At 38.8% G+C, this 129,911-nt stretch overlaps 4 protein-coding genes and 1 long non-coding RNA gene across 6 annotated transcripts in view; 2 read left to right on the plus strand and 3 right to left on the minus strand.

The window, feature by feature from the left end:
* The window catches only part of micu3.L (mitochondrial calcium uptake family member 3 L homeolog), a 107,066-nt gene extending 92,251 nt beyond the window's left edge, over nucleotides 1-14,815 (plus strand). The window contains 2 exon segments of the mRNA XM_018230232.2: nucleotides 1,186-1,343; nucleotides 14,126-14,815. Of these exon segments, the coding sequence (XP_018085721.1) occupies nucleotides 1,186-1,343; nucleotides 14,126-14,236 (269 nt within the window). The 3' untranslated portion in view covers nucleotides 14,237-14,815.
* Nucleotides 14,816-19,084: 4,269 nt separating this feature from the next.
* On the minus strand, nucleotides 19,085-19,412 carry LOC121401095. Its single transcript, XR_005966106.1, has 2 exons — nucleotides 19,321-19,412; nucleotides 19,085-19,214 (listed from the first exon to the last, which is right to left on the minus strand). It is a non-coding gene; the product is annotated as an uncharacterized LOC121401095 (long non-coding RNA).
* A 24,641-nt stretch (nucleotides 19,413-44,053) lies between these two features.
* Nucleotides 44,054-104,426, plus strand: zdhhc2.L (zinc finger DHHC-type containing 2 L homeolog). 2 transcript variants are annotated; one of them, XM_018244652.2, is made up of 13 exons: nucleotides 44,054-44,368; nucleotides 68,072-68,098; nucleotides 74,876-74,970; nucleotides 81,071-81,191; nucleotides 82,666-82,735; nucleotides 84,398-84,430; nucleotides 86,082-86,202; nucleotides 89,355-89,487; nucleotides 93,301-93,427; nucleotides 94,859-94,951; nucleotides 100,426-100,538; nucleotides 102,432-102,503; nucleotides 103,908-104,426. In XM_018244652.2, exons 1-12 carry the CDS (start codon nucleotides 44,242-44,244, stop codon nucleotides 102,470-102,472), a joined length of 1,101 nt encoding a protein of 366 aa, XP_018100141.1. In that variant the 5' UTR covers nucleotides 44,054-44,241; the 3' UTR covers nucleotides 102,473-102,503; nucleotides 103,908-104,426.
* Nucleotides 104,427-116,879: 12,453 nt separating this feature from the next.
* On the minus strand, nucleotides 116,880-122,547 carry LOC108696426 (protein FAM135A-like). The gene is made up of 12 exons (XM_041589032.1): nucleotides 122,390-122,547; nucleotides 122,213-122,289; nucleotides 121,434-121,531; nucleotides 120,486-120,568; nucleotides 120,326-120,394; nucleotides 120,131-120,222; nucleotides 119,525-119,622; nucleotides 119,282-119,433; nucleotides 118,863-118,973; nucleotides 118,409-118,522; nucleotides 117,334-117,630; nucleotides 116,880-117,221 (listed from the first exon to the last, which is right to left on the minus strand). The coding sequence occupies exons 1-11, from the start codon at nucleotides 122,451-122,453 to the stop codon at nucleotides 117,425-117,427; spliced, it is 1,164 nt and encodes a 387-aa protein (XP_041444966.1). The 5' UTR covers nucleotides 122,454-122,547; the 3' UTR covers nucleotides 116,880-117,221; nucleotides 117,334-117,424.
* Nucleotides 122,548-122,684: 137 nt separating this feature from the next.
* Nucleotides 122,685-126,246, minus strand: LOC108696408 (protein FAM135A-like). The gene is made up of 8 exons (XM_041589033.1): nucleotides 125,943-126,246; nucleotides 125,711-125,831; nucleotides 125,288-125,441; nucleotides 124,618-124,667; nucleotides 124,344-124,478; nucleotides 123,788-123,861; nucleotides 123,297-123,439; nucleotides 122,685-123,200 (listed from the first exon to the last, which is right to left on the minus strand). Exons 1-8 carry the CDS (start codon nucleotides 126,065-126,067, stop codon nucleotides 123,049-123,051), a joined length of 954 nt encoding a protein of 317 aa, XP_041444967.1. The 5' UTR covers nucleotides 126,068-126,246; the 3' UTR covers nucleotides 122,685-123,048.
* Between the last annotated feature and the right edge of the window lie 3,665 nt (nucleotides 126,247-129,911).

Below are 129,911 nucleotides of genomic sequence, written 5' to 3' on the forward strand. Positions count from 1 at the left end.
CATTTCCCGACATTAAAAAACCGTTAGAAGTTAGTGAGAATTATGCCTATGATTACGTATCTCCATGATACGAAACGCGTCAGGATTCAATGTTTTTAAACTGCTGAAATAAAAGTTGTTTTTTACTTCATGAGTGGAGTCCGGAGTGCTTGCCGATTTTCTCAACAATTTGCACAGACACGGGTTCGGGGCAATGCATCCGGACCGCTCAATACGTCGGGTAAATGCTTTTCCCAATTCAGCTTTCAATATGAAGTTGGTCTATGCTAATATGTGGGACCTGGGGTTTTTACATCCAGGTCACAGTTTCTACAGGGTGAGCGCTAAAGATTAAGGGGCTGATTCACTATGGGTCGAATATCGAGGGTTAATTAACCCTCGATATTCCACTAGGAATTAAAATCCTTCGACTTCGAATATCGAAGTCGAAGGGATTTTGCGCAGATAGTTCGATCGAACGATCGAAGGATAATTCCTTTGATCGAACGATAAAATCCTTCGAATTGAACGATTCGAAGGATTTTAATCCAACGATCAAAGGAATATCCTTCGATCAAAAAAAGTTGGCCAAGCCTATGCGGACCTTCCCCATAGGATAACATTGACTTCGGTAGCTTTTAGATGGCGAACTAGGGTATCGAAGTTTTTTTTAAAGAGACAGTACTTCGACTATCGAATGGTCGAATAGTCGAACGATTTTTAGTTCGAATCCTTCGATTCGAAGTCGTAGTTGAAGGTCGAAGTAGCCCATTCGATGGTTGAAGTAGCCCAAAAAAAACTTAGAAATTCGAAGTTTTTTACCTTCGAATCCTTCACTCGAAGTTACTGAATCGGCCCCCTAGGGACTGAGCAGCTTTTATCCATATCCTTCATTGTACAGCAAAGCAGTGCTCACAAATTGTGGATAACCAATGTAATGTTTTCTAAACACGTTTCATTCTGAAAGTTTATAGCAATTAAGAAAAGTGATGTCAAGCCTCATGTAATCTGTTTTTACTGTTCACCAAAATGCCCTGAACGCTAACATGTGAAAACTCGGCGTTAAAAGATATCCCAGCCTGCAGCAATCGCATGTATCTCAGCCACCAGGCTGATTATTGGAGCTGTTAATGGCACAACAACGAGCAAAAGATTTCTCCTTGATCGTAATGATCAGTTTCACGCTTTTGATGTGTTTCTCAACAGATGAGTTCAAGCGTGCTGTGTATGTAGCAACAGGTCTGAAGCTGTCTCCACATTTGGTGAACACAGTCTTCAAGATCTTTGATGTCGACAAAGATGATCAATTGAGCTATAAAGAATTTATTGGCATTATGAAAGACCGTCTACACCGAGGATTCAGGGTAAGGCATCACCTATAACACTCAGTGCCACCGCATCAAAACAAACAGTACTCTGTGAGGGTTATTTACTAAAATCCAAATTTATCTCAAAAGCTTATACCCGATTTTACCTTATTTATTATTAAAAAAGCTAGATTTCATCTGTTTGGTTAAAAACTCAATAAAATCGAACGAAAACCCGAATTGTGCGATTTGTTCAGGTTTTTTTTTTTCAAATCACGCATTTTTTTCTGGCTTTTCCCCTGAAAAGCCTGAATTTTTCTGGTTTTTGCCCCGAAATGGTTGTGTTTTCGGGCTACTTCCAGCACAGACTACAGAAACTTCCAAATAGTATAGGGACTTTTGCCATCGATTTATACAGGACCCCGGCAGGTCTGAGATGGTGGATTTTCAGATTCTTTAATAAATCTTGAAAATTCGAGATTTAAAAAAAAAGAAAGAAAAATTTGAGTTTGCCCCAAAAAGCCCGACCAGATTAATTTGGAGTTTAGTAAATAACACCCAGTGAGTTATAAATGCATGCTGCTGTCACATCTATTCCTGCTTACTATTTAGTTTACAACAGAAAAGCCAACTAGTGATGTGCAGGTCCCCACTCCATTTATAGACCCGTGTTGCTCCACCGATGAAGTCACAAAAAGGGGTGGGGCATGCGTTAGTCTATAAAGTCAGAAGCTGGCAGTCTAAATGACCCGCAAGAGCAGCACTGAGGCCGGCCCAAACCTGCCCGACCCACGGGTATCGGCCCCGGCCTGCACATCACTACAGCCAACATATGGAAGAGAATCCTACAGCACCCATGTTTTAATATGATTGTGTATATCATCCTTAGCTAAAAGGATGGGGAGCAATGTGAATGATACACCCCCCTCCTAAAGAGAGTCAACATCTACTAGTCACCACTGCCGCCCCCTGCTTTCTCCATGCATAGCCCACTACTGCGCATGAGCCGGAAAGCTCCGTTTATATTGCTACTCTGCATGGAGAGGTCTGTGCGACATTCTGCAACACTTTTTTAAGAAGTGGGCTAGGCGGTCAATGGAGGCTATTTGATTGAGTCTCTCTATTAAGGGGGAGAGTTAGCTTTCTATAAGGAGCTTTTTGTTCATAGTTTCCCTTGAGTAGGAAAGATACAGTTAGGTCCATAAATCTTTGGACAGAGACAACTTTTTTTTTCTAATTTTGGTTCTGTACATTACCGCAATGAATTTTAAATGAAACAACTCAGATCCAGTTGAACTGCAGACTTTCAGCTTTAATTCAGTGGGTTGAACAAAAAGATTGCATAAAAATGTGAGGAACTAAAGCCTTTTTTTAACACAATCACTTCATTTCAGGGGCTCAAAAGTAATTGGACACTGACTCAAAGGCTATTTCATGGGCAGGTGTGGGCAATTCCTTCGTTATGTCATTATCAATGAAGCAGATAAAAGCCCTGGAGTTGATTTGAGGGGGGGGGGTGCTTGTATGTGGAAGATTTTGTGGAAGACAACATGCAGTCAAAGGAGCTCTTCATGCAGGTGAAACAAGCCATCCTTAAGCTGCAAAAACAGAAAAAACCCATCCGAGAAATTGCTACAATATTAGGAGTGGCAAAATCTACAGTTTGGCACATCCTGAGAAAGAAAGAAAACACTGGTGAACTCAGCAACGCAAAAAGAGCTGGACGTCCACGTAAGACAACAGTTTCATGGTGAAGAGAAACCACTTCACAACAGCCAAACAAGTGAACAACACTCTCCAGGAGGTAGGTGTATTTATATCCAAGTCTACCATAAAGAGAAAACTGCATGAAAGTAAATACAGAGGGTGCACTGCAAGGTACAAGCCACTCATAAGCATCAAGAATAGAAAGGCTACACTGGACTTTGCTAAAAAAAAACAAACATCTAAAACATCCAGCACAGTTCTGAAAAAACATTCTTTGGACAGATGAAACCAAGATCAACCTCTACCAGAATGATGGCAAGAAAAAAGTATGGAGAAGGTGTGGAACAGCTCATGATCCAAAGCATACCACATCTCTATAAAACATGGTGGAGGCAGTGTGATCGTTTGGGTGTGCATGGCTGCCAGTGGCACTGGGACACTAGTGTTTATCCATCATGTGACACAGGACAGAAGCAGCCGAATGAATTGTGAGGTGTTCAGAGACACTGTCTGCTCGAATCCAGCTAAATGCAGTCAAATTGATTGGGAGGCGTTTCATAATGACCCAAAACATACAGTCAAAGCAACCCAGGAGTTTATTAAAGCAAAGAAGTGGAATATTATTGAATGGCCAAGTCAGTCACCTGATCTGAACCCAATTGAGCTGCATTTCACTTGTTGAAGACTAAACTTCAGACCCACAAACAAACAGCAACTGAAAGCCGCTGCAGTAAAGGCCTGGCAGAGCATTAAAAAGGAGGAAACCCAGAATCTGGTGATGTCCATGAGTTCAAGACTTCAGGCTGTCATTGCCAGCAAAGGGTTTTCAACCAAGTATTAGACATGAACATTTTATTTTCAGTTTTTTAATTTGTTCAATTACTTTTGAACCCCTGAAATGAAGTGATTGTGTTAAAAAAAAGGCTTTAGTTCCTCACATTTTTATGCAATCTTTTTGTTCAACCCACTGAATGAAAGCTGAAAGTCTGCAGTTCAACTGCATCTGAGTTGTTTCATTCAAAATTCATTGTGGTAATGTACAGAACCAAAATTAAAAAATATTTATGGACCTTACTGAAGGTGTGATACATTTCAAACTCCTGTGAATGCTAAGAAATCTGCCATAACCTTTTATAAATGATGGGATCACTCATGAAGTGACTACCTGAAGTAAAAGCAGACCCTTCTGCTGCCTGTTTCATTTGCAGCCTGCTAACGATGCTATAAAGTTAATAGACAATCGTTAAACTGCCAGTGTTTTTCATTTGTACATTTAAACTAAAAAAAAAAAAAGTCATTTGTTTAAAAGTATAAAAAGACTCTCTAAAAGTACAGGGATAACTTTACACAGTTTGTCTGTGCCACATGAAAGCTGCCCACAATCGGCAGAAATAGAATCGGTTTGCAGAGTCATGCAACATGACTGTCATATATATAGTCAAAGGGAAACAAAGAGGAGAGACTGTCTATAAAATGCGTTGAGCTGTACTGGATTGTCACAGAGACGTCACACTGTGGGGACACTTCCATGACAACCTCCATTCTTTCATCTGCCACCAGACTGTCTACATTTTCCATAAGTGAGACTGAGTCTTCCTGCTGGTTATGATTTATTAAAACTGCAACAATAGCTAAAAAAAAACCCTCCATGCTGTTCTAGGAACATGGTTGGGTTATATCTGACAATTGCTCCATGTGTGGGACTTTTGCCGAAAGTCAATCAGGAACAAAAATCCTGCCGGAGTGTCACTTATAGTGGAAAAAGTTTGACGAGCACTCCATTCACCCGTTGAATTAAAAGAAGTAAATATTTATTTTCAACATATTAAAAGCATCCTTTCCCTATAGTGGAACATGTTTCATTGGAAAATGCTAAGTCAATATTAACCGGTATATTTACCCTTCTTCTCTTATTCAGGTATCAGGAACCCTTGCTTCCATCCAAAGCATTGCAATGAATAAATCCAGTAGGTGGGTAATGATACCAATAGGCGCAAGGGTTCTGCTGCAAAGTTGCCTTTATTAACCACACAACATGTTTCCTGCTTAACAGCTCAACTTGATAAAGAGCTGTTAAGCTCAATGTTGTGTGGTTAATAAAGGCAACTTTGCAGCAGAACCCTTGCGCCTATTGGTATCATTACCCACCTACTGGATTTATTCATTGGAAAATGGTTGCGGGTTCCCAAACAACTGTCAACATACTGAACCAGTGCAGTTTGACTGTCAAGATATCTACCCATAGACTAAATGATGCACTTTTTGACCCGTGGAGCATCTCAAGGAACATGATCCCCTGGTGGTTGTACCAATGGGAACGCAGTCACGTATTGAATACACATAAGATGCTACGTGTTGGATCTCATGTGTGAAAAGTGCTACACTGTAGACTTGTTGGTACAGGCATGATAGGAAAGAACAGCCTTTGTTAACTCATGTGCTCCCATGCAGTGGAACGCATTAAAAAGCACTGCATGGGAATGGAGGATTAAGCGACTTTGCACAGTATTAATAAGCTATTAATTGGGCTACCTGTCAGTTATCGGTATACAGGTTAGTAGAAGCTGAATGGAGGAAGTTGAAGTTTTTTTGGAAAAAAAGAATATAAATAAACAGAGAAAGTAAAATAAACTATATTTGTCCCTGATAGGGAAAACAGTGGATACAAAATCCACCAAACTGTAGTGAATGACTAATAATTTCTGATAGTTATGGCAATATAAATGGTTTATTAGTGTGCTTCCTCAACCCTACATTTTTTTCCTATTGCAAGCAACTCAGACATACAGGGGGTTATTTATCTAAGTCTGAATTTATCTCAATATTTTCTGCTACAAACTCCGATCAAATCCGCTCTGATTTTTTAAGCTTAGGAGCTTATTTATTATTACATTTTCCCAAAAATGTAAATACAATTTAAAAAAAATATATATAATTTTCACGATATTTTCGGATTTCTTATCCAATTTTCAAATTTATTTTTGAATTTTCACCCGAAAACTATTGCACGAAACCCAGCGCACATGAAAAAATCATCGGGACTTCTCGCATTGACTTATATGCAACCTCAACAGATGCCGGATTTTCAGATTCAGACTTTTCCATCCTCAGGGTTTAATAAATTTCTGAAAATATTTTGCATTCGGACTTTAGTAAATAACCCCCACAGTGTGTCAGTTAGCAAAAGTGACGACTCATTCTGGAATCAGCCAATTAGAGCAGGTGAAATCTGTCAGTGACTCACAGCATTAGTGTGGTGGTTGCAGCCATAATAAAAATGTTCGGTTGAAGAAAATTTAAATAAATTGTTAAATTTATGAACAACTGTAACTATACAATAAAAAGTAATGACTGAAAAAGTTTATTAAGCATGCTCTATAATTTATAGTATAATAATGAATAATATAATTTATGGGGATGTCTGAATACAGCATTGAATACTGAATGGCCACCCTATCATTCTTTACTTCCTAGTACTATGGGAAAAAGACTGCAAGTATGTCGATAGTAGACAATATTAGCATGAATTATGGGCTACATAAATATTTGGGGTATTTGTGAAGTCTTGTACATGAGAGCTTGTCATTAAGTGACAGCAGTTAAACACAGAGCAGGCTTTGATATTTGTAATCACACTCTCCTCAGTCAAGCCTTCTAGCTAGTATATTGTTCTTTTATGACATACATTTTATTTTTAGAGCAAGCCCAAATATTTCTATAATCTTTCCTGCATGTTATGAGCATGATGTAAGGATCTTCCAGATGTTATTAGTGCAGCGTCTTGTTTTGTTTTGCCTTTAAGAGGAAGGAGATGACTGGCTGGTTAAGAATAGTAAATCACATGCTAAACTGCCACCTGCTGTCCAGACATTGCATTTTTATTTTGCTGGTATTCATTGACAACAAATAGATCATTAGGCTTCCTATACAAATCACTGGTCACTGTCCAGAATACAGGTGCAAAAGCTCCATGTTTTTTGCAGTTTGCACCGTGCGCTGCATGGAAGTTTTGAAGGTGCAGCTGTTAGTGATCCCAGATCAGAGCATAAAGGGGTTGTACCTTGCTATGAATACAGCACTTTCTGCATTTGCAACAACTGTATTCATAAGGAGTGGGTGGTAGAAAACACGTCAACATCCCATTATCAGTGTCATTCATAAAGGCAATATAGGGAGCCCAGAAAAAACAGGAGAGCCCCGGGTATAGGACTGACTTGCGCTCACAGCACTGCACTTTGCACATTGTGTGAGATTCAGCGCAAGAAGCAAATTAAAGACTACACTAAAATTACACGGGCTCCTTGCAGGTCCGGATTTGTGGGCAGGCCACATAGACCCGGGCCTAGGGTGGCAAAATGCTGGGGGCGGCATGCCGCCCACTGGCCGTAAATGAAACTGCCCCCACCTGGTACTCTGAACCTGCCAACCGCCGCTTCTCAACCTGCCCTCCCAGTGCCGGCAATTGGAAAGGAGGTGAGCAGGTTGGGGGACAAGCAGGTTGGCGCTGGGGGACGAGTGGGTAGGTGGGGGGGTGAGCGCAGCCGGGCGGGGAGGTGTGCGGCCTAGGGGCGCACATTTTAGAAATCCGGCCCTGGCTCCTTGGGTCGGTCTTAAAGGAGAATTCAACCCTTTAATAAAAAAAAAACAATACCCCCCACCCCACGTAGACCCCCGTCCCTCCTCCCCCCCAGCCTAACTCCCCCCGGGAAAATACTTCATACTTTGTACTTACCCCTCAGTGGAGAATCTGGCATCGGAGTTCCACGCAGCCATCTTCCGGGTCCAATTCCCACAAAGCAAATTTTCGGGAAAATATAATAATTAATAAGCGTAAAAAAACGAGCAGATTTGATGAGAGTTTGTAGCAGAAAATATTTAGAGAAATTCAGACTTTATTTATATTTAGAGAAATTCAGATAAATATGGAATGGAGATCCAAATCTCTGTTATCTCCGTTATTCAGAAAACCCCAGGTCCCGAGCATTCTGGATAATAGGTCCCATACCTGTATTTGAATAGGTGATCAATGTTATAGTATGCTGTGCTTAAAATATGAAATAAATATGATCATTATAATAATGTGTAAAGTAAAACGAACGGTTTATCTCAGTTCTTATATTGACTATTTGGGCATACTAATGTTTTTGAAGTATATTTTACTCTGGGCTATATTATTTTTGCAGGAAGTCACTTGATAATTGGGTATAAAATTTGTTTTTCTTTGTAGCAGTACCATTTGGCAGGTATAATCATAATGCATTACATGTAATGAAACAAGAGGCTTTATATCATGAAGAGTAGGCTTCCCGAGTTCTTGCGTGTGTATAACAATCATCACTCTGCTTGAGCAAGGCGATATCTCGGTTTTTCATTGTTGCTTCCCTGGCTCCAGAGAGCCTCATTTTAGAGGGGGTTGTTGAATGATCCCATAGGAATCCAGAGTATAACAATGTAATCGAGACACTAAAAAGTCAGATTTTTTCTTTATTATTTATTAAAAAGCAACACAGGCATCTTTTGCATCCAGTCATTTTTGCCAGAAATAAATGATACTCCTCCTGACACTGAACAAATTAATACGTATAGAGGAACAATACTTTGCTGTTTTACAGAATTTTATTTCTTTTAATTCTTTTTAAAGCTCAGTGCTTCTGTTTACTGCACCTTAATAAAGCTCATGGCACTAGGGGTGTATTCTCCGTTGATGTTTCCATTTACTGAGCGCTGATGGAGGAGCCATGAAAATACATAAAAATGACAGTTACTTACAAGTGAAACATTTACAGAACTACATTACTTTACACCGTATTATCCATTGTTTTCAGACACTTTAGGGTAATGTAATAACAGGTGTAACGTTTGTTCCCAGTCTAACAGATATTTTCTTTTAATGGCAGACACAAAAGCTCAGATTCGCAGAGATTTAGTCTCTTCTTCAAGGCGACTAATCTCCCGAACTGCCTCCCGCAGGCTAGAATGTAAATCGCCGGCGGGATGGAGCTCAGAGCATTCGTTTTCCGAAGTCGGCCGAAGATTCTTCGTGAGGCAACTTGTGCAACTTTGGAAAATGAAGCACTTCGATTGGCATCCTGCCAGCGATTCACATTCTAGCTGGCGGGAGGCCGTTCTGGGAGATTAGTTGGATGAAGTTGGAAGCCATCATTTGACGGTGGCGAGCGGGGAGAGTAGGAGAAGAGCTCAACCCGCAGAGAAGAGTGCGAGGTCCCGTGGGTATCGGGCTGGCCTGCATATCACTAAATTGGAGTAAAAAAACCCTAGCAGATATTTTCTTTTAAGGGCAGAAACACACGGTCAGATTCGCGTAGATTTAGTCGCCCGGCAAAAAATCGCCTCTTCTTCAGGGTGACTAATCTCCCCGAACGGCCTCCTACCGGCTAGAATGTGAATCACTGGCGGGATGGCAATCGGATCGCTTCATATTCCAAAGTCGCACAAGTTGCCTCACGAACAATCTTCGGGCGACTTAGAAAAAAACAAATGTTCCGAGCGACATCCCGCCGGCGATTTACATTTTGGCCGGCAAGAGGCCTTTCAGGAGATTCTAGCCTGCATTCTAGCCTGCGGGAGGCAGTTCGGGAGATTAGTCACCCTAAAGAAGAGGAGATTTATCGCAGGGCAACTAAATCTCTGCGAATCTGAGCGTGTGTCTCTGCCCTTATAAGAAAATATCTGCTAGACTGGGAGCAAATGTTACACCTGTTATTACATTACCCTAAAGTGTCTGAAAACAATGGGTAATGCTGTGTAAAGTAATGTAGTTCTGTAAATGTTTCACTTGTAAGTCACTGTCATTTTTATGTATTTTCATGGCAGTTCGGGGAGATTAGTCGCCCAGAAGAAGAAGAAGACATTTATCGCTGGGCGACTAATCTCCCCAAATCTGAGCGTGTGACTCTGCCCTAAACAGTAGTTCAGTAAGTGCCTACTAATGATTGGTAGATATTTATTACTAGACGTCTAGCAAGAATTGCACCTCCTATTACAATTCCCTCATTTTATTCAGTAGAAAACAGCTTTTTGCCTGTGAAAAATAGAGAGTAAATACCTTCCTCCCCTCAGTCAGTCCTAATTGTCTGGATGGGAGAAATTATTAAAATATACCAAGGTTGAATCCAAGTTCGACCACATCTGTGTTGAAGTTGAAGTGGGTTACCTCTATTGAGTGTAAAACTTTGCATGACATACAGGGGGTTATTTATTAAAGGTTGAGTTGGGTTTTTACCTGAAAAATTTGAGTTTTCGAGGGTAATTTTCAGTAAAAACTTGAATTTTTCAGGTTAAAAAACAAACTAGATTTTTTCAATATTTATTATGCCACAAAATAGCTTGAATCTGAAAATACTCCAGCTAAAACCTGTTGCGGTCATGTAGAAGTCAATGGCAGAGGTCCCTTTAACCATTTGAAGATGATGTTCAGGTTTTTTCCAGTGGGTTTCGTTTGAAAACTCAATAAATTCCAGCGATTTTTTTGCAGAAAAACTCAAAATCAAGTATTCGGGTTTTTTACTCCAATTTAGTGATGTGCAGGCCGGCCCGATACGCACGGGACCTCGCACTCTTCTCTGCGGCTTGAGCTCTTCTCCTGCTCTCCCCGCTCCCACCGTCAAATGATGGTTTCCGCGTTCTTCTTTTATGATGTTGTGCGGGTCTATAAAAGGAACCAGGAAGTAGAGCTCAGGCGGGAGTGGGTGGAGGTCACGTGGCACATCACTACTCCAACGAGTTTTTTTTACAGTTTTTTTGTAAATAAGAAAACATTTGAGTTGTGACTATAAGGTATAAGTATGAGGTATAAAAAAAACTCACAAACTCGACCTTTGATAAATACCCCCACAATATCCACCGGTGCATACTATTTATAAATGTATATTCAATACTTGTCTCTTGCTTTGCCTTGGTAACCATTATAACATTTCTATTTCTCCTTGTTAATGTTGGTTTGCTTTCACTTTTCTCTGGCTGCCTCACATTCTTTGCACTTGCACTGTGTTGTTTGCTCCACAGGGATACAAAACTGTACAGAGGTACACAACATTCAAAGCTTGCCTGAAGAAGGAACTTTATAACAGATAAGTACGTGATCTCACACAATTTTTCTGTGCATGTGCATGTTGCTCACAGTGCTGTCTGCTCTCTATGATATTTACTAGCTTTGGTATCTACTTTTAAATGCAACGTTGGCCATTCAGAATAGGAAAAATAAGAGATGATGGAATTTGCCCCTCAATTGGCTCATTCTATAAGCGATTGTCCAGTAACACAAACTTTGTATACATTCAGCTAGCTACTTCTACCAATGCAGTTAAGGAAAAATGGAATACAGTGAGCTGATCATATACATGTTGGCTTGTGCTGATTGGTCCAGGCTTCACACATGGCAATCAAAAGAAAAGAAAGTGCTGCATCCCAGTTAAAAAACTGTATTTTAAATCATCATTCAAACAATATGGTTCAGACACAATAAGGGAACACAGTTACCATGACGTGCAAGATCACCTAATTGACTTTTTTATTTACTGAGATCCAGAGGAGCACTTTCTTTTCTTTTGCTTATGGATTTTTGGTCTGAAGCGGAGAGCCCCTACTGAAAGTGTGTGCAAGTATTGGAGAGGAGAGCCTGGGCTGGTGGAACATGTGAGTATGTTTTGGTGAACCTTCTGATTTGAGAAGAAGTCATGTCTCAGTGCCGTCTTGCTCTCCAAGAGTGTGTCTGAGCCCCAATCACATCAGTCAGAAAAGATACATTTTTTTGCTTATACCTGAATCTATGAACTACCAAGATTAAACAAGTCAACACGCAGTATTGGCTTATGTTTGGCCAGGCTTAGATGATTTAAAGTCATGATTTACAAGAAAAAATCCAGTAACTTGTTAAAAATGTTTGTACTGCTGTGGTCTTTTTCACTAACAGTTATTATAACATGATAGCACAAGCCGAGCTTTCCTTCTGTTACATGAAGATCCCTGCATACAGTACTGCAACTCCTTCTCACATATAACACAGCATCCACATACTGTAGTTCTTTCTCTCTATTATACCCCAACCAACTCTGGAAAGTTCTTAAGGGGCAAATTTTTGCCACGGAAGACTCTTCCAAACTTCGTGCAACGTTGTCAACGTTAATTCACAGCAAATACTCATATTTACGAAACTGAAGTTTTGTCGCTACAAACAAGGCGTACTTTCGCCAGCGAAAATTTGTCAGCGAGGACATTTCTAAGCGAATTTTCGCTAGCGTAACTTTCTTAAATATGGCGGGTACATGTAGGTCAGATACGGTATATGTCTTTGCTAGTGCGTGTTGGTGAAATTGCTAGAAGTGGCCACTTATTAATATTATTATTAAGGAAGCAAAATAAATACAAAAGAGATCTTTTATTGTCCTAGACATGAGCCCACCCTAAAACAAATATGGCATGAGTTTGAAATGGTTAAAAAAATGTAAAATAACATATTTAACAGTTACAACTTTTAAACATAATCCCACATTAAAATAGGAAAAACTCCAGCATTTGGTCTTTTTAAATGACTTTTTTGGCATACAGGATATGATGTCAGCGACATAACAAGTTGGGGATGTAGCTTCATCTTATCAATTCTCCAGGTATAACCTGGCAAAACAGACTCTGGCGAAAAACGGATGCACTTTGATGAATTTGCGGAGTTACGATTGTTCACTGGAGCGAAAATTCACGTGGCTATTTTCGCTTTTAGCAAGTTGGTGATGTCGCTGCGAATTATCATTTTGGCAAATTTTTGGCAAATATTAAGCACAGCATACTCATTTCTTTCTATTCCATTCTAGCCAGCACACTACCACTTCCTACTTGTTTTCTCCATATACACATTTAAAACCACAAACATTTTTTTTTGCCACACACACTATGGGGCAGATTTATTTAAGAGCGAAGTGACTAACGCTGGCGACGATTCGCCAGCGTTACCGCTTTCAGGTGCTTTGCCAATTTACTAATGGGCGCAGGCATAACTTCACTAGCAAAAGAGACAGACTCTAGTGGTCATTCTCCAAAAACGGAACTAGAGGGGGGCGGCCCTGGCGCAGGACGCGCAGCCGGGCCCCCGCCCCCCTCCGTACACCCGGAACTGGCCGGGGAACATGCGGCGGGCGGACTGCCGGGGGGCCCTGAGGGGGTGCGGGCCCTGGCCCGCTCGCACCCCCTGCTCCCCCGGTAGTTCCGCCCCTGTCATTCTCGCTCTATCGCCAGGCAAATTTTCGCTTTGGCGAATGGTTGTTGCTCTGCAAATTCACTAAGATGCGGATTTTACTGAACGTTACCTCTTTCACTAGACTTGCCTTCACCAGCTCAGACCAGGCAAAGTGCATACGAGTGCATAAATCTTCCTCAATCTTCTGTTACTTACATCATATTTTTAGTTGAAAAAGTCCCAAAAAACGCTGGCATCTTTTCCTTTTTGATAGCCTGCAAAAGCCCTTTTTTTGGGTAACCGGGTTCCCCCATACATTTCCTAACATATGGCACATAAACTATACACTGGGCTCATGTGTAGGGCATTATAACAACTCTATTTTCTTTTATTAAGGTTCCCTGAACTTGTGTAATGTAATGTATTTGCTGCAACATATACGTCATATATGTATACATCCATGCAAATTAGCCTGAGCGAAGACCTCCAACGAAGTTACGCTCGGCAGAATTGAACGCTAGGGAATCTTCGCTTTGATTGCCGAAGTGACGCTAGTGAAAATTTGCCAGTGTTCAGGGCCCTGGACACAACTTTGCATCCTAGTAAATTAGCGGCGTCTGAGCGAATTTTCGACTGGCCAAGTGTTGCAATTAGTGCGAAGCCGTCGATGGCAAATTTTTGCCGCTTAGTAAATTTACCCCCTAGTCTCCCATCCCACCCCATTCTGGACAGTTCTTTCCCAGGAATTTTCCTAAACACTACACTTCTCTCTCTTTATTCTACTGAAGCCAACACAGCACATTTCCTCAAGACAAATCACTGGTTCACCACATAAACCTTACCCATAGCATTTAAAAATGTAGGGTTCATAACAATTTCTGAAATATTCTAAAAGCAACTGAAAGCAGAAAATGTAGAATTTCATCTCTTGTATTTTTAACAGGAGCCCCCAAAACATGGTCTGAAGGACTACTATGTGTGTGTGACATCAGTCACCAGGAAACACCTCCGAGAGTTCTTCAGGAATTTCCGAAGCAGAGATACGATAAGATGAAAAATGCAGCCGTTCTATCCCCATTCTTTCAGCTGTCAGAGAAGGCATGTCAGCAGACAATGTAGCGACTGTATGGTTTCATTTGTACCCATTTATTTATCACTGGTCTCACCTATTTTTTTTTTAGTGATGCACATTTTTAGAATTCATTTACGTACAGAAGTTGGCTTACTATTCTTAATTAAACTGTATCAATTGTAGGCATATTTATACACCAGAAGAATAAGTTCACTAGTATATATATTTATTTTTGTTATATCTCATATTGCACCAATGTTTGGCTTAATGTGAAGTCTAAAATTTCACACTTGTTTCTTGCACTTTTCAAATAATGAAATTCTTACTTATGATCCCCCTAAATGTGAATGTGCACACAGAACCCAAAGGTTTAGCCCATTTCTGTTGTAGTTTTGGAGTGGAACTGCATTGTGCCTTATAATGCTGCTGCCGTCTGAATCCTGTTGTGCCTTGATGCCTCTGAGTGTCGTTCTATTGCATGCCCAAGGCCTTAAAGGAACAGTAACACCAAACAATTTCAGCATTTTAAAATAATTTAGATATAGGGGCCGATGCATCAAGGGTCGAATATCGAGGGTTAATTAACCCTCGATATTCGACTAGGGAATGAAAATCCTTCGACTTCGAATATCGAAGTCGAAGGATTTTGCGCAAAAAGTTTGATCGAACGATCAAAGGAATAATCGTTTGATCGAACGATTAAATCCTTTGAATCGAACGATCAAAGGATTATCCTTCGACCAAAAAAACTTAGCCAAGCCTATGGGGACCTTCACCATATGCTAACATTGAGTTCGGTAGCTTTTAGGTGGTGAACTAGGGGGTCGAAGTTTTTTCTTAAAGAGACAGTACTTCGACTATCGAATAGTCGAACGATTTTTAGTTCGAATCCTTCGATTCGAAGTCGTAGTCAAAGGTCGAAGTAGCGCATTCGATGGTCGAAGTAGCCAAAAAAACACTTTTTTTTACTTCAATTCCTTCACTTGAGCTTGGTGAATTGGCCCCATAATGTACTGTTGCCCTGCACTGGTAAAACTGATGTGTTTGCTTCAGAAATGCAACTATAGTTTATTTAAACAAGCTGCTGTGTAGCCATGGAGGCAGCCATTTAAGCTGCAAAAGGAGAAAAGGCACAGGATACTAAACAGATAACTGATTAGCTCTGTAATAAAATACAATGGGATTCTACAAACTGCATCTGCTATCTGCTATGTAACCTGAGCCTTGAATGGCTGCCCCATTGCTACACAGCAGTTTGTTTATAGAAACTATAGCAGTTTTTCTGAAACAAACACACCACTTATACAAGTGCAGGGAACAGTACATTATATTTGAATTACTTTGGATACACTTTCATTGTTTGGTGTTACTGTTCCTTTAACAGAGAAGGATGGTCGCATTTTCCTCGCAGGCTGTATACATTAATACAATAGGGATTAGAAGGCCACAGTAAAAAAGGTTTTTACGTTAAGTTTAAAAAAGGCCTGTATTTACAAAAGGTATACTATCATAGTCAATAGAAATTAAACATCAGCCATTTGTTTTGGTGGGTTTTTAAATTGCCAAACGTATAATTCACAGAAAGTGCATGCAAGTAAGAAATGTAAGAACATTAAGAAATGTAAGAACATTAAGACAATGTATTGGGTCGTAGGATTATGTTTATAGTTGCTGTTCAAAATTCCAAATCAAACAGAAAAGGCAAAAGAGTCTCAGACACAAAAGCCGTATGAATGCAGTTGACGAGCAAAGAAATGTTGCTTCAGCTCACGCCTTTGCTCACTATGTAACGGTGATATGTCTGTGATACTGCTACAGAAAGGGGGTTATTTACTAAAATCCGAAATGATCTCGTATTTTATTTAAAAAAAAAACACAACTACATTCCCATTCCTGATTTTAGCTTATTTATAAAAAAAAAAAAAAACTCGGTGTAATTGGATCGCGAAACAAATCAATAAAATTTTTAGGGATTTTTTGCCGAATCACTTGAATTTTCCAAGTTTTCCCCCAGGCTAAACCCAGTGCAGATCACGAAAACAAATGACGATACTGTAGGTGCCTCTCCCATTGACGTATACAGGACCTCTACAGGTCTGAGATGGCTGGTTTTTGGATTTGGGCTTTTTGCAGCATCAGAGTATAATAAATCTTGAAAAATTCAAGTTTTTCTTCTAGTGAAAAACTCAAATTTTTCAAGATTTTAACATTCAGATTTTAATAAATAACCCCCTAAATGATTTTATATGCTCTCCAAAAATGAAGAAAAATAGGGGCATATTTATTCAAATTTTGTAAGGTAAGTAATAACTTAAAAAAACTTTCATAAGCACATCCTGGCTTTTTCTGTAAAGGCGAAAGGTGGTAAGAATTGTATTTGAAATTTATCTGAAATTTTACAACCTTTTTTTATAGCTGCCCAATGAAGATTTTGTTTTACTGCCAAGATTCTCTTGGCATTCTCCCCCTTAAAATCCTAATTTTATCAGCCAGCACCAAAATATTTATGTCAGCTAAAATGGGGAGGGGGTCACGTTTTCAGGGCTATGAGGGCACAGTCTAATTTTATTTTGATGGAGATCATGTCTGAAATCAGAAGCTAATTTTTGGTTCTGGTTTCTTTTAAACTTTCATAACTGTGCATGAATTAATGCCATGTGATAGGCTTCATTTGATTCAGTGTGACATACATTACCCTACTAATCACCAATATATATATATATATATATATATATATATATATATATATATATATATATATATATATATATATATATATATATATATATATATATTTATATATATATATATATGCTTCAAAATGCATAGGCATAATTCAGTTTGAATGTGTTTTTTGGGTCTGTAAGCAAGTTTCCTATTTTTGTCGTGCCTTTGCTGCAGATTAAATGCACATTATTTGCAAAGGAATTATTAAATACTCAATACTCAAAAATATGTGGGGCAGCATTTAGGTCTAAATGAGTATATTGCTAATACATTTGAACCAAATATTGATTGTAATGATTAAAGTCGTAATACATTTATTTGATACCTATAGAACATGCCTTGCTACGTTGCATATAGTGTTGGATCCAACGGTGATCGGTTGGTTTGGAGACGCACAAGTCCAGATCCGGTGTATGTCTATAGAAGCCATGCTACTTTATTAAAGTCTTAATGCATTTGCATGCGGATGAATTTAAAAAAATTAGATTAGGCTTTATTTAGCGTATACCCTTATTTTTCTAGAATATAAACACAGTGCATTTCCGTAAAGTCTCTTTTAAAGCAAGAATGGAATATTTTAGCAATAAACTGAAATCACTCAGAACGCGACCTGCACGAGGAGCTGATTTATCAGAAGTCCCAGTCGATCCGTAATGATTAAACGGCTAATTGGATTAGATAAGTGAGTCTTTGTGAATCAGTGCAATCATAGAAAACATTAATTCACAAAATATTGATCAGAATTGATATTTACTGGATACCGGTCATTCCATAAATATTAATCAGCCTGGAGAAAACCTACAGGGTTTCCAGATCAATCTGCCCTCAGATATTGGGATTGCTGAATAAGGATCGTAACATTTGCCGTTTCTTGGCTAACTGAATATATCTAACAATATGGATATTTATTTGAATGAGACTGAATGCTTATAATGTACTGCGTACGTTTTTATTTCACTTTTCTTATGTTTTGTTACTGGTTTCATTGTGCTGCATGTTTTACTTATAAGAAAATAAAAGTACTGAGTGCTCAGACTTATTTACTTTTAGACTTATTGTCTTCTTTCATCTGTAGATAATAAACCTGTCGATGTGTTTGTGTGGGCTGAGTCTGAATCACTGGCTCCAGACCGGTAACCTCCCAACCATCACACAGGGGGAAAAGGTCTCAATGTGGGGCACTAGAATTCCCCCAACAGTACATCTCATATCCCACAGTGCCAGAATATCAAATAACTCAGCTTGTTATATATTATTATTATTTCAAAATTCTTTTGCATTATTGATTATGGGAATACATACAACTAGTGATCGGTGAATTTGCGCCGCTTCGGCAAAAAATTTGCGAATTTCGCGCGAAATTCGCGAAACAGCGAAAAATTTGCGAAACGGCGCCGGCGTCTCGTTTTTGACGCTGGCATCCGTTTTTTCTAAAAAAAAAAATTTTGACGCCGGCAAATTGTTTCCGCGAATTTTCGCGGGTGTTTCGCGAATTTATTCGCTGGCGGCGAATCGCGCAAATTCGCCGCAAATTCGTCGCGCCTGGCGAATACATTCGCCCATCACTACATACAACCTGTAATTTCCTTGTTCTGCCCATTACTCACAGTGCCTAAGTCTTTCTATAGAAAGTCAAGGTCAAACACATCTTTACAAAGTCCATTGTTATCTAAATATGGGCCCCTTACTTTCTAATTTCTCTGCATTGTTATTAACGGAGACTTATAAAGAGCTGGGCCAAACACTGATCCCCTGTGGTACCTCTGCTCTTTGTTTTTTACCCAAACCATTTCCCCCAACCAAGGTTCCCCTTAGTCTATGACATGGAACCCAGTGATGTGTGTGCTTATGTGAAGACATGTATAGAGGTCACGTAGCCCATGCCAATCAATGGCCATAAATCAAAGGGCAGGAATGCTGAGCTGAATATGTCACTTACGTTTTAAAATTAGTCTGTGCTAAAATATACAAGAATATTCCAGCAAAAAATACTATGGATGCACCGAATCCACTATTTGGGGATTTGGCCGAATCCTTTGTGAAAGATTGAAATCCATGTAACTGTCCTCGGATCCTTGAAAGACTTTAAGAACATACCACTGGTACAAAAATAACTTTCTTTATTGGTAACATCATCAGGATAGGGAATCAGGAACAAAGATGATGAGTTTTAGCAATATTGGTGCGATATAAGTGCAGTAAGTAAACGTAGAATTCGTAGCATGTGGTAGAACTAGGGGCAAACATACAAAAAGAGCATTCAGTATATATTCTAACATATAATCACTAACATTATCATTAGCAGCATTAATCAGTACACATAAACAAAGATAGCTCACCTATTTTCGCCTCATAGGATCTTAAGGGCAGTTTCTTTACTCTGGCATGCTCTCTGAATATTCTGTCTCTAAGATGGCTGCTGGCATGTCTGGCTAGATTCTAGAAGATCTCAGAGTGAGGCTGGGCTCTGATTGGACTAGACTGTCAGGTGGCTGGAGTACTCAAATTAACCCTGTAATGTCCTGTGCCTAGCTGGCTATATTATAGCTGCTGGCTGTTACTCTACACACAAATGAACTTTAACAGCAGGAATAACTTTTCTGCTTGCCATACAACAGAGCGTATAAAGGTATATAATACACAAAAGCCATAAATATCCTGTAAATGATATCCTTATAAACGGTGAGTTCTGATGTCATAAGTTATAAACGGTGAGTTCTAATGTCATTTCTGTCACATGACTCACTGAAACTTGTGTATTATAATAAATAAAGTACCCCCAGTTGTAAAATATGAGGATATTAGAAGTTACCTCGGAGTTCCATGGTCATGAAACTTCTCGGTAACTTATAATATCCTTATATTTTACAATATAAAATATTGTACTGAAAACTAGCGCTAAGTTGCTATAAACTTCTCTTATATTAACAGTCACAATCAATTATGTAGTTCAAATGTTAGATTGGCTTGGGCGGGCAGCTACAATCCAAACCATAATTTACATATGCTAATTTGGGCTAGAAAGGGTGAAAGCACGCAATATTTTTCTTAAACTTCCTTGTTTGTGTGACAATAAAGGTGGCCATACACGGGACGAGAAAAGCTGCCAACAGACGAGTCGGAATCTTATTGGCCCGTGTATGGGGCCCTCCGACTGGCTTCCCCGATCGCTGTCGATGTCAGCAGATATCGATCGGACAGGATTAAAAATCCTTTCAGATCGCAGCCGCATCTGTTAATTTATGCGGTCCTGCGATCCGGACCCTTTGTTATGATCCGACCGTTTGGCCCTAGGGCCCACGATCGGATCAGCCCGATATCACCCACCTCAAGGTGGTCATATCATCGCCAAACGAGCAGATCTCTCAGTGTATGGCCACCTTAAAGGGCATGTAAAGTCTAAAATAGAATAAGGCTAGAAATGCTGTATTTTGTATACTAAATATAAACATGAACTTACTGCACCACAAGCCTAATCAAACAAATGATTTATGATTTCAAAGTTGGCTACAGTGGGTCACCATCTTGTAACTTTGTTAAACATCTTTGCAAGACTAAGACTGTGCACATGCTCAGTGTGGTCTGGGCTGCTTAGGGATCGTCATAAACAAAGCTGCTTGAGTTCTGCATGGCTGGGAAGTAAGACGGGGGCTCCCCCTGCTGTTCATAAGTATGATTGTTTCCCTGCTCAGCAGTTAGGGACCGTCTGACAATTCCTATCCACAGCAGTAAATGAAGGGAGAATTTCACTGCATACAGTCAGGTTTCTTATAAAAATGGTAATTAACATTTTGTTAATTAAAGTATATTGGAGAAGGTTTCTTTTTCATTAAAGGAAGTAAAAATGTGATTTTATTTTTTTGACTTTACATGCCCTTTAAGTTACATGATTTTAAAGATTCTGTTCAGCCAGGAATTTGAATTCATCCGAATCTAAATCCTGCTGAAAAAGGCTGAATCCTGGATTTGGTGCTTTTCAAAAAAAAACACCTGCTTTTCCAGAGTTGCACGACAGTGCCAGATTTAAACGTATGGTGCCTGTTCAATATTTTTCTTAAGAAACAAAAACAAGGGTAATGATACAAGTAGCGATTCGGGATGATTTTGTTTCTCAGACCAATTGATTGTTCTGCGGGTAGTCGTCAAAATGTTTGGAATCACTTTGTGCCCTAATGCTCTAGGAAGGACCATACCAAGCCATATTTCTACACAATTCCTTGAAATTTATACCGCAAATTAGATTCTGGCACCTAATAGCCTAAGGCTAAGGTCAAGCTGAGCAATTTTCCAGCAGACAAAGTTCTTCACTGTTATATGCATTCACTTGTCATCCAAAAGATTCCTTTCTCCTCCGTGTGGTTCCGGATCCCCAGGATAATCGCTCTGTGAGCTACTGACATCCCACAATCTCCTGTTACAGACCACCCACCGTAAGCCATGAAGAGAGCATCGTTCATTCCTAATAAGCAAGAAGTGCTGTGTCAGGAGATCACAACATCCGAAAGAGTATCCCACCGTTGGAAAGACTCCAAGTTGTATATACCCACACAAACATGTACAAATACAAACAATTGCATGTTTACAGGCCAGAGCCACAATAAAACCCTGTTTGTTGCATAGTAGTTACATGTGTTGTGGTGTTCTAGTGTAAAGTGGCGTATACGGTTAAATGCTTGCTCAGAAAGTCCCTCAGAAATAAAGGGCAATTGATGAAAAATGTGGTATTCAAAACATCTGAATTCTTCCCTATGTGGCATTGGCCTAAGACTTCAGATGTAATAGTAGTAAAAGGGAATATGTGAGAGTAACAGATGTTACAGAGAATCACTTACATGGACTATGTATCCATTAAAAAGCAATTAGACACCAATGGGCTATTGCAGTATGCATTACATCCATGTATTACTGTCAGTCGCTGTTGTTACACAGCACCATAAATGTACACAGAACATCACAGAGTCAACAGCCATAACAATACACCAAAGGGATAAGTGCATTAGACTGAGAACAAAAGCCACGGCACACAAAGTAACTACTTGCACCAGACATTAATCAGTCCAGAAACCAGAGACACGACTAATAATGATGATTTCTGCGTAGCAATTGCCCAACATCGATCAAATTATCTCACCACTAACACCTACAAAATATAACACTTGGGGGCAGATTTATCAAGGGTCGAATAGTAAATTCAAATTCGTATTTTCGAAGTTTTTTGGTGTCAAAATTTTGATCCCCCAATTTAAAAGTGAGATTTATCTCGACCATGGAAACAGTTCTAATTCGAATATTCGCCACCAAAAACCTGCCAAGTTCATTTATAAGTCAATGGCAGAGGTTCGTTGAAAGTCTGAATATGTTAATTGCCTTCCTGACATTCAAGTTTTTTTTTTTTTGGAGGAAAAACTCGATTCGAATTTCATTAGAATTTTCGGGTTGGGACTATTCGATCGAATATTAGAAGCTCAATTTTTTTTCTTTAATAACCTCCCAGTTGTGAGTAGATTCACAGTTATTAGAGTAAAAAAAAAATCACATAAATTCGACCTTTGATAAATCTGCTCATTGAAATGCATGTAGAATAATAATATCTGCAATGCTGTTATAAGTAGAAATGCTACAACAGGGACGCAGAATGATCATTTTGATGCTTTTTATAGCACAGCGTTAAAATGAGTGACTGATTTAATGACTGTATAATGATAAAGATTGTGGAGGCACAAGTAAAAATGAGCATAACCTGAAACTGGCGTAGACACAACTTTTGAAAAAATCCATGCAATTGTACATTCCATACCATGAGGTGGTGTATTTCAAGGTTGTTTTTACGAACATTTCTAAATATGCCACTATGTGTTATCTAAGGCTCCACTGAACAAAAGGGACTGGGTGGGGATTTTTAAGACGGCAGATAACGTTGGCTGAAAATAGAAAAGCTGATAGCAAACGCACTGCAGTAAACAGCTGCACTTCTGCTATGTAGGGCCATACCATTGGTTATATCTTTGTCCAACACCTACAAATACAATATCTGCTAAAGACAGAAACTAAGATTCTCTGCATTCACCCATATCACTATAATTAATTACATTAAGACATTTTGCGTGAAAAGCTACTAAGAAAACGCCTTCCATTTTAAACAAAACGGGTTGTTTGTCCGTATATTGCACTATTTTTAAGCTGGCCAATTTATGACAAGTCACCCTGATCTGGCCATTCCCTTTCACAAAGAAAGGGGCCTGATGAAGACCTGTGCTGGTCGAAACGCGTAGGGCAACATGTAGTTGTTGTAACTGGCAAATAAAAGTTTTGTTTTTCCTTAAGAGTGTGCAATCCTTTCTCTTTCTTTGTGCATTATTTTATTGGAGACTTTTGATGGGCAGCCTCCTTAGGATTAGCACCTCGTATTTATTTATTTATTAGGTTTTTGGAGTTTGCACCTTCTAGTAATTGTTTTTTGCTACACTCACTTTCATCCATATGTACTCCAAAATGGTTGGTCTTTTTTAACTGGACACCACATACAACCCCTAATATCAGCATGAAATTATAATATTTATTGGCAATATAAACTTTCTATATCTGCCTCAGCTTTTGTGAGATTCCACGGGGTAAATTTATCAAAGAGTGAAGTTCTGCCACTAGAGTGAAATTCCGCAGCTCTCAATTCATTTCTATGGGATTTTGAAAGGCGTATTTATCAATGGGTGAAAGTGAAAGTTCACCCTTTGATGTATACGCCTTTAAAAATCCCATAGAAATGAATGGAGAGTGTCGGCATTTCACTCTAGTGGCGGAACTTCACTATTAACTTCATACCCCCACATCTGTAACAACAAACAGTAAGTGGCTCTAAATACCTAGTAGAGAAATATATCAGAATGATATAGTACAACAGATTGGAAAGCCCTTACCTGTGCCGGTAATAAACACACTTGACCCATAACAATAAGTCAAGTACGCATTCTAACAAATTGTGACCCCAAACATAAACTGACGCACACACATTTTCATGTTTGAAAAGTCAGCTACAGCAAGTTTAAAAAAAAAGTATGTGTTTTATGTGTCAAATAAGCCCTACAAAGTAAGTTGACCTCATAAAATCATATTTTTTGGAAAGTGCAAATTCTAATGAGCATCTTATCATCCACATGTTCTATGGTGCAAAGATAAACATGCATAAGAATTAAAAAAAACATTGTAGTATGAAGAAACCCTAAAATGTACCTAGTGAGGCAGAGTTACACGGCTGTTACTCCAGTCCCTGTAAACATACACACTGACTACATTTCATACAGTACATATGTTTGGAAAGTGACAAATTCAAAACTGATAATTACTGTATGTCTTTCTGCCCAAAAATAACAAACCAAGTTATGCACATGCACAGTTAAATAACATCTGAATTTAGATGGTAAAATCCAAACCTTTACTATGTGAGCGGCCCAGTGCAGCTGCAAGGGATCACTGGGACAGAAGGCAAGATGGCAGCAGCTTGTTCACTAAAATAATACCCAAGGCTGGTGCGTTTTTTAGTGAAGAGGCCTGGGGTCTGAGGTTAGCAATTATAACCTTAGTGAGTTATAATATTTTATAATACACAAGTCATACATATCCTGTATATTATATCCTTATAATACACAAAAGCTATGAATATCTTGTAAATAATATCCTTATAAACTGAGTTCTGATGTCATCAGTTATAAACGGTGAGTTCTGATGTCATTTCTGTCACATGACTCGATGAAACTTGTGTATTATAATAAATAAAGTACCCCCAGTTGCAAAATATGAGGATATTAGAAGTTACCTCGGAGTTCCATGACCTGGCCTCGTGTTTTTATATGGTCATGAAACTCCTCGGTAACTTATAATATCCTTATAATTTACAAGAGGGGGTACTTTATTCACTATATAAACGGTGCTTAGGGATGTCATTGGTTATAATCAGAGCTTAGTGATGTCATTTCTATCACACGACTCACTGAAATTGTGTATTATAATGGATAATGTACCCCCTGTTCCAAAATATGAGGATATTAGAAGTCACCTCTGAGTCCCATGACCTGTATAAATGGTATAACTTATAATATCCTTTTATTTTACAATAGGGGGTACTTACTACTTATTCACTATATATATATATATATATATATATATATATATATATATATATATATATATATATATATATTCTCTCTCTCTCTCTCTCTCTCTCTCTCTCCATATACACACAGTTTTGCAATGGTTTATTACCTTTAATTAATATCACAATGGTGGCATGCCTTCACTGCAGTCAGTCCTAGGAGGTGTAAAAAGCTGAATTCTTATGAAGATTAATATTATGCTTTTGATACAATACTTTTGATATACAAACTTGCCCTTGTGTGGTCATTTTACCGACATGTACGTACATAGAACTTCACACAGAGAGCAGGCCAGACACTTGCCTCACGCATTCTTATTCTTCCTTTCCCCGAAAGGACTACCCTCTTTAAGTAGCTGATGTTTGTATGGCAACTAAACACCACATTTGTCAGCAAGAATGGGCAGACTAGGTGGGCCAAGTGATCCTTATCTGGCACTAGTTTCCTATAACACGGGCAATGGGAATACTTGTCATATCTGGAAGGACGGAATTCTTTCATTTGACAAGCTTATTCAGATAATGCAAGGGAAGAGAATGCTTGCACTTGACAAGCCCATTCTTTTGTTATGGTATGTTGATTTAATATATTGCCGCTCAGATGAAATGAGCGGGACACAATGTTGCTGGCAGTATGCCTCTTTGATTATAAGATACACATATAGAGATTTTTGAAGAGATTATATATTTATATATATAATATGGGACCTGTTATCCACACTGCTCGGGACCTGAGGCTTTCCGGATAACGTATCTTTCCGTTATTTAGATCTTCATAAAGTCTACTAGAAAATCATGTAAACATTAAGGGGCACATTTACTAAGGGTTGAAAATCGAGGGTTAATTAACCCTCGATATTCGACCTTCGAAGTAAAATCCTTTGACTTCAAATATAGAAGTCGAAGGATTTACCGCAAATACTTCGATTGATCATAGAAGGAAAAATCGTTCGATCGAGCAATTAAATCCTTCAAATCGAACGATTCGAAGGATTTTCCTTCAATCAAAAAACCCTTAAAAAGTAATGGGGAAGGTCCCCATAGGCTAACATTGTAGCTCGGTAGGTTTAAAGTGGTGAAGTATGGAGTCGAAGTAGTTCGAAGTAGATAGTACTTCGACTATCAAATGGTTGAATAGTCGGACGATTTTTAGTTCGAATTGTTCAAATCGAAGTCGAAGTGGTAGTAAAAGGTCAAAGTAGCCTATTCGATGGTCGAAGTACCCAAAAAAAACTTCGAAATTCGAAGTTTTTTTACTTCGAATCCTTCACTCGAGCTTAGTAAATGTGCCCCTAAATAAACCCAATAGGTTGATTTTGCCTCCAATAAGGATTAATTATATCTTAGTTGGGATCAAGTACAAGCTACTGTTTTATTATTACAGAGAAAAAGGTAATCATTTTAACAATTTGGATTATTTGGATAAAATGGAGTCTATTGAAGACAGCCTATCTGTAATTTGGAGCTTTCTGGATAATGGTTTCTGTGTGTGTGTGTGTATATATATATGTATATATATATATATATATATATATATATACAAATACAAGAGGTCCTCTGCACACAACCCATTATCAATATATTTAAGACAGAGACATTTTGTGCATCCTGCTACTGAAAAATGCCTTACCCTTTAAACAAAACAGGGATTGTTTGTCCATATATTGCAATATATTTAAGCTGGCCAACTACGTCAAAGTCATCCCATATCTGGCCAGTCCTATGCTCAATTTTCATCTGATTCATTAAGAATTCTATTGCTTCATTATACATTTTACAAAGGGACTAAGTTTTACCTGCAACTCACTTGCTGCTTTCAAAGTAAAACTCCCAAACTTGGCTGCCCTTTTATTAGACACCAGTGGGATCACCTGACTATAGTTGGGAGGGGTGGGAGCTACAACATGGAGCTGGTCACTGCTCCTGTATAACTATAACAAACAAGGGAAAGTTGTGCTCACCACTAATTTAATTACATTTTTGACCAGATATGGAATGACTGACGTAGTTGGCCAGCTTAAATATATTGCAATATATGGACAAACAATCCCTGTGTTGTTTAAAGGGTAAGGCATTTTTCAGTAGCAGTATGCACAAAATGTCTCTGTCTTAAATATATTGATAATGGGTTGAGTGCAGAGGACTCTTGTATTTGTCTATATGTATTTTGTGGTCACACCCTCATTGCACCCCCGCCTAATGATTTTAAAAACTAGTGGTGAGCACAACTTTTCCTTGTCTGTTATATATATATATATATATATATATATATAAGATATTCTTCTGCAGCTTGGTATCAGTGTGTCAAGGTACTCTGCTTTATCTCTGAGCTTGGTTTATCAGCGACTAGAGATCGGGACACGTGGGAGAGGTGCGATGTGGGTGAAATGTTATTTTGCTACGTGACTAACAACCGTTTAGAAGAAATTCGATAACCAAGAAACAATTTTAAGACAATGAATGCACTTCTAAATTCAATGCCAAATAAAAGATAATATAATCACAAGCAACGTTTCAGCATACATTTATTACAAGTCTGCAAAGCATTAAAGGGGTTGTTCGCCATTCCAAACACTTTTTTCAGTTCAGTTGTTTTCAGATTGTTCCTCAGAAATAAAGACCTTTTTCAATTACTTTACAGTATTTATTTTTTTACAGTTTTTCCAAAATCTAAGTTTAAAATTGAATGTCCCTGTCTCTGGTGTTTGAGTCTGGCAGCTCAGTAATTCAGGTGCAGATTCAGAACTGTTACAATTGTGCAACATTTAGTTGATACATTTCTCAGCAGCATCTCTGGAGTATTAGCAACTATTGTATCAATTCTAACAGCTGCCTTTAATGAAACGCAGAGATTCTGCTCAGCAGGGACAAAGATAAGAAATGTATCAACTAAATGTATCAATTTAGAACAGTTTACAGAGTCGGTGACCCCCCTCCCAGAGCTGCTTTAGAAGGTGAAATATGACACTTCAGGCCTCAAGCACACAGGCAGATTCAGGGAGATTTAGGGCTATTCCACACGGGGAGATAGCGACGCGTTTGCGGTCGCGGCGACAAAGCGCCGCGACCGGCGCAGGCGACAGTTTTGTATGGGCGCCTATGTAAAAACGCCTGTGCTAACCACACGAGGCGATGCGCTTTTCAACAGTCGCCTGAAAATGCCTCGCCAGGCTTTTTCAGGCGACTGTTGAAAAGCGCATCGCCTCGTGTGGTTAGCACAGGCGTTTTTACATAGGCGCCCATACAAAACTGGCGCCTGCGCCGGTCGCGGCGACTGTCGCGGCGCTTTGTCGCCGCGACCGCAAACGCGTCGCTATCTCCCCGTGTGGACTAACCCTTAGTCACCTGGCGACTAATAACCTCTTCTGCGGGGCGACAATCTCCCCAAACTGGCTTCACCGTGCCTGCCACATGCTATAATGACAAAACGCTAGCGCGAATGCAATTCGATTCCAATTCGATTGGAAAAGTCGCCCGAAGTTTCCTCGTGAGGCAACTTCGGGTGACTTTGGAAACCGAAGGGGTTAAACTCGAAAAATTTGTGGTTTTTTTTTGTTTGTTTTTTACAAAAACCTGAAAAATGTGAGTTTTTGTTTTCAATTAAAACCCTTTCAAACTTTTTTTTTTCAACTCAAAATGTGTTTTTTGACCATTAACTACCCTTTTTGACAAAACACAACCTTTGATAAATAACTCCCTAAATGTGTTTCCCTTTGTTGTTGGTGTATTCCTTTTAGCCTTAGGTCCTGACCAACTGATGATAAGATAGATGCCAGTACCTCTGTTAATAATATTTAAAGGTGTGCAAGCTTTAATGGCTTTAAAAATATGAAGAGAGCTTAATAATATAAACGGCATATTTGCTTTTTCCACTAGATGGCAGCATTTGATTTATAAAGAAAAAATTCTCCAAAACCAAGCAATTTCCTATAATACTTCTGCTGCACCATCCATGATGTGATTAAAAGTATATTTTATTTAAGAAAGAAACATCTCAAATGATAAGCCCTACACGTTTTGTGCCTTGTGGGCACTTAATCATAGGCTCCAGCCTGAAAAATGTGTGTGTGTATATATATATATATATATATATATATATATATATCTATATATTGAATAAAGTACCCCCTCTTGTAAATTATAAGCATATTATAAGTTACCGAGGAGTTTCATGACCATATAAAAACACGAAGCCGAAGGCAGAGGTCGTGGAATTCCGAGGTAACTTCTAATATCCTCATATTTTCCAACTGGGGGTACTTTATTTATTATAATACACAAGTTTCAGTGAGTCATGTGACAGAAATGACATCAGAACTCACCTTTCATAACTAATGACATCAGAACCATTTATAAGGATATAATTTACAAGATATTCATGGCTTTTGTGTATTGTATATGTGTATATATATATATATATATATATATATATATATATATATATATATATATATATATATTTATATATATTATATATATATATATTTAGATGGATGTTTTAGCAATCAATGAATTATAAGACAGGACTTTTTTTTTTTTAAACAATATGAGATCTGTCACAATATTTGACTGACTTTATTCTGATAAAGAAAATCATTGTATTTAAATGTGAGCATTTCTGTGTGATACATCTCATGTACTAACTGAACTGAGTTCACATAAGTAACTACAGCAAATTGATCCCATACTGACCTTCTTTTCTCTGTATCACTTTACCCCAGTAAATCAGAGCTGCACACTGCAGTCTTTCTCAAGGCTCCGCTGATGAACAAATCATTTGCTTCTAGGTCAGGCATCTGCTGGCATTCCTGATGAACTGCAACTCCCACAACTGATGGCTAAAGCTGATATATTGACTGTGCCCCTTGCTTTTCTATATTCTGCTCTGAAAGGTTTGACTTAATTTAGTTTGCTAATGTTGATGCTCTAATTAAATACAAGATTTAGCAAATTGTTGATCAGTTAAATACAGAGCAGTTGTAAGAGGAGAAGAATACATTAGAGCACACTATATGGCTGCCTGTTTTCCTCTTCACATTTTCTGTCACCTGTTAGCACAGTTATGAGAGAGGTACTGTATGGGCCTCTTGCAGCTGGCCTGGGTGAAAACTTTTAGTATGTTATAGAATGACTAATTCTAAGCAACTTTTTAACTGCCCTTTATTTTGTGTTTTGTATAATTATTTTCCTTCTTCTTCTGACTCTTTCCAGCTTTCAAATTAATGTCACCAACCCCGTCTAAAAAAAACTAATTTAGATGGGTTATTTAATAAAATCAGAATTTAACTCATTTTATTTTAAAAAATACAACCAAACTCCCACGCTCGATTTGACCTTATTTATTGAAAAAATAATCTGTTTTAATCGGATCGGTAAAAAACTTGAGCGAAAACCCAAATTGTATGATTTTTTTTCCTGAAAAGCTTGATTCTTTTTCAAGTTTTATGCCTGAAAACCCTGAAAAAGTCGGATTTTCAGGCTCAACCTAGCAAAGACCATGATAACTTCAATTTCGGATAGGTGGCTTTCCCACTGATTTATACAGGACCTCGACAGGTCTGAGATGGCGGATTTTTGGATTTGGGCTTTTTGAAGCATCACAGTATAATAAATCTCAAATTCTGTACCAAACATTAACATATTAAAGGAGAAGGAAAGTCTTTTGGCACTTTGGAGGTGCCAAATGTTAGGCACCCCCAAGTGATTGTATTTATTTGCCTGAAACCCTGGGCCGGTGCTCCTATCAGCAGAAAACTGCACCGGCCCAGTGTTATACCAGTGAACACCACAGAGCGATCCTTTTGCAGCTTCTTTCTTTAAATTTCCCAGGGCAGATGCATGCGCAGTACAACTAAATAGTCAACTTTTTAGTTAAAGTTCGGCTTTTCGCAGCCACAAGAATACAGAAGAAGCCAGAAGAAAACAATCTGTGGTGTTTGCTGGTATAACCCCGGGCCGGTGCAGTTTTCTATTGCACCCCCAACATTTGCCACCCCCAAGTGCCAAGTGCAAGAAGACTTTGCTTCTACTTTAAAGCCAAAGTCGCAGGGGCCTTGTCAGCAAATCTCTTCTGCTGCTCTGGCTTCTCACCAGTGACATATATATCAATAGCTTGTTTCCCTAGGCAAATGATGCAATTGAGAAATAATGCAGCCAATCAAGTCCTGACATATTGCTGGCAACACAACATCATATATATATATATATATATATAATTACAAATTTACTAGCAAATTACAATTTTTTTTCTTTAAGTTAAGGCTTAAAGAAAAGTTTAATATTGAAGAGGAGGGGGGACAGGAAATTATGCCACTTGAACAGGGGGAAGGAGTGACTGATAGGCAGAGTGACCCCCATGAACGGACTTTTAAACCTAAGAGCATCTACGACCCTCCCAGCAATAATCCCTCCATTAAAATCAGACTTTTAAATAACAGCATGTTGCCAGAAATACGTAACACATATAAATGGAGGGGCAATTTATCCCCAGTGGAAAAGGAGGCCATAAAATCCTTACAAAATAATAAAGACATCATTATTAAAAATGCGGACAAGGGAGGAGCACTTGTCATTATGGATTACAGCTTGCAGAGGTGAAATAATATCTCAATTATCTGAAGTTAGCAACTATGGTATACTTACCTTTGACCCCACTGATAAGTTTAAAGGGGAACTTAAGAATCCATACAGGGGTATCACAAGGTTGGCTCACAAAGGAAATGGGGAGCTATTTGGTAGTGGAAAACCCCACGGTTCCAGTTATATACACTTTATCGAAAATACACAAAAACCTTGAAAGGCCACCCAGGAGACCCATCATTTCATCTACCGGGTCGCTTAATGAAAAGAGTGCACAGTATCTAGATATTCTACTCCAACCCTGCATAATCACAACCAGTAGCTATTTAAAGGACACTTCTGAATTTTTGAATGTGATAAGAAGTATCAGGATGGCGATCGAGAATATGATATTGGTTACACTGGACGTACAAAGTTTGTACACATGCATCCCACATACTGCAGGCATAGAAGCGGTACGAAAATTGATTACAAAATCCTGCACACGATGGGCCACCAGAAGATTACATTTTACAGATGTTGGCTTTGTATTACAAAAAAATTATTTCAAATTTGAAACTAAATATTACATACAGTGTACTGGGACAGCTATGGGTTCGAAAGTAGCACCTGTATATACTAATGCTTTTATGTGCAATTTTGAAAATGAATATAGCTATGGTCATGAATCCTTTAAGCAACATGGTAGCTTCTATAGGCGCTTTATAGATGATCTGTTCTTTATATGGACAGGTACAGCAGATGAGCTAAAAGGGTATGCAGATGTTCTCAATGTATTAAATACACCAATTAAACTAACACTGAACTATAACTCCCAGCAGATCAGCTTTTTGGATGTTCAACTGTATAAACATAAAGGGGGTTTACAGACACGCATTTTCACCAAAGCCACTGACAGGAACACCTTACTTCACTATAAAAGCCATCATCCCAAACGCCTTCTAAATTCACTTGTAAGATCACAGATGACAAGGGTTGTTAGGATAGACATCGACCCCAAGCAGAAAAAGGAAGATTTAGAAAAAATGTGTAAAAAGTTCTTAGAAAGGGGTTACCCAGAAGGATTGATTAGGGATACTAGAGATACAGTAATGTGCATGACACGCGAGCAGTTGCTGCAGAGCAAAAAATGTCAGTCCCAGAACAACAATCAAAATGATATCTACTGTGTAAGTAAGTACAATCCCTACAGTAAAGCCATTAAAGAAACCATCCTGCGCTGCTGGGAGGTAGTGGCTAATGATGAAACATTAAAAAACAAGGTCCCTAGAAAGCCGAGATTCAGTTATTCCAGGAACACAAACCTCAAGGAACACTTAAGTCCATCAGACCCAGTGGATTAATACACAAAGCCCCAAATGCAGCATTTTCGAACAGCCCAACCAGGGGTATACAAATGCAAGGGGTGTATAACATGTAATACATTGATACTTGGAAAAGAGTTTCAACATCCAAGAACAGGTAAAAGATACGAGATAAAACATAGACTGACATGCACATCAACAGCAATGGTGTACATCATTAAATGCCCGTGCAGCCTCATATACTGCGGCAAAACTATTAGGCAGTTAAAGGAAAGAATCAATATGCATAGGGTCAGCATTAGGGCAGCACTGGATCCAGATAGGAAAATGGATCCAAAAAAACAGGACATTTCTCAACAGCCAGTGGCAAAACACTGGCGTGAAGCCCGACAAATAGACCACATACCAAAACCACCAAGAGGTGGGATGTGGATAAGATGTTATTGAAACGTGAGGCATTTTGGATTTATGAGCTTGATTGTGTTTCTCCCAATGGACTGAATGGACAGTAACTTCCCATTTCTTAAAATGGGTTTGCTTACAACAAGCAATAGCAATTAAAGTAATTGTGTCTCTTAATCTCACAGGAATGTATCAGAGTATGATGTAAATATATCTCAGATCTGTGAGTAAATATTTTTTTTATTGCTACAAAGTTTCCTTTTTTGAGATAACACATTATATTGCTATATGGACACTTGTGAACACAACACTGACACCTAGTGGTGTAAGAAGAAAACGACACTTGCCATTCAATTGGAAAAAGAGGTTTTATTGTTAACACAGGACTATACATGGACCTATGACGTTATGCTGGCGCCAAAATTTATACATGCTAGCATTTGAAACCACACATATCAGACCATGGGTGGGCCAGTCGATTTTGGTCTACTTTCACTACATCGATGACCTGTTCATTATCTGGACAGACAGCGAGCAGGTCCTTTTGGATTTTCATCAGGAACTCAATGCCCTCAATACCCCATTAAACTGACTTTGAATTACGACAAACATGAAATTGATTTCCTTGATCTCAACATCTATAAAGACGGGGGAGGCAAACCGACGATTTACTGAAGATCCAACTACATACGGCAATGCAGCACACACAAGATTCCCTATTGAAAGGCAAGACAATGGTCCCTAGGAAACCAACTCCCTTGATTTTTACCACCACTTATACATCCGCAACAAAGCACTTTGTAAGTAAGATAAAAAACAATTTGGCAAATGATCAATATGGACGAGTCATTATTCTTACACGGGGCTCCTGCACCCATGATGGGTTTTAAGAGTGGCAGGAACTTAAAGGATATACTGATGGTAACAGACTTTTATGAGTCCCTACCCTTGGGATGCTTCTACTAAGTTTGATACTATTTTTCCGGCTATATGCGTGAATCTCTCCTGCCGGCCTGATGGTCCCTTCTATGCCTATAGCTCTTTGAATTTTGTATATTGTTTTTAATTTTCAATTTTGTAGATACCACAATGTGACATGCTATCCCGTTGGTCTAGGACACGCGTAAGTGGTCTATGGTATATACGGTAGGACTGGGCGCCCAATGCATATGGTGGTGGTGACCTTGCTGACAGTGGTCAGTTGGTAAACACGCAGAGTACATGTAAGTGGGCAGTGGTAAATTACACACTATATTAATCCATGACCCGATACCCCATTGAGAATTACTAGGAGTCTATATGGGCCAGGCTTGGCATAGATGATACAGCCCCAAACTGCCCTGGGCCTCACTAGGGCTGGAGCTGTAGACTGACAATACGATAAGTTCTTGGCGAAGCCCTGGGGACTATATGGTAACGCTTAGTATTAAAGAATAAGTGCCTAATACCAGGGGTCTACCTTAAGTCTACTTGAAAATCATGTAAACATTAAATAAAACCAATAAGCTGGTTTTGCTTCCAATAAGGATTAATTATATCTTAGTTTGGATCAAGTTCAAGGTACTGTTTTATTAACACAGAGAAAAAGGAAACCGTTTTTTAAACATTTGGATTATTTGGATAAAATGGAGTCTATGGGAGACGGGCATTCCGTCATTTGGGACAGGTTTTCTGGATAACGGATCCCGTAACTGTATGTCATTGTAACTTGCAATGAAGAGATGACACCCACATTTAAAGGTAACACACATGCACCCAGCATTAGTTGGATATACTTTATTTGCACTGGTGCTCCGTCACCGGTAACCACAGGATTAACTTCAATGTATTAAATTGGCAAATCAAGAAAACAGCAAAAAGCAGAATACCTGCTATTCAGTCTTTATTGTGCATTCCACACATGACACCAATGTTCCACTGTGTCTGTCAGCAACATGAAGCCATATGTCAGATCAATCAGATGCTTTATATTCTCTTGACTTTATTCTGATACTGCAAGTGATGACAATCTATCCAGCAATTTTAATAATAAGGATCCGTGAATATCCTGTAAACTATATCCTTATAAACAGCGATTAGTGATATCATTGTAATCAGTTAGAGCAAAAGTGATTTATTAAACCCATATACATTAAATAAGGCCCTTTTTATGTATATGGGTTTAATAAATCACTTTTGACAAAACTGTGTGCATCTGGATTTTTTTTGCAATTGCTCTACTGACCTTAATGCAAAGGAAAGCACCCTGCACTTTCAATAAGTGTTATCCTTTGGATTGGGTTGAGCTCTCCATTATTGTGCATTATAATCAGTTAGGGAGGAACTCCACGGATGATTTTGGAGGGATCCGATTATTATTTGTGGTTTTTGAGTTATTTTTATTTAGCAGCTCTCCAGGTTGCTATTTCAGGAATCTGGTTGCTAGGGTCCTAATTAGCCTAGCAATCATGCATTGATTTGAATAAGAGACAGGAATATGAATAGGAGAGGCCTGAATAGAAAGATGAGTAATAAAAAGTAGCAATAAATTTGTAGCCTTACAGAGTATTTGTTTTTGCCCCACCCCCATTTGAAAGCTGGAAAGTCAGAAGAAGAAGGCAAATAATACGAAAATTATAAAAAAAAAGAAAAAATGAAGGCCAATTGAAAAACCTAGGGGAAAAATGAAGATATCAGACATCACATTGGCGTTCCATGACCTTGTGTTTTTATATAGTCAAGGAAAGTGGTTTAACTGCCATACAGCAGACTCTGCAACTGAGGAAGGGCTTGGCCAGTTATAGGGTGTGGTGTATGGCTTCAGCTTCTGCCTGCCCAGCACTGCTATGAGTGAGAGCTTTTGGGCATGTCCATGTGCACTGCAGGGGTGCATTGGCCACTTGGCAGGAGAACCTGGAAATCTTATTTTGCTGGGGGGCTCACAGCCTTATTAGTATGCCACTGGTCATGGAACTCGATGTGACTTCTAATATCCTTATAATTTACAGAAGGGGGTTATATAAAATAGAGCTGGGATTGCTGATGTTTTCTCCGTGCTGGCTCCAAAATCCAGCACTCCTCCAATGAACCTATACTCTATGGGGCAGATTTATCAAGGGTCGAAGTGAAAATTTGTATTTCAAATTCGAGTTTATTTTGTGTAATTCGACTAGGGAATAGTTAAAATTTGATTCGAGTTTCGGAATTTATCATGTACTGGCCCTTTAAGAATTTGCATGTAACTATTCGCCATTTAAACCTGCCGGAGATTTTTGGATTTTTTCCACTAGTAATTGTCCTAAAACTCACATTTTTAGAGGGTTTTTTTTGTACTGATAGAAAAGTTAAATGAAAAAAATGGCATTCATGGCTGTTGTGGGGTAGCATGCCCAGGAGCTATAGGAATTAGGGCTCATAAATGATAACTAGAGAGGTACATTTCCTGAAGAAAATGTGAGTGGTGCTTGCCGTGGCAAAACTCAGGCCCAAATCTGATTGGCTGTTGTTGCCCCGCCCCTTTTTTTCCTAATTGTGAACCACAGTCACTCAGTGACTAACATACCAAAGTTTGGGAATGCTGTCATTTAATGTGTAAAAATGGCAGCATTTCTATTTTTTTCTATTGAAAATCAATGAATGAAATTTGATTGGTTGTTGGTGGCTCCGCCCACTTTTTCTAAACTTGAAGTGGAAACCCCCAGCGACCACATTTGTGATATTCAAGGTCCCTGACATCAATACTGAGAGAATGGCAGCCTTCTTAATTTTTCCCATTAAAACCAATCAAAGAAATCTGATTGGTTGGTTTTGGCTCCACCCACTTTTCTTAATTTTAATCCCAGTCCCCCTTTGACCAACTGTGCCAAGTTTGAGGACCCTGCCATTAACCGTCTAAGAGCGGCAGCAGTTTAAAATTTTCCTATTTAATTGAATGGCTGAAATTTGATTGGCTGTTGTAGACTCCGCCCACTTTTTGTAAATTTTGGCCGCAGTCACCCAGTGACCCACGGTGCCAAGTTTGGGAGCTCTGGCTTTATTACTGTGAGAATTACAGCTGTTTACATTTTCTCATTGAAGTCAATAGGGAAAATCTGATTGGTTGTTTGCGGCTCCGCTCACTTTTTTGGGTCCCCAAAATAGAACAGAAAAGTCACAACACCCCATTCCCGAATAAGCTGAACGGTTTGACACCTCATTCATGGGTCTGCGACAAACTAATTATTCGATAAATTCCCCATTATAAGTCAATGGGGCAAATTTGGGGACCTCTCCTGCCCCGGGGGTAAAACTTATACCCTCGTGTGGGGTATCATCTGACACAGGTCGCAAACCTCTTCAAATGTGGTAAATTTAACGTTTCTACAAGATTCCCTCTCTGCGCTAGAATCCGTCAAAAGTTGGCCTCAATGTTAATCTATGGGACTTTTCGGGGTGGTTAATTGCCCCCGCAAGGGGCAATTAACCACCCACCCCTTAGAAAAGTCATACCACCCCATTCCCGATTAAGCCGCACGATTTGACACCTCATTCATGGGTCTAGGACAAACGGTGCGGGACTAGTTACGCGCCAAACTTTCATACGGAAGTAGAATAAAAATAAGTTTGCAAGATAACAGTAGTGATGCTTTGCTTCGCAAGCACCACTAACAAGTAATGTAATCACTACAAATACTTGAGTGTATTTAAACTGAAGTTTATACAGGTATGAGACCAGTTATCCAGAATGCTCGGGACCTGGAGTTTTCCGGATAAAGGATCTATCCGCAATTTGGATCTTCATACCTTGAGTCTACTAGAAAATCATGTAAACATTAAATGAACCCAAAATGCAGTTTTGCTTCCAATAAGAATTAATTATATGTGAGTTGGGATCAAGTTCAAGGTACTGTTTTATTTATAAAGGAAATCATTTTTAAAAATTTGGATAAAATGGAGTCTATGGGAGACGGCCTTTACGTAATTCGGAGCTTTCTAGATAACAGGTTCCCGGATAACAGATCCCATACCTATAGTATTAAAATGGTTTTCACACTATTTAAACATACTCAGTTTCTGAATATACATATTGTACAATAAATATCTGTGTTTACTGGGGTTGGTGGAGGAATTTATTCTAGGAACCTGTTGAGGTCATTCTTGCAAAGAAAAGTGTTCATTATGAAATGGATGAGCCTAACGCCACTCAGATTAGAAGATTGGATAGCACTGGTAAATAAAACTATTCCTCTGATCAAGTTGACATTTATTGCTCGAGGTTCCACGCAAAAGTTTTGCCAAAACTTGGAACCCCTGGCTGGATGCAAACACAACTCTTAGGGGCAGATTTATCAAAGGTCAAGGTGAATTTTCAAATTGAAAAAAAAATAAAAATTTTAAACTATTTTTAGGGAATAGTCAAAATTCGATTCGAATTTGAAAAAAATCCGAAAATTCAAATATCAAAATTTTTCATGTTCTGTCTCTTTAAAAATGTGACTTCCACCATCTAAAACCTGCCGAATTGCTGTGTTAGCCTATAGGGGACCTCCTAGAACCTATTTGGAGTCAATTGGTAAGCTTTGAAAAATCAAAGTTTTTATTGGGAAAAACTTAGATTTGAATTCGAATGCGCCATTACTATGATTTGTACGATTCGAATTCGGCTGAATACGGACCTATTCGGCCAAAAACCAAATTTGACTTAATTTTGGTTGGTCTTTTTGAAATCGAATTTCAAAGTTTTTCAAATTCTAAATTCGACCCTTGATAATTATGCCCCTTAATTTACCAGATGAAATACAGTAGAACACGAGGCCTGCATTCCCACCATATATATATTCTTATTGTATAATTATAATGCTAATCAAGGGTTTATGCCATGGTTGTGTTATCTAATGGGTTCTAGGCATTTTTCTTGAGAACTGATGAATATTTTATAAATACATGTTAAAAAATGTACTCTGGCTGGCAACTGCTTGTAACTGACGGCAACATTTAATTGTTTGGTGTTATGTATTGTCTTTTAATTGTTAAAATGCAAAATAAAAACCTTTAATATTAATATTGTTTTAAATGTATAGTGTGTTTTTACCACAATACTCGTTTTTCTGCTGTATAACCACTGGCTGAACTAAATGACAGAAGAGGGAGAAACCTGTTGTCAATAGATCCTGGCCCCCTAAAATAAGCTCACTAGGGTGGGTTCAGGTGCACATGCCCCAGACCTTCAGCTTTAGGAGAACATCAAATAATCTTTTGCATAAAACGAGTGTTTTTAGTTGGTGCAACCCTGGCCTGACATTTGGCTTTCCCATATATGTACAATACTTTTAGCACACATTGCAAGATTCCTTCTTTTACAGTAGGGATGCACCGAATCCACTATTTGGGATTCGGCCTAAATCCTTGGTAAAAGATTTGACCGATTACCGAACCAAATCCTAATTTGCATATGCAAATTAGGGGCAGGAAAGGAAAAAGTGAAAAAAAAATCTTCTTTTGTGACGAAAAGTGATGATTTCCCTACCCGCCCCTAATTTACATATGCAAATTAGGATTCGGTTCGGCCAGGCACAAGGATTTGGCCAAATCCCGAACCGAATCCTGGATTCGGTGCATCCCTATTTTACAGTAGATTCCCCAGCATGACCATATCTTGCTACTTATCGCCAAGGGAACCCTTGCAGTAAGTAGTTAGATTTAAAGATATGCCATTACCTGTTTCAATTTCAGGGAACTGCTGTTTGGAACCTGGCAAATTTCTGATGAAATTCTCAGTCGGGGTGCTAAGTATGAAATACATTAACAAGAATAAAATAAAGAAAAAAAACGGCACAATTCATTGGGCGGCAAGTGTGACTTTTTCCTATACCTTGTAATAAACATAAAACTGTCACATGACTTTCCTGCGTAGAAGCAATCCCCTTACTAACAAGGATGGTCGGCACTGATTGATGCATATTCTCTATACAGTGCTACTGTATACGTCAACTTAAATATTTTTAAAGAAGGATAATAAGGGTTGAAATGGAGAATATGGCTTTTCCCCGCAAACAGTTAAAGTTACATCCAAGCTGCAATCAGAACAATAAAGAGTTAGTTATAACCTTCTCCAAAATGAGAATAATTACACATCTGACTCATTAATATTCATCACCTTGAATACAGAGTAAATCACATTCTCAGAAACCTGTCATCCACTGACAACACATTGTATATTCCTACTATATGAACAATAATACGAATAGTAGGGATGCACCGAATCCAGGATTCAGTTTGGGATTCGGCCTTTTTCAGCAGGATTCGGCCCGAATCCTTCTGCCCGGCAGGTGTGACGTTTTGTCACAAAACGTGACTTTTTGTCACAAAACAAGGAAGTAAAAAATGTTTTCCCCTTCCCACCCCTAATTAGCATATGCAAATTCGGATTCGGATATGGCCAAATCTTTTGCGAAGGATTCGTGGATTCGGTGCATCCCTAAAGAATAGTCTATGGCCTCTGGCACACAGGCCTGGAAACAGGTACAGTACAAAAAAGAGCCACCTCCAATGGAAAGAGGGGAGAGAAGGAGCAGTGTACTTCAAATGGGGGGGTCACTGCCCCATCTAAAAACAAATGATCTGTAAGGCTACAAATGTTTTGTTATTGCTACTTTTTATTGCTTCTCTTTCTATTCAGGCCCTCTCCTATTTTTATTCCAATCTCTAATTCAAATCAATGCACGGTTGCTAGGGTAATTTAGACCCTAGCAACCAGATGACATTGTAAACAGGAAAGCTGCTGAATAAAAAGCGACTCAAAAACCACACATAATAAAAAATGAAAACTAACTGCCAATTGTATGAGAATATCTCCCTTTACATTATGCTAAAATGTTAAATGAACATAAGTTGTCATAGAGAAACAAGTGCTACATTAGCTGCTGCCATTTTTCTGATACTTCTGAGAATTTTCGCAATGAATATAATGTCCTTTTCACAGTTTAGAAAGCCGACTTCCAGTTTATACAAAATGGATAAAATAGTTTAAAACCTATATTTTAGAAAAGGAAAATAGAAATCAAAAAGCCATTATTTGAGGCAATTCACTTGTACATTAAAATTAAATTGACTATGATGTGGGCAGTGATATTCCAGACTATCTGCATTCTGTTTTCACTTTTAATTATGTTTTATTTGTTCAGTAGCTCTTCCAGTTTGAGATTTCAGCAGCTATCTGGTTGCTAGGGTTCAACTTACCCTAGCAACCAGGCTGTTATTTGAATGAATGGCTGTAGGTGGGATTGAATAGAGAGATAAGGAATAAAAAGGAACAATAACATTTAGCCTCACAGAGCAATAGTTTTAGTGACCTCCATGCACAAGCGTAAAGGACCAAGACAAATGTAAAAAAGAAAATGAAGGCCAAGTGAAAAGTTGCTAAGAATGGAATATTCTATAATGTGCAATTACATTCATTTGTTAAATGAAAAAAAAAAACAAGTAAATAATTAATCAGCATCCATTACTCTCACTCCAAGCACTCACAGGATCCAATGACTATACAAACACATTATCAGATGAGCAGTAACAATAACAACAAAATTGTCAGTGAAAATTATGCTGAAGGTTATGTAACATTACTAGGTATGCACCAAATCCAGGATTTGGTTAGGCCGAACTGAATCCAAATCCTTAAAAACATGTGACTTTTCATCACAAAACAAAGTACGGGTAGTAAACATTTTTTTAGCCTGTCGCAGCGCGTTACTCTCTTTTTCCCTCAACCTCAATGATTTGCCTATGCAAATTAGGGTTCGGATTTGTTTCTGTCAAATCTTTCACAAAATAGTGGATTCAGTGAGTTTCTAAACTTGAGTCTCCTAAAATTCCATCAGGCAGCTAAATTGTTGATCATGGATTCCACTTAGACCCTGTACATTAAGAGGGAGCCCATAAATATAATGAAGGGCGGGGCACTATTACAGCATGTGGTGATACCATGCCAGTACAAATATCAATTTAAACCAAGTCATTAGGAACATAATAATCCCCAATGGGTCTTTTTGAGACCTTAAAAGGATGGTTTACCATTAAGTTAACTTTTAGTATGTTATAAAATGACTAATTCTAAGCAACTTTTAAATTGTGCTTCATTATTTAAATTTTTCATAATTTTTTAATTATTTGCCTTTTTCTTATGACTCCTTCCAGCATTCAAATGGGAGACACTGACCCCATCTAAAAAACAACCAGACTCTAAAATGAGTCTTTATTAGGGCTTTTACAGATGAGCGTTTTTAGCTGCGCTCCCCTGCATTCCGTTTCATGCGTTCATCCGCAGGAGAGCGCAGGAGTAGACGCACTGAATTAATGGGGCTGTACTCACACAGATGCATGTAAGCGCCGAACGCAGGTTGATGCATGTAAGCGATGAACGCAGGTTGATGCATGTAAGCGATGAACGCAGATTGGGACGCAGCATGTTGCATTTTTCCTGCATTCGGCGCTTACATGCGTCTGTGTGAGTACGGCCCCATTGAAAAGAATTCAGTCCGTCTACTCCTGTGCTCCCCTGCGGCTGAACGCATGAAACTGGAAAGCAGGGGAGCGTAGCTAAAAACGCTCATCTTTAAGAGCCCTAACCTATATTAGTAAATCAGCCACATGAGTTCATGTGACACTTGGGGGTTGATTTATCAATGTTCTAATTTGATTTTTTTTTTTTTTTTGCCACAATTGGATTTTTTTTCACAAAAACTCAAAAATTCAAGTTATATTTGAAAAAACACATGAAAATGAATGTAAAACTTCAGCATCTAAATGCTTGCCAGTTCACGTAGAAGTCAATGGCAAGGCCATTTCAAGCCATTTTTTTTAAATTCAAGATTTCTGCGTTTTTTTTGAACTTGTAAACTCACAAAGTCACATTTTTTAAGCTTTTTGAGTTTGTAAATTCACAAATTCAAGTTTTTGAGGTAGAAAATTCACAAATTTGAGTTTTTTTGAGCTTATAAATTCACAAATTCGAGTGTTTGAGGTAAAAAATTCACAGATTTTAGTTTTTTGAGCTTATAAATTCACAAATTCGAGTTTTTGAGGTAAAAAATTAACAAATTTTAGTTTTTTTGAGCTTATAAATCCACAAATTCTAGTGTTTGAGGTAATAAATTCACAAACTTGAGTTTTTTTGAACTTATAAATTCACAAATTCGAGTGTTTGAGGTAATAAATTCACAAACTTGAGTTTTTTTGAGTTTATAAATCCACAAATTCGAGTGTTTGAGGTAATAAATTCACAAATTTGAGTTTTTGGAGCTTATACAAATTAAAGGTATTCTGCTCCCCCCCCCCCCCACAATTGTATCCAATCCATTTTTTCTATTCGGGGTTTTTAATAAATAAGCAACATTTTTCAAGTGTGAGTTTATTAGAAATAGAAAAAAAAATCTGAAAATGTTTTTGATAAATAAGCCCATTTGGCGTGTGACCAACAGCTGCATGAGAGGCAATTCAGACACAGTAGAGCCCAACTGTATTTTTCTATTCCTAACATTAGTGTATCTTTTCTACTTGCTGGCAGCACCTCCATATTTATTCATTTACAAAAAAATAGTGTTTCCGTGTGTTTGTTATTGGACTTGATGATAGTGAGTGTGAGAGAGAACTGCAGTAGCAGAAACCTGGACTCGCACAGGGAAACTGTCTGGACAGGAGGGAGGGTCGGGGAGGAGTCGCACATACACAAACACGCACTGCACCTCTCCCGGCACACTCAGACTGGGCTCTCCCAGGCACGGCCACTCACCCCGCCGGATCTCTTTATATTGGGCAGGGAGGGGAGAAGAGAGACGTGCCCTCATCACTGCCCATGAAGAAACCCCCGCCGGATCATGGCGCCATCGGGCCCTAGCAGCGTGAGGCGGCGGTGCAGGAGGTGCCTGTACTGGATCCCCGTGCTCTTTATCTCCATCATCGTGTGCTGGTCCTACTACGCCTGTGTCATCCAGTTGTGTATAGGTGAGTGTTTACTTTATTGTGTACAGCAGCCTCACTACAGCCACCGACAGTCCTCTAATTAATAGCGCTCTCCCGACAGTCCTCTAATTAATAGCGCTCTCCCGACAGTCCTCTAATTAATAGCGCTCTCCCTGGACGCTAATGAGCCCTCAGAGGGCAGTTACAGTAACAAGGAGGGTGTCGGTGGGGGGTGCTCCTAAAATACGTACAAAGTAAAGTCTCTACATGTAATAATAATAATAAGAGCTGGTGAAATGCACTTCTCTGCCCCTACCCTTGCCCTTGTTTGTTTACTTTCATCTTCTGTTTCCCCCTGGCAGGTCTAATTTTCAAAACCAGCCCAAAACTAGCCAAGAGGTTCTTCTAAAGTAGCCCCAAAAATTGCACAATATGTGCAGCGAATAAAGTCTAAATAAATATATGATTTGCCATTTTTTCCATGAAGCAAAATGGAACAGATTCGGCCACCAACAGGGGCGTAACTACAGAGGGGGCCCCATAAGCCCCTAATACATATACAATTTCCATAAATATGGGAAAATGCTAAAATTGTTAAGAGGGATGGGAGACTGGGGTACAGCCCAAAATCTGGTGACTCCCGACTTCTACACAAGTCAGCCCCATTGCATGCTGGGTATTGTAGTCTTACATTAAACATTAAACAAAAACTATATGGGAGACACAGGATTGGTACATTAGGGCAAGAAAAAAAACTTTGGCAGATTTCCAAAGTACAAACCAGCCAAAGGCCCAAAAGTAGCCCAGATCCGTATCTTGCCTAGTTTGTACTTTCAAAACCAGCCTGGGCTTTAATTTAGTAGCCCAATTTGGCTTGAAAACCACCAACCTGGCAACCCTGGTTTCCCCTGTACTCCCCCAATTTATTCACAGGTGATGCCTTTCTCTCTCATGTTGTACACTGGGCTTTTCTGCCTTAGGCATTAATATACAGATAATCAGATAAGATAACTACAATTAGATGTGTAAGTGCCCAGTGTGATGTAGTGTCCCAGGTGTAGTGTAGACAAAAAGACTTTCCTACAGGTGCTGCTCAATCTTTGATCCAACACAGAAGTCAGTATTGCTTGCCTTCTGATTTTGAGTATTAAAATGTTCTTTCTACCTGGTACTGAATAAGGTATTAAAGAATCTAAGTGCCCCCACATAGTCTGGTTTGAACTGCCTGTCCCTTGTTACTGAATGTGTGTGCCCAATGGGGTGGCCACTGGCACCGTCACATTGATGTCTCTTAGGTGCGCAGCCGTATGATGTGGGTCAGTTGTGTCGGATTAAACAGTGTAAGGTGCTGTTGTGTATACACATTTACTATAAGGAAGAGTACTCGCACACCAGTGCTAACAGAGAAACAGGTAACTTGGTGCCCAGCAATAGAGGCAATGGCAACCTCCAGTGAATTGTAGAAATTGAAACACGCTGGCACACAAGAATCTTGTTGGTGGTTAAACCATGCACAAATTGTTTATGCGTAAGTGCGGTGTAATGTTTCAGGGACACGCCCCTTTCTCCACACCTCAATGCTTGAGAAAGGGGCGTGCCCCGAAACGTTGCACCGCACTTACGCATTAAAAATTTGTGCATGGTTTAACCACCAACAAGATTCTTGTGTGCCACTGTGTTTCCATTTCTACTTTACACATTTACTAACCACTGCCCATTATATGGCTATAGAGGAGGGAAGATCAGTGTCAGAAGAACCCAGATGATAATTGGGGGCAAATGGGGCATAGAGCTGGTTTGCTGGGAAGCATAGAAATAGCGTCCCTTAGTACCAGTGAACCAGTGATATTTACATAATCAGTACTGGAGATCACCCTGCTTTCCCTGCCACTATACTGAGAACAGTTGGGCATAGGTGTTGGTGGAGTCTAGCTAAATGATAACCCCTCTAGCTTAATAGAATCAATTCAAAAACCAATGAATTTGAAGATTCTTTGTTTGGGATCTGGGGTTTTCGGGATAAGGGATCTATCCATAATTTGGATCTTCATACCTTAAGTATGCTAAAAAATCTTTTAAACATTAAACCCAATAGTATTGTGTTGCATCCAATTGAGATTAATTATATATTAGTTTGGATCAAGTACAAGCTACTGTTTTATTATTACAGAGAAAAAGGGAATCACCTTTAAAAATTTGAATCATTTGATTAATTTCTGTAATTTAGAGCTTTCTAGATAACTGGTTTCCGGATAACAGATCCCATACCTGTACTTGAAATGCCAGGGCCCATTTTGATTCCCAGTCCAGACCTGGTCCAAAGAGAAAGATAAATGCTGAGAAAAGGCAGAATCAAAAATAGATTCCAAAATAAAAAATGAAGAATAGTTGCAGATAGTGTCAGAATATCACTGTCTACATCATTCTAAAAGTTAATTTTAACTAGTTGTTTTGGGTTAAAATAGAAAAAAAATATCAAGACTGTATCTGTAGTGAAAACCCAAAGAACGGAGGCTTCCACCTGCAGTATCTCTATCAGATAATGGAAAAACTGTAAGATTCCCATACAAGTCATACTGTATATATAATAATAGAATAGCAGATATATAATGGATTTGTTTGATAGAACAGCAAAGCAAAGGGAAATGACTGTAGAGCTCTGTGTCTACAGTTCTCCTCAGTTCACATTCACTATATACAGGTATAGGATCCCTTATCCGGAAACCCGATATCCAGAAAGCTCCAAATTACGGAATGGCTGTCTCCCATAGACTCCATTTTATCCAAATAATCCAAATTTTTAAAAATTTCTTTTTTCTCTGTAATAATAAAACAGTAGCTTGTGCTTGATCCCAACTAAGCTATAATTAATCCTTATTGGAAGCAAAACCAGCCTGTTGGGTTTATTTAAAGTTTAAATGAATTTCTAGTAGACTTAAGGCATGAAGACCCAAATTATGGACAGATCCGTTATCCGGAAAACTCCAGGTCCCGAGCATTCTGTTTAACAGGTCCCATACCTGTACTGCATATCTGAATCACTGTCCCCATGTGTAAGAGCTCAGCCAGGAGTCAGGGAATAGGCAGCTGGAATAAGGAAAGGCAATTTCCAGACTTTATAGGCTTTTACTGAAAAGAATTTGGCTGCATCACAAGAGCAGTTTGTCTGATCAGCAGTGGCTGAGATGTATTTCCAGTAAAGCGCTGCCTGGGACTTTGATCAGACATTGAAATGTTGCATGTGTTTTAAATACAAAATAATGGTTTTATTTTTTCATATATGGAAATATATATATATATATATATATATATATATATATATATATATATATATATATATAGTGACAAGTGGGCAGCCTGTACACATAATTTTTGGGGGAAATTAGCTATGGGAGGCAGGTAAGCGTAGGATCAGGAGCATAAAAACAGGAACACAACATCTTTAGGCAAAAACACAGTTTTATTCAGACAAACTCTTCCAACATAAAGTCACTGGAACACAGTTCATTAGCGTTTGAACAGCACACATTCAAGACTTTTCCCCCGGGATTAATAAACACAGTGATGGAAATAGCCTGGCAGAGAAAACAGCTCAGTGGCAGATTTAAATATCACTTTTTATGAGAACCAGATATATATAATAGTATATAGTAACTGAAAACCACAAAGCTCTATTTACAGGTTAATAAAAATATTTTTTTTAAGAAAGTGAAATTTGGGTGGGTATGGCCATTTTAATGAAGTGTTTCCTAAACTGTAGGTCAGCTTCTCTAAGGAGGCCAAAACGAGTGGAAAGTGGGCTCTGGCCCTATTACCCTACCCTATGAGTGACTCTATCAAATATGACTTAGTTATGAGCAAAAGAGCTCCAGCCAAATGTCTGACAGCCAGTGGGGGGGGGGGTTAAAATAAAAAAAGGCGAGAGACCTCTGCTTTAATGTTTCTAGACAATACATAATTTTTTGGTGGCACAAACCCCTCCATTTCCAGGTGAGCTGCCTTTGCCTAGAAATGTTGTACCTTCACCTAAAGTTATCCATAATTTAACACTTTGTTTACATGCTCGTGCCTTTTGGGGACTTTTTTGGAGGGGGGGACACAGGGGTGGAGGCTCTACTACTTTTCATGTAAGGGTTTGTCCTTCTTAAAGGAGAAATCAACCTGTGGAGGAAACAAAAACCCAACCCCCCACCCCAGGTAGTCCTCCCTCCTCCCCCCAAGCTAACTACCCCCCAGGGAGATTCCCCATACTCCATACTTACCCCTCGGCGCTAATTCTTCCAGCGAAGTTCCACACGTCCATCTTCCGGCTCCTCGGTAAGCTGACTGAGAGATCGGCAAATTTCCGTGTAATTATGCGCATACGCAGTTGTCGCAAACCGGCAAACTGCTCCAACTGCACATGCGCAGAAATACCGATCTCTCAGTCAGCTTACAGAGGAGCCAGAAGATGGACACGTGGAACTTTGCTGGAAGAATCTTCGCCATGGGGTAAGTATGGAATATGGGGCATCTCCCCGGGGGGTAGTTAGCCTGGGGGAGGAGGGAGGGCTACCTGGTGTAGGGGGTATTTTCCCCACAGGTTGATTTCTCCTTTAAGGGTGAAGACACACAGAGCTACTAGTAGCAGTTACTTATCATGGCTACAAAATAGACAATAGTGATAATTGGCTTTGTGTTTTAGCAATGACAATTCACAGTATTGTTTATGGCAGGGTATTTTGTTGCCACAGAATGTAGCTGCTAAAGTAGCCAAAAAAAAAAGCATGTTCACCACATGCCTATTCATTGAACTAAGGCTGCGTAATACGGGAATACTGCCCCTTTATAACATTTTAGAAGCACTTTTAGCCACAGAAGTCAACCAAGGTTATTGATCTAAGAAGAAATCTAATCTGTTGGGGTCAGGTAGGATTTCATTGTTTTAACCTCTGTGGCTAAATAAGCGAATGCCTTGTTGTGGATCAATATATACAGTATTTAGGCACCTTGTAATGCTGAATATGTTAGTAGATTATTATTATTATGTATTTATAAAGCAGCAACATATTCTGCAGCACTGTACTATAGTAGGTTATGTACATCAAACAAATACTGACCAATACTTGAGGAAAAGTGGGCCCTACCACGAGAGGTGATATTAGCAGTGCTTATGCAGCTTCCATATGGTTGAGTGGCCACTACCTGACCTTTGTTGTTGTCAGGGACACATTTGATAGCAACCAGAAGCCACTGAATGTGATAAAATGTCATATGTATATGACATAATTATTTTACACGTTTATTATTTGTGTAAGTTTGGGTGTTTTCATTTCTACAACACTTGTACAGGTATGGGACCTGTTATCCAGATTGCTCGGGACCTGGGGTTAATAATTTGGATCTCCATACCATAAGTCTATTAGAAAATCATGTAAACATTAAATAAACCCAATAGGCTGGTTTTGCTTCCAGTAAGGATTAATTCCATCGTAGTTTGGATGAAGTACAAGGTACTGTTTTATTATTACTGAGAAAAAGGAAATCATTTTTAAAAATCTTTATTATTTGGATAAAATGGAGTCTATGGGAGAAAGCCTTCCTGTAATTCAGACCTTTCTAGATAATGGGTTTCCAGATAACAGATCCCATACCTGTATACTAAATGTGTATCCGCATACATAGTAAAGTATAATTAAGTATATTTTTGCTTAGTTGTGTAACAATAAGTTATGATACCCTTCAAAAAGTTGATTTTGGTTGCTATATATTTATCTAACAACCCAATGCTATGACTTGCTGGGTGACTGACTTTTAGCTGGTTGGTAGTTGTTTTTTCATGTTATGAATTGTTTTCATAACATGCATGTTTGGGAACCAATTTCCTATGACAGAAGAGGACTATTGGCAACAAGTCACTCACTTATACCTCCCACTAAGCTTCCTGGTATTTCCACATTCCTTTTGCTGGGACTGGTGTGTAAGCAACAGGTAGACCTAAAGGAACAGTAACATTACATTTTTTCTATAAAAAAATTAGTTTGCCCTTAACGGAAAAAAAAACACCAGCACACATTTAACTTTACATTAGCAAAGACTTTTTTAAGAAATATCTTACCTATACTCTGCCTCTGAAAAGGCGACATGGCGACGATCCATCTGGCGGCGCTTGATTTCTCCTCCCTGGCTATCTCCTATAGAAGGCAGGGAGGAGAAATCGAGCGCCGCCAGATGGATCGTCGCCATGTCACCTTTTCAGAAGAGGAGCGCAAGTGGAGTATCGGTAAGATATTTCTTAATAAAGTCTTTGCAAATGTAAAGTTAAATGTGTGCTGTTGTTTTTTTTTTCGTTACGGGCAAACTAATTTTTTATAGAAAAAATTTCATGTTACTGTTAATTTAAGCAGCACTTTTCTTGAGCTCTGAACAGATCATCTGGTATCATGTGGGTGACCTATAATGCAACAAAACCATACACACTGTCTCATAATTGGTTGAATTAGCACATGTTTACACATGTGAGCAGTAACGCCACGTCAAGGCTTCAACCCTGTTACTGACCATTCACTCCGGGTGTAACATTCCTCAGGGGCCTAATAATATAGTAACAGTCAATAAATAATATCATAAGGAAATAGTGAGGCTTACTCATGTCTATGAAGTTTACCCTTTGCTCAATTCATTCTTAATAAACTTCATCTGTTCATCTGCAGGAAGGTAAAAAAACCCATTGAATGGGGAAAAAAACCCTTCCTGCATGGATGAATATTGACTATAAGCATTAATATCAGGGTATGGGTTCAACAGACATGTGTATGAAGGCAAAGCAGATTTGAATATTAGACCCCCTTGCCCTCTTGTTACACCCTTGGCCTTTCATATCTCACATTCACTCACACACGCACACACCATTCACTTCAAACAGTTAACTGTAATGATAACTAATAGTTAATAACACTTACCTGAACCTGTAGGAAGGAAAATGTTAATATAAATGTTTAATAACTATATACATGGTATAAGGTCCTACAACAGGAAGGACAGAGGATTTTTCTCAGTTGGCACGATATGCTCCATTGGAGGCTGCAGGGAAAAAAAGAAAAGAATCTATTAACCAAGATGATACAGAATATGCCAACATGTGGGTGTGTAATGATATTAATCCAAGGCTACATTTCTATTTAATTAACAATCAGCAATTATGTACTTACTGCTCTTAGCTGGAAAGGGGGTGGTAAGTTTTTCTTTTCCAGCTCCACCCAGTCGATAGAAGAGAAGTATGGGTGGTGTTTTATATTTCCATGAGCTCCAAGGCGCTGATTTGGATCTTTTTCCAGGAGCTAAAAGGAAAAAAAGCTAAATTATTTAAAGGGGTGGTCCACCTTTAAGTCAACTTTTAGTATGACTAATTCTAAGCAACTTTTCAATTGGCTTTTTTTTATAGTTTTTGAATTATTTGCCTTCTTCAGACTCTTTCCAGCTTTCAGATATACACATTTATTTTTATAGCTACTTTTTATTACTCATCTTTCTATTCAGGCCATTTCTAATTCAAAGTCCAGTATTGTATTCAAATCAGTGCATGGTTGCTAGGGTAATGTGGGTCCTAGCAACCAGATTGCTAAAAATGCAATCTGGAGAACTGATGAATAAAAAGCTAAATAACTCAACAGTATGTGTTTCTCGCAAGTAACATGTCCACATTGCAATGATTGGTTGTTGGAGTGTTTGAGCTCCCTGGATTCTAATGCAAAGATGAGCCACCTAATAAGCAATAGATATGTGAAATTAGGAATAATATAGGAAATAATAAAGTGCTGTGGGATTCAATATTGAACACAACCTGTTACTCCATCCCACTGCTCACACTTACTTTTTTCAGAAGATCCTTCAGATTTTCATTCAGCCAACGAGGAATCCTGGGTTCATCATTGATAGTAGAGTTTATGATTTTCTCCCTGTTGTTGCCTTCATAAAAAGGGGAGTCCCCAGAAGCCATTTGACAGATGATTATTCCAAGTGCCCACCAATCCACTGCAGCATTGTATCTCTGCCTTTGCAGGACCTTGAAAACAATGTGAATAACAAACATTGAAATTCTCTGATTGAACTCTCCCTATGATAAATGTACTGAAACTGCACTGCTCACCTCTGGAGCCATGTACCCCAGTGTCCCTGCCCTGCCGCCGATGGTCTTGTCACCAAACACATTTGGAACTGCCAGGCCAAAGTCACATATTTTAACATGGCCGTCTTGGTCCAGCAGGATGTTGTCAGGCTTGAGATCTCTGTAATATAGAAAAAGAAGAGAATTTGTATAGGTAAATCAGTCATACAGATACGTGCAATGTAAAAGTGATCAAAATACAACCCAAAAATATAACCCAATAGAAACATTATGTAGATGAGGGAAGTAGAATTATACTGACCTATGAACAATGCCGCTGTTGTGCAGGAACTCCAGGCCACACACCATCTCTGCTGATTGGAAACTTTTAAAGAAATATAAAATGTAAACAAAGCATAAAGTAATTAACATATTCACTTATATGCATCTCTTCTCTTCAAAAACAAACATTTTATTTTCCTAAAATCCCCCCATATGACTTACAGTACTGTGTCTAGCTCCAGGCTCCCGTAGTAATCCAGGTGACGTGCAAGGCTTCCTCCACTGAGGTAGTCCATCACCAGGAAAGCATGATGCTGGTTATACAGACAAATGGAAAGAGATTAAAACATTGGAAACAATGGTACAAACTGAATACATGGCAATATTGTCTCGGTTTTGTACCTCAGTTTGAAAAGCCGCATAACCTTGGCACAGGAATGGGTTATCATGAAGCATCATGAGCACACTGGCCTCTATCCTGATGCTGTTGTAATTGCACTCAGGACTCTTCTTTATCACCTTCATGGCCACTTTCCTGTTGGCAAGTGAAGCCAACATAACCTGAGAAAATCATAGAGAAATGTTACACTTATTAAGTAGAAAGGTCAGGGCACTGACTGGATTTTAGTAGAAATAATAGAATTCTAGGAGGCGTACAAATATATTAAGTAAAGTAACATTTAAAAATTCATAATAAAGATTACATAAGATGTTATTTAATCATGTCAGTTGCAGAATATCTATATAACACATATAATTCCATGTATTTGCAACCACTTCTGGACTTTTTAGCATTTACAATAAAAATTTGGGAAACCAGCTACTCACTTTGCCGAATCCTCCTTGCCCAAGAATGGAATGGAAGTCGTAGTTGTGGACATCCAGTGGGCTAATTCGAGGTCCTGTGGGGAAAAAGGAGTAATTCTGTAAACTCAGCTTTGGACCCATTACAAACATACCAAAACACTTCTAGTAAGTGAAGCCACCCATTGCTTCCATGACGATGAGACCATGAAGATCCTGCATTAACACAGTAGAGGTGATTTACTAACATAGGTGCTAAATTGCACAAGCCTAGTTGCCAATAGCAACCAATCGGATAATTGCCGTTATCTTTTTATTATTACAGTAAACTCAACAAAATTGATTGGTCATTGGTTGTTACTGGCAGCTGCAAAATTGCACAAGGGTAGTTGCCAATAGCAAACAATCATTTTTGCTTTCATCCTACAGCAGCCTGATCAAAATGTATTGCTGATGTTATTTTTATCAACTCTTGGAATAAATATTCATAAATATTCTCAGATATATTAATATATATGGATAAATGAATCCACCAATATATACCAAATAAATCACAATTACATAGACAAGTTAATGGTAAATACAGTAAATTTTTATCCAAGTCATTTCCCACTAAAGATCCCCATTTCTTAAATAAATCATGTAATTAGATGCGCACAGAGTAATGAGTATTCAATAAGAAATCATTATTTCCTACATACTGTAACATCTGCAGGTAACATGGATATATTTGTGCCTAAAAGATGAGGGAGATCCCTGCTAGATAATAACATTTGGTTCCACATACAAAATAGCAACCAAACTATACCACATCTCAGCAAGACAACAAACAATAAATATAAAACTCCCCAAAAAGTAAATAGTGGCAACACACCAGGGGCAAGTGACAGTTAAACAGCATTTCCCAATAGGGATGTCCCTTTACCTCGTTGTCTCTTCTCCATCTTCTCTTGACGATGATCCTTTCTTCTTAATGCTCCTCTGTCTCCTTCTCTCCCACTCCTAGAGGGCTCAGGTATAAAAATCTCCGAAATTTCACACTCAGTATTCACTTTGAAAGCAAAAAAAACTCGCAGGTCTCTCCAACACTCCTCTCTCATCAAAAGTCTCATCAAAAGACAGTTGGCCACTTGGGTGACATCACCACCTTGGGTTCATGCTGGAAGATACCATTGCAGCAGCGCAGGGGCACAGCTCAACAGTAACTACAGTGCAGACATAGTTACACATGGACCTGCAGTAGTTTCAGGTTAGAGCCATCTTGAGCAATAAGGGTGTTAAGAGTTGAGAGGCTGGTTTGTTAGGAAATTAGCCTTCAAAACATCTTCATTGTGAGTTTTTCTTCAATCAGATCACATGGTAGGGGTGAAGTTGGTGATGTACCATTTGGGTGTGTGTAGCAAGGGATATGAATAAAAGTGTATAAATATGGGATTGCAGGTAAAAGAGCAGATTTGCCCTACTTCATATAACTTCATAAAGAGTTTGTATGTCATTTCTGTAAAGAAATGTATGTACCCCTGTGTGAATGCTGCATTTGTAACCAGCAGAAATTCCTGCACTCTTTTTGTATTCACTCTGCTTACTCTGACAGCTAAGTGTGTTGAGTAGCAAGATCCAGTATGCAGAATACCAGCTGTCCTAGGTCAGTGCGCAGTATATATATATATATATATATATATATATATATATATATATATATATATATATATATATATATATATATATATGTGTATTTTAGTTTATTCGTTTTATTCACTGCAGCTTATAGCAATCATGAAACCATTAAAGATAAGGTATGTTAAAAATAACTTAATATTTTTTTCGAATGATAAATGGGAATCTCCTGGTTTTCTGGGTCACTGTTATTATTATTATTATTTTTCATTACTTATTTTTCTGTTCAGGCCTCTACTATTCACCTTCTATTCTGATTCACTAACTGCTGCCAGGTCACTGGGCTGGTAAAAAACAGACAGCAATTTAAATTGGGATTACATTTATTGGGAGCACAAAAAAGGAAATTTAGTGCAGATTATATTTTTATTTATTTATTTTTACCACAGCATTTTTTTACCATGTTTTCAGGTGAACTACCCCTTGACTGAGAGTGCCAGTAATAACATGTATAGGTGGGTAGCATTTAAATTATAATGCATTGTGACATGCATATTCCATACATGCCCTCTTCATATTCTCTTATACTTACAATGACTGCCATGCAGTATGTGCATGTGATATTTCTGCAGTTTTATGAGGATGAAGTTGCAATTCCACCCACTGCTACCAGTGCCCAAGACTGCATGGGTTTAGCACATTCATCTTCTATATTAGAAAACAAAAGGTCACTTCTTTACAGGGAGAGTATGAACACATACATTTAAGACTCAGTATATAAACTCTTTGTGCCACATGGAGAATTAGTAGTAACTATATGCAGACTGGAGGGTTGCACAGGAACTAATGTTTGGGTCATTGATAAAGGCCCAAGTGATAGATCACTAAGGGGTGTAAAATTAGGCCCCTTACTTCTCAATCACTCAGCAAGTTTCTGTCTGAAGTTGGAACCTGATATTTATGTTTGGTAAGTTTGCAGATCCCACACATTTATATTTCACTGGGATCCCTATTCCCTGATCTGAGATATTAGTCAAATGGGACCTCCCTATGTATCAAGAGACTCACTAAATATACTGCATTGGGAGATAATCATCATGTATCCACAGCCAGTCTCTCTAGGCATGAAAGGCTACTATAATAATGCTCCAAGCAACACTTTTCTTCTCAGTTTAAAATGATGAGTAATAAGAGACCCACTGTCCAGCTGGTGCAGCTTGAGCTTTAATAATTGTATATTTTCTGATTTAAGCCTTAGGCTGAGAGGCACATTAGGCACAGATGGTTTCCTGGCAATCCGGGGGAAGCCTTTGCACTGCTATGTGCAGCTGTCTGTAGCAACCATTCATTTACCTCTCATGATTTCTGCAACTTTTGTATTTGTCATCAATACCTGACCTAAGGTAATAATAGTCAAAGGATGGATAATAATAACACAGATATTTCCCCCATTTGGTAACCCAGAGCAAAAAAAGTGATGAAATATCCGTGGTTACTGATTTCAGGAATGGAACATCATAATGGAATGCATTGTGGGTTATATTGTTCCTGCATGCTTTCTGTAAGCTGTGGAGAAGTTGTTACAGTTTGTAACATCAGTGTTTAGTCCCTCCTTCCCTGCCAGGATTTCAAATGATGCAGAAAGAGAAGAACTGTTACACAGCTGGATTTCAGCATAGAAAATGGCATTTATTCATACTTTTTGAAGAAACCGGTTACTGTGATGGATATATTAGGGGTTTCTGTGTTATGTGGGCCTTTTTATCAAATTTTAGTTTGGAAGCCGGAGTTCCCCTTTAATATTGTCTTACCCATGGCCTGAAAGGGGCCATTTTAGACATCCTAGCTGGTCCCCATGAAATAGAGACCTGTGAGGGTCTGGTTTTGCAGACCCTTGCCCAACCTGTACCCACTACCCATATCCAAACCCCCATTCTTTCCCCCCAACAAGTTAAACCCAGCCCTCCCCCGACAGAGGAGTTTTAGGACCTGGAAGTGACGTCAAATTAATTTATTTTATTTTTTGTTCAAAATGGCTGTTTACAATTTATCCATCTACGTTGAAAGGGTGCCTGTGGGCCGCCCGCACAGTCAGGACATGTAGGATAATCCGACAGAGTCTCAAGAACTGTGAGACACCAGCTGAACGCTGCTGCTAATATTAATGATAAATTGATTTACCAGGAAACAATCAAACATCTGAGGGAGCTTGGACATTGATTGATGTTCCTAAGATACTATCTTTCAAGAATCTTGTGAAATGAGATTGTTCTCTAATATTCACAGTCACTTTGAACTGCAGAACAAGATGCAGAAAGAGCAATTTGTATGATAAACTGTCGTCAGTCAGCAGTTTTATATACAGAGTTGATAAGGAAATTCTATTCCTTTAAGAGCCATGCATTATTGTTTACGGTTTGTCATTTTACTGGGACTAGAATAACGCCAGTGACGTTTGTTGCCAGAGCTTTATAAATCTGCACTCTCTGTACAGTCAGGACGTTGGTGATTTGCTAATCTTATGAGCTGTGAATAAATAAAAGAAATGTTTTTTAGGCTTCAGTAGCCAGTTGTTGTTCTCGTTAATTCTCATTAATTCTGTCAAGAAAAGATGGGCTAATTATTCCCACACAAAATTTTATTATGGCTCACCCTCAAGTAGCAAATCAATGTGAAAGCATATTTCTGCCACATTATGATGGGTTTTAGAAATTGTTTCAGGGTCCGTAGCTGAGCGAGTATGTCCCATATTATACAGTTATATCAAGAACTGTATGTATTTACTTCTTATTATATGTCTAATGTGCTGATTATTTCTGGTGACCGCTATGCCTAGCTTCTCAGCAGCAGCACAGAGCACACTGAGCATGTGCAGTGTCACTGACGTGCAAAATATGGTCAGCTCCTGTTTACAAATTGAAGGCATGGAATATTACTAATGTAGACTGTTACTGTAAATTTAGCATATAAAATACAACAGTGCAAGCCATAATCTTTTTAAGCGTTAGTTCCCCTTTACAAATACAATAGCTTTACTTTTGCGGGAGGCGGGTTAATGAATATTTATTATAAAAGAAAAAAAATGGATACATGAAAAGCTAGATCACCTGGCAGGGCATTCCAAAACCTCACTGTCCTTACTTTCAAGATCACCTACGTTGCTTCAAATAAAAGTTCTGTTCGTCTAGTCTAAAGAAGAGGATAAAAGAACCCCTCTATCTGTCTATAAGGTCCCCTTGCAAGTGTCTTGATAGTCTACCCTCATAGTTTGATGCTTCCATTCCACGTACCAGTTTAGTCTCTCCACTACACACGGAAGGGTATTCATATGTTATATGGTCAGCAAGTATATACAGCATAGTGTCGTTCATTATGCTTAGCCTCTCAATCAAATTCTGTTGTAGTTCAAGAAGAAGGCAAAACTACCACACATCTTGCGCGAAATAAAATACATTAAACCAGGAGTATAAGATAGCATGTATAATAACTCTGCTCAACTTATCATATAGGTAGCATTTTTTTTTTTTTACTTTTTTTTTTTTACTCAAAATTTTTTATTAGTTTTACAAAAAGAAAAGAAAAGAAAACAAAATAATGCACAATCACATAGTGGGCAGCATTCCACATAAAGCCACATAAACATTGCATGCAATACAATATTAATAGCTTAAGTTATCACAAAATAATCGCAAAATGAAACAATGCCACACAATCTCCAATTATTGAAGAATAGAAAGAAAAAATAAATAAATAAATAAAACAGATAAGAGAGGAAAAAGAAAGAAAGAAAGAAAGAGTTCAGAGAATAGGGTCCCCCACACATGTAACAATAAACACAGGGATGTACACAGAATATCTTTCAAAGATCCATTATAGAGACAATGCTATAAAAGGAGCTGTGCATAGGTAGCATTTTTAAACAAAATTAATTTAATCGGAAACATGCTGACATTTAAGAAAAAAAATAAATTACAGGTAAACATTTAAAGAATAAAAAATGCCAGTATATTAGTTCAATGGAATAATCTTTGCAAGTGTGTTTTGACTAAAAGTTTAGTCTTATGCTTATTGCTTGAGATTTGATATTTATTGGTTTATATTGGATGCCAATGGATTTACAAGTCAGATTAGTAATGTTCTTAAGGGGAACTATCACAAAAATTAAAATATAATAAGCTTCAGGATACTGAAATAAGAAACTTTCTAAATACAATCAATTAAAAATTCTGCATAGTTTCTGAAATAATCAAGTTTATCCTCTCTATTTCTCTCTCAGCATCTCTTCATTCTGTCTTCATTCAGGTGTTCAGGAGAATCTTAGTTTCCTATTCTACATTCTCCGAATGAGCGCCTGTGTTTTCAGCATAACCAGGCAGCTAAAGACAATAATAGAGTATAGTTACACCTGCCACAGATTTGCTTAAGGACATTATTACTTTTAGCTTAATCTCTGTCTTTTCCTGTTCAGGGCTGGCACACTGACTTTATGTTTCAATTCATTTAAACATTAAATAAACCCAATAGGATTGTTTTGCCTCCAATAGGGATTAATTATAACCTAGTTAGGATCAAATACACAGTACTGTTTTATTATTACAGCGAAAAAATAATTTTTTTTAGAAATTTTAATGATTTGATTAAAATGGTGTCTATGGGACATGGCCTTTCCATAACTTTCTGGATAACAGGTTTCCAGATAATGGATCTCATACCTTTATTTTTTTCAAGATACCTGTATGTCATAGTGATCCCTAGTTCATTATTGTGCACCACTTTACAAACTCTCTAAATCAGGGCCGGGCCAAGCCAACTGGCCACCCCTAGACAACCTGGATGCTCACCCGCCCCCCTGTTCGCTCGCCCTATGGCTAACGTGTGCACAATTGCGCCTTAACAGAGGGGAGGACAGGAGTGGGAGGGGAGAGCGACGGAGAGTGGAGGGAGGGGAGAATGACAGGGAGGGAAAGTGACAGGGAGGGATGAGAGAATGACAGAGGGGAGAGGAGGGATGGGAGAGTGACAAGGGGGAGGGAGGGGAAGTGACAGAGGGGAGAGTGGCAGGGAGGGAGGTGGGGAGAGTGAAAGAAGGGAGATGAGGGAGGGGAGGGAGGTAGGGGAGAGTGACTGGGGGGAGGGAGGTAGGGGAGAGTGACTTGGGGGGAGAGAGGTAGGGGAGAGTAACTGGGGGGAGAGAGGTAGGGGAGAGGGAGAGAGAGGTAGGGGAGAGTGACAGGGGGGAGGGGAGAGTGACAGAGGGCAATGAACACAGACTACGGGTAGGCAGAGGACAATGGCACCCCATGTTATTGCACCCTAGGCAGGTGCCTCTTCTGCCTACCCTTAGTTCTGGCCCTGCTCTGAATGCTTCCACTAAAGCAGAAACCTCCATGTGGAAATAATGCTTTTTTAACAAATGTATAGGACATTGGAAGTCACCAAGGAGTCTGTGACTGATGCAAAGGCATGACGGTAATGATACCCCACCAAAACATCTTGATGGCAATATGTTTTTTTTTTTGCTTAAAGTCCCCAATGTATGTCACCACTATGTACCCTGGGAAACTGTATGAGTACATGTTATTTCTGAGGGACCTCTGGCTGTTCCTGCAGTAACATACAATTAACAAGGGTGTTTGGTACAGAGGGTTTGTTTTCTCTTTAAAGGGGTTGTTCACCTTTAAAGGGGTGGTTCACCTTTGAGATAACTTTTATTATGATTTAGAGAGTGATATTCTGAATCAATTTGCAATTGGTTTTCTTTTTTTATTAGTTAAGGTTTTTGAGTTATTTAGCTTTTTATTCAGCAGTTCTTTAATTTGCATGTTAAGCAATCTGGTAGCTAGGGTCCAAATTACCCTAGCAACCATGCATTGATTTGCATAAGAGACCGGGATATGAATAGAAGTGGGCCTGAATAGAAAGATGAGTAATAAAAATTAGCAATAACAATACATTTGTAACCTTACAGAGCATTTGCTTTTTAGAAGGGGTCAGCGACTCCCATTTGAAAGCTGCAAAGTGTCAGAAGGAAAGGGCAAATAATTATAAAACTATAAAAAATAATGAAAACCAACTGAAAAGTTGTTTAGAATTGATCATTCTATAGGATGCTGAAAGTTATCTTAAAAGTGAACCATCCGTTTAAGTGAGCTTTTAGTATGTGTTAGAATGGCCAATTCTAAGCGACTTTTCAATTGGTCTTCATTATTTATTTTTTATAGCTTTTTTTCCCCCGACTTTCCAGCTTAAAGCTAAAACCAATTGTAAACTGTCTCAGAATATGACTCTCTACATCATAATAAAAGTTAACTCAAAGTTTAATAGCTCCTTTAAGAATAACCTATTTCTAGAAACAGCTTCCTGTGTTTTTTTTTGGTTACTGTGAATTCGTTTGGATAAATGATATTCTGTGCCACCTGATAGCAGTGCTAAGCTCCGGGAGGGTTTTGCTGCATAATCATTTTGATGTGAAATGTGAAGATGTGCAGGCTTCTATGAAAGATGAATATTTGACAAGATCATGCCATAAGGAAATGAATACACATGCAAGACTGAAGCTGGCCAGTTGGGAGCAAGAATACGCCAGTCAGCACAATCTGGGGACTCTGAATTGGCTGCTCCAAGTGAAATGAGCAGTAATGGAAAAGCTGGGAAGTATTTCTGTGTATTTGTGATTTGCAGCATAGTAGCACAAAATCCTCCCAGGGAAGTGAAGCGCATAGGGAGATGCATTGTGAATGGAAGAGTAGCTCGCCTTGTTATATTGTGTTGTTTATTTTATATTCTCTAGTCATATAATTTATTCAGGAAAAATGCCACTTTTAATACATGGGCCTTGTTATCTGTAATAATATGCGAATCAACTTCCCATTTTGCATTGGTTTGCCAAGACCTAAGGGTTCAAAAGAAAGTTGAAAGACCCAATTAAACACCTAATTAAACACCTAGATACCTGATATTACATTGTAGACATTGTACACAAAACACGTTCAAGTTACACACAAGGATTTGATCTGACTCTTACAGTATACCCCCAGAATAAATACTTCACCAACTAGTTAAGTTTATATCATATTAAGTAGCATATTAAAGAATCTTACCCAACTGGAATGGATATATATCCGTAAATATTGCATCTCTTGCCTTGAGCTAGAGTCCTGTGCGGAACCAAACCAATTTCTAAGACCCGCAGCCCACGACCCGAACCGGGTCATCAAAAGTGGGCGGGACAGAAACAAGTTTTGTAAAACTTTAAAAAGAGTAAAATATAGACAATATTACATAAGATAAGAAATTTAGATGAAACCCGCTGCTATACCCGCACCTGAAAATCCTCCCCTCATTCTGCAGGGTGCACGCTTTTTTTGTGGGTAACCCGCGGGTACCCGACCCGCTGCAGGACTCTACCTTGAGCTACCATTTTGTGATGGTCTGTGTGCCGCCTCAGAGTTCACCTGACCAGAAATACTGCAGCTCTAACTGTAACAGGATGAAGTGTGAGAGCAAAAGACCCAGTTTTGTCCAGTAATTGGCTCATGTGACCTAACATGTATAGTTTGTTTGTGTGCACAGTGAATCGTAGGATCCCAGGGGCGGCCCTTATTTTTTAAAATGGCAATTTTCTATTATAAAAATGGTTTATTTAGATGAAGTAGGGTTCTGCATATAGGCTGCTTTATGAAATCTATTTTTATAGAGACCTACATTGTTTGGGGTATAGTTTTCCTTTAACTGTTGCCTCTTAAAGGAACCTGTGATAGTCTGCTTATTACACCCTGATATTTTATTGGGCAGCCCTAATATAGACAACCTTTGCCTGCTTTACAAATTGGTATTAAGAAGGGCAATGATAGCACCTCTTCTTTTGTTTTGGGTGCGGAGAGGGCCACCAATTAAATTTTGCTTTGTGCCAGTGGCGTAACAAGATGTTACTGGGCCCCACAGCAAATTAATTTTAGTGCCCCAAACATATCCAGAGGTTGTCCTGTTTTACCAAAATGTATTGAAATTGTATATGAATTCGAGCCTCATGGGGCCCCCTATACCTCCTGGGCCCCCTGCAGCCGCAGGGTCTGCTTCCTCTGTAGTTACACCCCTGCTCTGTGCTTTAAAGCAGCTCTGAGTACCTGTGAATGTATTGCAAAGTGTGGCGGTTTGTGTCAGGTGAGTCAGCCAATCAGCAGTTAGCTTTTTCTGCTGCAGTGGTTGTCCACGCAGGGTCCCGGCTCTGGTATTACCATTCAAATTCGGCAGCTGCTTTTTTAGTTCAGGATGGGAGAATGATGTACCGAAATCCTTATTTCTGCCCAGGAGAAATCACTGTTTATTATTCCACTCAAGAAGTAACATCTGGTAGAAAAGAGTTAATTGGATTATTTCTTACCATGTTTGTCTCTGTTTATGAGTAATAATGCATTGAACTCATGAATTAGAAATGAACTGTAAATGCTCTCTGTGTGAATGCTAAGCTGCTGGCAAACATGTTCCTTTCAGCCAAGTGCATCAGTCGGGGAGAACTAAACCTTAACTGGACAGTGCTATTCCTTCTTAAAGGGAGCAAGTCAGAACCTAATATATATATATATATATATATATATATATATATATATATATATATATATATATATATATATATATATATATATATATATATATCCAAACGGCTAAACTGCTTGTTTTAAGAAATAAAAAACAAGAGCAAGTTCATTGAAGGTGAGCATCTGCCTATTCAAATTCTGTTTTTTATAAATTTTCTGTACAAAAAATATACTCTTATAGGTATATGAGCAGATGCTGCTTTATTCCTTCCTACCAATCTTATCTATGATTATCTTTACATGCCTTAGATATTTCTATGCATGCACATAATACATCTCAGATGTGGTTTCCATATGGGCAGGACTGTATGAGATGTTATATGGTCCATCTGGGTGACCCTGAAACTATCAATAGGTAAATGTTATAACAACCACCCTAACAACCATGCATTGAACTGAATGAGAGACTGGAATTTGAATAGGAGAGGGCCAAATGGAAAGATGAGTAATACAAAGTAGCAATAACAATACATTTGTAGAGTTACAGAGCATTTGTTTTTAGATAGGGTCAGTGACCCCCATTTGAAAACTGAAGAGAATCAGTCGAAGAAAGCAAATGATTCAAAAACTATAAAAATAATGAAGGCCAATTGAAAAGTTGCTTAGAATTAGTCATTCTATATACAGTACATAAGTGGTGAAACACCCCTTTATCTCCCCATTTAACTCCCCCATACAGGGCTTACAAGTTCTTTGGTCTTCATCTTAGCAAATGAACAATGTGGAAATCACTAGGCACTAATGATATGTCTGCCTGTAACCTATCTCTGAGTTAAATACATGTTTCTTATATACAGTACATACAAAGGAAAGCACTGGCTAGAATGATTTCTTTGGGTTTAAGACAAATGACGGCAGTTCAAAGTATTTAAAGGAGACGGAAAGTCTTTGTGCACTTGGGGGTGCCAAATGTTAGGCACCCCCACTCCTGCACTGGCTGGGGTTATACCAGTGAGCACCACGGAGCAATCCTCTTCCGGCTTCTTCTTTCTTCTCACGGCTGCGCATTACAGTGAAAAGCCGAACTTCAACTAAAAAGTCGGCTTTTTCATTCTACTGCTCATGCGTCTGCCCCTGGAAATTTGAAAAAAGAAGAAGCCAAAAGAGAAGCGCTCTGTGGTGCTCGTAGGAATAACCCCGGGCCAGTGCAGTTTTCTGCTGATAGGAGCACCGACCCGGGATTCAGGTGCTTAAAGGGGTTGTTCACCTTCCAAAACTTTTTTTCAGTTCAGTTGCTTTTAGATTGTTCCCCGGAAATAAAGACTTTATCCAATTACTTTCCATTATTTATTTTTTACTGTTTTTCCAAAATCTAAGTGTAAAGTTGAATGTCCCTGTCTCTGGTGTTTGAGTCTGGCAGCTCAATAATTCAGGTGCAGACTCTAAACTGTTACAATTTTGCAACATTTAGTTGATACATTTCTCAGCAGCATCTCTGGAGCATTAGTAACTATTGTATCAAGTCTAACAGCTGCCTGTAATGAAACCCAGAGATTCTGCTCAGCAGGGACAAAAATAAGAAATGTATCAACTAAATGTATCAATTTAGAACAGTTTACAGCAGGGGTCAGCAACCTTTACTATCAAAAGAGCCATTTTGCCCCTTCTTCCACTAAAGAAAAAGTCTGGAGCCGCAAAACATAACCCAGCTTATAAACTTTTAAAAGTTTTTTAATTTTAACTGTTACAACAACAGAATACAACAAACAGAAGTGAAGTGTGTATATGTAGGCCTACTTTGAAATGAATTAAACACTTTTAACATTTAATGTGACTTCTGTTTCTGAAGCTCCATGCTGATCTTCCTTCTCTTGTCTTGAGTGTGTGACCGCAGTAAGGACCATGATGAATCATCTTGCTGTGGCTTGGTCTTGCCTATCACTCCTGTGACGTCTATAAAGCCCTCGCACCTGCTGATGGCTTCCTGAGTGTGCGACTGCGGTAAGATAACCGTTCGCTTACTCGCACACTCAAGAAGCCGCCAGCAGGTGAAGACCAGAAGACCGAGCCGCAGCAAGCAGGATGAAGAGCCGCATGAGGCTCCGGAGCCTCGGGTTGCTTCCCCTGGTTTACAGGGTCAGCGACCCTTCCCCCCACAAGAGCTGCTTCAGAAGGTGAAAAAAGACACTTGACACTTCAATATTAGAAAATAGAAAGTCATTGGAAAAATTCATTATTTCTGGAGATCTATGTGAAAACAACTAGTTGTTTGAAGGTGAACCACCCCTTCAACATTTGACACCCCCAAGTGGTAAATGACTTTCCTTCTCCTTTAAAGCACAATCAATGAATATCATATAGCAATAATGTTTGGAAAAGTTCAAATGCACTGCAGGCTAGATGCTTTGATTCAGAACTACACTTAGGTGCATCCAACCAAAATCATTATTAAGCTTCTCCATCCAGAAAATGGTATAGCCATCTTACAGTGTGAGTAGGGATGGGCGAATTTGACCCATTTAGTTTCGGCAAAAATTTGCCGCCAGCTAAATGTCGCAGACACCCATTTAAGTCTATGGGCTTAAAAATGTTTTGCCGCGCGACTACATTTTTTTGATGTGTGTCTTTTTTTTTTTTTTAACGCACGACACCATACAAGTCTATGGGCGTCATTTCCGCTGTGAAATAAGGCAAAAAATGTGCCCATCCCTAAGTGTGAGTACACCAATAAGGAAATGCCTTTTTTTTTCAGTCAAAATACACTTATTATTTTTACCTTTTTACAAATAATGGCAGCCTTTTTTTACTATCTGCAATTAATTGAGGGGGAACTGTATTGTGGCACAGTATTCTATGCAAGGGCAGTCTTCCTTAACATAATATTATATTCAAAAACAGTATCATCATATTTCTGCACTGCTTAATGCTCTATATTTATCTGCTAGGTACAGTACCATATGTTTCATTAGATGCATTTGGGCTTTAACTGCCTTTCATCCATTTCCAGCAGAGGATGTTGAATGCGGCTGACCATATGGTGTGCTGTGGGTTGTCCCAGGAATATATATAGTAATATATGCTAAATTAAAACTATTATTAAACTCCTTAATCAAAGCAAAAGCAGCTGGAGCCATTTATTAGGAAGATTAAGTTCATTCTGTAGGTTTTCACAGTATGAAATATTATGCTGTAAGGTATTTGGTTGATTGGAAGTGAATAGGTTATACAGGAATGGGACCTGTTATCCATAATGCTCTGCAGCTTGGGTTTTCGGGATAACTTTCTGGTAATTTGCACCTTCATACCTTAAGTCTACTAGAAAATCATATAAACATTAAATAAAAAAACAGGCTGATTGTGCTTCCAATAAGGAATAATGATATATTAGGTTGGATCAAGTTCAAGCTACTGTTTTATTATTACAGAGAAAAGGGAAATCATTTTTAAAAATTTGGATTATTGGGATAAACTGGGGTGTATGGTAGACAGCCTTCACGTAATTCAGAGCTTTCTGGATAACTGGTTTCTGGGTAATGGCTCCCATACCTGTATTCATTTGCACACAAGTATTAAAGGACCTGTAAAGCCCAAACATGAATTATCTTTAAAAAAGCAGCCGTGTTACTAAAAGTCTGCTGGTGTGTTACATTTACCTCTGTGTGCTTTCTTGTAGCAGCTCTGTTGATCCGTTTCCTCTGATAGTGTAGAGTAGGAGAAGCGTTTTTCCCAGCATGCCTATCTTCCCATTGCGACTCACGACCTGGATCATGCGCAGTTCCTCTCTGTAGTACTGCTGAGCATGCGCTGAGCGTTGATGACGCGCAGGGTCAAGTGAAGAGGGGAAAAAAAATTGGCGCATGCGCAGTGTGGGGCAGCTGCGGGGGAAGTGACGTCGGCGCTTCTAAAATGGCGCCGGCTAACGCATGAAGAAAGGTAGAGCTTGCGAGGCAGATTACTAAGTAATGGATGGCAATGCAGAAGCGGAAATATAGCGGTTCAGGAGGCACATGTGGGGTAAACATTTTGAATACATTACCATGTCAAACCTTTCCTTCTCCTTTAATTGTGAAATATGATTACCAGTAGTATTCTAAAACCTGTTTACTTCTATTAAGAGGAAAATGGGGCACAACATTTTTTTTTAATTTCAACGAATTATTTCTCACTCGCATAGTTTTCCCTTTTTACTATTACAGGTTGATTAGGTTGGCAAGCACTTCCTAAGGCACGGCTGTGCAACATGAGCTCCCTGGTGAGCTGAACATTGTGACAGCTCTGCCTTAGGAAGACATATATGGGGGAGCAAGGTTGTTTTGGGGTGCCCCTGTTTTTCTCATTTAAAATCAAAATGATTTTTCCTATTTTCAGTTTGTTGCTGGTATGAATAATGTTTTATTATTATACTTTTTGTCTTTACAGTGACCATGGAGAACATTGGTGAGAAAAGTAAGTTATGCTCTTTTCTCTGTTATTATGTTAAAAATGTCACTTGTGCTTAAAACAGTTTTGTTGCCTATGAGCGGTATTTTTCGTATGGCATCCTGCTCAGTCTGTACTGGATATGGTTTGACTACCAGTAACTGATCCAACTGATACTTATCCTCTCTAGCGTTACATAGTATTTCAGCTGGAGGAGCCCTAGCGTTGCAAACTGTAGCATTTACACTGCCCACCACCGCACATAAACGTTTTTGGCATTTTTTGTTTCCATTTTTAGTTTCCAACCTGAAAATGCTCTAGTGCTTGTTTTCTGGACCAGTACTTTTCTGGTACGGTCTACTGTTTGCCACTGCTGGCACCTTCAGTAAGGATGGTGTGAGATGTTTCTCTGCTAATGATGGAGGGTTATCACATTGAGTGACAAGAGCATAAGACTACGGCAAATAACTTCTAGCAAGTTTAATAATGTTTGCATTGACTTTTACAGCTTATTTAATACATGGCACAGGCATGCTTTATAAGACTGCTCAAATGTTGTGTGGATTATTGTGGAGTTTTAGACATAGCAGGGGGCCAGTACAGTACATTGTATTTCTATTTGTGTAGTAAGCAAAATTACATCTGCATTAAACTGTCACATCACCCATTTTGTTAGAGGTTAATGGTCTATTCACAGTCCTCTTTGCCTGCACCTTATGCTAAAGCACTGGTTTTGCTTACTTTGCTGCCTAAAGTACAACATACAGGAGCACTGGAATAAACACTGCCTTGAAGACGCCTTCAACTCCAGGGCTCCCTTTAAATGGTGCCCCTGCCCACGCAGCTGTTTTAGTGTGAAGCACATTGCACTTGGTGTTCCTCAATGAGCCCTACAGTGTATCACCTACACAGTATACTTTGAAATCATCAGCAAGAGTATTTAACAGCCTAAGATTCATTTTGGAGCTGAGCACAGTGTTTGCAATTTTTTTTTTCATACACAAATTTTTTATTCACAATGCAACATTTTTCCCTACAATTTCAGCATCATTGGAGCCACACGCTGAGTTGCCTTTGCTGTAGTTGTACATGATGGGCCATTAGTTACCTTGCCTAGTGAATCAGACAATTGTGGCATTTTCAGAGTGGAAATGGAGGAGCACATTTATGTCATGGGCCCTTTAACAAAACATATTTTGTACTTTCCCTCAGTCTCCAGCTTTAGAAGTAGCAAAATAAAGGCAGAATGGTGTCCAATTTAAAACCCAAATCTATTTTTCAATTTTTCTTCTGAGGGAGAGGGAGACTCATTTAGGAGAAGCCTTTCTTCTGTACCTCTAATGAGAGACGTTCTGGTATGTTTCACTGATAATAACTCAATTTAGCATGTAGGAATATAAATCAAAAAATGCCTCTAAATGTGTCCTTGAGAGATTTCATTTTACCTTCCCCTAATATTCAAATTAGATCTGTCTAAAAGCATGTACTGGGAATTCTATTTAATCCATTCCCAGAACGGGAGGCAGCTTAATGCAGGATGCACCACAAGTCATTTGTTGTGTTTGTAATTCATCAGTCGGAGACAACAAAGATCTGTCATTTATGTCTTGTTTATTGACAGAAATGTGTAAATAATCAACACTGATCCAGTTGATCCTGAACACCTAAAATACGAGATTTTGCAGGAAGGATTGGACTATTATTTGATGACTTGTGAAAAATGTTCCTGCTTTGTATTTGAATAATCACTGCCTTAGCATCAATAATAATCTAAATTGGGCATGTGCAACCCTGAATCGAGATCGGGGAAGCCCAATTATTCCTAAGCACTAACCCCAATATGTAATTAAAGGCACTATATTTTCCCAGGAGCAGTAACCCATAGCAACCAATAAGATGTTTGCTTTTAAACAGGTGACCATTAAATGCTATCTGCTGATTGGTTGCTATGGGTTACTTCTACTGGGCAAATTTAGTGGCTTTTATTAAATAACCCCCTAAAAGTCTTATCGTGGAAATGTTCATGTATGGAGGATGCACTCTGCATAATGTGTGTCCGGTTTGCCAGTCTTAAAGGATTTTATAGTATTTTTTAAAGGGGGACACCCCATTGGTTTTTGGGACATATGAGATCGTATTTATGTACCTTTAATAAATATTGTGTATTACGGTTAGGTTAGGTTACAGATAGAGGAGAACTTGGTGTATCAGTCATTTATTGTGTGCACATTTAATTACACACTTAGGGGCACATTTACTAAGCTCGAGTGAAGGATTCAAAGTAAAAAAACTTCGAATTTCAAAGTATTTTTTTGGGTACTTCGACCATCGACTACTACTACGACCTTTGACTACGACTTCGATTAGAACGTTTCGAACTAAAAATTGATCGACTATTCGACCATTTGATAGTCGAAGTACTGTCTCTTTAAAAAATACTTTGACTACATACTTCGGCAGTTTAAACCTACTAAGGTACAATGTTAGCCTATGGGGACCTTCCCCATCAGTTTTTTTTCTAAGGTTTTTTTGATTGAAGAAAAATCCTTCGATCGATCGATTAAAATCCTTCGAATCGTTTGATTGGAAGGATTTCATCGTTCGATCGAACGATTTTTCCTTCGACCGATCGTAGGATTTGTGGTAAATCCTTTGTATTCGAATTTGTAGGATTTTACTTCAAGGGTCGAATTCATGGGTTTATTAACCCTCGATATTCGACCCTTAGTAAATGTGCCCCTTGGTGTTGGCTGTAGTTTCTGTTATTGTCAGCATCTAACGCACATGTTCTTGTCAGTTTCACATCATCTTGATAAGGAAGAGAAAGCATTGCTGGAGAATGTGATTCCTTAGAAATCGTAAAACAATAATTGGAATCTTTGTTTGAGTCACTGCCTAATAATTATAGAGTGAAGATGCAGGAAAGGAAAACCACACATTTAAGCAAAATGCATTTTCTCGTTGCTTATCCTTCTAGCTTAGACTTTGTTGCTAGTCTCAGTGTGTGTTACAGGACATGTAAACCCCCCCCAAAAAATGAATCAGTGAACAGCCTCTTTGATGCCACTCATGTTTTTAAAAAATTAATGGTAAGGCTGCAGCATCACCTTAATCACTTAGGATTCCTTCTCCTCCTTTAACCCACTAAACACCCTCCTGGGATTTGATTTAGCTGTTGGCTTCTGAGCATGCTCTCAACCCAGGTTACTAAACACACCCTCCAGTCTACCAGTCAATGAAGAGATGGCATTGCTGGTTCCCATAGAATCTCTCCTCTAGCTGTCTGGTCCTATTTTATTCTCCTTACCTCCTCTCCTGAGCTCAGATTAACCCTTAAAGTGTTTAGTCGAAGCAGGACTTTTTATCAAATTAAGTTCTGCCTGTCTAAACCTGCATTCTTCACTGCATGAACTGTACAGCGCACATGTGATGTTTGCATATGTAAATGTCACTAATGATGCTTCAGAAGGTGAAAGCCACCAGGTGAAAGCTCCTATTTGTTTTAGGAAAATCTGACAGGGTAAATACAGTACAAATGACATGGGGTGGGGAAGATGTGCCCAATTTATATACATGGTAGGAGAATGTAGTGTTTACATGTTCTTAAAGAGGTCATACCCAACATGAATCCAATAAATGCTCGTACAAATACAAGGACATAATGTCCAAATTAGAGAAGTTCAATTTTACAAAACCTCGCGTGATTCTGGGTTTTCTTTAAAAAAATGCAAATTTTTCGGGGTTTATTATACCCCGAAGCTGGAAATAGCTTGAATCCGAAAATACTCCAGCTGCAACCTGTGGGGGTCATGTATAAGTCAATTGCAGAGGACCCTTGACCCATCTGAAGATGTTAACCTTCATGATGTTCTGTTTTTTGTTCGGTGGGCTTTGAGTTTTTGGGTTTTTAACCCTAAATTCACTGATTCGAGTTTTTTCTTAAATCAGAAATTATTCAAGTTGTAAGTTCATTGGAGTTGTAAAAAACTTCACAAACTTCTAAAACTTTTGATAAATCCCTTTAATGTCAACTTATTGGTTTTTCAGAAAAAGAGAAAAAAATATTTTTCTTCTCCTTTTCAGATGAATTCCTGCTCAAAGCTTGAGTCATAAGTATTACTAGGGTAGCCCATTCTCATTATGCCAGGACCATCGCCCAGTACTTTCCTCTACTTAATTTTTGCCAATAGTATCCAAATAGTCTAGTTTTGGATATAGATCAGGGAGGCCATTGTTGTAGCCAGTAGGCTACAATCCCATTCATGAGTAGCTAAGTCATCATTCAATATCTATCTGCCAGCTTTAGACAAATACAGAGGTTTGCATTTTTGTAAGTGGTAGAAGGGACAGATGCTTAATTACCTAGAATAACACATCCTATTCTGGGTACTAGAATCCATGTGTACAGGGTGCTACTGCATTTTATGTAAAACATGAATAGACAAACTCCTGGTTAAAAAAATGGTTTGTCACTTTAATTACATGTTCTCTGTGGATGTACAAGTAATGGTTATAAGCCACCAAAGACATGGCTCTCATCTCTGCTCATGGCAGAAAGCACTAGTGGGAAACCAGTTAAAAGAAAACTATACCCCCCAAACAATGTAGGTCTCTATAAAAAAGATATTTCATAAAACAGCTCATATGTAAAACCCTGCTTCATGTAAATAAACCATTTTCATAATAATATACTTTTCTAGCAGTATGTGCCATTGGGTAATCATAAATAGAAAATTGCCATTTTAAAAAATAAGGGCCGCCCCCTGTGATCATACGATTTACTGTGTACACAAACATAAAAAAACAAACCATACTTGTTAGGTCACATGAGCCAATTAACAGACAGAGTTGTGTCTTTTGCTTCCTCACTTCTTCCTGTTACAGTTAGTGTTGTAGTATTTCTGGTCAGGTGATCTCTGAGGCAGCACAGATAGAGTCACGAAATGGTGGTTCAAGGCAAGAGATATAAAAGGGCAAGATTTACTTAAATATATAGACCAATTTGGTAAGATTCTTTAATATGCCACTTAATATGATGTAAACTGTCTGTTGCTTAAGTGTTCATTTTTGGGGGTATAGTTTTCCTTTAATGTGACTCACGTGGGTGTAAACAGTAAGTGTGCCATATTGTCTTAATACATTTCACTAAGAGATAATTTCTACCATTTTCCCAACTTTTATGTTTTGTACACATTCACCAGCCATTTTATTTGTTTAACTTTTTTGTGCAAAGTTTACTGCAGGTACTAATCATGAGTGTCTGTATTTAATTATCAGGTACAAGCATAACGTAACATGTCCTGTCCAGCATTTCCTATTTATATGACTGCGCAAGAGACTTGATGCAGTGAAGCGTTCAATGAATTAATAATGATAGGATTTGCATGACATTTACCATATTCACAGAGAAGACAGTAACAATATTTCTGCAGAATTCTCTCCATTATTCATACAAGGACTCCGTAGGCAATTTCTGAATTAAGCTCATGAATAGTTTAAGCATTTTTGTTTTTGCTTTTTAATCTGGACAGCAGAATATTTATGTGTTCTTTTGTTACTGGAGCACACCTCTCTGATCTTATGCACAATTTCTAATATTGTTTTTGTTAACCCTCACAGTTCATAGATGTATCCCTATTGCACTACAGGTATGGGATCTGTTATCTAGAAATCCGTTATCCAGAAAGCTCAGATTTACAGGAAGGCCTTCTCCCATACATTTGATTTTAATCAAATAATACACCTTTTAAAAAAAAGTATTTCCCTTTTCTTTGTAATAATAAAAAAGATCATTCTACTTGATCCAAACTAAGATATAATTAATTCTTATCGGAGGCAAAACAATTCTATTGGGTTTATTTGGGGGTACATTTACTATGGGTCGAATATCGAGGGTAACATTGGTGCTCGGTAGGTTTTAGGTGGCGAAGTAGGTGGTCGAAGTTTTTTTCAAAGAGACAGTACTTTGACTATCGAATGGTCGAATAGTGGAATGATTTTTATTTCGAATCGTTCGATTCGAAGTCGTAGTCGAAGTAGCCAATTCGATGGTTGAAGTACCCCAAAAAAAACTTCGAAATTCAAAGTTTTTTTCCTTCTAATCCTTCACTCGAGCTAAGTAAATGTGCCCCTAAATGTCTTAAATTTTTTTTATAGTAGACTTAAGGTATGGAGATACAAATAACTGAAAGACCACTTATCGGGGAAACCCCAGGTCCTAGGTATTCTGGATAACAGGTCCCAAACCTGTACAACCAAACAATTAACTTCAGTTTCTACAGCAACATGTTTCCATTTCATCTGTTTCGTTATATAACCGCATGATGGTATGTTCTGTTGAATTGAGTTCCTGCTGGATACATACATTGTAATAAACCAGAGATTTAAGAATGTGTATATATATATATATATATATATATATATATATATATATATATATATATATATATATATATATATATATATATATATATATGTGTGTGTGCTTTTAAGGTTAGGTATGGGTCAACTATGTAGAGTTTTTGCATTGCCCTACATAAAAGAACACAGAACACCCATATTAAACAGATAAACTGTGTTACTGTTTACATGAGATCCATTAACAGTTTTTCTAGTTTAGTTTAAAAGAGGACAATGCAGTTGAAAGACCAACTGCATGGCCACTGGCAAGCTAAGAAATGGCTTAAAGGTGTTGTCAAATGTAATTCTGCTGTGCCGGGTAATTTGACAGGCAAAGAGTTAAAGCAATGAATAAAATAAGTAGTGTGAAGACATGTAATTGTATGTATTCTTATTCCTTTTCAGTTTTGTGCCTGATAGCCTATCACTTCTTCCTCCTTCTCTTTGTGTGGTCCTACTGGAAGACCATTTTTACATTACCTATGAATCCCGCTAAAGAAGTAAGTGGAACCTTTGATGAGTGAAAACATCAGGGCTGGGGAGGTACACGTTCCTTTTGTGAAACATCATTTTGGGTATCAGGGATTGAGAGAAAATGAGCCTAGGGTTGCCACCTGGCTGGTATTTTACCGGCCTGGTACAAATGATGTTTGATGCCAATGTTATTAATAGGAAAAAAAGGCAAGAATATAGGAAGGCCGGATTTTTTTCCAGAAAAGGTGGCAACCCTAAGTGATGCCTGAGCATAATGTTAGATTCTGTAGACTTTATAATATAAAGAAATATTCGCCCGAATACTGAACCGAAGTGGGGGTGGGAAGGGGAAAACATTTTTTTACTTCCTCGTTTTGTTACAAAAAGTCACGCGATTTCCCGCCCGCCCCTAATTTGTATTTGCTAATTAGGATTCTGTTCGGCCGGGCAAAAGGATTTGGCCGAATCCTGCTGAAAAAGGCCCAATCCCGAACCGAATCCTGGAAATGGGGCGATAAAATCCCTCTTAAATATATTAGATAATCTTAATCAACCAGGCAAGTGATCCTGCTGAAAGTCAACCCACTGCCAATGTCCACAACAAGCCACAGTACTGTACTCACACAGGAATATGTATATATGTGTAGCTGTATTTACAGTATTTACACCAAGTAGAAATCTCAAACATATTATGTGGTGATCTGCTACTGATTTAAACCTCAAGCTTTGAATGGAGTTTAATAATTCAAAATGTAAAAGGAACCCTTGCCGCAACAAACAAACCATCAGATTATAGCAGAAAGCATGGGTTAATGTCTGATTAGAATTGCATTCTGCTCTGTAATTAAAATTACTCAGCATTCAAAATGCTATAAGGATAGTACTTTTGGCTATAAATAGTGGTAGGGTGAAATATGATTATTTTTGAGCTAAAATCGAGTGCACTTCCTGGTTATCCGGCGAGCTAAATACTGTTGGAGGGTACTGGAGGGTATTTTTTTAATTAATGGATAACATCGGAATGGCAGAATTGTTCTCTGAGAACTGAATTTAGAACTGAAGTTCAGTACAGGTATGGGATCCATTATCCAGAAAGCTCTGAATTACAGAAATGCTGTCTCCCATAGACCTAATTTTATCCAAATAATCATTTTTAAAAATGATTTTTCTCTGTAATAATAAAACCAATATATAATGAATAAGTATTGGAGGCAAAACCAGCCTATTGCACTTATTTAATGTTTACATGATTTTCTAGTAGATCTAAGGTATGAAGATCCAAATTACAGAAAGGCCTGTTATGTGTGAAATCCCTGTCCCAAACATTCTGGATATAATACATGAAACCTACAATCAGCCCTGATTTTAGATTCTATTCAGTATGGTCCTGCAGTAGTTGTTGGGGAACAGGTTTCTCGGGTTGTCCCGAAGTGATGAATGTCATTGTAATGACTCCCAGGGGAATGTAATGAAGGGGAGCTTAACTCATGTGTATGCTCATATGATTGTGTTATTCTGGCACATTTGTCAGGGGGTGTTTGTTCAGCTGTAAAATCAATAATGAAGCATATAAACTGGCATGAGCTGGCACATTTAATGAAAGGGCTTGTGAGGCAGCTTAACATCTAGAGGGGGCTTAATGCATTTTAATGCTGCCTGCATCTCTTAATGCTGCCTAATCCTACAGTATACAATAAAGTATAATTATATAATGCTTTTATCAAATTAAATACAAGCCAGCTTTATTGTAACTTTTTTACTGTCATTTGTAAAGGGGCAGATGTATCAAGGGTCGAATATCGAGGGTTAATTAACCCTCGATATTCGACTGCTGAATTAAAATCCTTCGACTTCGAATATCGAAGTCAAAGGATTTTGCGCAATTCGTTCGATCGACGATCGCGGGAATAATCGTTCAATCGAACGATTAAATCCTTCAAATCGAACGATTCAAAGGATTTTAATCCATCGATCGACGGATAATCCTTAGATCAGAAAATTGTTAGCAAGCCTATGGGGACCTTCCCCATAGGCTAACATTGGCCTCGGTAGGTTTTAGGTGGCGAACTAGGGGGTCGAAGGAATTTTTAAAGAGACAGTACTTCGATTATCGAATAGTCGAACGATTTTTAGTTCGAATCGTTCGATTCGAAGGTCATAGTCGAAGTAGCCAAAAAAAACATTTGAAATTCGAACTATTTTTCCTCTATTCCTTCACTGGAACTTAGTGAATGGGCCCCTAAATGTCTAATGTTATGTGTCTTAATGCTCTTAATATATTGACAATAGATTGCAGAGGATCTCTTTGTCTGACAACCCTGTGCTCCATCCCGACCTATTTGCCATGCAGGTGCTGTGCCTTTGTTTTTATTGACAAAGTTGTTAATGCTGAGCACATATGGGTTTTTTTCGTAGAGACTGAGTGATTTATAGCTAAACTATATAATTGTCTGTGATGCTTGTTAAATCAACAGTTTTGACAAACTTGCACCAAAGTTGAGCAGGCAAAACTAAAAAAAGAAATAGGCCAAACAGTGCCATGAGGCACCCTAAACTAGGGATGCACCGAATCCAGGATTCGGTTCGGTATTTGGCCATTTTCAGCAGTATTTGGATTCGGCCGAATCCTTGTGTCTGGCGAACCGAATCCTTAAAATTATGTGACTTTTCATCACAAAACAAAGAGCGCGGCTCTTGTTTTTCCTTCCCCCTCAATGATTTGCATATGCAAATTAGGGTTCGGTTTCAGTTCAGTATTCGGCTGAATCTTTCACAAAGGATTCGGGGGCTTTGGCCGAATCCAATATAGTGGATTCGGTGCATCCCTACCCTAAACTGATGACTTTGTGCCCCCAAATGATCCAATCATTGGTTCTGCCATTCCGTCAAATAAATGCAGTTTGGCTGCGGTATCCCACTGATTTCCCTTTAGAATTAGCTGGCTTTGCATGCAGGCTGAGGGATAAATTAGGGATCTTGATTGCTAAAAGGGACATTGCATATTATATAGCAGATGATATGTCTTGCAAACTGCCAACCTCTCAAGTATTATGCAATGAATTATAAAGTAACATATAAAAAGAAATGTCAGTGATTAATTGTGTCAGATCAATCACTCTCATAATATATGATTAAATGTTTTCAACAATACTTAAAAACAGTCTAAGAAGCATTGTTCTGCCACAGACCCAAAAATACTTCTAAAGAAAGACCGTTGCCAAGCAGGCTTGCTCATATTGTATTTAAAGAAGATGAAGCCAGTTGAATGGAATAAACGTCTAGCAACGCGGAAGCGGCATTAAATATTTACTCTGCCTGCTAAATGGAAATTGGATGCCTGAAAAGGAAACCTCAGAGCTTCCAACTCTTCACTGTGTTGGCTCAGTGTGCCAGCAAAAATACAAACGTTACTATCCATATGCCATCCTGCATGAAATTCATTACCCTCAAGATCCTTTTTATACGTTTCAATTCAAATGCTGATTTGGAAAATCAATTAAATTCATTGCATGAAATGTATTACCCTCAAGATCCTTTTTATACCTTCCAATAGCAAAATGTATGTCGATATGAAAAATCAATTTTGAAGAAGAAAACAAAAACCACTTGGGAATGCAGTCAAATAAATACATTGACTCGATTTAGGATGAGTAAAAACTATGTTTTGTATGTCATACCTCCCAGCTGTCCCCTTTTTCTGAGGGAATTTTGACAGCTCAGCCCGCAGTCCCGGGTTTTTAAAATGAAATCTCCTGAGTTTCAGTTTGATTTGCACTGACACCAGAAAACAATACTAAGAGGCTTTTTGGCAGAAAACCCAGAACACTTAGCTCCTGTAGTTCGCTACATTTATAACAATTTAAGATAAGCCAAGATACAATTGTTACTATTTAAGATAAGCAGGTCTCTTGGGAGAACTGAGACTAGCAGCTTAAAAGGCAATTCACTTTCATTAGCAAAACTGTTATAACACATAAAACATGACCCTTAAACCCTTAGAAATGTGTTCAACCTTTCATAACCTGCCAAATTTTGTAAAATAGACATGGTACTTAGGGAATGTGGCCATAAATGGGCATGACCAAACAATAGCCACGCTGCGGCATATATTTTTGTCCCTCTTTATATTTTAAAAATGTTGGGAGGTATGATAATGTTAAGTTTTTAGTTTGGGCCTTATGTATCATTCTTCTTGAAGGGGAGGTTCAAAGACCTGGAGCCTATAAAAAGAGGTTGGAATAGGGGAAATACTTCTTTGGTCGAACAGAACATCTTGGTTGCAGACACCAGGAGCCCAGAAGAAAAGAGCTTCCCCTAACATGGCATGGTTGCTGTAGAATGTCTATTGTCTTGCTAGTGGCAGTTTAGTTATTGCTCCCTTCAGAAATGAGAACCAGTTAGTCCCCAATTTTAGCCTACAAGGGCGACTCTGCCATAAAGCTGCATTCATGCAATGCAAGTTGGTCTAGGCATGGGTGAGAACACCTAATTGTGAAAGAACTTTAACTCTGTGTGGGTGCTGCAAAGGCTGTACCAGTGCTCCATGACTGTGGAGTGTTACCATTAAAGCTAAATGTTTGGTTCTCTGCAAAGTGTGTGCAACTCATTGTAAAAACAGTAAATGCTTGAACTCTTAAAGGAGAACTAAACCCTTGTCCCCCTCCACTGCCCCCTTCCAAGCTCCCTCCTCGCAGAATGTATTCTTCTCAGAAGTCTCCCTGTCTGCTGAACTGCTATAAATCTGAGTTGCGCAGTGGAGTTCAATGTGGCCATTTTCTGTCTGTCTTCTGATCCTCTTCTGTCGTTGTGGCACAGATCTTGTGGGAGCATGAGCAGTATAAGCCGATTAAGGCCTAAATAAAACTTGCTCCTCCAAGATCCATGTCACTGCTCTACAGAAGAGGATCAGAAGCAGATAGAACAGTGGCGGAACTACCGGGGGAGCAGGGGGTGCGAGCGGGCCAGGGCCCGCACCCCCTCAGGGCCCCCCGGCAGTCCGCTCGCCACTAAACTGCAGTCTGAAAAATTGCATACGGAGGGGGGCGGGGGCCCGGCTGCGCGTCACGCACCAGGGCCCGCCCCCCTCTAGTTACGTTACTGAGATAGAAGATGGTGCCTTTGAACTCCACTTCACTACAGACAGACTTATGAAATGAATACATGCTGTGGGGAGGGAGCTTGGAGGGGGGCAATGGAGGGAGTGGTGGAGGAGGCAAGGGTTTCGTTTTTCTTTAAGTGAGTGTTACACACTGGGGCAATGCAGTGGTTTGTCACTGATTTCTAGATGGTGAAAAAAAATCATCTATTATTAATTCCAGTAGAAAAAGTCTGGATTTGCAGTTGCACTTGTAGGGATTGTTGCTTGAGAATGCCAACGTCAGTGATTGTGTGTCAATTGTCAGACCCTTGAGTGCACCTGCAAGTCCAAGAAATTGCCATTGAAATGAAAGAGCGACATGTTCCCAGCCCTACTGAACTGGGTGCAAAACACATTGGGGCTCATTTGTAGACATTGGGCAAATATGCACCTGGGCAGTAACTCATAGCAACCAATCAAAGTTGTTATTTCCTTGTTCAACCTGCAGCTGGCTGAGAAAAATAGTCATTGATTGGTTGCTTTGGTTTACTGCATATGTGCAAATTTGCCCAGTGATATTTCTTATTGAATCACATCCAGTGTGCCATTGCCCTTAAAGACAATAGCAAAGTACTTCCTGTAGAGTTGGCCATTTTCTTGTCAGGGTGAGACATAGCAATCATAACACCTGAACTTTCTTTTTTAGCTATCTTTTATGATGTTGTAGTTATCAGAGGTGCATTATGAGCAGTAAGATAATAAAAGCCATAGTCACCAAGTATAAAAGCCACTTGAGTGCAAGTAAATGTAATCAAAGCTATGAAAATGCCCTTATACTCCAACATGGCATTACCTGGTACTTGGCTTCCCAAATTTTCCTTCCTAATAATACCTGAATTTACACTGCCTAACCATGTTTATTATGACGAGAGCTTAATTTTATTAGGGTTTATTTCACAGGGACACAAAATTGCTTTTCATTGAATACTTTCATGCTTTAATAAGGAAATAGTCACCCCTATATTAGCTTATAATTTATGTTGTTTTAGTTTCATCTGTCATATTCAGACAAAGAACTCCTGGAGAGGGAGCCAAGGGGGGAATCCCAGCAAGATGTTTTGAGAAGGATGGCCAAGGACCTCCCTGTCTACACCAGGACAATGTCAGGAGGTAGGTCTCATTAATTGTTATTTTTAAGACCTGGAAGTGACCAAATAAAAGCAAACTATAGCTCTCCACAGGTTTGTGAACAAAGCTCAGCAGTATAAAAATACAGCAGTTTTGTGGTATTGTTTTTAGCCAAAGCCTGAGCACCATGCAGCATTAAAGGGGTTGTTCACCTTTACATGAACGTTTAGTATGATGTAGAGCAGTGGTCCCAAACCAGTAGCTCGTGAGCAACATGTTGCTCCCCAACCCCTTGAATGTTGCTCCCAGTGGCCTCAAAGCAGGAGCTTATTTTTGAATTCCAGGTTTGGAGGTAAGTTTTGGTTGCTTAAAAACCAGGTGTACTGTCAAACAGAGCCTCAATGTAGGTTGACAATCCACATAGGGGCTAATAAATGGCCAATCACAGCCCTTATTTGGCACCCAAGATCATTTTTCATGTTAGTGTTGCTCCCCAACTCCTTTTACTTCTAAATTTTGCTCACGGGTTCAAAAGGTTGGGGATCCCTGATGTAGAGAGTGATATTCTGAGACAATTTGCAATTAGTTTTACTGTTTATTATTTGTGTTTTTTAAGTTATTTAGCGTTTTATTTAGCAATTTCAGCAATCTGGTTGCTAGGGTCCAAATTAACTAGCAACCATGTACTGATTTAAATAACAGACAGGAATATGAATAGGAGAGGGTCTGAATAGAAAGGGGAACTCCACCCGATTACAACTGAAGCTTTTTGAAAAGTAGACATAATTTCAAGCAAAATACATCAGTTAAACAATATGCAGCCTTTATATGATTTTTAATGTAATAATATGGTTATTATGTTACATAAGCCTGGCCCCTGTTATCCTGCTGATCTGGCTGACTACTGTGAGATGCAAAAAAAAAATGTAACAGTAGTCAGCTGTCCTCAGCCTGCATCCTCCAAATCCCATAATTCCCTGCACACGTGATGTCAATAAGGTAAGGAATGTCACACTCAATGCATTGTGGGTTATGTAGTTCCTGTATGCTCTCTGTAAGACATGGAGAAGTTGTTACAATATGTAACATCAATGGTTTAGTCCCTCCTCTCCTGATGGAGTTTCCAGTGATGCAGAAAGAGAACTGTTTTGCAGCTGGATTTCAGCATATAAAATGTTATTTATTCATACTTTTTAAAGGAACAAATTACAGTGAAAGGTATATTAGGGGTAAATATGGGGCTCTTTAACAAATTTTGGTTCAGAAACTGGATTTCCCCTTTAAGTTACTTAAATGCACACTTTTCCCCAATGTGGGTTCTACTGTCCTGGTACCTAATTTATGATTAATGTTTATTCAAATGATTCTTTAAGCTTGAGAAATCTAATGGATCCATATTATCCTAGGGCAGCTGCTGATAAGATGTAATTTATTATCCAGACTGAGATGATTTATATCAAGATACTGAACAAAGAAAATAAACATTTACTCACCACCTATAATTTTCTCTTCTCAGCCATCAGATACTGTGACAGATGCCAGCTTGTGAAGCCTGACCGCTGTCATCACTGCTCCGTCTGTGATAAGTACGGGCTCATTTTCCTCTGATCACTGGTTCAAGATTAGATGCAGGGGTTGGTGACACACTGTCAGGATCTGCCTGTATAAATCATGTTTTTGTTTGGCAGTGACACATATTGACAGTTAAGCTCAGCTCTTCTCAAATGTTTACAGCCGTAAATTTGAACGAAAGCCAGAAAAGGCAGAATGAACCACAAAGCTGATCTGTGTTTCTGTCCAAGAATATCGATATACTGCACGCAAAGAAAACTAGTTATTTCTCACATACACAATACTTTGCATTGTCTGAAAGGTAAAAAATATATACACACTTTCAAAGACCCATACAGGCCATCTGCTAGTATACAATGGCTGCACCATCGTAGGTGAACATGTAACAGCTGTCTCCTAGCACTGAGTCAGATGTTATTTTTAATGGTATGTATCACTGTTCTGTTCCCTTTTTGGATAGCATAACTAATCCTGAAGAGATGACACCCCTAGCGTCACTCACAGTACAGACAGTACCAGCCTTTATTCTGAGTTGTAATAATAAAACTTTGTTAGTGAAATGTATTAAGAAACACTTTAGACTGTTGTCCAAGATGTTGAAGTCTCTGGTGCTAATGCTGTAATGTTATTAGATCATTTAAAGGGTTTGTAAAGCCAAAAATACAATGTTGTGTAATGGAAGGAAATGCCATTCTAAGAAACTTTCCATACTTATGCATTGATTAACATTTTTGAAAGTTTTTTAAGGTAATTTGTAAAAGTAATTACTATTAGAATCGGTACCTGGATTGTAGACCCATGAAGAAGCATGCAAAGCGAATAGGAGAAAAGCTGGCTACTGCTACACTGCCATTCAAAAGTCAGAACCAGCAGTGTAGGAAAGGACAGAGACAAAATCTTCAATAGCAATTACAGATCCAGCCACATGTATGTTGCAAAATTATCTTTGGGCGATTTTTTTTGTGTGTGTGTGCGCTTATAACCCATTTAAAACGAGTGCACCGAATCCAAGATTTGGTTCGGGTTTCGGAAAGGATTTGACCTTTTTCAACAGGATTCGGCCAAATCCTTCAGCCTGGCTGAACCCAGTGCAAATCCTAGTTTGCATATGCAAATTAGGGGCAGGGAGGGAAATCGTGTGACTTTTTAAGCACAAAACAAGGAAGTAAATAATGTTTTCCCTTCCCACCCCTAATTTGCATATGCAGATTCGGAAAAGGTTCGGTATTCAGCCAAATCTTTTGCGAATGATTTGGGGGTTTGGCCAAATCCAAAATAGTGGCTTTGGTGCATCCCTATTTAAAACCCATTTGTTTTTTTCCATGTGCACCTTGTATTGTACATGTAGGACAGACATACATGGTGTGCACAGTTAATATTTGTATTTTTTGCATCACCATTGTATCAACTTTCTCTCTAATTAGGGATACACCACAGCAGCTTTACGTCATTGTTCCTCCCTGTATGTTAGGGATCTGTGCTGTACTAGAGACAGATGTAGCCATGGGTAACTGGCCAGGAACACATTTGGCCAATGTTTATAAATTACCCCATTTATTTGAAATTCGTTAAAAGGTAGACTTGTAGATTATGTGCGGGAGGGTATAATTGTAAGGAAACCCTTTGTGCAGTGGCAGTTAATTTTTCATTACTAATTATGTTTTTGGTCTGTTTAGGTGTATTCTGAAAATGGACCATCATTGCCCTTGGTAAGCACCATTTTTTTTCTTGCTTGTAAACCCAGTATACTTTTGTTCATTACTCAATAGAAATCTGATACTGAGATGGTCCGTTGATGCTCTCTGTGCTATTGTTAACCTAGGAAGTTCTGTGTCAGTACCTAGATATACATGTTTGACACTGTGTGCACATTACAGAATATCCACTACTGTTTGTTGCAGACCAGTGATCCCCTACAGGAGGCTCATGAGTAAAACTTGTTGCTCACCAATTCCTTGGATTTTGCTCCCAGCGGTGCTTATTTCTGAATTTTTGACTTGGAGGCACCTTTTGGTTGCATAAAAAACCGGTGTACTGACAAACAGGGTCTACCAAACAGCCAATCACAGCCCCATCCCTAAGAACTTTTTTTTATGCTTGTGTTGCTTCCCATTCTTTTTACATTTGAATGTGGTTCACAACCAAAAAAGGTTGGGGACCCTTGTGGTAGAGGGTTAGCAATGTATCCCAAATTTTCTCAACATACTTTTTATTAGTAAATCTCTGTTGTTTTTTGACTATGAAGACTTCCATTCATCCAGGTCATGGTATATCTAGTATAAGTAGATACTCCCGAGTTTTTTCCCCAGTCCGACACCGGCTCACCCTCCCAACTGTAAAACAGGCCCAGTCCTAGGCTGATGGCAAATCCTTACAGAGATTTCATAGAATGGGCCTGTGGTTTCCCTTGTCTAGTCATTTACTTGCCCTGCACATAGCGAAAGACATATCTGTTTTGCTTGGATACTGACCATATACATGAATAAATTCATTATTGAATGTCCTTTTTTTAAATGCCTTATATGTTTCACCATATGCTATATTATTTCCTATGTGTTTAATGAAGAAGGTCTACCTACTTTGCTTTGGTACCCTGTACACTGCTTGGAGAGTCTCACCAAATCTTGCCATACCTTCCACTGGCACATAATTTATTACCTTTGTAACTAATGTCTATTAAGGCTTCTACTATATTAAGGGTATGTTCATCTTATTTAGTGTGTGTGTATATTTTTTTTCCATTTAGTAGAATATGTTATACTTCATGTTCAGGGTTTGAATGTAATAATATCAAGATCGTACACGTCATACAAATAGCGTGTTAGGGACCATAAAAACGCCTTAAATGTCTACATCCAAATCGCAGGCCTTTGGTTGGACAGCCCTGCTCTGTTTCATTGTCTCTGCGATCAATTCATTTTTTTAGCAAATTTTCCCAAATCTTCCCAAAGCATCTCTGTAGTTTTGCTTCCACTCCACAATGCACAAAATCATAATAATAGATAATTAGCAGCAATTCTTTCTGTGCCTCTGTGCCTATTTTTAGGAAGTTAAATCTGTTTCTGGGAGCACCTATTTTGAGCAGCTTATGCATGTCTCATAGGAATTCAAGGACTATGTTGCTGGTTGTATTTCAGGCAGTGTTATTGGCGCCAGGGCAAATTGATTACGAAAGGCAAATTTGTAGGCTATAAAAAATGCAAGGTGAGGATTGAACATTAAATTTGATCTTTTTTAAGAAATGTATAAAACATCCCCCAAAGACCAGTTTTATTGCTTATGTTTTCTTTTTGTATTTGAGAGGTGGGTTTTGTATGAATGATTTTGTCTCACTAATGCTATGCACTTTTTTTTCCATAGGGTGAATAATTGTGTCGGATTCTCCAACTATAAGTTTTTTCTGCTCTTCTTGGCGTATTCTCTGCTCTACTGCCTTTTTATCGTTGCCACAGATTTACAGTACTTCATAAAATTTTGGACGGTAAGTTCTGAATGTAAAAGTCTGAAGGATAACATTTTAATTAGTCTATTTCTAAGACATTGTTTCATAGATTAGAAATTAATAGAAAACAATCAAATGGTTTTGCCTCAGTTCTAGTAGCCAAATTATCTGATTAGAATATCATTCGGTTAATCTAAGATATGGACATGCACCAACTATTCCTCTCCCTTTATTAGGATTTCCCAAAACAATTATATGGACACCTGACCTCAACCCAAATTGAAACACTGGTGTAAGCCAAGCCTTGTCACCCAAACTTGGTGCCCAATGGACGCAAATTCCACCAACAATGTTTCAATCTCATGTGAAAAGTCTTATTAGAAGACAAGAGGGTAAAGGCTGTTTTAGCAGCAAAGAAAGGACCAACTTCATACTAATACCCTTGATTTTGCAATGAAATGTGGGACAGGCAGGTGCCCATATCCTTCTGTTCACATAGTGCTGCTTTGAAGGAATTACTTAATAAACTTATAACAAATCTGAAATGAAGGCAGACATTGCTTTAAATTTGCCGTGTACATTTAACTCGGCCATGTGTTCAGTACAGTACAACTGAAAACTATATTTCTTGCTGCCTGTATAATTTGCATACTGTATATTAAAATCAATTAATTATTGAGATTCTCTGTGCCAGCCTATACCTGAGAAAGAGCTATTTGCTAGCGTTGTGTGGGCAACCTAGATACATATTAAATCTACATACTAATTAGCTGGTAATTAAGATGCATTCAGCATTTATGCATAGAAATCTTTGTAGTCTTTAGCCTTCAGCTGCGTCTAATTTAGTTGCTAATTCACTGTGCTAATATAACTACCGTATATACTCGAGTATAAGCCGATCCGAGTATAAGCCGAGGTACCTAATTTTACCTACGAAAACTGGTAAAACTTATTGACTCTAGTATAAGCCTAGACACAACTACAGCCCTGTCTACCAGCAGCGCACCTTCCGCCAAAGAGACTCCCCCAGCGATCGACCGGACTTCTTTGCAAAGTTGATGGTGACAGAGAATTGTGCAGAGAGTGCTGTGTGTCATAAAACCATCACTGATCTTTTGTATAACCAACAGATGGCGCTGTGTGATATTGCCATCACTGTTAATCCTTTATTCAACCAACAGATGGTGCTGTGTGATATTGCAGTTACTGTTATTCTTTCATATAACCAACAGATGGCGCTGTGTGATATTGCAGTCACTGTTATTCTTTGATACAACCAACAGATGGTGCTGTGTGATATTGCAGTTACTGTTATTCTTTGATATAACCAACAGATGGCGCTGTGTGATATTGCAGTCACTGTTATTCTTTGATATAACCAACAGATGGCGCTGTGTGATATTGCAGTCACTGTTATTCTTTTATACAACCAACAGAGGGTGCTGTGTGATATTGCAGTCACTGTTATTCTTTGATACAACCAACAGAGGGCGCTGTGTGATATTGCAGTCACTGTTATTCTTTGATACAACCAACAGATGGCGCTGTGTGATATTGCAGTCACTGTTATTCTTTGATATAACCAACAGAGGGCGCACTGTTATTCTTTCATAAAACCAACAGAGGGCATTGTGGGATATTGCAGTCTCTCCCCAAGTGAACTGTTGGTATAGGAATGATTAAAAGTGACTGCAATCTCAGCTACTGCCCGCTGACCCGAGTATAAGCCGAGGTAGACTTTTTCAGCACATTTTGGATGCTGAAAAACTCGGCTTATACTCGAGTATATACGGTATTAGTTGTGTAAAGGAGAGTAAGGCTAATTGCAAATGTTCAAAAACACTCATGCATAGAGTATCTACGTGTTACTTGCTGGATAATTTTGTAATTAGTAGTTTGGGGGGAGGGGAATCAGCCTGTTGAAATCTGCATGACTGCGGATTTCAGCAGACTGATTTTGGCCCCCTCTAGCCCTAGCCTGAATAGCTTTCTAGTTGCAAGGGTCAGTAACCCCCCATTGCCAGAGAATAAATTAGCTGTATCTTTACTGTTATTATTAATAACATGTATTTTTATAGTGTCAACATATGTTGTCCCTTTTCATTCAGTCCTTCCCCTATCCATCTTGCAGTTTGCCATTCACTGGCCCTAGCAATCAGCAGTCTAGATTCCAAAGTGAAAAGCTACAAAAAAAATCCTCATATTTTGTTTAAATAATGCCAGCAAATTACACAGCACTTTGCATACGTGTATAACAAACAAGGATCTTACAAACATTTAACAAACAAGGCTTAAGAGAGTAAGAATAGGCTTAGAAGTCTGTGAAAAACTATCATTGGCATTGGAGAGAACACGTTAGAAACTATTTATAACATTGAGCAGGCACTAGATTGATTATTTATTAGACTCCATTTAGATAGATCACTAACTGCATCCTTTCTGCCTCTACTAATTTTTATTAGATTCCTATAAATAAACCTGCCTATACTCTATTGTAAGAATTATAGAGCTAAATATTTAATGGACAACTAGGAACCCTTTTGCTGACTCTGTATTTAAATGAACTTATAAAACACCTGGTGCTGGTCATGTCTTCCTAATCATCAGGCCATTTTTATGGCTCTTACTGACGAGCGGTTGTAGCTGCGCTCCCCTGCGTTCTGTTTTTCTTCGTTCAGCCACAGGGGACAGCAGAAATAGACGCATTGCGTTTTTTCCAATGGGGCTGTACTCACACAGGAGTGTGTAGGCGCCGAACGCAGGTTGAGAAGCAACATGCTGCATTTTTCCTGCCTTCGGCGCCTACACGCGCCTGTGTGAGTACAGCCCCATTGGAAAAACGTAATGCGTCTATTCCTGCGCTCCCCTGCGGCTGAACGCAGAAAAACAGAACGCAGGGGAGCGCAGCTACAATCGCTCGTCAGTAAGTGCCCTTAGTGATATGCTGAGACAGTAGCTGGCCTTGATCATTACAAACACAACATTTTCTGTAATTGTCACCCTGACCCAGAAATGCTGGATGCAAAAAGTTGTGACATCTAATTAGAACACTTAAATTTAACATTTCTAAAATTGGCATTTCATTGCTCAGCGTCTTTCCTTCTTCCAGCTCTGAGGTTTAAAAGGTCAGATGATAATTTAATTTTACTCTGCCCTTTATGTCTGACGCCTTCTCCTTATTCCTCCAACAGAACGGCCTGCCCGACACACAGGCTAAATTCCACATCATGTTTTTATTTTTTGCTGCTGCCATGTTCTCCGTGAGCCTCTCCTCTCTTTTTGGCTATCATTGTTGGCTTGTATGCAAGAATAGGTCTACATTAGGTAAGTCCTGCATGAAACAGAATTAAAATTGCTGGTACTTTGCATTAGCAGTATTTTGGCTGTAATTTATTAACTGTTGTGGTCTATATAGTTCATAACACATTGTAGTGGGGCGCAGTGTGGTTTGTGTGTGGAATATTTTTCCTGTCTCTATAGATCAGTGGTCCCCAACCAGTGGATCACAAGCAACATTTTGCTCGCCAACTCCTTGGATGTTGCTCCCAGAGGCCTCACAGCAGGTGCTTATTCTTGAATTCCATGCAAGGAGGCAAGTTTTGGTTGCATAAAACCAGATGTACTGCCAAACAGAGCCTCCTGTAAGATGCCAGTCCTCATAGGGGCTACCAATAAGCCAATCACAGCACTTATTTTGCACTACCCATGATCATTTTGCATGCTTGTGTTTTGCCCAACTCTTTTTACATTTGAATGTGGCTCATGGGTGAAAAATGTTGAGGACCCCCCTCTAGAGATACCAATGAGCTAATACTAATACTTTCAGATAATCTCTGCACTGGCTCTTGCAGATCCACAGGATTATAATTCCTGGAAAATGACTCTTTACCTTTATATATCCATTACTGTTTACGAAGAGCAATTTATGAAGAGTAGTGGGGATAAAGCATCCTCAAATTTTAATGTTTTGGCATGTCACATTAAAAGTACAGGATTGGGATTAGTTAATGGAGTATTAAAGAAGTGTTACAGACCATATACAGTAGATGGGAAGAGGGGTGTTATAGACCTTTTAGAACATCACCATTTTATAATATTGTAAAATGACTGCTGAGTCTGCAAAAAACCTTGGATAATATTATTCCTATTTAGCCTATAGCTGATCCAGAGAAAGTCAAAAATCCGATCTGAAAGCATTTCAAATATGTCTGGAAAGATCTGTTCTAGCTTTAAATGGGTGGTTAAGTTAAAAAAAGGGGGGTTTAAGTTAACATACTAAAAATTTACTTAAAGGGCCAGTAACAGCAATTTTTTTTTTAAAAAAAAAAAATGTGTTGGTATAGAACGGAAAAAAAACACAAGGACAAATGAAACTTTTAAATAGCTAAGTCTTTATTGAGAAATAACTTACTCAGCTTGCGCTCCTCTTCAGAAATCGATCGATTGATCTATCGTGCGGCGCTCGATTTCTGCGCCCTGCCTTCCTTATAGGAGATAGCCAGGGAGGAGAAATCGAGTGCCGCACGATGGATAGTTCCCCTGTCACCTTTGCTGAAGTGGAGTTTTCGGTAAGTTATTTCTTAATAAAGACTTTGTGATTTGAAAGTTTCATTTGTCTTAGTGGTTTTTTTTTTTTCCGTTCTATACTAACGATTTTTTTTTTTTTAAATGGATGTTACTGATCCTTTAAAGGTGTACCACCCCTGTTAAACTAGAACAGACCCTTTCAGACATATTTGAAATGCTTTCAGATGTGATCTTTGACTTTCTATGGATCAGAGAAAAACAAATGCTCTGTAAGACTACACATAAACTAAACAGAGGAATTCCAGTAACCATGCATTATGTTGGTGAACATTATTCAGCCCTTTACTAGCAATACACACAGAAATACAAATGTGTGTTATTGTCTCTGTGACCTCAGGAGCTAATTTTCTAATGAATATTCTTTCAAAATACACTGACATAGGCATCTTTGAGAAAATATTTATCATTCAATCATAGTAAAATATAAATAAAGCTCATTAGATATTGATTATAAGCCCAGGCACGATTTATGTTAATGCACTAGGACTCAGTAGTATACACCATGGTAATCTCTCGTTTTATGATTGCTGGGTTGAGAAAAATTGAATTCTTAAAAAGAAAAAAATAGATTTTGTGAGTGAATTGTTTGTCAAAATGTACAGAATATACCAAGATACAAACACAGGGTATTCACATGTCTTGTGCTACACACATAAATGAGAGACTGATCCCATCTGAAGGCAAATGCTCTGTAAGGCTACAAATGTATTGTTATTGCTACTTTTTATTACTCCCCTTTCTATTCAGGCCTCTCCTATTCATATTCCAGTCTCCTATTCAGATCAGTGCATGGTTGCTAGGATAATTTAGACCCTAGAAACCAGCTGAAACTACAAAGAGAGCTGCTGAATAAAAAGCTGAATAACTCAACAAGCGCAAATGAAAAAATGAAAACCATTGGAAATTGTCTCAGAATATCACTCTCTATATCATACTAAAAGATAACTCAAAGATGAGCAACCCATTTAAAGGACAAGGAAAGTTAAACTAAAGAAGTAGCTAGAAATGTTGTACATTATAATTTGGCCTTCTGTACCAGCCCAAGGCAACCACAGTCCTTTAGCAGTAAAGATCTGTGTCTCCAAAGATGCCCCAGTAGCTCCCCATCTTCTTTTCTGCTGATTCACTGCACATGCTCTGTGCTGCTGTCGCTTACCGAGCTTAGGGTCCCACTCACAATATACAGTATATACAGAATAGAAAAGTCACTATATACCGCTGATTAGTACTTAATACAAATAATTACTAGATGTCAAGAAACCAGTGCAATTAGCATCAGAATTGAATGCTTATATTACAGGTCAACCTCATATTCTGCTTGATAATTAGTGACGACCCCTAAGCTTAACTTCTCAACAGCTGCTCAGAGCCCACTGAGTATGTGAGTGTCTCAGACACTTTCCAAGATGGTGACCCCCTGTGACAAGTTTGAAGTCCTGGATCATTGCTGCTATTGACAAGCTGAAACTTTAGGCTGGTGCAATAAGTTCAGTTTATAAAATATGACATTTTTAGTCCTATTCATTTTTAGGGTTTCCAGTGCTATCTATGCAGTGTGAGGCATGCGTATAGCCTCTATTTCCAGAAGGTTTTCTATTGCATTAGAAAGGCCTGGGGGGGGTTTCAGGCACTTGAAAACAAGAAGAAATAGTAGCTGCACATGCATAGACTCCCAACCAGAGCCACGCTGTAGCATACAATGAAACTGAGCATCAATCTTTATGTAGCTTGGATGATAATGCTATGTATTGATGCATATGTAATTTTGGGGTGACAAGAGCCTCTCTTCGTTATCCATCATTATTGCTGTAAAAACAGCAGGTAGTAGAAAAATGATTCAAAGAAGAGGGAGCTGGCAGGGGTGAGGAAGCACTGAGGGCCGAATCAGACACTAAGGGGTTATTTATCAAAGGTCAAATTTTAGAGGTTTGCAAGGCTTTTTATACCTCGAATGAACTCACAACTCAAATGTTTTCCGATTTTAAGAAAAAACTCGAATGGAAAAACTGGAATCCGTGAATTCAAGGTGAACAACCCAAAAACTCAAATTAAATGAGTTTTCTGCAGGACAAAACTCTAATTGCTCAATAGAGTTTTTGAACAAAACCCACCGAAAATACATTTTCAAATGATTCAAGGGACTGCTGCCACTGACTTCTACGTGACCGTGACAGGTTTTAGCTGGAGTATTTTGGCATTTGAGCTACTTCCATCTTCAAGATATAAAAATTTAGTTTTTATTTTAACCCAAAAATTTGAGTTTGACTGAAAAATACCTTTAGAAAACTCAAATTTTTCAGGTTAAATACAACTCGCCCTCTAATAGATTTGCAGTTTCAGTGTATATTTATGAAACATGTCTTATTCCCAGAGTTTGAAAGGGCCATAAAATGATTTGGCCATAACTGTAACCAGCAGCTGCTGTTCCCACCCCCCCACCCCAAAAAAAATTCTAAATGATGTCAAATGTTTGTGTACATGTGTCTTTATGCAATAACTGCATCCCAAGATACAATATCAAGGCACCTGCGTGTGTTCTTCTTTCACTAGAGGCTTTCAGAGCTCCAGTATTCAGGCATGGAACAGATAAGAATGGCTTTAGTCTTGGCTTTAGCAAAAACCTACGCCAGGTATTTGGGGATGAACAGAAGTATTGGTTGCTGCCTGTATTTACAAGGTGAGTTACATACTTTCCAGAAATGTTTTAGCTAGGAATATGCACATTGGCATAAAGAAAACCACACCATGTTGAATTTCTAACATAATTGAAGGTATCAGCTTATAAAGTTACCCATGTAAAATACTATTTAAATGTTTTAATAACTTTGCTAAAAAAAGAGCTTAGGTCAGCATCCCTTATGGTCTGCCTCCATAGTGTCTCTGCTTGAACATGACCCTCAATATACACCTGACTTTAACATTGTATAATAAATATGACTATATGTTTTGCAGCTAAAGGGACACCATCAAGTCGGGTACCCTTCATTTGAACTAAATGTATTCATATGTATTCAAAGAACCTATATTGTAATGAGAAATTAGATAATGTAGCACTAATTTACAGAAACAGTAACAACCAGGGGGGCAGGGAGTGGTTGTATAATGGATCTAATTATCTGCCTCGAAAGGACCAAACATGGAGTAGCTTCAGTTTCCTTGTTTGGCCAGGTGTCTATCACATGATCCTATTTTGGCCCAAGAATTTTGTCATCAACCAGCTTGGGTTATTTGCCTAGCCTGCTGATTGCTCTGAAATTAGTCTGATATAGGGATCTTTTTAACTTCTGTACTCCCTCATTCAGTCAAGAAATGTGAAGTAAAGTGTCCATAGCTAAACAAAATAGGGATGCACCGAATCCAGGATTTGGTTCAGGATTTGGCCTTTTTCAGCAGGATTCGGATTCGAATCCCTCTGCCTGGCCGAACCGAATCCTAATTTACATATGCAAATTAGGGACGGGGAGGAAAAATCGTGAATCCCGAACTGAATCCGGGATTCGGCCGAATCCTTCTGCCCGGCCAAACTGAATCCTAATTTGCATATGCAAATGAGGGACGGGGAGGGAAATCGCGTGACTTTTTGCATATGCAAATTAGGGTTCGGATTTGGTTTGGTATTCGGCCGAATCCAAAATAGTGGATTCGGGGGTCCGCCGAATCCAAAATAGTTACTGCAAATGTTCTGACAGCAGGTAAATAACCGATAAGTGTAATAATTAATGTGAGAATAATAGATACCTTATTGCATTGTCACAATAAGTGGCGCTGTCATATGCTGGCCGAAGGATGCTGGTAGTGGCTGCATCAGACTTCATATTATTATTGTACTGTAACAAATTGTTCACGAGATTACTTCATTGTACTGTATCCTGAGTCAGTCACCTCATATATATATATATATATATATATATATATATATATATATATATATATATATATATATATATATACATATTAATGCTTGTACAAAGGCAGTTTTCCTGTGATGTACTTTACCCAATCCAGAATGTTGTGTTAACATTGTGTATTAATGCAGTTCATATTTTTGTCAGGATATATCTTTATATTATCTGTAAAATCTGTAAATGATTTAAATGTTCAATTGCAGTCTGGGTGATGGTTGCTCCTTCCCCACGTGTCTTGTCAACCAGGATCCTGAGCAGGCATCCACACCAACTGGTGCTAACACAGCAACAAAAAGGTAATACATATAAAAACATCTCTCTGCTTTTATATATACTGTGGTGATTTCTATTGATTATATGAGAGAGAATATTCTGATGATGTGATAAACCATTCTGATATCTGATTTAGGAGTAACATATGATCACTAGAGAACCTGACATTGTTCTACAAACCATAAGGGCTTTAGCACACGGGCAGATTCGGGGAGATTTAGTCGGTGGTGACTAATCGCCTCTTCTTCGGGGCGACAATCTCCCCGAACTGCCTTCCGCCTGCTAAAATGAAAAATCGCATGCGGCAATACACTTGCGGAGCTTCGATTTCCAAAGTTGCCCAAAGTTTTCTCGTGGGGCAACTTCGGAAATCAAAGCGCCGCGGCTGCATTTTTATATTAGCAGTCAGAAGGCAGGGGGAAGACAGTTCGGGGAGATTGTCCCCCCCGAAGAAGAGGCGATTTGTCGCCAGGTGACTAAATCTCCCAGAATCTGCCCGTGTGCTTAAGCCCTAAAATGTAGTAAATGGTATTATTGTGATGGGCTTTAGGAGGGAAATTGTCCTGCCTTGAAGCGTACCTGGGTCTGCTTCCACTAGTAGATTTCCTGTTACCCTATCTGGACAGTCCCTCTCATCCTATAGGCTTAGAACAGCTAAGTCAATATTAGAGAATTGAAAAGAAACATATGCTGAGAGAGGGATAGTGAAGATAAACTTGATTATTTCAGAAACGGTAAAGAATTTTTAATTGATTATATTTTGCTGACACCTATATTAAAATTTCATTTTGCTATACTTCCCCCTTTATTTACTTGTACTGCTCCGTGTGCATGACATGGCTGTTTATACTTACTGTCATATACAAGGAGCAAACTATGGGGTATGCCTCCTGGGGGGTGGGCAAAGCTTTGTTTATTAAGTGGGGTGAATGCATTCTCTAGCCTTCGTCAGAAGCTCATCCCCATTTGCTGTCACGCTGCTTCCCTGCACTATTCCACAACCAGCCGCAGGCCTTCTAACTACTCTTTCCCCATCTGTCCCAATAATGTTAGTTGTACACCAGGTCTAGAGTGGTGTCAAACAACTGTGTCATTTAAGGCATGACATTCATTCACACAGGACTACAACTGAGCTTTGCATACACACTATTTAATTGCACCAACATTATATTAGGGATGCACCGAATCCAGGATTGGTTCGGGATTCGGCCGAATCCTTCTGCCCGGCCGAACCGAATCCTAATTTGCATAATGTCAGTTAGGGGCGGGGAGGCAAATCACATGACTTTTTGACACAAAGCAAGGAAGTAAAAAATGTTTTCCCCTTCCCACCCCTAATTTGCATATGTAAATTAGGGGCAGGGAGGCAAATCACATGACTTTTTGACGCAAAGCAAGGAAGTAAAAAATGTTTTCCCCTTCCCACCCCTAATTTGCATATGCAAATTAGGGTTCGGCATTCGGCCGAATTTTTCGCAAAGGATTCGGGGGTTCGGCCGAATCCAAAAAAGTAGATTCGGTGCATCTCTACATTATATGCTCCTAAACATTGTCATTAGAAGTTAATTTTGATTTATTGCCTTATAGTTACAATATTAGTGTACTCTTAAAGAAGAGGGAGCTGGCAGGGGTGAGGAAGCACTGAGGGCCCAATGAGACTCTATGGGGGTTATTTATCAAAGGTCAAATAAAACCTTGAATCAAACTCAATTTTCTGATTTAAGAAAAAGCACGAATGGAAAAAAATGGAATCCGTGATTATTCAAGGTATACAACCCGAAACTCGAATGAATCTAGTATTCCACAGGAAAAAACTTGAATTGCTCAAATTAATTGTGTTTTTGAGCAAAACCCACTGAAAAAACTCAAACATCATGAAGACTATTAACATCTTCAAGTGGTTCAAGGGACCTCTGCCATTGACTTCTACTGTACATGACCTCGACATGTTTTAGCTGGAGTATTTTCGGATTCGAGCTATTTCCACCTTCAGGGTATAATAAATCGCGAAAAATTCAAGGTTTTTTTTATAAAACCCCCAAAAATTTCGTTTTTTTTTTAACCCAAACATTTGAGTTTTGACTGTAAAATACCCTTGAAAACTTGAATATGATTTATTGCTTTATGTTTCTAATATTGGTGCCACTCTCTGGTCCTTATGTAACTGGACCATAAATCAGTCTTGATGAGACTGGAAAGCCCTCAATTAAAATGTCTTTTATTGTAGAACAGGACAATAAGAGCAGTGTGTCATGCCTGGGTCTATGTAGGCCCACATCTCTACACTAAAGAATATTTTCATTTACCTTTTAGCCATTTGCAGTCTGGCTGCACCTTTTGTAAAGTTGTAAGTAAGGATTAGTCTGAGCCTCCTAGCATGTAGTGATTAGACATGTCGATATGGTGCATAGGCTAATGCAAAGCAACAATGCATATCCCCGTATAAACCAAAGCTCTGGTCATGTCTGCATAGCAATAACTTGCTTTTAAACTGTATTTCAGTTCCTAAGCACTTCACTAATGGAAAATAGCTCTGGGTTGCAATTATTCTAACATCTATGAATCTTGTTACCTTGATCAACAAAGCTTTAACTGCACCGTGAGTTGCGGCTGCTGGGAATAGGGAATGTAGGGCAAATGAGGCTAATTGCTGTTTCAAGAGCATTGCAAAAAACAGAGTTTTCTGCCTTAAAGCAACACTGTCTTCTTAGCGTAGTGTTTTTCATTTGGCTCTTATTCTCAGTAATGGTTAACAGGGCCCATAATGGGGTTCTTGGGATTCTTCTCATCTTAAAGAACCAGTAACATCCATATATATATTTGTTAGTATAAAACGAAAAAAAAACACAAGGCCAAATTAAACTTTTAAATCACTATGTCTTAAGAAATAACTTACCGAAACTCCTCCTGCGCTCCTCTTCAGGAAAGGTGATCCAGCAATCCATCGTGCAGCACTCGATTTTTCCTCCCTGCTTTCCTTATAGGAGATAGCCAGGGAGGAGAAATCGAGCGGCGCATGATGGATCATTGCATTTTCTGAAGAGGAACTTCGGTAAGTTATTTCTTAATAAAGACTTAATGATTTAAAAGTTTCATTTGTCTTTGTGGGTTTTTTTTCACTCTATATTTAAAAAAAAATGATGTTACTGAATCTTTATGGGTTGATATGAAATTGACATTAACCAGTGTCTGGTTCGGGAAACCAGAAAAATCAGAGCTCCAAACTGCCTGCCATTACCCTTAACAGATAAGTAAATCCATAAATATATCATTTTTAGAATTATTTTTAAAATGTGATGTAGAAATGGGATTATTAAAGCGAGGATCCGTTTTAAGGAAAACATTTCAATAAATCTGAAACTTTCTTAATGTAATTAGAGGGAATTCGCACTAGCTCATTATCCCTTAAATCAGTTTGCAACAGCATTTGCCTAAATTGTAACTTCATGCTTTAATTCATGTGAAGAAAGTTACTGCATTGGGGCTGGACATGATATATGTTTTTGCCTAATTCTATAGGATTTGTTAGTAATTCCCATTGTCCCATGCCCACATCTGGGTTAAATTAGTCACAATTCTTTTTTTTTTTTTTTTAATCACTTAGGAGGCCTAAATCTACATTGAGGTATAGTATACAAAATAAATCTCGTGTCTAAGTAGAAAGCTATTCAGTGTCGACATGTGACCACCGCCTAAAAGGCAGCAGATGACATTTAACCATTTTAACCTACTTACAGCTAAAATGCAGTTAAGTCAGTCATGACCTGAATTCCAGCCTCTCCAACAATCCTCCCCTTGTTAACTACAGCTGACTCGAAATTTACAAACTAGATGAAAGGCCAAAATAAAACACAGTGAAATATTTTATATACTACAGGTATGGGACAAGTTATCCAGAATGCTCGGGACCTGGGGATTTCCAGATAATTCATACCTTAAGTCTACTAGAAAATCATGTAAATATGTAATAGGCTGGTTTTGCTTCCAATAAGGATTAATTGTATCTCAGTTTGGAGCAAGTACAAGGTACTGTTTTATTATTACAGAGAAAAGGGAAATCATTTTTAAAAATTTGGATTATTTGGATAAAATGGAGTCTATAGGAGACGAGCTTTCTGGATAATAGGTTTCTGGATAACGTATCCCATACCTGTACTGCTAAAAAACATTACACTGAACTCCACCCATCAGTAAAAAAGTGAGTAAAGGTACACAGTTTGATTTGCAGTAGCCTTATAGTGATAACCCGTGTGCCAATGAGTGGGACCCCTGTACAGTCATCAATATTTTCATGAAATATCTAGAAAAACTTAATGTAACTAGGGCCATATTTCTTCTATACAGGCACTTAAGGGTCCATGTAGGCAAATAATGTTAAAGAGGAACTCCACACAAACATAACTTAAGCTTTTTTTAAACATTTCAAGCAAAAATATGCAGACTTTTCATGATTTTTAATGATTTGGAACAGTTTCCTAAGCCTAGCCCTTTCTCTCCTGCTGATCTGTCTGACTACTTTGCTGAGCTGGCTGACTACTTTGCTGAGCTGGCTGACTACTGTTACTTTGTATCAACAGCCATCTGTCCTCAGCCTGCATCCTCCAAACCCCACAATTCCATGCACTTGTGATTTCAATAAGTAAAGGAAGATCACAGTGCAATGCATTGTGGGTTATGTAGTTCCTGCATGCTGTCTGTAAGCTGTTGAGTAGATGTTACAATTTGTAACATCAGTGTTTTAGTCCCTTCTTCCCTGCCAGGATTTCAAATGATGCAGAAAGAGAAGAACTGTTACACAGCTGGATTTCAGCATAGAAAATGGCATTTATTCATACTTTTTGAAGAAACAGGTAAATGTGTTGGGTATATTAGGGATTTCTTTATGTGGGCCACTTTATCCAGGGTCGGACTGGGGGGCCCAGGACCCAACGAGACTAATGTCCAGGGACCCCCTGCCTCCCTACTATGACGCGTTGGTGCCACGCGCATGCATGAAGGCTGAATGAATCGGTGCTGCGCAGCGCCTTAAAATATAGTTGTTTTTCCCCCGAATCTGATCGGGAGAGGGGACTGGCCCGGCGGGACACTGACTTTATCAAATTTTTTTTGGAAACCAGAGTTCCCCTTTAAATTATCAGTGGACCAAAGAAGATCAGGTACCACTTTCTTTCACAATCGGCGCATTTCAGACCTGTGCAAGCTCCAGTAGGGGAAGGGGTGTGTGGAAGTCCAGTGTCTAGGCCAGCGTCAGACCTTGACCATAACATGATGGTTTTAGCATCAATGATATTTATTATAGCATGGTAGTTTTGAAGGTGTAAGAAGTTTCTGAACATTACTTCATATGGTTCTTTTGAACAATGGCTTCTTGTGCCCCCCCCCCTTATATAAAGCCTAGTGTTACGGAGAATTGCTTATTATTCACCTTTGCTCCAGTCTTGGCTACTGAACAAAAACAATGATGATTAACGAAATATATATAATATGTTTTTTTCAGTATTGAAAACAATCCTTTCCCAGCAAAACCACTGCGCGAATCTCAGAGCCACCTTCTTACAGATTCCCAGTCGTGGAATGAGAATAATGGCAACAGTGAAAAAGGAAAACTTGGTAAGATCTAGAACAATTTCAATACAATATTATGTAACCGTATATCCATTTGTGAAACCTTTCCTTGTTCCTTATGATAAAAATATTCCAGATGAGAGATTTTTCTTTTTAAAGCTGGACACACGGCACAATTGTTGGGCTATCCAATCAGAATGCTAATAGAATTATCAGTTGGATCATTACAGAAGGGTGGCCCTATCTACTTACTAGTCAGCAGTGTGGGTCATGGGACAACAGTGGTTTCTATATTGGGCTATTTGTCACAGATTTTGACCTTCCAGACAGATTGCAGTTTAGATATAGATATATAGATATATATATATATATATCAGCTAGTGCATGGATTATTGTAAACGGCGTTCCATTGTTTAGGCTATAAAATACCCTTTAGAACATGGGCAACTTTCCAGAACACTCTGAGATAAACCTTTGCATATAAGGGACACTAGTGGTAATAACCAAGTAGTAACAATTTATTGAAAAATCTGGGCAAATATTATTATTATACAATTCACTATAAGAACTACTCAGTGTCACCCATAGCAGTCATTGGGCACACTCTCATGATGACTAGTGGCCATTCTGCCCTCATACTTAAGACTGGATGACTAAGTTGCTGGATATCACACAGGAATTTGTCCTGCTCACACTTCATTGGACTGCCTTCTAATTAGAGATGCACCAAATCCAGGATTCGGTTCGGGATTCTGCGAATACTTCTGCCTGGCCGCACTGAATCCGAATTTGCATATGCAAATTAGGGTCAGGGAGGGAACTCACGTGACAAGGAAGTAAAATCTTTCCCCTTCCTAATTTCCATATGCAAATTCGGTTCGGGATTCGGCCGAATCTTTTGTGAAGGATTCGAGGGGTTCGGCCGAATCCAAAATCGTGGATTCGGTGCATCCCTACTTCTTATATATCTCTCTGTTCTTGCTCCTGAGTGTCTCAGTGCAGGATCTATCCCTAGTACTGTCTATCCTAATTCTCAAGGTGATATAAGCTGACCATAAATAGAAAGATCCACTCGTTAGGCGAGATTGTTAAATGAGTGGATCATTTCCTAGATATGCCCACCTTTAGCATACGACTGGATCATAGGGCAAATGATAGGATCATAATGATGGCTATATAGGCCATCAGACGAGATAATGCATTCCTCATTCTGACGCAATTCTCAGCCCGATGTTGGTCAGGCAGACCTATGAGAGGTCCCCCATATACAGGCAGAAAAACTGCTGGTCTGAATGGCTTCAATCTGCCCCTGTATGAGCACCTTTAGGCTTTACTGTGGTCTTTTGCCTTAAATTTTTTGTTCACCTTTAAATTAACCTTTAGTATGGTGCAGAGAGTGATATTCTGAGAAAATTTGCAATTGGTTTTTATTTTTTACTATTTGTGGTTTTTGAGTTATTCAGCTTTTTATTCAACAGCTCTCCAGTTTGCCATGTCAGCCATCTGGTTGCTAGGGTCCAAATGACCCTAGCGACCATGCATTGATTCAAATGAGAGACTGGAATATAAATAGAAGAGGACCTGAATAGAAAGATGAGTAAATAAAAGTATCAATAACAATACATTTGCAGCCTTACGGAGCATTTGTTTTTTAGATGGGGTCAGTGACCCCTATTTGAAAGCTGGCAAGAGTCGGCAAATAATTTAAAAACTTAAACAAATAAATAATGAAGACCAGTTGAAAAGTTGCTTAGAATTGGCCATTTTCTAACATTCTAACAGGTAACTTAAAGGTGAACCACCCCTTTAAGAGACACAGCAAAGCTCCACACCCAAAGAAATGGAGGCTACGAAGCCTAGTTCCCCTTGTGTCCTCTGAAGTTTCCTATTTGACATTACATTTACTAATATACGACTTTGCTTGTTTGTTCCCAGCAGGTATGAGCAACCCAGGATTAACAATTGAAAATGAAACTTAGATCTTCAGAAAAGCTGGAGACGGTGTACAAAGTAAGTTTTATTGCATTCACATTTCTGTCATTCTGTTGTCACCTAATTATAACTGGAGAATTCCATTGCACTGTTATAAGGGTCAGATTGCAGCCTGTATATGTACTGAGTGATTCTATAAATGATCTATAATAATAAGTGCACCCCAGATGGGACTGTATGACAGAATTTCACACTTCTGGAGGGGTTTATTTTTTTCTTTACAATTAAAGAGGTGCACAGCCTTCTACCACCTGCTTTGCCCACCAGTCGGGAATGTAAACCGCATTATACTATACATGTCCCTACCAGATGGATACATCTCCTCGACAGATCACTCTCTCTGCAGTCACTGCTTCTTTATCACCCTGAATATCACCCTTAAAGGATCAATAACATCAAAAAAAATGTTTTGAAAAATCCGTTGGTATACATCAAAAAAAAAAAACACTAAGACAAATCAAACATTCAAATCGCAAAGTCTTTATTAAGAAATAACTTACTGAAACACTGCTTGCGCTCCTCTTCAGAAAGCAATCCATCGTGCGGTGCTCGATTTCTCCTCACTGCCTTCTTTATAGGAGATAGCCAGGGAGGAGAAATCGAGAGCCACATGATGGATCGCCGCTGTGTCGCCTTTTCTGAAGAGGAGCATAAGCGGAGTTTCGGTAAGTTATTTCTCAATAAAGACTTTTGAAAGTTTAAATTGTTTTAGTGGTTTTTTTCAATGTTTTCTAGCAAATTTTGTAAAAAAAAAAATGTTGATGTTACTGGTCCTTTAAGGCAGAATGAAAGCTACCGAAGCAGTTTAATGCCAATAGATTAGCCACAATAGTGCTATATTTATTCTGCAGAATGCTTTACCATATCTGAATAAACAGCTCTAGAAGCTCTCTGTTTGTTTAGGATAGCAGCTGCCATATTAGCTTGGCGTGACATCACTTTCTTCCTGAGTCTCTCCCTGCTCACTCATAGCTCTGGGCTCAGATTACAGCAGGGAGGAGGGCTAAGGGAAGGGGAGAAAGGAGCAAACTGAGCATGCTCATACCGGGGGCAAGGAGGTTTAAGCTGAAAACAGGAAGTCTGGTACAGAAGCCCATGAGTACACAATAGAAGGAAAGAAATGTGGTGTTTCTTTTAACAGAGGACTCAGAGCAGCATTACTTTGAGGGTTTACTGGTATGTTTAGGTGGACCTTTCTGATAAGGCTTACTTAATTTTAACCTTTCCTTCTCCTTTAATTGTAATGAAAACAATACAATTCCCAATAAAGGTGCTGCTGTGAGGTGCAAATTCCTTGTATGGCTCTTCATTTGGCTTCTGCTGCAAAGTTTCAATAGTCAGAAAGAGTAAAGTGGTTTCCATTCCCTTTCTATAAAAGCAGCGCTGATCTTTATTCATTACTCTGTTCAATCCCTTGTGCAGGTCTGAGAGCAAGCTGTTCATGTCGGCAAGAAGTCACGCTCCCATTGGCTAGCTTTACATTCGTGATAAGGTGGATGTGATCACAGCAAATGATAACAGCACCTGAATGGCTCGCTCCATCCCCCCCGCTTCAAACATGGCAACAGCTTCCTGGCACTCTGCTATTATACTAACAGGGAAATGGGAAGAAGCAAAAGAAAAATTAAAAACACAAACTCCATAGTGGAAGTGTGGGCTAATGAGGAAGCAGTCGTTGTAGTACTTACTTGGAAGTCGTACCTGTGTTGTATGCAATGTAAGACTGTATTCTGACTGTGTTTATGATACTATAGCACAAACCACTTCAATGTGATTCCTGATTCCTCCAATGTGAGGCCAAATCCTTCTATTTCTTCAATCTAACGGCAGTGTATTTTGTACTGTGGGAGTAACAGTATATCCTATTTAATGGGGCCAAAATAAATATCATTGATGGTCATACACTTCATTAAATAACAGAAAATAAATGGAATAAATCAACTCAAAGAATGTTATTTGCACAAAGGGGGTACTATGGGATGAAACACTACAAGGCTATTTCATTGCAGTGCTAACAGCAAAGGTGTTCCTTTCATCCATCTGGATTTTCTAATGTTATTGATTTATCCTGTAAAATCCTGTAAAAATTCATGGTTGGAATCTAGCACTTTTGCCAACATCAGAAGCATTATTTTGGCACAGTTCTGGAATGCCCTCTGTCCTTTATAGGTGCCGCATACTTCTCAAAAATAAACTCTGCTATTTATTAAAGTCCGAATGGCAAAAACGCAAAAAATTATAGTTTTTTTTTTTACTATAAAATCCAAATTTCTAGTAAAAAAACAAACCGATTTTTTTTAGGGATTTATTATACACTCAGTATGGAAAAAGTCTAAATCCAAAAATCCGGCATCTCAGACCTGCCAAGGTTGTATATAATCAATGGGAGAAGTCCTGAAGATATCTTGATCTTCGCTGGGTTTCGTGCAATAATAATACGAACATTTCATGGTTTTCAGGCAAAAATCCGGTAAAAATCCTACAATTTGAATTTTCTCTGTAATAATAAAACAGTAGCTTGTACTTGATCCAAACTAAGATATAATTAATCCTTATTGGAAGCAAAACCAGCCTACTGGGTTTATTTAATATATAAATGTTTTTTTAGTAGACTTCAGGTATGGAGATCCAAATTACTTTATCCATCCTGAGCATTCTGGATAATAGATCCCATATCTGTATAGAAAAATAACATTTATTGCATTGTTTATATGGTCACATCTGCCGATGACTTAAATATTTTGAATGAGCAACCACTCATTCAGGTTCAGAGTATATTAAATAATTGGGCTTCTGTATGAATACACATATACAGTATGTATTGGATGTTACTAGTCCTGTAAAGAAAATTAAGGGGGTTGTTTATCAAAGGTTGAGTTAAGTTTTCAAAGGTAGTTTAGCTAAAAATTCTATTTTTTTTTCTGGATAAAAAAAAACAAACAAATTTTTCGTGATTTATTATGCCCGAAGCTGCAAAAAACTCAAATCTGAAAATACTCCAGCTAAAACCTGTTGAGGTTTTCCCCCCAATTGCATTCATTTAAGTTTTTTCCATTCAAGTTTTTTCATAAATAAACAAACATTCGAGTTGTGAGTTATTCAAGGTAGAAGAAACCTCACACACTCAACCCCTAAAAGTCCTCAATAAACATCGGCAGCTGGATTGATACTACGCAAATCATATGACTGCCATTTGTGCCTACAGGTACGTCAGCTTTGTCACTCTCACATATGGCCCCCTTGAATGTTCCTCTCAAGCTCCAGTTGGTTTCTTTGCTTTTTAGCCCCCCAGGTCAGGTCAGCATCCCACAATGCACGGTGAAAGCGATACAGGGAGCCGCATTCACTGAGACTGTGACCAGGGAGCTTTCCCCATGTATTGGAACCACCAGTGCACCATTCACTTTTCAGGGGGAACCTTGGGGCACATTATGACGGGTATTATCACTGTAACGTTCTACACTGAAGGTTTTCATTTGCATTTTGGCCGAAACAGGAGTTAGAACTTCTGGTGCTTGCCCTGGGCTGAGGATATCTCCGTGCTCTTGGCAGTGGTGTAACTATAGGGGACATGGGGTCTGCTTCCTGTATAACAGAGCAGTTCAATTTGGGGCCCGCTGGCTGGATGTGTCCAGTGTTGGACTGGGATACCAGGGGCCCACCAGAAAACCTTAGGCTGAGACCCCACTTTACAACCTATTATACCTCCTCTCCTCACTCAACCTCTTTATTCTCCTAGTCTCTTTTCACTACATACTCTACTCTATTCTTCTATTATTAGTCTCTTTGTTGCCATAAAGAAATAGGGAATAACCATGAAATAGGCCAAATGATTAGAAGCAAGAGGAACCACTGACACTTGGGCCCCCCAGAGAGTTTTCCTGGGATCCCGGTGGACCAGTCTGACACTGGATGTGGCCCCCAGTCTGCTCAAAGACTCCATAGATTTCACCGTATGACATCATTTTAATGGAGTCCAGCCCTCGAATACGCTGTATGAGAATTAAGCACTGCTTTATTTTATAGAAATCCCTCCTTCCCAGCCACTCTCCTACCTGAAAAGGGACTGGCAGGTCTAGGTAGGGTTGGCTGTCCACACTGACCCCTCAGGAAGATTTTTTTTTTGGGGGGGACGGGGTCGGTGCCACTTAGCTACGCTGCTGGCTCTTGGCAGAATGCTAAAACTTTACAGCACAGTTTAATTCCAGAGAATGCCAATAGAAGCAGCGTAAACACGGGTCACCAAAACAAAATGATATTGATAAAAAGTATATAAAATGTAGCAGTACTCCTCTGTAAAAAGGGACTTTTTACAAAACTTTTAGTATGGTGCAGGCAGTAATATTCTGAGACAATTTGCAATTGGTCTTCATTTTTTATTTGTACTTTTTGAATTATTTTTTGTTCGGCAGCTCTCCAGTGAGGAATTTTGGAAGCTATGTGGTTACTAGTGTCCAATGTACCCTAGCAACCAGAGTTCCCTTGAACCACCCCATAGATAACGATACCTATGGACACAGCGTTTACTTTGGGGCTGATTTGTTAATGCTTGATATTTTTTACCTAAGTGCAAACAATGGTTACAGGGGGTATGCCAGTCAGAGGTCCCATGGCAGGGGTTCCCTAATTGTGGCCTGTTGGGGGGGGGGGCTGCTAACTTAGTGGCATGGGGTATTTCAGTAGCAGTAACTGGGCACAGTCTGTAACACTGCTTCCCACTGTAGCCTGCTTCTGATTGCTGATTTGTGCACAGGATCAAGCTGTTCTGATTATAGGGTAAGATTTCAAGCAAAAGACTGGCTGTGAACAAGGAACAGCTAGAAGCATTCGCTACTTGTGTTATAAATGTCAATTTTAACAGTTTGAGATTAGAAGGCTTGCCTAAAAATAGATCCAATCCTGGCAGCAAATTGCAATTTATATATATATATATATATATATATATATATATATATATATATATATATATATATATATATATATATGACTTCACTCACACTCTTTCATCTCCTGAATAAAGGCGATTGTGTGAGGATTAGGCTGAGCTATAGCCAGAGACAATTAACACAGGCTGAAAGTATAGGGCTCATGTAGAACACCTAAACCTGATGGAAACTCCAATGTCATTCCCAGGGCAAGTTCATCAGGATGTTGTATGATAGGAATGTGCCACATTTGTGTCTCAGATCAGACTTTCATGCTTTGACAATAATCTGTAAATCTCCAATTAGCTTCTGGATTCCTTACTGGTTCCAAGATGGCAATGAAACCAATGTTCAACCTGCTCTCCCTGTAAAACTGCCCTTTGAATTTTACCTAAGGGAAACCCTCTAATTCTTCTGGGAGGATCTACAGGTGAATATTTATTGTATGGTCCCATTGTAAATTTATTTATAATCCGTGTAAACAACCCCAGCCTGGCCAGCCTTTCTTCAAAATTTAAGACTTTCCATACCCCTCAGCAGCTTAGTTGCCCTTGACTTGTATTACTATACTGGTTGATCACTGCAGACCAAACATTCTTGGTAAATTTTTTTAGTATGTTCAAGGCAACAAAGCTTCACAATCTTCTCAGGTATGTTGTGTCCTTATAATGTAGAGGGTCGAGTTAAGATGGGTTTCTCTGACTTGGTATGTGTATCACAGGTAGAAGCTGAGCTGTTTTTTCTCAGGCATAATTTATGGAGGCTTTGGTGTCTACTGATCCATGTGTTTCATCAACTCCCTCCTGAGACTGAATACTAGGGACACACCAAACCCAAGGATTCGGCTGAATCACAAATCCTTCTCTCTAGATCCGAGCGAATCCCAAACTAAATATGAATTGGTGGAAATTCAAAAGGCCCATGCAAAGTGCACGCATGGCACATTTTTCACATTTAGTGGGTTTTGGATTCCGTTCAGCCGGGCTCTTGGATTTGGCTAAATCAGAACCTGGTTGAGAATTGCTCTGGTTTGATGCATGCCCACTCACATATGTATAATGGCTAGCTGGTACTGCCAAGAACAATCACTGTTGCTTACAGCAAGGCTGGTATGGCCTCAGTAGGGGTAAGATTATGTAATATGTAGCCGAATGCATTCAGATATTTCTGTTTCTTATTCTAGGCTCTGGCAGCTGTAGCAAGACCCACTCCGCTGATTCTCTTTACTCTTGTGTCTCCAGGCATTAGTACAATACAATATGGCACACAATATGGAATGCTGACATTAAATCACTAAAAAATCATATGTTCCGTGCCTCTGTTTTAATAACATGCCTAAACGTTTGCAGTTGGAACCATAATGATTTGAAAGATGTAAAAAAAAATGGAATTATTAAATGTACGACACTCTTTCATTCATTATAGAGATATTAACTTGAAAGTAAGCACCCATTACCCAGCACAGTTTTTTGTATATATATATATATATATATTTTCTATATTAAGATGTTGACAATAATTATGGTGGTGTTGCTTCTCCTGCTTTTGCTTAACTTTCATTTAAGCTGCTCTGCCTTGTTGTATAATTGTAGCCCTTGCCTTGCTCTGTTATAGGCTTGCCCAGCAGGGTTATTATCATGATAAAAGGAAGCTGGACACAAGCTCAGATATTCTTTGACTCAACCAGTGCATTCTTGAGGCATCTTTGGTTCTGCATTAAGAGAAGGAACCTGCACTTGCTGCATAAAAATTAGTAAGACAATGTGTGCCAAGCACAGGTAAGATGCCCTCTCCGTGAGTTGCCCTTGTATATGGCAGCATTGAGCAACGATATTTGGCCGTGTATATGGCAGCCTTGAGCAACTTGAATTGGCCGTGTATATAGCAGACTTGAGCAATTTGAGCTGCCCGTGTATATGACAGACTTGAGCAACTTATGCCCCTCTACAACTCCCACCACCCCTTCCCAGCCAGCAGGCATCATTGCACACACTCCTGAAATCTTGTTGCACAGCAAAGTGGACCGACAAATGAGACAATTTCATCTGCAGTATCCTCTCCCAAATTCATATATTTAGCTTCTCAAAGGGATAGAAGCCATGAATGAATGAACCTAGTAAAAAAAAAGTAGGGATGCACCAAATCCACTATTTTGGATTCGGATGAACCCCCGAATCCTTCGCAAAATATTCTGCCGAACACCGAATCCTTTTTTTTTTGTCGTAAAAAATGGTTCCCCTTCCCACCCATTATTTGCATATGCAAATTCGGTTCGGCCGGGTCGAATCCTGCTGAATCCTGGCTTAATCCCGAACCGAATCCTGGATTCGGTGCATCGCTAAAACAAAGGATATGGCATTAGGATAAGATGAATTTACCCTTAATCACCTTCTGTCCTGAAATATCAGCTCAGCAGCCTCAGTCCTCTCCCAGCACTCGCTACAGAACCATGAAGCCCAGTATATACATTAGTAACAGTAAATGCATTTCTGAAGCTACAGACGTTATCTTAAAGCTATGCAGCCCAGTGGGAAATGTAATTATGTCTTCTCTTTCCCTGTATTAAGCCACATGTCATTCCATACAATTGCTTGGCTCTTTCATCATTATACAGTTGTGAGATTAATACATGAATAAGGATGTTTTGCTCTCTAGGACTTGCTAATGTGATCCAATGCATAGCTATTCAGCCACACACACAAATGATTGTGATATTTTTATTTATATCGTTTGTACAGGTATGGGATCTGTTATCCAGAATGTGCGAGCCCTGGGGTTTCCCAGATAACGTATCTTTCCATTATTTGGATCTTCATAAATCATTTAAACCCAATAAATAAACCCAATAGGCTGATTTTGCTTCAATAAGGATTAATTATATCTTTGTTTGAATCAAGTATAAGCTACCGTTCTTTATCACAGAGAAAAAGGAAATCGTTTTTAAAAATTTGGATTATTTGGATAAAATGGAGTCTATGAGAGACGACCTTTCCATAATTTGGAACTTTCTGGATAACAGGTTTCCAGAAAACGGATCCCATACCTGTACATGCATAACAGTGCAAATCTCTTGGCAGAACAATGCACTTTTCAGACAGATTAATATAGAATATATATATGGGTACGAGCTGAATATGTACATGGAGTCTCCCTCACAGCGTTCATCTGTTATTCCATAGGCTGCCATGTATTTTCTATATCGTGTGATCTTTGTAAAGCTGTGAAACAAATTCATGAAAAATGACTTGGCATCAACCACTGTTTGCAATCTTACTGCATGCTTTGTTCAAAATATCAGTCGTTTTTACACTGCTAATACAATGAAGCTGAAACAACGGCGCCACCTGCTGTTCATTTTGTCTGGAGGAAATAAAATGAGAAAAAAATTGTGATGTTCTGCTCAGAAAATGATGTTTGTGAGAGGAGCCAGGTGACATTTCTCTGATCTGTTCTGAGCTAAGCAACATCACACAAGACTTTCCTTTTCTCACTAACTTCATTTTCTACCTACTGAAGAGCGCGCTGAGTAATTTTACTTTGATGACTTTACATTCCCTTTAAATACTTATTATCTGGATCGCCAAAACCACATTGCAATGCTGGGGGATAATGCAGCCATTATTGTTAGATTATTTTAAAAACTAAATTATTTTATAATTTTGGTGTCTTTAGCAGTGTACTTTGTTTATTTTGATTTGGATGTGGAATTCACTGCTCAGTCTGACTTCAATCAAATCTCCTTTTAATGCATAAGGACACCCACTGTCTGGCACCGAGAACAGAAATCTAAACTTCCCATTGCTCATTTACCTAATTAATTATATATATATATATATACCTTATACTATTGTAGCCAGGCCCGGATTTGTGGCGAGGCCACATAGGCCCGGGCCTAGGGCGGCACATTTTTGGGGGCGGCATGCCGCCCAGCCGCCTGTGCTCCCCAGTGCTCCGGCGCTCGCACGCTGGCGCATTTGCACCAGCGTGTGGTAGTGCGGGCGGGCGCTAGGACCGTGCGGAGTGCATGGCCTAGGGGCGCCTGCCCAGCGAATCCGGCGCTGATTGTAGCCCAGCATGTAGCCTCCATTTAATCTGCCACTCCGGATGCATTACTTTCTAAAGCTAGCCATACATCTAGGGGCAGATTTATTAAGGATTGAGTTGTGTTTTCCTCGACAAATTCCAGTTTTTGAAGTTATTTTTTTGAATTTTTCAATATTTATTATACCCCCGACCCTGGAAATAGCTTGAATCCGAAAATACACATTTCATTTGATCTGAACTTGTTTAATCCTTTCTAGAATTGAGTGGGACTGTTATATAAAGCAGGGATCCACAACCTTTTTTGGCCCGGGGATCAGTGGAGCGGGGGAGGGGGTCGGCGTCCAATTCTGGAGCGACGGCGTCCAAGTTGACGGCCCGGTCGAAGACTGTCCGCGGCCCGGCGGTTGGGGACCCCTGATATAAAGGACTGTGTTAGTTAGTCACTGGGATATCTATACATGTTCATAATCCATTTTCTGTACTGCTCTTACTGGTATAACTCGGGTTAATATTCATATAATCCATTTCTGCAGTGATTTTACTGACATGTCTGAAGTCAATATGCTCATTGTCAATTTCTGTTAGTTATCTTACTGGCAGGTCAATAAGGGTTAATAAGCTTGTAGATCATTTTCTGTGCTGATCTTACTTGCGTGTCTGGGTAATTATGGCTTAAGGGTGTTGCAAAGAGAATAAAAATATTGGCACCCCGTAAAGCTTTTTATGCATTTTTTTGAGGGCCTCGCTCTGAACTTCCTTTGGCCCCATATGTTGCTAATACAGCACAGCTTGTTTATGTACATAGCAGGGCATGGAGGGGGGGCAGAGGCAGGTGTGCTTATATGTTTGTTGGGCCCCTGGAATGATGTTCTCTGGTGGGCCCCAGTTCCAGCATGTGTGAATATAATATATCCATTGTGCTACCAAGTCCATTCAGCTCAAAGGGTATGAACATCAGAGCTACCACTGGCTTTTCACATCACTGAACTTACAATTCATACAGGTAAAATTTAGTTGTCTGAAAACAGATGAATTAATCACATCTTTGCTTTATTCTATAACAACAAACAGACCCTACATGGAGCTTTGTGATATGTAACCGTATATAATAGTTTTAGATCATTTCTTTGATGTTTTTCCGCAGGAGATGTGCAGCCATTTCTTTACAGACTATTGAGTTGTTAGTGCACAGGTCAGAGAAAGAAATGTTCTGCTGTAAAGTTATATCCAAATATATTGCCATTTGTAAAGAAATCAGTTTATTATTTAAAGGTTTTTCAGTTACGTGCCCCGTAGATTGACGTGATCGCTTGGCATTCCTTTAATAAATCTTGTGCTTCTGCCCTAGCCCTCATCATTTGCATTCCTGTTCATTGTGCCTGTTATTGGAGTTGCTAATACTCGGCTCGTTATTACATTTTCCTGCACTGGTTTCTATGCTGCCATGTAATGAGAATCTGGTTTATTTATTAAATATTAGTCTTGTATTGTGGATGTTATATTGTATATATATATATATATATATATATATATATATATATATATATATATATATATATATATAAATATACAGTATATTGTGTGGGTCCCTAAGCTCAGGTAAGTGACAGCAGCACAGAGTGGTGAGAATCAGCAGAGGAGAAGATGAGGAACTACTAGGGCACAGTGTCCAGCCCTTGCCAAAAAAAGATGACTCGTGTCCAACTCAATCCAACCTGATCACAAAAAAAATGAATGTTGTCCTCTAGTGACAGGGTCGGACTGGGCCGGTGGGCCCCTGGCTCTTGTGGGTCCTGCTGACCCAGATCCAGCGGCTTCTTCCTGCTGAAACCTCCCTTTCTTAGGCGGTCATGGCAAAAACATTGAGTGGAGCAGCGCACCGATGCAGCAAAGGGGTCCGGAGGGGGGCCCTGGGACAGCAGCCCCGCTACCCCAGTCCGACCCTGTCTAGTTACGTCATGGTTTTAAAACATCCAAATCACTGGGAACAAGTCAGGTGTGCTTATTTATGTGACCCACTACCAGGTCCAAGTGGATAGCAGTTCCAGGTCTCCCAGCATCAGTATATACAGGTACACACCTTTCATCATTGCACATGGGCAAATTGGTGATCACGTGGAAGTGCTGGAGTGTGTTTGGACACAAGTACCTTAATTAGGGACGCACCAAATCCAGGATTCAACCAAGATTCTGCCTTTTTCAACAGGATTCAGATTATGCCAAATCCATGTGCCTGGCCCGAAACAGAATCCAAAAAACCATCAGACTTTTCACCACATTTTTTTTTACCACTCACTGAACACTTGGTTCTCTTTCCCCCTAGTTCTCCCGATTTACATATGCAAATTAGTGTCCGGATTCGGACGAATCTTTCACAAATGATTCAGGATTAGGCCGAATACTAAAATAGTGGATTTGCTGCATCCCTTACCTTAATGAAATATGTTCTGAGCAGTGAGCACCACAATTATAAGTGCACGTGCCACCATTTATATTTATAATACACAAAGCACATAACAGGAAAAAGCTTGCAGTTGTGTAGTCTGTTTTGTCTCTATGAACATATATGCTCATGGTTTTTCTTTCCTCTTCATTTTTCTTTCCTATCTTCTATCTTCTCTGTTCATTCAATTCTCCAAAAAAAATCCATTGACTTATGTCTAATTTTGATTTTCCGTTAAGATAGGACAACATTTTGTGCACTGATATAAACATACATACACGTAATACAAGTGGTTCCTACACCTGATAAAATGCTCATTGGTGTTTTGGTTCCTAAGGGCAGAGACACACACTGCTATTTCGGGAGATTAGTCACCTGGGATGGCGCTCGGAATGCTTAGTTTTCCGAAATTGCCTGAAGTTGCCTCATGAGAAAACTTCCGGCGAGTTCGGAAAGCCGAATCGATCCAAGTGCCATCCCACCTGCGATTTAAAATCGAGCCCAATTCTCGCCCAAAGAAAAAGCATTTTGTCCCGGATTTGCAGCAGGTATCTGCCCTTACAAATAAATAAATTCTGTCCCAGGTGCACCTTGCCATCATTCCTTAGCGTTGGCTTTTTTTTCCAGTTCTTTATGCTAATTGTCACATTTTTTAAATGGATATGGAAGGCGATCCAATATGTCAGGAACTGGCCCTTGTGTTAAGATACTGGAGTCGTCACTGGAGTTGGTAAGTGATTCCTCCATCACTTGAGCAACGAAGATCAAAACTATAAGTTCTATTGGACTGCTGATATTTCTAGCCTATTTCTAACCTGCACAATTCATCCAGACAGTGTTGCACGTTGGGTTGCCATTTCAACAATATCTGTTTTTTGTGATGAGAAATAATGAGGCAGATCCTGACTATTGTGTAAGATGGGGACAGGCAAACATATGCAATGGAAGCACTGGGTGACAGTGATGTACTCAGATAAAGTCTGGATCACCGCAGGGATTTCCCCAGTGCTTCCAACTTTGTGGTTTATTTTACCATGTTTGTTTCCCCCCCCCTTGTTAGTTATAGTCTCCTCCTACAGACAATATATTTCTTTATTCATTTATATTTATGTGATTATTATAAGTTATACATTTAACTTATTATTATTTTATATAAATACATATTTATTTATTTGTGCTGCTGGACTCCAATTGGGCATTTTGATCCACATATTCAATTAATATGTGACTAGTTAATGCCAAGAATTTTTCAAAGTTATAATTCTATTAAACTGCAATTTTTTTCTATCTTTGAATAATTCATTTATATACAGTATTAAGTTTACGAACGTGAATCAATTGGCATTTTTAATGTGTCATTTTCAATTAGTGGGTTATAATTCCTGATTTCTATAATAAATTGTTTGTTAGGGGGAACCCAGCATTTTCTAGTTTGTCTGAAATGACAGGACAGAGTACTTGGGGTCTCTTATGGTTTTTCTTCTTTTTGCTTATAGGCCAGGCATGGCCAGAACTAGGGGCAGGTAGAGTAGGCGCCCGCCTAGGACGCAATCATAGGGGGCACACATAAAAAGGGAATTTTTTTTTGTCCGTTTACTTTTATTCTGTTCTTTATAAACCCTGCATTGTATGGGTTCATGTAAGGCCGCACTCTGGTAGTGTTCCTCTTGCTCCCCATCTCCCTCTTACTTGCTGACATTGGGTGAATCTCTCCTATTCCTCTTAACGTGATGCAGATAGGGATGTACATGTGCTGTGGGAAGCAGCATGTTGTGATGTTGATGTTACTTTGCCTTGTGAGAGAGTGAGGCAGAGAACTGGGCTGGCCTGGTGCGTTGGTCTGATGCACATTGAAGAGAACCAGTGCTGCATTTTCTGAAGCTGTCAGGTACAGATCTGGGGCAATATTTTTGCTGCTACTGCTAGCCTGGCACAGACTTGAGGGGCAATATTTTTCTGACAGATTTGGGGGCAATATTTTACTGCTGGCACAGATGTGGGGCAATTTTTTGGCTGCTGCTGGGCTGGCACAAACTTGGGAGGCAATATTTTGCTGCTGGCACAGATATGGGGTGATATTTTGGCTGTTGCTAGCCTGGCCCAGACTTGGGGGGCAATATTTTGCTGGCACAGATGTGGGGCAATATTTTGCTGCTGGCACAGATGTGGGGCAATTTATTGGCTGCTGTTGGCCTGGCACAGACTTAGGGGGCAAAATTTTGCTGGCACAGATTTTTTGGCAATATTTCGACTGCTGCTGGCCTGGCACAGACTTGGGTGCAGAAGTGTGGCCTGCTATCTGGCTTCCATTGCTTACACTGTTTTATGAAAGAAGAAAGCAAATGGCACTCACAGCATGTTCAAGCAGGGAAACCCTTGCGTATATTTATTTGCACACGATGCAACGTTTCGGGGAAGGTCCCCTTTGTCAAGCAACGTTGCATCGTGTGCAAATAAATATATGCAAGGGTTTCCCTGCTTGAACATGCTGTGAGTGCCATTTGCTTTCTTCTTTCGTTGTATGAGGAGGGTACCGATCCTTCCAAGCAATTGAGCACCTGGCGGATCTTTAGAAGGCCTGGGTGTGCGAGTTTGCCATACTTTCTTACACTGTTTTATGTCATTTTTTAAATTACCATACTGCTCATATACTTTGCCTTATATATAAATATATATCAGTCTTTTTTCTTACTACAAAAGATATTACTATGCTATGAAGAAGATGCAGGCAGAGTATTAAACCATGAGTACAATTCCAAGCCAGTCCATTGTGTTAAATCCTTGGCATCAGGATACAAAGTATTTTGCAAATAAATAGTTTTACTTTACTTCTTTTTTTATTGACACTTTCTGTTCTTATATGGGCAACTATTTTCATTCTGGCAAACCACAAAAACCTGGATATGACATGTGCATTTTAAATATATAGTCATAGGGGCACATTTACGAGTGAAGGATTCGAAGTAAAAAAACGTCGTTCGATCGTAGGATTTGCGGTAAATCCTTCAAATTCAATATTCAAATTCATAGGATTTTACTTCGAGGGTCGAATTCGAGGGTGTTTTACATAATTTACATAGTAGCTAAAGTTGAAAAAATCCACATCCAGTATTTTTAAAGTCAGTTGCTTAATTATCTAATAACTTCTTTACATATTTATATAAAATAAAAGTTTTATTCATTAATGTGTTGTAAGGTTTCTTTATTAGTAAAAAAACATAAGTGGTAAATGTTCATACAGGATGATTGAAGCCATATCAAGGAGGCCTGAGGTCAGGTCTATAATGTCGGCATTGCACTGTAGATCTGTCTTTGTAGCAAAATCTGTAGGTAAGAATGAGACTATGTCAGTATATTAATCAATTATAACAGAGTTGAATAAAGACTAAATATTAACCTACATGGAACAATCTACACAGTAAGATATAAATCTCACCATTAGTTCATTGTGCAACAAGGTAGAGAAGGTTCTGCAACTTGATGTCTCTGGCATTTCAAGTAGTTTTATGTCCGGCATCACATTTCTTCTATTCAAAATATTTCAGGCCAGCGTTTTGAAAGAAGTTTTCCAGAAATTGCCAAGATGAAATTAATGCGCAGTGGCCGGTAGCTCCAATGAAATAATTGACTGATTTGGGCAGATCGAAACTGACGTCGTATCTCACAAGATTACAGTTCTTGTTGTTTAGAACCGGCTCAAGGACATTTCGGAGCATCTCACTATAAACGGTTCCTGAAAAGGAAACAGCACTACATTGTAAATAAATACACGACAGACTTTCCATTACAGCAACAAAGAATGGATTTATCCAGCAAAGACTCATGCACCTTCTTAAAGGAGAATTCAACCCATAAAAAAAACAAAACCCTACCCTGGGTAGACCCCCTCCCTCCCTCCCTTTTTGGGAGTTTCGGCGCATGCGGAGTTGGAGGAAATTTCTGGTCCCGAACCACTGCGCATGTGCCGAAAGTCATGAAAATTTCTGAAAATTTTTCAGAAACTTTCGGGTTTCTTGGCACATGTGCAGTGGTTCAGGACTGGAAATTTAGTCCAACTGCACATGTGCCAAAATGCCGTCAATACATGAAGATTACCAGAGAAGAACAAGAAGATGGCTGCCATGAACTCCGAGGCCAGAATCTGTAGGGAGGGGTGAGTAAAAAATTAGGGCATTTGCCCGGGGCTGCAGGTAGGCTGGGGGGAGGAGGGAGGGGGGTCTACCCAGGGTAGGGGGGAGGGTTTTTTTTTTAATTACGGGTCGAATTCTCCTTTAATGTACTGGATAAATTTTTAATAAAATGTACAGCTAGGGGTCAACTCTCCTCCAGCCAAGAGGCCTACTTTCCTTAATCTGTTGCATGTTCTGTGACAAACAAACCTGTAAAGAATCACATCAGTGTGCAAGGCATTGTGGGAGCTGTAGTCTTGGCTGGTGGAGAACTGGCTAGTGCTCTAGTGGTACATGTACTCTGTTCAGTAGACGAATTTACTGTATAAGTGAGACTCTTACCTAACTCGCTTCCCTTCACAGCATCTTTGCACATTTCAATACGAGTGGAGTGATAGGGAACAATGTAATCCTGTAACGCGCTCACTAGAATCACATTCTTGAAGTGCTCCAAGCCTGTAATACAATTATATTCACCATGAGATTCCAGAACAATGTTAAGGCATGAATACAGACACATCTCATATGAAATCATGGGCATAATACTTTCAATCAGTTACATTTCAAATCACTATTTGGCAATGTAAGTTACTCAAGAGCAATGGGTCTATGTCAGGTCCATGTTGGCTGTACTTTAAGACCTGCAAATATCTTAAAATACTACCCCACAGGTTATGGTTAAAATAGTTTGCAAAGTTTCTAATAAAACTATCAAATCACAGTAGATTTATTTTGGGGTCTTGTACAATTTAATATACAGATGAAATCCAAACAAAAGACGGCCATATGTCTTTACCTGTTTTCTGGCTAAGTTTGTAGAGGAACCTTTGTCTTGGGTCTTTGTGATCTGTGAAAGCCATCTGTGATATGGAGACAGAGCTATCAAACTGCTGCTGTAACTGCAGGCCTATAACAAAAGATGCACATATTTATTAATTGTATTATATAAAAACATGCTAAAGTTAACTGAAATGTAGGTAAAGGTACTGGGTTATATTATCAGGAAACACACTGCATCTTGACAGTTCCAAAATACAGCCGTGATCTTTCCCAAAAATAATTTTACATTTTTGACTTGTGTTCCATCATAATAATATATAACCTCATACTTGATGTAAATTAAGCATGGTTAAATCCATATGCATATATTACTTGTTGTTTCTGATCTTTGAATTACTTGTCAATAATAAAGCAACGTGGAAAGTAAATCCCTACCAATTTTAAAAAGAAATCTGCTGTGGTACAGAAGGCCCATATGTGGTCCACCGAAGGAGAGGAAAGTGTGCAGGTTTCCAAGGTAGCCTTCAAATTCAGGTCTCCACAGAGCTGAGCGTATTATCAGATTGCCCAAAGAAAAGCCGATAAAGCTGCGGGGAGAGAAAAGTAACATTAGTATAAAAAAATTCATATTATATTATATATAAATATAAGTATAGAGATTTTTGCTAATTACTGTACCTGATCCTGGAAATGATGAGCTTTTTGCTTGTTATGTGCGCTAATATTTCATTTAGGAGACGGCTGGCTAAATAATCAATATCAGCAACGGTGCAGTGCTGTAAAGAAAATACAAGAATAAGAAAGAACACAATAAATATTGCATCAGAATTAAAGCGAGACCGGTACTAATGAAAACATTATAGTTGCCATAATTATTTAACGGCGTATAAAATAGCAAATAATAAAGGGCCTATCTGCTAACAATACGCAACAATAGTCTTCTAAGACTATCCACTTCCCGTCTTGCTGCTGCGACATTTTTCATGCAATTTAATAATATTTTTCTATATATTTTGGGATATCAAAGGCCATAGAAGACATTTCTGTTCAAAGGGATTTGCTTGGATTGCTCTATAATAGGGTCAGTTTCTTACAGATCACTTGTCACAGTTATATATCAAAATGATCTTTATAGGCCCCACTGCAACTGATTTTATATTAATCATCAGTAAACTATCATCATTGTCTATTAGTTCCCATTGAGCTGAGATGGATAGAATGTTTGAACAATTTCATATAGGAATGGAGACGACCCCTCAGAACTAGATGCCCAGATATACATACCATGTTGCACCGAGACATTAGGAAGTCAATTTTCTCATGTGTCACTCCAGACTCTATGTAAGGTCTTATAGGTCGGAGATCACGTTCGGAACCTAGAAGTAGAAATAAAGCCATTTATTTTAACAGGGCAGGGCAATGGTATAACATATCAGAAAATGTCAGAATCCAATCTTAAAATGTTTTTCTTTTACTCACCACCCAAGCCGTGCACACAGACTATTAGATGTGTTCCGTCATCTTCACTACTGGATTTGTCTTTGGAACCTACAATAAAATAAAACAGAATAAGTAAATATTATAAAAGTAACGTCCTATTTCCTTTATAATCGAATGGATAAAACAATGCTTAGCTTACCAGTAGAACTGCTCTGATACACTATTTCCGTGGGTATAAGTTGCTCCAAAATGAGTTTCTTTTCGCTGGTTTCATCAAATAATCTACACAATAAAAACACATAATGCTGGGTCAAGTAAAACTGTCCATTGAAACACAAAATAACAGCAGCAATATTAGCATTTATTTTCGCTCACTGGGGGTGTTGTTGCTTTTCTACTCTATGAGCTAATATAATATAATGATGATATATTTCTATGTATAAAATATACATCCACATTAGACACAGTGGGTAACGTAGGCCCTGCCCAATAAGACTGTTGGGTCTCACATTGCTTGATGTCTATTTCTTAACTGTAGCTCACTTTTAACCCAGTAAAGAAGACATTGTAATATCTTCATAACTGCACAAAGTGATGCCTTTTCATAGTTTGCTGGAAGACCCGTATATATACAGATTTTACAGTATCAGATTTAATGAGATCATTAATTTAATCAGAGAACATTAACTTTACATAAAAATAAAATACTACTGTTCCAGCCCCAGTAATCAATAGTCTCCCTTTCCAACAGGCGACCAGAACGTCACATGCTGATTGGTTATTTAAAGTTCCTGGTCCTGGTGGAAAATGTACAACTTCTATTTATATGTAATATTGTGCATTGTAAGTGCCCTGACTGCTGTCTCCCTCTCTTTGTAGATAGATGATAGATAGATAGATAGATAGATAGATAGATAGATAGATAGATAGATAGATAGATAGATAGATAGATAGATGATAGATAGATAGATAGATAGATAGATGATAGATGATAGATAGATATATGACTGATAGATAGATAGATAGATAGATAGATAGATAGATAGATAGATAGATAGATAGATGAGATAGATAGATAGATAGATAGATAGATAGATAGATAGATAGATAGATAGAATTTCTGTATGTACAATATCACAGCCTTTACCTCATCCTGGATATTATCAGACTGTTAGATTCTATAAGTCTTGCAATTTGGCTCAATAGACGATTAGCCAAAGAATCATATTCAGCCAGCGTTTCATGCTACAAGTAAAACAAACAAATATTATAAGTCACTTGAAATTAATAGCAGCATTGCCTTGAAACCTAAGAATCAGAACAACAACAGAGACTTAATGCCTTGGGCATTCTAACGACTATATTTATGGAGCCCCTTTCCTCTAGCAAACTATAAGGGCTGAATTTAATAAAACAATTTAAACTCTCTTTACAGGACTCTGACACAACAAAGCAGCAGCCAGCTCCTCTCAGATTAGATTTCCTATAATCATATGGCTTCCACAATATTGGTTCAACAGTCAGAACCAGCTGTGCAGGAAATAGCAAGGGGCAAGCGGATAATATATGCCATAATCATTTCTCCCTCTTATTGATCTTGTTACAAGTAGAGATGCACCAAATCCACTTTTTTGGATTCAGCCGAACCCCTGAATCCTTCACAAAAGATTCGGCCGAATACCGAACTGAATCATAATTTGCATTAGGGGTGGGAAGGGGAAAACATTTTACCTTGTTTTGTGACAAAAAGTCACACAATTTCCCTCCCCGCCCCTAATTTGCATTTGCAAATTAGGATTCAGATTCGGTTCAGCCTGGCAGAAGGATTCAGCCAAATCCGAATCCTGCTGAAAAAGGCCGAATCCTGGCTGAACCCTGAACCGAATCCCGGATTCCCTAGTTCCAAGTGTCGGCTACATACTGTACCTTGTTTCCTTGATGTCCGATGACAGCAGTTCTTCCACCGAGACATCCATATACAAAGGTAATTATTCCATGTTGATCTAGGGTAAAAATAATTCCATGGTTAATGTTCAAGTTAAGGTAAAATATATGTTATATTCATATTTCCCACAGGAGAACATATAGTAAAAAGGGAATTACAATGATTGGGTCTCATCCTGATATTCACGGATATTCCTTCATTTGAGTCGTTGTCTAGCATCATGTTCAGAGTAAGCTCCTTGGAAGGCTTGTTGGAAAAGAACTGACATATCCATTCCCTCAGTTCTTTTTTAACGTCAAATAACCTAAAAAATAAATTAAAAAAAGATATATTTTTAGGCTAATACCAATATCTGTAGAACTAACTGATACCACTGGGGGAAATTCAAAATTCTAGGTGAAAACACAAAAACCTGCTTTAACAATAGCGTATTGACTAAGCTAAATATAGTCTTAATGACAAATCTAATTCTCTAGTTGCTTTAGCACAGCATGAGAAGTCTGTGTATCTCGGATTAAGAGTCTTGGGCTCCCCATATAAATCATTTGTAGAAAACAAATTTCCCCAGCCTGGCTTCATGATGAAAAAAAACTTGGGGGATGTTACATTCTTATAAACAGTAACAAAAATCCAGCTGTTCCAGTACAAGGCACGTTACCTTATGTAGCTGAACTCAGGTGACTATAATGCAAGATAAAAAGTGATCCTGGGATTTATACTTATTTAGGATTGTTATGGCCCTTTATATATTTTACTATTTGAATTTTTTTTACATTACATTTTGTGCATTATATTTATATTTGATAGATATCAGAACTTACCCATTCCTCAAAGGTGATGGTATGTCAAAAAAGGAGGCACTTAGATCAGGATATCCATCTATTGCTCTGACAGTACGGATTAATGTCAGTTTCTTGCGCGTATCTTCTGTACAAGCAACAGGGGTCGATTTATCGTCTTCTGAACAACCTATAAAATCAAAATGTTTAACGTTAGCAGGAAAATGCCTTCCTATACACACTCATATATAGAGCAGCAGCAGCTATGGATTCTTTCCATACGTACCTATTGCGTCAGGCTCTAAGTACCGGTCTTCAAAGATCACGGGGGCAGATTTCGATACCATGTCCGCTTCCCGGCACTCGAGAGAACGACTGACTTTTGGAGCTTTTTTGACTTCTTTATAAATCTCTTCATGACTTTGGGCGCTGAAATGAGAAACGGGTTCAAATATTTAGAAATAAATCACATCCAGAGATCAGTTAAATAAAAACTGAGGGATATAATAAAAAAAGCTGGAGTATCTAACAGCATCCTACCCTGTGATTTTAAACACCTGATAATCAGACCAATAATATCTGCTGTTTGGTTGCTAAGGATACTAGACTTGTAGTTAATATAATTTATTACATTAGCATGACCACAGCATGACATTTTCATAAAAAAAGCATCTCTAACAGGTAAAACTGTAAAGGACCATAAATGTCCATAATATTCTCAGATAACAACTGACTCTCGTTAAGCATAAAAATTTGAAGAAAAACCATTGTACTCACATCTTCTCATCATATAAAATAGCTTCATGTCGGGGATGGTCAGTAGAAAAGAACAATTTCTTGAACTTTTCTTCCTATAAAACAATAAAATAGACACAGTTCATAAGCACAACCTTGAGAGATAACGGCAGTGTAAAACAATAAATGCAGCAGCACTGAAGATTAAGCACTAAGCTGTAAGGGCAGAGACACACGCTCCGATTTGGGGAGATTTAGTAGCCTCTTCTTCAGGCGATCAATCTCCCCGAACTGCCTCCCGCTGGCTAGAATCTAAATCGCCGGCAGGATCAGAGCGTTTCGTTTTCCAAAGTCGCCCGAAGTTTCCTCGTGAGGCAAACTTCGGGCAACTACAGAAAACTAAGTGCACCAGTTGCCAGTCAGTCAGTGATTTACATTCTAGTTGGCGGGAGGCAGTTCAGGGAGATTAGTCGCCCAGAAGAAGGGGAGATTTGTCGCTGGGCGACTAATCTCCCCGAATCTGAGTGTGTGTCTTTGTCCTAAGAGACAGAAGAGGAAAGCTGCATCTGCCCTAAATCCAATTCAGTCGGCTTCTTACCTTTATTTGCTTCTTTTCTTGTTTACTCTCCAAGGAGGATCGAAGAAATATTCCCCACAGATTGAGAAGTTGAGCTGACAGCTCTATTAGGGTGCCGTTTATTGCTTCTGCCAGATCATTGGCGTCTTCTATTTCCTATGGTTAAAATATTAAATAATCAACAATTTGTGTAAACAATGAGAATACAGTATGTAAATACCCCAATAGTATAAGAAAACTAGTTTGAGGCTGTAGGTTAGTATCATATTACAGAATAAGCGGTGAGCAAACTTACTGTCACTTTGTCGGATAACTCACTGAGCCGGGCTTTCATATCAAGTTTTTCTGAGGAGGAAACAAAGACATGCAAATGAGCAGTGAAACAACGGCATTATATTACAATTCACAATAATGTGTTTTTTATATCTAAGAATAGAAACTGTTCATATTCCCTTGTATGTTATTTTGCTGCTGTGATGTAAACAATGGAAAGGAATGAGTGCCCCTAGGATATAGCAATAGTGTGGCAGAAGAATCGAAGAAGACAACATGCTGTGAGTTCTTGGGAGTTGTCCAGGTGACCTATGTCATTCTCCAAGAGGAATTTAGAAAGCAAAGGGTTAATGTAATAAAACTTGGGCACCAGGTCTACTAAGCCATAGTAACCAACAAAATGGTGAGTGACCTGAGATGAGTAGCGGGTGTTTTACCATTTGCCACTGCCCTAATATTGACTCTATGAAGATACTATCAAGGCCAGTGTGTAAATTAACGGTCACTTTGGGATACCTAAATGTGCACTTTCACGCCCAAGAGGAGAGAATGTGTTTATTGACTCATCAATATCTATTGTCCATTTGTAATGTTGGGTGGTCAGAGAAAGATCAATGTTTAAATGAACTAAAGTTGAAGAAAACCTAAAGAACAGGCCAAATAGGAGGCACAAAGTAGAGCCAATCACATACCAAGCTCCAGCTTGCAGGAGGAAGGCAGCGTTTCTGATACGGAGGTGCAATAACTGTACAGTCCATCATAGGAAAGCAGCAAGCAGGATCGTAGCGTTGAAAGGAATCGGTAGGCATGCTGCAAGTATTTCTCTTCTATCACAAAGCCTTTACCCTAAAATAGAGAAACAGAGGCATAAGCAAGAAATAAACAAAGAGGACACCACACAGTACAAGATGGTGCCCTGCTACCCCACAGCTCTACTCTTTTGCTAGTTAAATACATAGATGCAATGGTGAGACTTGCTGGGGTTCAGGAGGAGGGAGGGGGCTGTTAGAGGGACCTGGGTTGTCTGAAAGCTTTTATTCTCATTTAAAATTCCACTCACATAACTGTTTTTACCCTCTGGAAGGTTCGAGTACAAATTCATGTTTGTTACTTACGTCTGCTGTCAATTTCTTTTTGAAGTTTTTGCCAAAAATGACACTTTCTAACGTCGGTATTTTAGCCTTTGTCCACCAGTTGGGAAGAATTCTTTGGAATACTGAGCTTTTCTCGGGAAATCTATAAAAATAACAAATAGAGATGTATGAATTATCTTGGAATTTATATTTCTTAATGGAATAATTTAAAAAGTTATCATCTGTATCTGACAATAACAATCCGTGTACTTACCTCTTCAGTGGGGGTTGTAATAGAACCAACAGGCCATGAACTATGATCGATAGCTTTGAAAATGTCTGAAACATTATATTCATGTGGCCATGAGTCCCTCGATGCAGGTTAAAGTGCAGTGTCATGTCCTCGCTGCAGATTGGTGCCAAACTCTTACATTTGTTTAATCTGTTCAGAAAAAAACAGAAGATCGATGTATTAAACACAAATCAGATTTCACTAACCCATCAGTCTTGTTCGCTTTATTGTATTAGAATGAATGAGATGCTAATTTATGGAACAGTGTTGCCACTTAGGGCAGAGACAGACGAGAAGATTCGGGGAGATTTAGTCGGCCGGCAACAAATTGCCTCTTCTTTGGATGACTAATCACCCTAAACTGCCTCCCCGCTGGCTAGAACATAAATCGCCGGTGGAATGGCACTCAGATCGATTCGTTTTCCGAAGTCGCCCGAAGTTGCCTCAAGAGGAAACTTCGGAAACTAATCCCTCTGAGTGCCATCCCGCCGTCAATTTGGATTATAGCCAGCAGGGAGGCAGTTTGGGGAGATTAGACGCACGAAGAAGGAGTGATTTGTCACCGGGCGACTAATCTCCCCAAATATTCTTATCGTCTCTGCTCTTAACCAATTTCATTGGGGGGGTTCCAAATTATGGAAAGATAGGTTATCTGGAAAACTCCGGGTCCTGAGCTTTCTGGATAACAGGTACCCTATATATTTCCCCAAAATACCTAAACCACTAAGCTACAGTATGTTTTCACTTACTGACATTTACAACATTTAGTTAAATTAGGACAATTTGAGGGAAAAAATAAAGACTAATTGAAAAGTTGCGTAGAATTAGCCTTAACTTAAAGGTGAACCACCCTTTAACTGCTCATGTAGAAAATCAATTCCTATATGTAAGTCTAACTGGCCAATACAAGGGTGTTCGGGTGAAGTCCCCTCATTTGGCAAGGAGGGGTAATGGGAAAGAAAGGAGTTACAGCACAGACATAGAGTCAGAGTTTTAATATATTGTTCAGTTTTGATAATTTATGTACTTACTGCTCGTGGCTTTCTGCATAATAGAGGCTGAAGGTCATCTTGCTCTCCAGGGCATTCAGAGTCTCTTCAATCTGCCATTGCAAAGAAAACAGAAGAAACATAAGATACGGTATATGGAACACAAACGCAAAGCTGATTTATAGACTTTTTAACACTTACTTGACTCTCATCCAGGAGGATATTAACTCTGTAGATCACAACGTCGTCAATTCTAACAGCACGTGCGGTTGTAATTATTTCAAACTCGCTGCTGGAAACGACACTGCCGGCAACTGAAGCCGGATACGCCAAATCAACTAAAACAGAATAGTTTTACACAAATTACCAACAAATTTCACAGGGTCGAAGTGAAAATTACATTTTCAAATTCTAATTTTTGAGGTTCTTTTAGTGAAATTCGACTTAAATTTAAATTCGATTTAAAATTAAATTTTTGAAATTTATCATGTACTGGCCCTTTAAGAATTTGAATTTGAATATTCGCCACCTAAAACCTTCCAAATTGCTGTTTTAGCCCATGGGGGACGTCCTGGGGTCAATTTGGAGTTGTTTGCAGCTTTCCTGAAAATCTAGTTTTTTACGGAGAAAAAACTCAAATCAAATTAGATTCTAATTCAATTTGAGTTTGCGGGTCAATCCCATTCACCCGAGTGAATTAGAATTTTTTAATAAATTGCAGTTGGTCGAGTTTATAGTTTTAGTTTATAGGAATTTAAAAAAAACTCTCATGAACTCTAAGGGGCAGATTTATCAAGGGTCGGAGTGAAAATTCGAATTTGAATTATTTTTAATGGCCAAAACTGTCAAATTTGACTAGGGAATTGTTAAAATTTGATTCGAGTTTTTTTTAAAATTCGAATTAGATTTTAAAAATTTATCATACACTGGCCCTTTAAGAACTCAAATTCAACTATTCGTCACCTTAAACCTGCTGAATTGCTGTTTTAGCCTATGGGGGATGTCATGGGATCAATTTGGAGTTGTCTGCAGCCTTCCAGACTAGGGAATAGTCCAAATTCGATTCGAATTTGAAAAAAATAAAAAAATTTGAATATCTAAATTTATCATGTACTGTCTCTTTAAAAATTCAACTTTGACCATTCGCCATCTAAATCCTGCCGAATTGCTGTTTTAGCCTATGGGGGACCTCCAAGAACCTATTTGGAGTCAATTGGTGGACTTTGAAAAACCTACGGTTTTTTTTGGGAAAAAGTTTGAATCAAATTCGGTCGAATACCATATTCCTTCGATTTTTACGATTCGAATTCGGCCAAATACAGACCTATTCTATCGAAAACTTACCTATTCGACAAAAAAAAAACAACTTAATTTCGGTTGGTCTTTTTGAATTTCGAAGTTCGAAATTCGACCCTTGATAAAGATGCCCTTGTAATATGTCTGTAAATAAAACTCAGGGATGGTCACGTACCTTTAGTATGAAAAATCCTTGCTTCGATGGTGTGAGGGATGCTGGTCAAAATCTCAAAGGACGCCTTAATTTGCCAATATCTACAAATATAAACAAAGTTTTCAATATTAATGTTTCAAATCAAACTCCTAATAAACATGTTCTATTAATTTGCCTGAATGCTTCTATGTGCTCCTTTCACTTGTAGTCAAGCCCTTTGCTGCTGTCCATATACAGTGTAAATGTGATTTCTTTAAAGGGAAAGTCAATCCAAGAACAAATTGAATATGTTGCTCAATGTTGAAAGGCCCTAAAATGATTTTGCTGCAGGGCCCAGTAACTTGCAGTTTTGCCATTGTCTCAACACTGATCATAGAACATTCTGAGTATCTGAGAGCAATGCCTTAGAAGCTGCCATATTGAAGTATGCGCTAAATCTAAGATTCAGCTCAGTCCTAGGATTTTTTTGGAAGATTTGTATTCCACTAAACTCAGTCATTTAACCTAATCGGACCCCTTGAAGCCTTAAGACACACTTACCCATCTAGTAGAGTAATCGGATTCTGGAATTGCTCTAGATGTAAAGAAAATTCAAGTGTAGCTTGGACTTTTTCCATTGATGTTATCTTTTTTCAGGTCAATATACTAAAAAGCAAAAGAACAAACAGGAAAGTGAGTCTAAACGGAAAATCATGTTAATGCTTAAAATAATCTGACAAAACATCTTTTGTTCATAATGTAGCTGTGTAAGAAACAAAATGTTGAAACAAATTGTGTTGTATAAACAATTCTACTGGTCAATCTGAAATCTGCAAAGCTGTAACCTAATGAACATTACTACATTGCAAAATGCACTTTTTCATCGGTCTCATTATTGAAAAATGTTCAAATGTATCAAAATTCAAGATATCAGGGTATGTTTTCACTTACCTAGTATATAAAAATGAATGAAAAATTCAAAAAAATTGATGTAGATCGGGAAAGTTTTCGTGCGATGCAACACAGTGTGAGGATGCAGGAAAACTGATGCCTAATATGAGTTTACTGACTTATCACAGGCTGGCTGCTGATGTCATAATGGCATTGACGTATTGTGTTTCTTTGCTTACTGGTGATGTCATAATGGTACTGCTGTAAGGCAGCTTGAGTGCTGACTGAATGTAATTCACTTTCTAATGGACTCAATTTAAATGTGCCTTTTTAATAAACTGTGCAATGAACGTTATTACTCTGCTCTTTTACTCTCTCTCTTACGTTGCTCAATAAAAAGAGAAAAGAAAGAAAAAAAAGACAAATGCAAAGACGTCATGTGACCCCATGTCCAGCGTCCCCAGAGCCCAGCTGCAAACGGCGGTTTAACTGACACTTCTTTTTAGCTCAAATGTTTTTCTATATTTACTGACACAAAACGGATGATATCAGCAGAAAATAAGTGAGGCTTGAGGGGCGGATCAGTTTAAGCACAACCATATCAGTCCTCACTCCCTGTGTTTTTCTGCCTTTATACAGGAG

Source organism: Xenopus laevis, chromosome 1L (assembly GCF_017654675.1).
Source record: "Xenopus laevis strain J_2021 chromosome 1L, Xenopus_laevis_v10.1, whole genome shotgun sequence".
Lineage (NCBI taxonomy): Eukaryota > Metazoa > Chordata > Amphibia > Anura > Pipidae > Xenopus > Xenopus laevis.

What these genes read in the sequence shown, in the direction of transcription:
- LOC108696408 (XM_041589033.1), bottom strand. Translation starts at nt 126,067, where the DNA reads ATGACACTGCACTTTAACCTGCATCGAGGGACTCATGGCCACATGAAT. An exon ending in TTACAACCCCCACTGAAGAG is followed by an intron (nt 125,832 to 125,942) that starts GTAAGTACACGG and finishes TTATTTTTATAG; the next exon opens with ATTTCCCGAGAAAAGCTCAG. An exon ending in CTTAGAGCCTGACGCAATAG is followed by an intron (nt 123,201 to 123,296) that starts GTACGTATGGAA and finishes TTGATTTTATAG; the next exon opens with GTTGTTCAGAAGACGATAAA.
- LOC108696426 (XM_041589032.1), bottom strand. Translation starts at nt 122,453, where the DNA reads ATGATGCTAGACAACGACTCAAATGAAGGAATATCCGTGAATATCAGG. An exon ending in TAATGTCTCGGTGCAACATG is followed by an intron (nt 119,623 to 120,130) that starts GTATGTATATCT and finishes TTTTCTTTACAG; the next exon opens with CACTGCACCGTTGCTGATAT. An exon ending in CTCATCATTTCCAGGATCAG is followed by an intron (nt 119,434 to 119,524) that starts GTACAGTAATTA and finishes CTCTCCCCGCAG; the next exon opens with CTTTATCGGCTTTTCTTTGG.
- zdhhc2.L (XM_018244652.2), top strand. Translation starts at nt 44,242, where the DNA reads ATGGCGCCATCGGGCCCTAGCAGCGTGAGGCGGCGGTGCAGGAGGTGC. An exon ending in CACTGCTCCGTCTGTGATAA is followed by an intron (nt 82,736 to 84,397) that starts GTACGGGCTCAT and finishes TGGTCTGTTTAG; the next exon opens with GTGTATTCTGAAAATGGACC. An exon ending in CAGTGAAAAAGGAAAACTTG is followed by an intron (nt 100,539 to 102,431) that starts GTAAGATCTAGA and finishes TGTTCCCAGCAG; the next exon opens with GTATGAGCAACCCAGGATTA.